We start from the raw sequence: 142,600 nt of genomic DNA on the forward strand, positions 1-142,600 counted from the left end.
ATGTGATCTTCGATAAGGCCTTTATTGCCCCAGCCTATTTTTTTCGTCTCAAGGGCACTGTAAGTGTGTATTAGCTCAACTTTTTATCTGCTCCCTGGCCTCTGATGTTCTTTAGGATTGTTGTTTTCTTCGGATGTGTGATGAGAACATCCGTTGAAACGCTTCAAATCCAGTGTTAATGTGGTTATAAAATCCTTTGTTATTTATAATGCATCTGTGTACATTCCGCTTTAATTTCGTAGGTTCGTGATTAAAGCAGTTAAACGCGTGGAAAGTATTTACAAGCTTGACTTCTTTAAAGATGGATAAATTCGCCGCTATTTTCTTCAACAGCTAGTAATACGTGGCTAATGCGCAAATACTCAGCATGGCCTACCCAGTGTTGGATTAAGACCCTGTTGGCCCTAAAGCAATACGTCAAGTTGACCAAGGCACCTTTCAGTTTATGCGTTCACATGGTTGTTTTTTTTTGAAATCCACTTTTTATGACCCATATACTCTCTAATGGCCCATACTAAAAACTTATATTATGGCGAAACATATATCAGGTGCGATTATAAATGTGTAAATATGCATAACCGAGTTAAAACAACGGACAGCAGTTGCCGAAAGGTCTTTGTACACTTCGGAGAAATATGAAAAGTTAACATTGACATTCTGAAGTGACAAGGGAACAAGAATTGCCCTTCAATGTTGAATGATCAATGTTTGCTTGGCAAACATAACGCAACGAATACGTCAACTTGTTTGCATTAAAAACAGCTCGCCTTAAAAAAAAAAAAAACTCGCCTTAAATGTACAAACTAAATGTCTAAGGTCATATCTGGCATGAAAATTGCTAACTGGCCGTTGCAACAACACAACTGTTACATTTTTATGTACCATGGTAACGGTAAGGACTCTCAATTTATAAAAAAAAAATCCACAACTAAGGATGCGCCTCTGGCTTTTGCATTCATTACAAACATCACCAAAAAGGTGATTAAGGCTTACCAGCTCAATACCACAAGCCATCTGTTGGATTAAATAACGGTTGTAAGCGACGAACCAATTCCCAAACGACTTGGGTTTTATTAGCCCGCTAATTATTGCGTACACAGTCCTCTGTACCGAGGCTAAGCCTTCGAGGGTTTGCTGATCTAAAAGTTGTTTCATTTTGGATAAAACGCGTTTTGGTTGAGCAGCGTAAGATTTTTTTTTATTTCGCTTCTATGTAATGCACTGATTATTGAATCCCAGAACCACGTGACTCGGTAAATAAAAGTTTGGAATCCACACATAAGTAAAACCGAAGAGTTTACTTCTACCCTATCCCATCATCTGACAGGACAGTAGTTCGTATCCTTTTTTCGTGTCGAAATCTCTTTAACATCAACAATTCGAATTGTCGCACCCCGTTTTAATAAAACGTATCGGAGTGTTGATGTAACCGAACCTTAATATAGAATAAGATCTCGTGTACCCCTCGTAACCACTTTATTAGACTCTCATGGGTAAATTGTAATTCCAAGTTCATTAATTATTCAGAATTATTCATCACAAAACATGTTTATTTGTTTGACAAAATAGTGCTCCCGCTTTATATGGAAGTAGAACTTTATCGTTAAGTAGAATGTTAGCGGTAGAACAACAGGAAAGTGCTCTCTATCAAAAACTTGTCGACGCTGTATGAAGTGTGGGTGCCGTAGCCGCTGTAGCTCCACCCAGCGAAGTCTCCGCAGTAGTTGGCGTTGGCATTATAGCCAGTTGAACCAAGACACATGTGTTCATTATGGGGATAGGCCTCGCTGAGTTTGATTCCAGGACACATGGCGTAAGCGCTATTTTCTCCGTTTAATCCGCGAAACTAAAAAAAACACATGTCAAAAATGGATATTTGTTAACACTTATATCACACCGTACTTGTATGTATCCTGGAGTGATGTGCGCCTGTACGCTCGGTCCGAAATGACTGATAACTTCTCCGCCATCACCTTCGTCGAAAACCACTGGAACAGCGGGTCCGTATCCAGAAGGCCACAAGTACTGACCGGATACTATAGGAAAGTAATGCTTGTACAAATTGTACAGGTTACCGCTAAATAAGTCAAGAAAGTCTGATATGGTTCTGTATCTGAGATAAGACGACTTCCTCCATTCTTTGTACGGCGTGTCGTTTGGCACCTAGTGAAAGACTTGATTTACTGAATAAACAGAGTAAAAATGTCAAAGCATTAGGTACGAATGTTATATACACGGTGCACAATGCGTCAACATGAAGTGCTTTTTCTGGACATGCATATGCTACGTATGCAGTTTTCAAGATTGTGTGCGAAGTATCAAGACTGTATTTTTGGTGCTCGAAAAAGGCAACTCTAGTTTTGACCACACCTGCCATATCATCAAATTTTTCGCGTTGATGTCGAAGTACCCTGGATTCTTAAAGTCTTCAGAGGTAGCGGACACCACGCTCCCGAACGTTTTGTGATTCATCCAATTCTCGGCCCTTGGCTGGAGAGAAGATGACCCTTGTTCACTTGACCATTTATCACCGGTGGTGCATCTTCCATTGGTCTGAGCATTGTTCTCATGAATAGAAGCAATCAGAGTCCAGCCCCCACCGTTGCTGAGCATGTCGCAGTAAGTTTGGTACTGGAAGCCTCCTGCATCCTCCAGCGTATAGATGCCACTAGAGGGTCGAGTGGATGACGTATCCAGTATGTCTTTGCATGAACTGTTCGTTCCTATGCACATATTTTAAACAGTAATTTGTTATAGTTGTGCCTCACTTGAGTAAAGAGTTAAGTTATATCACGTTTTTTTTGGAAAAAAACGTATGTGATAATCTTCTTAGACTGCTGCAATCATTTTTTATTAGCTGAAAATCTTTATCCATTTATGACTAAAAATTTGAATTCGTTAAACTCAATACCTGCTGATGCAGCAACGAAAAGCAAAACGATAAAACAAGCTTTCTTCATCGTTGTCGAAGTTTTTTTTGTCTTCACGGTGAACAATCAGCAGTAGAGTGTCGAGTAAAGCCGATACTGCCGTATATATGGGTGGAGAATCACGGGAAAGCACCTCTGAATTCCAAGTAATGGCATTTATTTCCTGGAACCAGAAATACATGCGTAAACACATATATTTTTATGTATAAAACAATCGACAATGCAAAAGTGACACATAATATTTAATCAGGTTGACATGGACACGAAAGGAGTCAGAATTTGTACGTGTGGACTATGTGTAAATATGCATAACCGAGTTAAAACAACGGACAGCAGTTGCCGAAAGGTCTTTGTACACTTCGGAGAAATATGAAAACACTTGAATAAAGTTAACATAGGCATTCAGAAGTGACAAGGGAACAAGAATTGCCCTTCAATGTTGAATGATCAATGTTTGCTTGGCAAACAAATCGCAACGAATACGTCAACTTGTTTGCATTAAAAACAGCCGCTTGTAAGTTTGCAAACAACATAGTTGTAATAAGGCCGACCTGACCCAGCAATAAGATGCATTTAGTTCGTTCTGACGGCGCCTGAATTTTTAAATGTTAAGGTTTTCGGCACTAAGCTTGTCTAATATAACTGTTGGGAAGATAGTATGTATCGGACCGAAACCTGCATAAAATCCAAGGTACAATGTGTTTAACACACGTTTAAATGTCCTTAAACTTCTTTTGGGTTGCCTCAACAGCATTGCTATGCATGTATCCAATTACTGTACTTGATAAGCAGGCTCCACGAAACCAATATGAGTCTGTGGGCCCATGAACTCCGTTTCTTTGGATTTTTACTGCGCAGACTTGATTCCTCTTATGTTAATGTGATCTTCGATAAGGCCTTTATTGCCCCGGCCTAATTTTTCCGTCTCAAGGGCACTGTAAGTGTGTATTAGCTAAACTTTTGATCTGCTCCCTGGCCTCTGATGTTCTTTAGGATTGTTGTTTTCTTCGGATGTGTGATGAGAACATCCGTTGAAACGCTTCGAATCCAGTGGTTATAAAATCCTTTATTATTTATATTGCCTCTGTGTACATTCCGCTTTAATTTCGTAGGTTCGTGATTAAAGCGGTTAAACGTGAGGAAAGTATTTACAAGCTTGACTTCTTTAAAGATGGATAAATTCGCCGCTATTTTCCTCAACAGCTAGTAATACGTGGCTAATGCACAAATACTCAGCATGGCCTACCCAGTGTTGGATTAAGGCCCTGTTGGCCCTAAAGCAATGCGTCAAGTTGACCCAAGCATCTTTCGGTTTATGCGTTCACATGGTTGTTTTTTTATTCAAATCCACCTTTTATGACCCATATACTCTCTAATGGCCCATACTAAAAACTTATATTATGGCGAAACATGTAGCCCAAGGTTCACTGGCATCACAGCCAAGGCACCTTATGTGAACCTTATGACGAAAACGGAAGCTGAGATCGTAGCTGATATAGCCCAATATAAAGGGCCTGATGCGCGCAGTGCGGCGACAGGTGTCATGCGAAAGCATGGTTAACACTTTAACATGTATCCCATACAGAAATTCGCAAAATAAACTGCGTCTGTCACGAAATTAATCGCACTTTTACTTTTAAAGACTCATACGGTAAAGCGTCTTTTCTCACAAGGTATTTTATTGACACTTTCTGGTCTACCATCTCCTCCAGAATACGTGTACTTGATTTGACAAATTTTATTCAAAAATGAAGCAGAAAAAGTGTTTTGTACAGAAACTTAACTCTATATTTAAACAATGAACTAGAACAATGCACAAACGCGCAGCAGAAAAGATTCGGAATCGGCCGATTCGGAATATTAAACAAACCGCCTAATATTTAATGACGTCATAAAATAGTGTTATGCTCTTTAAAATTACACGCACGTTTTGCGACATAATTGTATTCTGATGTCGTTTATCCGTGCGCAAATTTTTAAAAGGTATTTGTTGCGTGCAATTAAATTAGTGTGCGACCCAACCGAACGACATTGCGTACTTTCAAGCACCGTTTTTTTTTGTGAGTTAAACACATTGGATAGAGGATTCGCGTTGATTATTCGGATTCGAACCGGCACATTCCTATATCTGCCATACGACGTGTCAAAACATATTCGTAGTTGCCATACGACGTATCAAAGTACATTTGTAGTTTCCATGCGGCGTATCAAAACATATTCGTAGTTGCCATACGACGTATCAAAGTACATTTGTAGTTTCCATACGGCGTATCAAAACATATTCGTAGTTGCCATACGACGTATCAAAGTACATTTGTAGTTTCCATACGGCGTATCAAAACATATTCGTAGTTGCCATACGACGTATCAAAGTACATTTGTAGTTTCCATACGGCGTATCAAAACATATTCGTAGTTGCCATACGACGTATCAAAGTACATTTGTAGTTTCCATACGGCGTATCAAAACATATTCGTAGTTGCCATACGACGTATCAAAACATAAACAACATCTATGTACTAAACGACGAACTCATACAACAAGTTTTTCTGTGAAACGGCGATAGGAGTCGAGCTCGATAAGTTTGTATATTTCCCTTGAAGCATCCGCGAAAACGTCACCGTCAATATCTTTCATTTTCTCTGTGACACTGCGTTGCGTTGTGTACGTCAGGTTGACCTGAGCAAATGCAAAATAAACTCATAAGCCTGGGGTTGTGGACATATGCCTCCTATGAAAGGCCCAAGTTGTATTTAAGGGAGAGCCAAAGATTTGGAAGAGCATTCTGAAGACGGACAGCAAACCTAATTCTTAACTGTTAATCCACCTCACGCTATAAGTTGATGAAAGTTACCAGATGTTTGAAAACTTGTAATGTCGAATCATGATGGAACGCTTTAATCATTAAAAAAAGGCCACAAAAGGGTTTGCCCAGTGCCGGAATAACCATCAGGCAAACAAAGCATGTGCCTTAGGAGCCAGCCAAAAATCCAGGCCACCTAAATAACTTCATAACGTAGGCCTCATTCCAGCTCAGGGTATACCATGTCGAGAATTTGGGCATTAGCCACGCATTACTTACCGTTACTCACTACTGACCAAAACAAGCATTGCTTTTTCTACAATTCAAATATATATTTTTGCAAACGTGTTACTCAGGCGTGTATTTACACCCATGTTATAATGAGTACAAATTAAACTCAACCAATGTCGCTTTTTTCCCGCCGGGGAAACTTGGTCTTTTCAATCGACTCTGCAGCGCTCCTGGCGGTAAAATTATTTTTAATTTCCAGTCGCTAAGTTGGGTAATTTCTCCAATACCAGCCTGGCACTCAATGTTTTGTGCATTTTTTTTATTTACTTGCAAAGTTTGGTTTATCTTTAAAATATTTAATTAAAATATATCGATTGTTAAAACAATTTACCTGCTGAGGGGCGTTACACTTTATGTAGCGATCGTAAATCGATTTCGCTTTGTCGTCTCGTTCGGCGCCGGGATTCATTTTCCTGTATTCCTCCGCTGCAAGCCAGAAGTCGAGGTTTTCTTGGCTAAACTCATTCTCCAAAAACTCACGGAAACGTAGCAGTTGACCTGCAAAGTATATTCATATCAGACATGCTTGATAGGGGCGGTTTCAAATAACCAATTGAGGTTTCTACCGTCCCTTCATCTAATCCCAACTGGATCATTTATTGTGTTTTACTGTTCCGCATTTTATTTCTCGGATTATGATGTAAATAAACTGAATTGAATTGAATTGATATATACACGAAAAGACAACATCAGTTTCAGCAGCTTTTTCAGACAGATTGTTGCAGATTCTAATGATGCCTTTGGTCGTAATATATTTCGGAACAAAAAGTATAGCTTTAGTGGAATTGTGATACACGGATGAACATTATTCTTAGAATAAAAAGTTTTCTCAGAGTCAATAAACCACGTGTTTAAACGTTACGGCAAGTACGCCGGAATTTGGGAAAGTTTGGGCATATTTTTCCCTTTCCTAGAACTACTAAGTCCTAATGTTTTAATCCTAATTTTTTCTCTTACTACCTTTAAGCCAGGGGCAACGTTTGAAAACAAAAACAACACGGAATTTGAGACAGGTTCGGTATAATTTTAACCGTGAACAAACAAATTTTACCGAAAGGTAATAAATCTCTATGTTTCGATCCTACCGTTTTTTTATCTCATTAGCCATACCTTCAAGACAAAGGCACCTATGCTATACGTTTGAAAACACAACACGCATTACTCTACGTCACCAACTTGTTGTTTTCGTAATTACTTTGCGACAGGGTTATGTACTCACCGCTTTGTTTGAGCATTTCCCGCAATGTATTTTTTGCCCCAAGCCATTTGCTCTGCCTGCAAAGTAAATTAAATCATGTTTAATTAGGCACGTGCATGCATCAGTGAAGTAGTATCGAAGTTTTCCATTAAATTATCGGTATGTAGCCTCAAAAATCACACCGTTTTAAACAAACAGATTTCTGCAAGCTAAACAGTACACTTATTTGTTTAATTAGGACCTAAATTTATTTTTGGAAACACTGGATAAAGGTGTTGTACTTTTCTGAGAGTCTCCTGCTCAGTCGTTTTTCGCCGTTGTTCGTCTGATTCGCGCGACTTTTTGTTCTTTTCTGGCTTCCTTTCCTTTTTATAGACGACCGGAGGCCCCCGGTGCTATCCGATGATGACGTAGAATTCTGACGTCGAGGCATTTCTTACGTAGTGTATTTATTTGAATTTTATTACTTTATTACAAATAGCCGTTGGGGCGTAGTTGGTTCTGCACAAAAAAAGTTTTTAGTGTGGGGTTAGACGGCCCATGCGGTATAAAATCTGAAACAATTAATTTGTTCACCAAACAAATGTTGGTTTTGGGCTTGGTTCGATTAATTGAGCTCTAAGTAAGGTTGAAGTCTTCATATCCAATCTACCGCTAATTAAAACCCCTCATTGTTTATTCTTTCCTGCAACGACCAAACACGTCCATGCGGTACACTGTCGACTGTTCATGTCGCAGTTCCACATTCGCGACTTTTATTTATGCCCAAACTACTTGCCCAGCATCTGTTTCTATGCAACCCAGCCATTTGGTACCATCAGAATATGATACTTTGACATCTGCTGCTTTTGCTGCCAATAAATCACATTTTCGACATCCACTCCTCACCTGGGCTGGCACCGGCAATTATCAGCGTTTGTGACGTAAAAATCAATATGTGACGTATGAGGGTTAGTTCCGGGATTAAACGATTTATCGGCGCGTGATTTTCTATTTGGATGCGAAGGGATACCATCTTCCACTTTAGCTATTTAAACACCACAGCGTGGGTTGAGAAGTCCCACATTATTTATAAATAGTGAAGCGAACATGTTTGAAGCAACATTATCTGACAACAACACAAATATAACTTCCATCTGAAACCGAAAAGGGCATGCGCTCTCCATGTGAGAAACCCCATTCCGTGACGTCCCATGTCGCTATTAACGTATTTAGTGCATTTTTCTGTGTTTTTTTTTTGAATGACTGCAAAACAGTACTGGCGCATGCCTCAACACTTTACTTTAGTGCCGAAAAAACAAACATTTTTGCCGTTCGGGCCAAAGATTATGCGAAAAAAGTGAAATATTTTGCAAACTTTTCTGACGGGAAAAAAGTTCAAGTAATGATTTTTCCCTTCGGCTCAAAAATCTTATTTCATTTTCGAATTCAACGCAAACGCTTAAGTTTCTCTGTTCATTGACCTTAAGGTCTATGGCAGAGAACAAACTATTACACCGCATTCCATCCACGCCGTTCGCAACACTAACAAATTCCACGACATAACGCGTGGTGATTTGAGGCAAAGCTGTGGACACACTGCCCTGCGTACAAAGAAAATACCAAGTCTTCCATCAAAGAAACACAACCACTGCTTGATTACTTGACACGCACTTCCCTTTCAGAGGCACGCACACACATTTGGTGTCACAGTGGACGTATGTGTCACGCCCTCTGGAGAACGGTGTCAAAGAATATCATGAATCACAACTGCTTACATTGGTACAGCGTTGCGTCGTTAAAGGAAGTAGCTGGTGGCTAATGCTAAAGTACATCCGGTTAAAGTGGAGGTACCACAGTTTGGTTGTGGCTGTAAGACTACGAAAACGCCGTCTTAAAGTCCAAGTTGAAACATTTTTTCAAAAATAACTTCCGAGAACCCTAAAATGGTACTTTTTTAACATGTACCGTACATTTGTTGGTTAACTTGCGGCAAAAAAAACAGGATTTCTAAATCCGCTATTCGACTAGGACACCTTTGTAACAGTCCATCAAGTTGTCTGTCTCTGTTTTATCTGTTTCTATAGCGCCCAATTTTTACTAACTGTGGTATACAAGTATACATTATCACTACAATCGCCGAGCATATTATCGCAAACAAACAATGTTCTTTTGACCACATGCAAAGAAATCTAAACTAAACTTTGGTCAACAAAGCTTTCTTCTTCTCTATCTCTTTGCTGAACAAACAAGGCCTGTTTTTGCAGGACCTTTGCATGCAGGTTAAAACATAAAGACAACCGGTGGTTGCTTTGCATGCTGCACAACATAACCAGCGACAAGACGAGTCCATCTAAGATCAGCAAATCCATGTTTTGCATCTAATTAAGCACCTCTATCAACCACGCCTTGTGTCGTCCGTTGTCTTCTTATAAAATCGCACGTGCGCTTAGGCAGTCCGCTGTGCTAAATATATTTTAAGCACGCACAATGCCCCTGTTCGACTTAGAAAATTCCCCACTATGATGCAATAAAGCAACTAGAAAACGCGTCAAACAGCCCTTGTTCCTGTACCGCAGGCTTCCGGTATTGCCAGGGCCACGCGCAACCGTAGCGCTTTCGATTCAAGGCAACTGCCACGTCATCATGCCCTGACGCAACAGCCTGTGACGTATGTGGTCTGTTGATTGTTTTGTAATGAAGTGGTAATTATAATGGGTGAACTAATACCGCCATAGTTAGTAGGGTGAAAAGGTTGTGGAGACAGTTTCTCATTACGCGTAGGAATGGCAGTTAAAAAGTCTCGACCAAACATTGCGTACGATGATCTATTGTTGGAGGGGAAAGTGTAAAGTTACCCACATAACTTTATAGTCGCTGAGTAATCTTATCGGAAAGATTAGGATTTGTCACGAAAATTGTACTGTTGGAGTTTCCAACGAAAGCAAAAAATAAGCTGCTGTTCTCATGCAATCAATAAAATTTTCTAATTTGTGACACGAATAAACGAGAGCGTTAATCAAGATTTATAAATATAAGAAATTAAGGCAGTAACGCGGGGTATTGAGCTTCACAAAAAGAGGATTACTTTTCATTTTGTACAATATCTTTTTTACGGCAAGCGTTAGTGGGCGCTATAGCTTGAAAACTGGCTTGAGTCGAGTTTCTGCGCCCGGTTTGACAACTTGACCATAAGAAAACCATGTACTGAATAGCCTGAGTTCAAGTCCCGATGTCGCAAACGTATCAGGACCAATGTGCATAATGCTCTTGTAAAGCACAACAGCAAACAACACAACAGGAAACAGGATGGATATGAACGCCTCAAGGAGTTTTAATGATGCGAGATTCAAAGCTAAAAAAGTATCTTATTGTTTATTGCTGGCTGAATTATTTGTCAAATGAGCATACGAGCAAAATACCAGAGGCCAAAATGGTTAAAACAATATAGTTATGGTGTTCGCTAGTAAAACCAAGTTTAATCGTTAAACTCCCTGCACATCTGGTCCGAAAGTTCAAATGTGCGTCCGGCAAACAATTTTAGGCAATTAAGCTTTCGTTTATTGCTAAGCATTGGTAAAATCATCTTTGCACTAACGCGCTTGTGACTGGCTGATGGTCACGTGACAATGCCATCAACAGGAATGACTCATTCACTTGGTTTTCGGTCTGCTTGCTGGGAGTTGGAATAAGGGTATCCAACCAAGCAAAGGCAAAAGCAGTGGAGTTTTTTGTGTTTGCGTGTTTGCATTTTTTCGACGCCCCCGAAAGCGGTGACTGAACACCGTTTCTTGTATCAGTAATTCAAAAATTGCACCCTTTTATTGTACTTTCTGTGTTTTAGGCCTTGCACAAAATGCAGGCCAAGTGTGACAACAGGTCAAAGGCGCCAACGTCACTTTGCAATTGAATCAGTCGCCCCACTCTGCACATGTTACTCTCAAACTGACCAACATTTCAAAGGAACAGGGCACTATCTTTGCACCGAAATGTATGCAAGTTGTTCACGTGTAAACAAAGCATTTTTTCAAAGAGATGTCTTGTAACTCTGTTATCGGAGGCCACAGACGCGCAAAACGAGATGGATGAGATTCCGTTTAAATGTCATTTGTTGGTTCTTCGTCAGCTAATTCGCGGAAGGTCGATACGCAACTGGTGATTTCTCCTTCTTGTGGGCAAACAAGACACTTTATCGATCCAGATTTGACGTCGGGCCCGCTAAAATCAGGTTATTTGCACTGGAGAACAAAATGCTTGAAATGAAAACTTGAGCCGATTTTTTTGGCGATTGGTCGGTTTGAATTGGCACGTGACCTGGCCATGTACATAAACACTGTTGATTTTGAAACACGTGGAAGTGTTCTGCTCACACATTTTAAAGATGAAAAACTATTCTTGGACAAAAATGCTGCATATAATATTCACCATTTCAAACGGGTTTAGTTCTGTCTTTCAGCCCATCAGAAAGGGAAGTGTGCTACGTGCTGTAGGACACAATAACTGCAAAACGAACGCTCGTGACTAAAACCAATGATCTATATCCAGAAACCCGATATACCTACGTGCGTTAAACCACATTATTTGTCTTGATTGGCCTTTGCCTAACGATGGCAACCACTGTTTTCGAACAGTCAGAATGCTCGTGCACTCGTTTCCGCCTCGGCTAACGCTAAAATTAGGCGCGCTGACAAGCACGCAATCGGCAGCGATGTGAAAAACTAGGTGGATTCTTGGTACAAGTGCGTCAGTGGCCGTGAAGCATTCATAATGCCGTTTATTGTCAAATAGCGCGCTTTGACCGCAGATATGCAGACAGACCGGCCAACCACTGATGCGTAATTCGATAACACGAAGCGTTCAAGCTATTTTAAGGCGCTCTTGACATCGGCCCTGACACGGAATCGACTGATTTTCACCTTTATGGTATTTCGAACAAAGGAGGCGAGTTGCAACGACCTTTATGCACCGGAATGGCCCAGAATGGCTCTTGACACTAATGCAAAGTGACGCAAAATCACTTTGCTTTTCCAGGTGCAAATTCGCAAGGTCACTGACAGAATAAAATTACACACCAACGCACTTTCCAAAGTACATCTTAAATAACGTCAGAAACATTTCCTATCGGCTAATTGCTGTCGCGGGTTTTAGGACAGTGCCAAATCAGGGGCTACATTCTGTCCACTTTAGAGATCAAGTTTTTCATCTTATATACTGTGGAGTAACACTGTTTGGCTGACAGCAACATTTAGCAACAAGTAATGTGTAGAGTTTGTCAGTGTACTATGCATTGCTTTATTAAACTAATGCCAAATGCGTGGTAGTGGCTTCGGGAAGAGGAAACTTACTAGCATAAAAACACTCCTCGAATGTTGCAAATATTTTTTCACGACTTGACGATTTATCCATCCATTCGTATGAAAAAGTAGGATAGTTGCATTGTTATAGTTGCAGGACTCATGGTACAAAGCTGTATACCACTGCAAACAACAGAATGGATCGAGCAAATTGCTTAATTATTCCGAACCCGTTTTCTTCACAAATTCTTTGTTTTTTTTACGATTTAAACCGCACAGCTGCGACCCGGGCCCAAAATAGCCACAGCTCTCTTGGGGGATTGCCTTAATGAAATTACTATCGATTTGACAAAATCGACGAACCCACCTTCATTATAACTGAAATCGAAATATTAAGGAAATTAACACGTGAGCCGTTGTGGTTGACTGCGTAATTGTCGGCACCGTTGGCAACCTTTATGAAACGATTCGTACTTGTGTTTTTGTAATTCTAGTCTTTGTTTCATTTTTTTACTAAAGCTTTGAACGTGATTCCACAACAGTCCAGAATAGTAGCGAACAAACCTAAACCAGAGTTGAGATTTTTGTATCCGTAATGTTGAGATCGTGCGATGAATTCAGGGTTCGAGTCGTCTTTGTTTACTTCGTGCTAGATTTTGGTAAACGAAGCACTGGTAAAACACGATTATGCCAAATTAACGATTCAGCCTTAAGTCCGACTGGGTTGGGCCTCTTAATTTAGGAATCGCATCATCCAGTAACTTGAGGCGTTTAAAAGTAATACTCTAAATTAGTCAAGCAATACAGATTAGTTTTGTTCGAGAGTACTGGTCCTTTATGTAAATGATTCCTTGTGTTTAAGTATGTTGGAAACATGCGATTTTGAGGCATGCACACAGCAATAAAGACGATGTAATGTTATATCACGTGTATATTTTCATGGGTTCCCTTAAACCAATGAAACATTAGCGGCGTTGTATTGTATCTCTGTATTGTACAGGGGACTGTTTTCAATACTACGCATATTAGATCAGGTACGATCCAGTCGATATGTTCCAGTCCGAAGAATCGGGATTAAACACCGAAAGAAAGCGTTACCTCATCAACTTGAAACAAATATTTGCTATAAGGCAGGTGTACACGTTCATATAACGTTTCGGCGAAAAACTTACACCATTACTGTTTAATGTCCCTTAGAACGCGTTTGGAACTCGTATTCGAATGCATATTGCAGTGTTGGGAGCGATTCCAGGGACTACGCATGACTCATCGCAATTCGTAATCTTCCTTTCATCTTTTGGTTTAACTTATTTGGTTTCTTGAAAATCCAATTAATTGAAACACCCACTCGATACAAGTTGTGGTGAAAGCGCCAACGTGGACTTTGTATGTCAACAACTACTGGCACTTTCCTATCCGTTAGCCGCGCTTGGACGAAAACAACAGCAGGTGATTATCGCGAGAGATTTAATCACCACGTACGACCAAGTGCTGCACTCGGTATAACACACTTTGACCCTGGTATTTTGTTTGCATAACAGGCGTGTTTTCAAGTATACGTAAGACGGCTTCAGTATTGAAAGCAGAATCTACCAAACCGGGTGATGCAGTTTTACTTGCGCTTAATGCGGGAAGTGTTTGCTTGCCATGTAATACGAATTGAAAAAGCGATTAATAATTATGAAATCATATATTTCAAAGCTCAAGAAAATTGCCACTGATGGTAATTTACCGCTTAATATTCCTTGTTTATTTGTTTCATTAAAGTTTGGTCAGTGTCCAGTCTTAAATTGGCCACTGTAAGCAAGTAGTAAATACCCCAAACCCCTGAGTCCCACTAAGCTGTTGCCGCCTCATGCAGAATCAGCATCGATTCGGTGCCGTCGGGAACGATTTGGAACGAGCGGTCCTATACTATTTGATCCGACAGAACAAAACAGTGTAGTCAACCCATTTCGTTCGAACACATGATTTTTTGAGCATCATGTACTGACTCTGGTCGCCCGTTCACCGTTGAATTACTTATATATTGTACGAGCAGCGCAGACGAATTCCTGCACCTCTGAGCAGCACAGACGGATTCTGGTCTTTTGCGACAATTCAACTTTCACCATGTAGATGATTCTGAATATTCATTTAATAAATAGCAACCAAATAAAAAAGTGAAGAAAGAAGCAGAAACACCACCTGGAAAGTAGAACGCGAAAACTCGGCCAGCGAGAAACAAATAAATAAAACAATAGAAATCAATACGCAAACAGGAATGAAAAACGAGAGAAATAAAGAAAAAAAGGGGGCAGTAAATTAGATCTGGGAGGAAACCTTTCTCTTTCTTCTCTCGGTAATGTTCGGATGGAGAAAGGATTCGAATTTAGGACTTGGTTTTTTTTCCTGAATGCAAGTTGATTTTCGTCGATTCTTTGCAATCTCTTTCGTCATGGAGGAATCGAGTTTGTTTTCTTCGCTAGAATTCCACTCTTTGATGAGGAACCTTTGAAAGGAGTCTCTTTCCATCAGGATATACACGCGCGCCTGGGCAAGATCGAACGTGGAGCTGGTCGGTTGGATTAAATTCTCCTTTGTGTTTTTTCGGGTTTGGGCGTCGATATTGACCTGCACACAAAGAATGAATTGTTTTAGCAAATCGAAAATGGTTTTTTGACATATCGAAAAACTCTATGTTTTAAAACAGTTGCAACGCGCGATTGGCAACATTAAAAATGCCGATTGTTTCGTCAGATTTGTTGATTGTGAGGCGTTAACGCGTACAGCTGCACGTGTAGCAGTCCGAATTTCTCTACACCACTTTTGAGTATTCCAGTTTTCAAATACACATCATGCAATAATTGACACTAATTGATTTCAAGCGGACGCTAAATGCGATTAAAGGCGGAAATTCAATTCACGCCGAGAAAGCGACAGCCTTATGGGATTAAAGACTGGTCCCTTTGGAACGCTGCGAGTTAACGCCCGACAATCAACAATTATGACGAAACAATCAACCCTGTAGGGGAGAGGGCGGCGCCAAGTATTCGAGAAATGGGTCACAAAGATTATGAAGTCATAACCGCAATGCACGTTCGTTAATTGCGACGTCGTAAATGTGAGCGAACAATGGCCGCCATCACGTCTCCGATAATTGCGGTTTATTTTCCAGGAAACTCTGGGCCAACTGATTAGCAACAAAAACAGCGAAATGCAAGTGCACAACTTACACGAGAAATTAACTGTGAAGCCGTCGTTTAATTGTTTGCATAACGACGTTACATTAACACCGCAAACGACCAGTCAACAATTATTCACATTGTTCGGACGAACGTTTTATTTTCTGTTGTAATTCGCCATTCTCGTATAATTAATTGCCGAGTCATTAATATTAGCGACCCGATGTCAAGCAGATTAATGGCGAGACTAAAAATAGATTTTTATTGCCTTCTGTCATAAACAAGTACACAGAATTCAATTCTAACTACGCTTTTGTAATAATTTTTGTGAATCAACTCAAACTTTGAGTCAAGTAATACATGCTGGTTACATACTGCACGATTTTGTACGCTTGTATAACCAATACACAGTCAATACAATGGATGTAGGTTTTATGATATAAAATGTAATATAGTACAATACATACCTCACGGGAAGCGTTCACTTCGATGTAGGTTTGGTAGATTGCACTGGCCAGTTTGATTTGCTTGGCCGACCGCTGTTTTCTGTACGACTCGACTTCAATCCAGAAATCCAGATTCTCTTCACTGAATTCCTTTTGAAGGAAGGCGCGAAACGCAACTGCGCGTGCTGTTGAGAAAAATAAAAGGTTTAATTCAAATGGAAATGTTGAATAGCAAATATACACGGAAAGAAATTATTGCAGGTGAAATCCATAGCGAAAATTTTAAAGTTTCATTGCTTGTAGAAATTATATTGCTTATTGCAGAATCTGTATTTCATACAGAGCATTGGGTTTCGGTCTCTTTTAGCTGGTTTCATCAGTGCGACAAAAAAGCCTCAAAGGCTATCACATCTCCACGAATATCAGTTTTCCACGAACAAGCGAGCCAGTTTTACAAGCTCTGTGCTTATTGACACAGGACAGGCGCTAAATTATCCCTCTTTAAAATCGCCTTACGCCGGCACCAGAACAGGGAGTCTCAATTTAGCGAACGGGAAGAAGCTTGAAACCTCTTAAAAGAGCCGCCTGCCGCCGCTTAAAATAGACCCGGTTTTCGCAAATCAGGAAATCCGTGGTGATCACAAATGACGGTCTCTAATACGTCGACAAGACGATGTGGACAGGACGCATATGCCACACATCTGATGTTTGAATAGCGATAAACCGACCGGCTTACCGGGGACACAAGTGGTTTTGTGGTCGAATACGACCGGCTTTAGACAAATATTAGCGCACGTATACACAAATTTCAAAATCCAGATGCTTACATTTTTTTTTCAGAAAGTCACGTAGTGTCTTCGGTGACGTCATCTTACTGCTTTTGAGGCCGGGTAATCTGTGAAATAAACAATAAAATAAGTCTACAAATACCGGTTATTAGGTCTGTTGTTAAAGAAAATCGTACAAAGTTTCAGATATTACAATCATCTTTTAGCAATGAAAAATCGCTTTTGCAGCAAGGTTGCACTTTAATAATACAACTTTCGGCTTGATCAACAAAATTTCATAATGCCGAAACACTTACGAGTAGAAGTAATCACTTCGTCGCTTTTTGGTTGAATTCGCTGACGTGTTTAATCCAATATCGGAGTCCCGTCTTTGCTTTTTGCCGAAGAAGTCTGTGGAACTAATAGCAACAGGCATAATGTTGACAGCTAATACTGCGTAGCTTCAGCAAGACTGGCTTCCAATGGTATTGCCACAGAAATATATAAACAGCTTTTTTCTTATGTCACTACTTTCTCTACAAGCAGAAAACACACAGTTATTATGTGACACAACACGCATCCAGCAGCGCCTTACATGCGTTATACACAGACAGCACCCAGAGAGGCAGAATTTCCACCAATCTCCTGAGGTGAATGTCACGCCTCTCGTCTGCACTTAGCACAAAGCGGAGAGATGAGCTGGGCGACCCGCTATGTACAAGAGAACGCGCAGGGCAAAAAAAGGCCGTCTGTAACCACAGGAGCGAGAGAGGCAGTGCGTTTTACAAGGACCGAGACCTGTGGACTGTTGGGTTTTCGCTTTGTGTTGTTACAATTTGAGAAAGGGCACGCACTCTCCAACTCGGCGTGAATCATTATCTTCACAAAACAAGTCTATACAGTGTTTTTATAACGTGGTCACCGCAGCCTCATAGTTAGCTACCCTTAAGCATGTTGTTGGTATTTCAGTGGATTTGTTTTTTCGCCACAAGGGCTTAACGCTCGCAAGTAAAATGTTGTTTCGTCACGCTAGGGCGTTGACCCTTTCCGAGCGGTCGCAAAATATTTTGTCATTCGAAAACGGTCATAAACACGACTTCACCGAGTAGTAGTAAAGATAACATTAGTTGTGGCAATTTACTTGAAAAACTTGCCTCTAGTTTATTACAAGCCAACTTGAAAGTTCAAAACATCCGGGGGCGACCATTATTTTTATCCCAAAAAATACCCGGCGAAGAATTTCGTTGGTAATAAAAAAAAAGATTGTTTGTAGTTTGCAAAATACCCAACCAATAAAACGAACGTTTCCTAAGAAATCGTTGCCTTCGCTTTGCGCACGAAAATACCGGGAAAGTTTTGTGTAGTCATATCTGCCGTAACATGTGAATCAACGTTGAATAGGCCGTTACCGGAATTAGTCTAAAACCAATCGGACTCGAGTCATAAAATTGCTTGGCCACTAATTGAACACGAACAATGCGCCCTGATTCACCTTCAATTGGCGGAAAATATTTTGTCGTTACCTTAGTCACAAAGCCGGAGCCTTAACATTGGCGTTGCGTAACCAACCACGGGTCTCCTCTGCACTGACAGGTGACAAACATTTACACTTCAATTACCGATCTGAGCCTGAAACGAACATACGGACCGGCGCCTTATCAAAGCCCTCGCCTTCCATTTCTCATCAAGATCGGCAGTTTTAATGTCGCGATTCTCGTAAAATTTACGTAAAAATCTTATTCAACACTGTTTACTTGCGCGACAACAAACCGGGCACAGGAATTCTAACTGTATTATGACGTCAAAATCGCGATTTCCTCGATTCCCGAAATCTAATTCGCTGAATAAGCGCCACTTGAACGTTACACTTCAACGGGCCACCTTCCGACGTACCAAGAAAAATGCACCCCTTGGACACGCTCCGACGAGTCGGCCAGTGACGTCGGGAGTTACGTCACACACAGAGTGTTGCTTCTAATCTGGGTCGCGTCGATCGAAAGCGGAAAACGTCAGTAAACATCCTTGTCCGGCGGGCATTGTGCCCTGTTTGTTAAACCCTGACCTTCATCCGCACAAAGGCGGTATTAGCCAGGTGGGTTTTGATACATTTGTTTCAGTTTTGTTTGGTTCGTTTGCTTTAGGGATACACGCGCGGTACAAAGCACTCCAACAAGCAAACGATTGATTTTACTGAATTTTACACGGGATTTGGTTCGAGTATTTCAGTTCGTGTTTCGAAACCAGTATTTGGGATATTTTAGTTACCACAAAAGCTTAGATCAGTTGATTTTAAGTCGCTAAGCGTAAGTTTCCGAAGCCTACACCCTTTCTCCCACATAACTATAAAGTTTTCAAATATCCCGACACCGGGTTAGACAATTATTCGTAGATTTCCGGCGTTTTATGTCTCTATGTCTGCGTCATTCATGCCAACATTGTAAAGAGTATTTTGGTCGCAAACCCGCGCTGAGTAATTTTAAATTTTTCGCTTCCTCGTGTGTTCATCGATCCACAGACCAAGATACGCAAGCCGAAAATTTCCCGATAAAATGAATTTTCACCAACCTTGGGTCCTCATTCCGGTTCACGCGGTTCAGTGACGTATGGGTGGGGGTCTTGTTGTGGTCGGTTTCACGCCCGAACGCTTTGCCCATGATGTCATTCTTCCATGACGTCACCTTGCTAACGCGCTGGGTGGATTTTCGAGCAGGTGCAAAGAGACTGCGGCGAGTTTTGCCGATGTCTGCGTGTTGGTCGTAACTCTTGACGCTAATTTCAGAGAGTCTTCTTGGAGGTGGAGTTGGGCAATGGCTGAAGACGCTGGAGAAGCTCGCGTCGCTCGTGTCGAAGTCCTCCGGGAAGTCGGAGGACACGGAGATGTTCCCATCTTGCTCATGTCTCTCTTGGAGGCTGTCCAGGACGCATGAGGACTGAGTGCGCAGAATCTTAGGGCGGTTTAGCGAGAAAGAAAGAAAAGCCTGCATAATAAAAAAAAATTTAAGAATATTGACGCCATGATGGTGTTTTTTTAAAAATCTGTTTAAGCTCGCCAACACTTAAAATCTCTTGAAAACCACATTATTCCTAGACTTAATATACAAATGGATTTATGTTTTATTTAAACATGATGAAACTGATTACGGGCAAATTTTTAACTAAGAAACGTTAAAAATTGGTTTCCTTAGTTGTAAAACGAATTTTGCTAAATTGTTTGTGTATTTAAAATAACGTATTTGCCCTGGAAGTGACACAATTTAATTTTACGTTATTGAATTTGCTTCTTCTGGCCACGACTCGTAGACTGTTCGATACAAACGAAATATTTGACCTGATTGTAAATTCCTAAAAAATAACCGAAAATTATTTCTGTGCTTACTAGTTTGTCACCATCCCGTTTGGCCTGGCCGCATGTGGTCGACGACGTCACGTTTTGTGACGTGTACAGTGATTGGTGTTTTACGTGGAGTTGCTTCGTTGCGGATTTGCTCTGTAGAAAATCCAACGAAATTCTTCGCCTGCCTTTTGCGTTTCGGCTACTTGTCTTGTCTTGCATTCTGACGGTGTAACTTAGCTGCTGTGTCAGTTTTTAACAAAAGGAACTTTAAGCTTGGTGTCTGTGGCGAAAACGTTCAAATATGTTAAAATATACAAAAATGGAGAAACATAAATAGTGGCTGAAGTTCATTTTAGCTGGAAATTTTCTTCGAATTTTCGCAAACGTTATCAGCAAAATATTTTTGTCAGGGCTAAAAAAACGACTGATTAAAGCTCCGAAACTGGAACTTTTTTTACCGAAAACATAAAGACACAACAGCTCGTTATTACTTTTCTGTATCAGTAAACAAATGCAACTATGCATGAACTACAATAGGCAATACCACGTTTTATGTAATGTTCGACAAATTTGATGTTAACTTACAAAAATAACTTAAGATTATTAACATGTCTGACACGTCAAGGTTTTCATTGCCTTTAACACTACAATGCGTTGAATACCCAGTAGTTATGTTAGTCAAGACAATGGAGCTTCTGTTTTATACCAATCGCCAGGCATTTCTTTTTCTAAGCGATAACTTTATCGACTGTTATCGGTGACGATATCCCAAATCGAGGTCGTCAACATAAACACGATACGCGACGTCATTTGCCCGATAATGCCAGACAACGATATCTGCAATTTGATAATTAAACGTTTGCCCACTTTACCAATATTGCCAGCGACGAAACGTAAATAAAGAATCAGCATTTTAAATAGAAAAGCCAAAGCTAATATGCAAATCTGCATTTTTTTTTGCTTTGTCACTAATTGTCATTCAATAAAAATGAATTTAAAACAGCAAAGTAGAATTAAAAAAAAATGACAAAACAATATTTAAAACTTTTTAAGACTTTAAAGTTGCAAAATAGTTGTTGAATTAAATTAGTTTGAGATAAAATACAAAAACGCACATTATTCGTCCAACCCCGTCGACAATAAGTTTTGTGCGTTACCATGTTAGGAAACAAATCGGGTTTTTAAGACGAAGAAGAAATGAAACCGCTTAAAATATCGAACTTAAATAGGTAAAGCAATTTGGCCGTTTCAAGAAAGAAGCAATTAGCATTTATCGTTTATCGTTAAAGCATTCAAAATCGAAGAATTGTTGCCTCTTTGCAAAAACAGGTAATTCTGTTTAAATTAGCAAAGATCAGTAGTAACGAATTTGCAACGTAACGTAACATCATTAGGAATAAACAAAATATTTATATTTTTGTGGCGTAATTTCTGTATAATCAATCTGCACTTGGCTCGAAAGCAAATTAGAAACATGGAAGGGCGTAAAGATTCCACCACGAGTTAATTCCGATCACTGACGATTTTTAAAACGACCGCGTTATTCGACTGCAGGGGGTTCAACATGACACAAACTGCAGGCACTTGGAACATCCACAACAACCTGATGACACACATTGCCAAAAGCACTGACGTCACTTGGTGACGAAGTACACGCGGTTAGCGCGGATTCCAATATTACTAGATAAGTTACCACATACTAATCGCTTTACGCTGGAATTCGAGAGACCAACGGGTTTCGCGCAAGCCAAGGAGTTGAGGGCAAACACAGGACGATGTTTTCTTTAGCAAATAGGGCGCTGTTGACATTCTGCGCGATCGAGTGCAGACGGGTCGTCTCGAAGACTCGTCCAGCTGATACAACGTCGACTAACAGACTGGTTTCGATAGCATTGTTATCTCCAGGGGAGAGCGCACATGTTCTTATCACAGTTCGCGGACAAATAGGGTCGCAATCTACTGGCATATCTGAATGTGTTGGGACGAAAATAGCCATGTCAGAGTAAGTTTGTTATTTACCACGTACTTGTAGGCTGTTACGTCGAGGAAAAGGAATTGTACCAACGGTTCGAATGCGTTGCTGGTTGCCTTGTCATTCTTGATCCAATGACGTACCGTTTGTAAATAAACCGCACGAGAAAACAAAAGTAACCTATTGCAATGTGGGTATTATTAGGACAACTAAACTTGACAAACAAAATTTCCAGGTACAAAAAGTATGTTGTTTCTAAACACAATTTTCTTGATAGTGTTTTCAATGAACAACTGTGTTTGTTCGGTTTTAACTTAAAATTTGTTTATGTTACAGTAATCCAGGGATGAACAACATCTATGTTGACAATCCATCCTTGCATGTTAAAATGGACGTTCGGATACTTGCATGACCTTTTCATGGCACATTTCACCGATTTTAAATAAATTGTTGCTGTCGCTGCAAGGCATGTTTTATTGCCGAATACTGCTCTTCTGACCGATCTTGTGCAAACCCGGCTCGCGCTTCTAAATGGGCCCCACAATTTACCACCAAGAACAATAAAAAATGAAACCGAAAAGGTGTAATCGAATTGAGCCCTTTTAGGTAAAATACAGACTCCGATTTCTTTTTTTTAATCGTGCCCCACATATTCTGGGACCGGTCGTAGGTCTTAACCCGCTGGAGTCACTGGATAACAACATCGCATGAAGCGACTTTTGTAAAAACTTTCACATTCATTCATTCGTATATTTTTGTCATCACTGCATCCTTTTTACGCACAAACGCTCGTGCAAAACATTGAACAACATTATCTCACGATTTTCGAAATTATTCAATCCAACATCGCTTGGGGTTGCTTATTGGAAAATACCAATACACAAAAACACAATATTTTAGTATTTTCACCCATATATAAGTCTGTGTGGAAATCTGTACGACTGTCAACAGTCAGGTGTGAATACAGCAACCTCCTGTTATTTTTAGTTGTTTATTTGAATTGAATTACAAAACTAAATTATAATTTATATATAGCGTTAATTTTCGCATGGATTTCTGTGTTACATAGGCTTACACGAGGATAATCTTGAGCGTAAAATGTGTGTCCCGGTGTATAAGTACTTTTCGTGCTCATTGGCGCCACCAACGGCGACCTATATAACGGCGACCTATATGTATTCTTTCGGTAGAGGTCGCTGCACCAAGCTACATTGTCTGTTGGGTTGCAAACCGGGTTTGTTGTAATTGGCAGCATTGGTCAAACGGCCGACCCATTTACCAAGAGGAAAACCTGATCGGGATTCGTAGCCGGGATGTCCTGGGTTAACATCCCGGTGTTGTAAAAAAAAGCCTTCTTTGCCGTACGAGAGAGGGGTGCATCGATGCACCTGGGCCCAAACTAGTCTATGCAGGCAATGAATAGCATGAGAGGGCCCAAGAACATTGTTCTTTGCATTACAACTACATGATTTCTATCGTAAAGGCTTGGTTTCGCCTGTAATTTCAAGGTTCTCTTATTAGCCAAAATGTTTTTCTCAGTAACCCTGATTACAATAATTTTGCTAAAAACGTCATTTTTGGTCGTCTAGAATAGCAACTCTAGGTTCGTATTTTGTTAACCTCGTCACGGTAATTCCAGTAGTAGAATTCAACCGGTTAGCACCGGTTCTTTGAATTTAACGACCTACGCAAACCGGTTGTGAACAACCGTATATATAGGCCTAAATGTTTCACTTTGAGCATTGTATTTCCGCGGTTACTATGACATGCTGCTAATGAGAGAACTCGATGCTAACATATTTCAATCTCACCACTGTGTAATTCTAAGTGTATTTCCTTTCCTTCCACGGCAGCTCGCCAACAAACAGTTTATGTATTTATTTGACTATGATGTTACAGTGGGCTATGGTTCGCAACATTGGACATCACAACGAAATAATATTTAACATTCTTTCGGGTGGTGCCTAATAAATGTTTTGCATTCTACGCAAAACAAATTCTGCATTAGTGTAAAAGTCTTTATTTTTTGCGCAACCATTAAAAAAGATTTTGAATAAAAAAGCCAAAGCTAGGATGCTGTTAATCATATTCTAAGTAAGGCAGAAGGGAAACAGCAGCAACAACAAGGAGCAACAAGCCGGAGGCGTGTAGCGTGACAGCAGCGTCGATAGCACAGAGTGACGTCATCATTTGCAGAGAGTCGGGCTGCAATGCAGACCTCTAGATGTTGAAAAGGTATGACGGTTTAGAGCTGTACTGATGATGAACTAAGTATAGGTTCGAAACGTTTACTTAAAATGATTAACGGCATCTTAGCTTTGTTTTTTTTTATTCAAAGTTATTAACTCCACTTATTTTGCACCCATTAAAAAAGACTTGTCGTGCTAATGGGCACTTCTAACGGCAATTTGTATTTAGAATTATTCTCGCTAGAGGTCACTCCGATCGAACGTTACGTGAATTCCGAATCCCGATCAGGTTTTCTTCTTGGTACACGGATCGGGCGCTTGACCAAAGCTCCCAATCACGAAAAAAATTAGTTAAACCTTTTTCGTTGCTCTGTTAAACTTTTCTAACAAAATATAATCTATGGTTCACAACGTTCAGTATTCTATCTTTGGTTTGGTTATTCAATGTATTTTGCACCTAGGTTTACAACGTGCTCAAAAACACTGCGAGAAAACCACAATATTAAAGTTTTATTTTATTCTGTTTCACATGAAAGGTAACGATTTTAAGTTAGAGACAACCCAGAATCCTTATTGTAGTGGGAAACCTTCTGACTGGGATTACTAAAGTAAAACATAACACAGTATATACATTAATCAAGTAGGTGGAAAATTGCAAACAACCAACACATTGCATAAAATAAATAACAAAACAAACTTAAAAACAGGGTTTGATGCAGTTTTATTTTCAAATCTGCATTCGGTAACACTGATGTTATATTATGTAAATGTTAAGCAACCTAGTTAACTTGGTTATGTCTATATTCAGTCTAAAAAAGTTTTCCTGCAGTAGATTATGTTTATAAAAGTTGTTTTTCAGTGTATTTAACTATGTTTAGCAGTGATATTGTATGCAGTGGATTATGAGTTATTCTTGTAAAAAGTTTCATTTCATTTGGATCCAAATGAACAATTCAAACTTGTTAAAAGATTCATTTTCTTTAAAGCCAACAACACAGCTCCACTAATGACTAAACTTCCTCCCAGTATGTTAAGGACATGAGGTTGCTCTTTGAATATCAAGATTTGATAAATGTATGCAAGTACAATGTCTAACTGCCGAATGATTGAAACTGGACCAGCCTTTTCACTCTAAAACAATAACAAAACACCAGGTTAAGAAAGAATGATACAAATTCGACAAATTATATATATAAATTTGACTGAATTGTTTTATGCTCTGTTACTCCCTTACGAGTTTCCGAAATGCATTGTTTTATGCTTGTCGTAAAAACTTACATACTTAGTGCAAAAGTTGTCACCTGAAAAGCTTTAGTCAAACAAGTTTGCCCAAAAATTCCACATAGTCCAACAATCATTGCATAAGACCATGGTTTGAACTCTGCTGGGAAGTTAAAGCTCTTTGTGGCAAGCACAACAATGCAAGATACAACAATACCACTGAATGATGCATAGAAAATAGGAAGCGTATAATGAACTGTTGGTACTTTTCTAAGTGCTATAAATGCAAATGATGCACTTAATGAACCGATAAAGGCAGATACTGGTGCAAACACATGATTGGTTTCAGGTTTTTCAGTCACTGAAATACTGACAGATGTACTGTTTTCAATTTCCATTCTATTTAACAATGTCGTTGGACCAGTTGTAACATTTGTACTATTGACATAAACACTGCTGTGGTGAAACAAAAATGAAGGCTGAGAAACAAAGATTACTCCAATAATCGTCAAACACAAGGTGATAAACTCCAAACATCCAACCTTTTCACCCAAGAATAACCAAGCAAGCATTGAAACATATATTGGTGAGCTAAAAATGATAGCAGAGGCATCACCAATGGGCATGTTTTGAAATGCATAAAAATAGAACACTAAAGAACTACCACCCAAGGTCCCACGAACAACTAGAAAAAATCTTGTTTGGTTTGTGTGACCCCTCCAAATGTTGAGTCTGTAATAAACATTGCAAAAAGGGTTTTGTGTATGTCCAGCTTATTTTAACCAAACAAACAAATATTCTTTGCAATAGAACAATCTTAGAGGTTTAATGTGTTTTATACAAGGGCATTGAACTCTTAACCCTTTGGGTATCTTGTGCTATTTGATTCTTTTTTAATTGTGTTAAATATATTTCAAATATATATGATATTACTATAAAATAAACGACAGAATTATTTCTGATATTCATTGTTTGTTTATGTGGTGATTCATGCTACAAAATAGATGCATTGTTTCAGACAGAAAATACATATTTGGTCAAGTTGTGGCGTAAACAAAACTTCTAAACAGATGAAATACACTCACCTTTTTATGCAAATTACTGCAATGCAACACACTATTTGTATCAAAGAACGGACAGCAACCACAGCCATTGCGCTAATAGATCCATGTAGCAGTTTAACAAATACAGATCCAGTTGCAAAGAATAGACATGACAAGAAGGCAAATATATACCCCCTGTATCTTGTCCAAAAAGTTGATTTACTGTGTATCACTTCAACATCATTGTCTGATCCACCAGAAAGGTCACTATTGCTGTCATCTTTACCTCTTACGTACAGTTCAATGTCCTCGAATTCTTCTTTAGTTGATTGATCTTGAAGCAGTTTATATTTGACGTCTACCTTGTACGGCATTTTCTTCAAAAACAGACGGGGTATGAACCACACGTTACAAGTCAAGGTCAAGTTGTACAATAGCGTCAGCTAATGAACTTTCAATTAACATTAATTCATGACCAAGTACAATTAAAACTTTAGTCAAACAACAGACAAAAAACATTTCCAAGTCACATATTTAGGGAAACCACCTGTACAAAAACTGTTGACTTTTTCACGCTTGAGTGCGCTTGCTTTTATCTCTTTGTCTATCCATAAAATACTAAAACAGTAACTTTTATACACAAAAAATGAAAGTACTTGTTTTTATTCTACTGTTAGCATAAGATAGAATTAACATGTAAAACAAGATTTCAATTTATGAACATTATAACAAGACTTAACATGAAAAACGCTTAAATAACGTTTCCCATTCATAGCGTAGCAAATCTAGGGATCTTTTTCCATAAATGCGGGTTTAATTGTCATTGAGGTTACTTCTGTTTTCGTTAAATTTCTAAAAATATTTTTTTATAAATTTGTTGAACAAGTTACTACTGATGCTGCTGTAACATACGTCACAGAAGCCAGTACTTATATTGCGCAATGATTTGTGTGCAGCGTTGCACAAGCATTTGCAAACCCGTTACCAGATGCATTGGATATTTGGCAACTTCCGACGAATGTTCTCGAGTAAAGTGATTCATTTAAGATCCTGTTTACCATATAAAATATTCTCACATGCAGGATAAATTTTTACTCTTGTATTAAACTAACCATTTCAATGCGTCCCAGATTATACGCGAAGGACCGCCTTCCGTTAGTGTGCACCAAAACGTGTGAACCAATCACTCCCCAGCAAGCGAATCATCTATATCCGGTTCACATATATAACCACGATGTGTACTGTATTTTTATGTTGTATTATATTACTTCTAGTGGCTCGTGATATCACGTGACATTATTTGACCAATCAGCTCTCATAATGCAGAGCTTTAATAAGCCCAGTGTTTACTTGTAAATGCAGTTCCAGTCTAGTCTATTCTATTCGCTGGAATTCAATTGTAATTCTATTGGAAGTTGTAATGCACCGTTTTGATGAAGCTGGTAACAGTTTTGAATACACTAACTATTTGGGAAGATATCCAAATTCTGGTTTCTTTATCAAACGAGGCAGAAGCAGGTTTAACAATCGAAGAGGCTCAACTCGCGCTCAGGCCATCGAGACACTGTTAAATATCTCTGAGACCCTTAGATTTATTTACACTGCCATGTTTTATCGCCACAACACTGCTCTACTGGCAATAATTGTTAATATGACCTAAAGAAGGCTACTGCATGGTGACCGAAAAGAGGCGAACTTGGGAAACTTACGTAAACATGTTATCACATGGAAGATAAGTATACCAGCAATATTATAACATGTTAAAAGAGTTTAATTGATAAATATTCGCACCTGCAATGCATTGTTAATACTTTCCTTTGCTCGTTGTCAATGTAAGGTAATTTGGCTGAGTGGTTAAAGGCGCTATGAAACGTAAGTCATATGGTTAAGGGTTCGACTCCCGTTCGGTTGGTGTGATGTCAGGTACAACTCAAACGAATCTTCGTGCTAAAAGAGTTCGCATAATTCGGTTATGGTTTACAGGTAATTGCTTTTGGTAACAACCCACTCTTCACACGTTAAGAACTTGTGACGAAAGTACACCATCATGAAAATGCTATACGCGCTGAACAGCGTATTGATGCAAGTGTGACAACCAACGGCAAATTTGCCATGTATTATTTAAGAACTTGGTAATAACGGTTAGCTGGTCAGAGGGAATTTGGAAGCCAGATTCTTTGCTCATTTTGATCAAAAGCTTAAATTAACAGGCGGTGTCAACAGAGCAGATAGACCACTACCTTAAGAGGGCAAGTCGATGCGCGGTGAAGGCGTTTCGTTTCAAGAAGGGGAAACGGAACCAATAAATCCCGCAGAAAATCGGTGGCAGTAGCGGGGTCTACATGCTGACCCGGCTTGAATATCAAGTTGTCTTGTGCGAATGCCGCAACCCCGTGTTTGCTAACGGGGTTCGGCGGGAAATCGTAGTTCTCGGGTCGGCAGAAAATAAGCGGAGGACTGAAGTTAGAGCTGCCGTTGTGGTTGGGCTCCGGTGAGTCTTTGTACAAAGTTGCTGCAGTCGCTTCAAAAATAGGTGGCAGAGTCGATACTGCGTTACAGTGAAGAAGGATGGTGTTTGAACTCGCATCGAAATAAGGAGGGTCGCCTTCTATTTTATAATGGAAAGGTGGAAGTGTAGTAAAATTTTAAGCAAAACGTGGGCGGTAAACGTAGAGTCGATCTTGCACTACTATAAGAGAGTATGTGGTGGTGTTTATTTTGCCCAGCGAAATAATATTGATCCAAAGACCAACCTTCTGCTGCTGCAGTTGGCAGGTTTTAATGGTTTGATAAATAATGCGATGTGACCGGATTCTCGTTGCAAAATATGGTCAGTATTAGATACTGGGGCAGCCACTGGTTGGGAAGAGACAAGGTCGAACTGTACTTCCCAACAAATCATTGGACTTGATCGTCCGTGATTTTTAACAGGACAAGTTCGAATAGCGCGCGAGCACCGAATCGAGCATTTTCCATGATCGGTTGCCCACACACATTGGCTCGATCGTCGGGTTTCAGGTCGATTATTCGACTTTTGATCCGTCGTTCGATCCTTGAAATGGGCATCCGATCGATGAAATCAGCTCGATTTGGTGCTCGCGCGCCTTTTTTTCAAAAATTGGCAAAATTCGACCGACTCTGCGTTTCCAAAACGAGTAAATCGTAATTTTCCACCTATTCTGCGTTTACGTAAACTCAAAAATGAGCTTAAAATGGTCCAAAAAAAGGTTTTTGTCGACTCTGCGTTTACACAAACGGCTTTTCTAGAATTCCCAGAATTTTTTTTTTTAGCCACCCCAAAAAAAATTTTTAGGAAAAAAAACAACCCAAAATACCTCAGCAAGTGAGATATCCAGGGTTGCTTTCATGCTTTATTTGCATATGCTGTCGGCATTATCCCCAACTACGCTCTACCAGTCACGACCCAATTAACCTCGGCCTTCACACAATTTTATTTCATTCCCAGCTCACACCGCTTGGTAACGACCGACAGGTTTATAACATTCCTGTAACCTGCTTTAAAAACATTCCCAGCTCTTGTTCGATCAACAGACTTACGACACCACCATACAAAGAACGTATTCCGCACATCAGTTATCCCTGTCAAATCTGACACCTCTTTTGCTTCCATCACGCTTTCGCGTACTTCTCACAACTCAGTTCACTGTCAATCCATTCTTACCGCCCCTGCGGTGGTCGCACAAAACTCAGGACTTTCATACAGATTTTAAAGTCGCCTTTTCAACTACCTGTCAATCCGTTCTTACCGCACAATTCACGGTCGCACCATATTCCTGTCTCTTGCGCATAAAGTTTCAGCTTCGCCGAGCAAACTTGCCAAATGTCTGATAGCATCATCGCTCACAACCTTCGAGCAAGTGTCGCTTCTCATAGTAGGGCAAGAACGAGTCTGCGTTTACACATCAGAAAATGTTGAAAACTGCAACGCACATCCACCCGTAGTTAACATGTGCCACTATCGGATCGCTTGGTTTGCTTTGGCGGGTCCAAACGCAATGAATTCCCGCCAAATTACCACAGCTGAGTCAGGCTGTTCTGCTTCGCGCGATAGCTGCCTTCCACCAGTAAACAAGATCGACTCTACTCACACCGCATTGAAACTGTTTGTGTGGATAATTCTATTATGTGTAACAGTTGATTCCAACCTAACACGAGCTCAACTGGAATACCGGTTATTGTTTCCGTGTTGAAGGTTTGAGGTTATGGGTTCGAACCCACCGGTGTGATGGCGATGATGCAGTTAGGTAACAAGGAAGTTATGTTGTTCAAACCCAGTTGTTTCCTGATTGCGTAACTTTGTTGCTGATGTGAACCTTGTTATGCTTGGAACATTTGTGCACGGAATGTACATTCAGAAGAAAAGTAATACCTTAAAAAATGGCCTTTGTCGACGCAAACTTACTTGTAACTTAGCATTCATCAGCAAATTCACGCAGTATACCAGTTTATTTTTGTTATTTGATACGGATTTCCAATCGAATATAAAATTATCTGCACCCAAAGCGGACTTTTGAACAGGTTGACGTCTACAATTTTGTGTGGTGCGTGTCACTGTATTAACCTACGTACGCCCCCGACCAACCAACCACAACGAATTAAACCATAAACAGACTTCTCGTTTGTTGACAAGGAAGCATTCCTGGGTTTGTGTTGATGTTTGCCTGCATGTGTTGTTGTAAGTTTGGCCTTGTAAGTTAAAGACAAGGAGATGTAGTACGCGCAAAGGGACGACATGGGTTACTGGTTACTGGTTACTGGTTACTGGTTACTGGTTACTGGTTACTGGTTACTGGTTACTGGTTACTGGTTACTGGTTACTGGTTACTGGTTACTGGTTACTGGTTACTGGTTACTGGTTACTGGTTACTGGTTACTGGTTACTGGTTACTGGTTACTTAAATTTATGACTGTTATTTTACAGTATGCAGCAGCCTTGGGTCATCATAGAACTGATGTTGCTGTGATAAAATGCCTGGACTCAAATGCTGTTCAAACAAGGTAATAATGTCATACTGCATTATAGAGAATTTTTAGCACACAAAGTTTTGATGGGTTTTACATGAGCGTCTGATACTGTAAATAACTCTAATTGTCTCAGAGATATTTAACAGTGTCTCGATGGTGCTAGCGCGGGATGAGTCTCTTGGGTTCTAATAACTTTTATTCTACCTCGTCTTGCAAAGAAATCAGACCTTGAATAATTCTCTGGGTAATGATTGCATTGAAATCTGTTATATGCTTCATTAAAACGGTACATTACAAAGTCTGCAGTACGAACATTGATTCTCCCAGGTTTAAATAGAATTGCAGTTATAATGTCGGATAGTAGAATATTAGCACAAAAGTAGAAGAATGATAGATTAAATTTACAGGTACACACTGGGCTTTTCAAGCTCTCCCTACTGAGAGCTGATTGGTCAACAATGTGGGCGTGATATCGTGAACCGCTTAAAATAATATAATACAAGAACATAGGTACAGGATATTGTAAACTGGGGTATCGAGGTTATATGTAAACAGGATGTTGAATGAATCACTTTATTCGAGAACAATCGATGGGTTACATTGTGGGGTTTTGTTTACACTTGGGTCGGAAGTTGAGAAATATATCATAAAAATGGTTCCGGGCCTTGCAAATGCTTGTGCGATGCTGTACATGAAACATTACGCAATACTGGTGCTGGTTTCTTTGGGTATGTTACAACACACAAACTGTGTGGTTTTGTCACTGAGTGTGATAATTTATCGGTGTTGTCGTTAATTTGCATAGAAATTTTTTTTCCGCGAAGGTCGTTGCCGACAAATTAGTAATTACTATCTTGTAAACCTAATTATACTTTCAAAAAATCTTGTTCTATGTACTTGCCGGGTCAGAACTTACGCGAAGATCATCCTTTCGTTAAGTTTGTCATTGTTGGTGATAGTGGAGTTGGCAAAAGCGTAATGCTTCATCGAGCATGTGGAAACCCTTATAAGGAGAACCCAATCACCATTTTTGACGTCTACTCGCCCAGTAAATCGGTAGATGGAGTAAATGTCAGTGTGAGCCCTTGGGATACAAACGGCAGGGATGATTATGACAGGTAAAAACATCACGAATTTGTAATTTGTGTGAAAAAGGAGAGAACATAAAGTACATGCAAAACTTTGTGGTCTCTTTTAATTTAGCCAACAGGTAAGGCTAAAATTTCCACAGGGACATTTTTTATCACCTTTTTAATGTTAACTGTTTTCTGACTAGTGACACTGGTTCTTACTACGCCCATTGTAGCGTGGCGATGGTTGTAGAACTAAAAATTGGTAGGGCATTGGTTTTATGCTAAACATTGGGGTGTGAGTTTGACCCAAACGTTCTTTTTGAAATTATTTTCCACGTGTGGTTAACAACAATCTTTTCTTTGATACTGTTTTTATTTGCAAATAAACAGTTTGCTATGTGATTGATGAATAAAAAGCTGGATCAGTTTAAAAACCAAAGGCCCCTGGCAGGCTGTCGATCGCTCACCGTATCGATAAAGTTGTATATTAAACTTCTGTGGACTCTGTGGACTTTCGTAACTTTTTGCGTTAGGTACTTAACTTTTTTCCTTTTTGGCAGTTGGAGAAACTGATGATGCCTTTTAGGCGAAATATATTTTTCTCATTAAAAAAAAATGAGCTGTCCACAGATTGCTTTGTGAAGTTTAATATACAATTAAACAGTTTGCTGTTACAATACCTTTCTAGCTATCTAATATACATAATGCATATGCAAATTGTTTAAACAAAATCCTTACACAGACTGCGCCCACTCTCATACCCACAGGCTGATGTTTTTTCAATTTGCTTTGATGTTTCCAATCCACTTTCGTTTGAAAGAGTGAAAGAAAAATGGTTACCTGAGTTGCAGCACCATTGTCCGAACGTTCCCATTGTACTCGTCGGATGTAAGATCGATTTACGGAGCAACGAAGAAGTTATTTCTATGTTAAAGGAAAAGGGCCAAGATTTGATTACGTAAGTTGTGGAATGAATTAAATCTTTTACCCAACATGTACAATAGTATATGTTACAAATGATACGACGAAAATTCGAAGGCATAAATACCAACAATGGGGAATGATTAGGCAGGCCTTATACAAGATGGGAGTGCAGTCGGTGCGCCGCACCAGGGCCCATGCCAGTCTATGAGGCTAAGGAATAACAAAAGGGATCCACGAAGGACATTATTTAAAAACTAGCAGATATCCATCGAAATTGCTGGGTTTCATCTTTAATTTCATGGGATCTCACAAAAAAGGTTCTCCTATCGGCAAATATTTCTCTCGAGGGCCCTGTGATAAGGAGAAGTTTTATTAAAATACCATCCACATGTTTCCATCCCAAAACAACTAATACAATTATCTTTTCGAGGTTCTTAGGATAAACAAAAGTATGAGTGTTTTACTGTGCAATGTTTAATCCAGAAAAGCTCAAGGTCGTGCGATGGCAGAGAACATTCGAGCGGCCAAATACATGGAGTGTTCTGCACTAACAGGAGAGGGGACTGCTGAATTTATTGACGATTTGTGTCGGTTGGTGTTACAGCAGAGGGGAATTATTAACATTGTGAAAGCAGAAGAGAAAAAATGCACCCTGGTTTAAAATATTTTTTCATTAACAAATATATAATTTTCCTCTTTAATACAAGAGTCGTTTAACCGTTATACTCGGTAGATCATTCTGTTGACCTTGAAGTTTCACCAACAGAAAACGTGCCTCTGTGGTTTACATTTTTGTGTAGGAAGCAAATAAGGCTGTTTGATTCTTGTTGTCTTTAGTAATATTTGTGCACATAATTCGTAAATATATTTCTTGTTATTCACAAGCAAGCTTTCCTGTCCATGCAATTACATTTCATGAAAGCGCAGAGCAATGTTGATAACGGAAGCGATTTTTTTCCGTTAGGAGCGATTTTGAATATTTCTGCAAATGGCGATTTTCTACATGAAATGTATGTGTTATGGGCACTGCTGCTGTACGAGAGGGACCGGTCATCACTATGTATCCTAGGATTGCATGTCCCATATATTTTATGTCGGTTTAAGATCCATTTTAGACAACATGTCACAAACGACGTAACAGGCTGAATCAGATTTCACTGTGTGATGAAAAAATTATTTTGTTTGTATAGAACTGAAGATGCTTAATAAAAAACGAAACATGTTTTCTAAAACCAGAAGCGTTGACACAAAGTCTTTATAGTAACATTCAAAAAATTGAAATTGAAGGTTAACTTGTGTCACGCGAAAGAAGTGTTGCTGGTTAGATGGCTTTCATGAGGTAAAAACATTTTATTGCTGGAATTAAAGGAATATAAAGTGAACCTTGTTTCATAGTTTTATAGCAATATCGGTACTAAATTCTTTGTCCCCAAGCTAGATTTCAAATAACTTATTTATTTTGGGGTTCTGTTTATCTGGGCGTAACGATTTGCAAAAATCAAAATAAAAAAAACAACTTTACGGACGAAAAGTAACGATACTAAATAACAACGCATTTCTTCTTGCGCTTTTTTGTCATTGTCAGGTGTTGCAATGCCAATCGACCCAATTCTTGGAATACTTCGACTACACCTTCTCCTGTGAGTGCTGAGCACTCCATATATTTGACCGCTCCAATCTCATTTGCCATTGCATGACCTTGAACTTCCCTGAATAAAAAAAGGCAACTGGCAAACACATTTGGACTGATTTTGGGTCAATCTGTCATATTCCACTTTATATGCAATGATTATTAATTATAATCACGCAACAAATGAAATTGTTGAGGAATATCAACAGCATTATTTATTGGGTATAATAACGCCGCAATGTCGATATATGGTAACTGCATTGCCAGGTAAATGCCTTTGCAATCGTGGTGATTCAGCCTTGGTATACGAAAGAAATTATAATATTTAGCTGAAACGTTTCAGAGTTATTGAGTATTTATTTCAATTCAGAACTTACGTAATGAAATTGCGTCCCTTTTCCTTTAATTTGGAAATAACCTGCTCATTGCTCCTTAAATCGGACTTGCATCCGATGAGCAGAATGGGAACATCCGGACAGTGATGGTTTAACTCTGGTATCCAAGTTTCCTTTACGTTTTCAAACGAAGTTGGATAGGAAATGTCAAAGCAAAGAGGAAAGACGTCAGTGCCTGGATAAGCAAGGGGACGCAATCTGAGCAATATGGGAATGCAGGTTAGACTCGGAAATGTGTCAAATTGCAACAAAAAACCTATCAAAGGTTTGTGGCTTTTATTAAACCGAGAAAAAGTGTTTAAACGTAAAAATATTCACCAAAGGCAAATAAGAAATGCGGTCGAGTAAAAATGGCAAAATTACATTCACACGTTTTTTTGTAAAAACTACTACACTACACGATAACGTGATAAAAAGTGTTGTGTAACCTATGACCCTCGTAAATATATGTGTCACGTGGGTCACCCTATACCCTATGGATTGCTGAAAAAATGTGTTTCAAGTATACAGTTGCCATGCGTCACGATTTTCCATACATGATTTTAGTGTTGAAGTTTACATTAACAAGAAATCGGCGACATGTCAGTCTAATGTCAGTCAAGAAATGAGCTGCATTAGAAATGTAAACCCTATCTTATTGTAAAGCAAAAGAATTAACCTGTGAAAATCTTCTCCGCCTGCAATGTCGAAGGCGTACATTTCAGTTGCAACCCCGTCTACAGATTCCTTGACCGTAAATTGCTCGTGAACGGTTGGGATGTATTCCATTGGATATATACCACAATCTCTTCTTATTAGCAAGCAAGTCTTGCCTACTGCTCCATCGCCAACAATCACATACTTTCCGAGTGATCTTGGCGAATTCTGGAATGTTTTCATTTTTACAGAAGTTACTCAAGACAAAGCGGACGATCAAATGTGTTTATAACTGATTGAAAGTTGTTTATCAGCCTTGGTTTAATGTAGTAAACCAACAACCGTTAGTCCATACCTTTTGCTGTGATACAATGTCTCCGTCTAGCTCAGACATGCTAGGTCAGCAGTGATTAGCTGGACTAGCTACCTTTAAATGCCAATTTCTGACTGAGCAAAATAAGTGCCAAGTTACATGCACTCCTTACAGAAACTCATGGCAAAATCACGAACACCTTGCATTTCCTTCGAGCGCATTACAACCTGTTTTCAACAACGCATGAACAGACCGCCTGCGCAAAGGTAAACATTGCCTCAAGAACGATTACTCATGCGTAACCACTTGATAATTTTATTTGTGAAATGACGTCACCAGGTTTTGGTATGGTTGGACAATACTAAGTTTGGTCAAGTTATTAATAAAGGCTTTATAAAACTATTACTTCTTTTTAATGTTTGGACCCAAGAACGAACAGGAAAAAACCAAAATTGCCGATCCATCGGTATACTGGGCTACATCCTTCCCCGGCTATGTGACTTTATCGTCAAGGGAAAAAGAATTGGAGCCAAACGCCAAAGTGACGTTTAAAAAGCCCCGGACACTACGGAGCTGGCTTACTGCTTTCAGGTCTATTGCAACCTGTACCCACACAGGGCCAGGGTGTTCAAAACCATGCCGGAAATGTGGCCTATGTGGACATTTCAAAGGCTTTGACAGCATGGTCGACGAAGTAGACCAGGTTGAAACACCGTCTGGTACAATCAAACTTCACGACCAATTGGATTGTGCAAGCTATGGAATATATACGGCGATTTGTAGGGTTTGTCGTGAAAAATACGTGGGACAAACAAAGAATAAGTTCTCCACCAGGTGGAACAAGCATAGGCAGATGTGGAGAACATTCAACATCGATGAAGCGGGAGACAAAAGTGCGCTACTCCGCCATTTTCAGGCACATCACCCAGCAACGTTCTACAAAAGACCTGATTTGGCTACATGCTACTCTGTGGTGTTTCTGGAACAACCCCCTATGGAGCATTTGGACATTTGTGAAAACAAATGGCAAAAAATTTTAAACGCACGAATTAACATACAAAAAATGGTACTACCTGCGATCACGTGATACGCACAACGTTTTTTATCTACAGGCCGCATCTCTGTATTTCTATGAAAAAGACTTTCCCGGTTGGGAATTGCCCTTCTCGAACTCTGTCCTGCGTAACAGAGTAAAATTGTGTGTAACAATGCAATGGGTCATGCATGGGCGCCAGTGTTTTGGTTGAATGAGCGCAGATGAACAGGCTGTTGCCAGGGCGATTTTCAGCGCGTTTGGGGCAGTTTTACTTTGGTTTTCAGGGTTATTAGTCAGGCAGTAAATTGGTAGAGGGTGCTGTTGTACATGTAGCTGAAAAACTACCCAAATATTGAGGTTGATTTTGTGAAAAAATGAATCACAGAAAGTATGTTCAATTTGTGATTTTCTGTTAGTGCCGACCCTTGGCAAGGAATTGTGGCCAAATTTATAATGGAAATAACTACTTAAACTGCTCCCCCGGGGCATTTTGACCCTCTGTTGGCCATCATTTTGGCCAAAAAAGCAGAAAAAAGTGTAGGTTTGTTTTGTGAAAAAATGAATCACAGAAAGTTACCTCCATTTGCGATTAAGTGAAGCCACCAACCCTCCTCTACACAATTCATGAAGAATTAGATGTCTTGTAATTGTCTTGGGGCCCCACCGGGGCTGTTTGTACACCCCTAGGACTGACAATTTAGCAGTTAGCCTTTGCAAAACCCCCCAATGTGCTGTCTTTATGCAGCTGCAATCAATTTTTTTTCTGTTCAGCAATAGTAGTCCCCCTTCATGAGTCATCAGACCCGGCAATTGTTTTTGGCAAACAAGAGAAACTGTAACCAGGTGCACAATAACAAATGACTTCTAAAACTCAATTTTTAGGATTTAATTGTGAGATGCGGCCTACACACGCAACGCATGCTTGCGGCCGCGGTGCTACACCACGCAAGTAGGTCACCAGACATTGCACGTCAGAGTGACTTGCTCGGCCAGTTTTTAGCATTTGTTTTTCAGCTTTTTATTTTGTTTTCCGTTTCATTTTAGAACTGAAGATGCTTATTTAGCGAAACATGTATTCTTGAAAATAAATGCGTTGACATCAGGCTATTTGATATTGTAATTTTGCAAATTCTTTTTAATGTGCGATATTATTTTCGGAAAATTGTTTTCAATTTTTGTTTGTAAAGTAATATAAACATGTAATACCTTGCACTAATATGGAACAGCTTACGTGTTTAGTTTTTGTTAGTTAATAGCAGCAATGGTAACTTCTAATTCGGAGGAACAAAAACTATAACTGAAAAGGGAGCAGAAAACAACTAACTGTGAGGATTTTATTGTTCGCGGATTGTATTGTTTTATGGCAACCCAGTGGGATAAACATAGCCGTAACGTATTTCGGGAGCCAAATATTAAACAGTGTTTGGTTTGAATCTTGTGAAAAAGACTATACGTGCTTGATGGAAAGCTTGCCACAAAGTGAACATTTGTCCCATTTTCCACATCAATTACTCTTTTTTCGAGGGTATTTCGATGGAACATCGCCTTCCTGTTTACCCAATATGGTCACTTATCAATTTCAATGTGATGCAGATGCCATTTTTATTTGTTCGTGCTGCAAAAAATATTTCGGAGACAAGTTTATTTTCAAACTAAGCTTGGAATCCATTAAAAGGTTCAATTTCCGGATCCAATGTTGGTTGCGTTCCCTTTCACCATTTTATGAACGCCATCCGCTGAACGAAGGTTTGCTCCTAGAAAAAAAAAACTGTTAAACTGTTGTATTCAAAAGTGCTAGCAGTGGTCTTTAAACTTGTTGTCGGCCTTATTCAAGTCGAAAATTATTCATTGCCACCTGAACAAATAATAAGAAAAACTAGTTCTCGCCATTAACGAAAATCTAGTTCTTTAAACTACACAATATCTAAACGACAGAAAACTGCTTTTCTTAATCCAAACGACAATGTGTGAAACAAACATTCGGGAATTTGAAAAAAAAAATATCGTACTGTTGTGGTTGCTGTTGGGCTGCACCAAATCCAGCACTAGTTCCACTTCCGCCGAAAGAACCGAATCCTCCTTGTGACGCCGCTGATCCGAATCCTCCTTGTGACGCTGCTGATCCGAATCCAGCAGGTTGTGCAGTGCTACCGAATCCTCCGGAACCGGTTCCTGTGCTCCCGAATCCCCCGGAACCGCTTCCTGCGCTCCCGAATCCTCCAGATCCTGCTCCTGCGTTTCCGAATCCTCCAGATCCAGCACTTCCGAATCCTCCAGATCCTGCACTCCCAAACCCACTAGACATGGTTCCTGAACTTCCGAATCCTCCTGATTGAGATCCGAATCCAGTTGGACTCTGCTGCGCAAGTTGGCCGAATCCACCAGTGTTCTGGCTCGCCAAAGCACCGAATCCACTCGATTGAGTTTGGTTACCAAATCTAAACAATTCCAGCAGATAAATATGACAAACAATACAAACCTACAGCTGGAAGAGAAAGTTATTTTAATGAAACCAGGTACAAATAGGATATGCGAAAAGTAAGCAAGTACATGTAAAAAACTGTGGATTGTGCATCAAAAATAACTATGTCCTGGCAACACTATCCAAAAAAATAATAATAAACGAACCTTTAAAATATACCAAAACAAATCGATATTACACTAATCAAACTGAAGCAAACAACAAACGTTCAGGAAAGTCACTTTCAAGCACTTACGATCCGAATCCCGATCCGGTTGACATGGAACCGAACACGTGACCGGCTGACGTGGTGGCGGCTGCAAGGCCTGGGGGACTACTAAAAGCTGCAGCGGTTCCGAATCCGGTTGTTGGAGAACTGAATTGCGAAGTGGATCCAAATACAGGCTTCGCCCCGAACGCCGATGCACCAAAAGCGGGTGGCGAACCGAATCCACCTGGAGAATAAAGTGTTTGATTGAAGATATAACGTTAATATTCACCTTGGCTCGTAATTACACCTAACAATTATTCGATTCTAATGTCATAAAGATACGACGTCCACGCCCAGTGTTTAAATAGATTTGAATGAGAAGTAGAAGGCAAAAAAACTATAACATGATGAAATAAGGAAGCCAAAGCAAGGATATTGGATACATTATAAGCAGTCGTTTCAAACACAACTGTGCTCACCATCAGTAACAATGCAAAAAAGCTTTACTTTGGCTTTCTTGTTCAAAGTAGTCAGCTAAAGGTTCTTTGCACTTAAAGTATATTGGGATAAGAAAGACTAAATAACAAAGAAAAAAGAATTACACCATTATCAAAAAGCACTATAAATTGCACTTGGTAAAAACTGTATTATACACAACCGCACGTGATTGGTTGACCAACAACCAATCAGCGAGCTGTATGACCTGTTGCAGGTTTGCTGAAGGCGTTATATGTTTGTGGGGTGGATGAAGCGAACGCCGACTGCTCGGGTTTCGGTTGAGGAGATTGTCCAAACGCACTGGCGCCTGTTGTTCCGAATAATGACGAAGATTCTAGAATAACAAAGGGCGAACAATAAGCCTTGTAACAGAAAGGTTTAAGGCAACCACAGGGACGAGAGAAATATATATAAAAAACGCTGTTCTTGCCCAGTGGAGCATTAAAAATATATAAATATAAGTTATTTGGTATAAAAGCTCGTGTAGCCAATTTATTACCATCGGGCCTCGGGAAAGAACCAAGAAGATATAAAAAATCTAATTGCAAGAAATCAAACCATGCAAGAAGGTTTTGACGCACGTGTGTTTGTTGCGGAAGAAGATGGCTCAGACGCAAACGGGTTTGATGCCGGTTTGGTGGTCGTAACTGTTGACCCTAAACCACTCATGAATCCACCACCTGACCCGAAGCCAAAACCACTGCCGCCAGATGGCGCGCCTGAGGCCACAGACCCAAACGGGGGCGCGCCGCTAAAAATTCGAAAAAATTGTTTGTAATTTGAAATGTAGTATTTAAAGAATATGACAACAGCTGCTTGATGCAAGATATTATGAGAACTTTGCATCTGATAGTTCTGGTTGTTTGTCTAATTTCAATCAAAAAAATCAATAACAACTGTAGCTTATTTTAGCAAAAGCAAAGTCTATAAAAGTGAAATCAACCCTTACCCAAATCCAGACGAGGCCGTTGTATCTGTAAAATAAACTTCCACGGTTATGGTAATGTTTAAAACAAAAAGCAACAGTTTGCCTGTGGAAAATGTTTTACTCAAGTGAGCTAATGACAGTTGTGCGCAGTGTGTTGCGACCTATCAGGCTTCAGCATCAAAGTTACACTGTCTGTAGCTCACTGACCGTTATGGCTCACTTCCTTGAACATGTTTTATTCCATTATGATGCTTTATTCTTGACTGGAAATCATATAGCACCACATAAGCTCAGGGCGAAATATTTTAATATTCCATTGTTTGAAATAACTGCGGTAAACGCCAGAAAAGGCCATAGCGTAATTTTTCAAGTCACAAAATTCACTACCGCTTGGGAATACGAAATAGAGGTAAATTAAACCAAACCTACACGAAACGATACAGGTATGCCTATGCATATATGCACTAATACTTGTTAATTTGGTAATATAACGAGAATGTCTAACGTATAAACTTACTTGTTCCAAAAACACTTCCAGAAGAGCTCGTGGTCTGCGGGGTAGTTTGGCCGAGACTCGAGAAACCACCAAGATTCGGTTTTTGCCCAAATACCGGAGGTGAAACTTTAAAGATTGTTTAATAAATTACGACAGGCAGTCTCAATTCCCTTTTGTTGTGGGACCCAAACCACATGTTAAGCTGCTGTTGCTGCCAGGTGTATTGCATGTTAATTAATTACGGCGGTAACAAAGCGTACGTTTCGTTGTGATTGAAAAACAGATTATTATATTACTATACGTTAAAATTGTGCAATACAATGTAGACTGCATACGCAGAAGGCTGTAATAATTCAATCAAACACAAAGATCAGTTCGTAAGTATGGTTTTGGAGTTTGGTGTACACGTTACTGTAAACACATAAAATTACCTGCAGATGTCGCTGGTGAAGTGAATACACCACTCGACTTTTGAGTGATTCCAAATCCAAACCCCAATGAAACGGGGGTAGTGGATTTGGGAGCAAACGCCGCCCCAGGGGCTTCTTCCACAATTTCCCTCTGGCCTTCTACCCCTTGGGATGCAGTAGGGGGTTCGGCCTGACCTTGGGCCGACCCAGCTAGGGTGGCGACAGCAGTTGGGGGGTTTATGTCTTTCTGGGGTTCCACCTTCACTGGGGGTGTTTCTTGGGGTGTGGGGGTCGGTGCTTTCATGGGTGTTGTTACAGGGACGGGGGTGGGTGCCTTTTGAAGGGGAGGGGGTTCATTTTTCGGCCGAGCGGGGGGTTCTGTTTGGGGATCTGAAAGCTGGGGGCGTACGTTGCTGTGACCTGTGGTCGGGGTGATGTTTGGTGGGGCTTGTTGTACTTCTGGAAAATACAATTGTTTAGTTTTGTTGTTCTATTCTTGCTGCAGGGATTCGCAATTTTAAATAACTGTTCTGATGGCATATGGTTATAATTATTTTTATGACAGGCGACGTTTCGTCTACCATCCGTTGAGACTTCTTCAGACTAATCTCATATCCTTATGCCAGAAGTTCTCAAAAAGTTGAGTTTGTATTTTCAAGTGAAATTAATGAAATTGGTTTAACGCAAGAACTACAGCTTGTTGCAGACGCCGAAAAAAGCTCTTCCGGCAAAAGGAATTATGCCATAACGACCGAAACGCAACTCACAAATTCCAACTTTAAGTTAAAGCAGAATACGAAATCTTATTCGCTGCAACTACTGCTTTTACATAGCACGTATAGAGAGAATAAATTATCAGAGTTTTTTAATTGCAAATAACCTGGTTCCAAACTTTTAGCTGGGTCTTGTCGATCCTTGCTCTCATCCGGCTTCGAAGATGCGTTTTTGAGCAGATCAAACACTGCAGGTGACGAGGCGCTACCTTTGCTGTTTAGAGAAAACCCGCCGATGTTGATCTGCAAATTATGGAAATCAGTGCTTAGTAACAAGTTTGACGTCCGTGGCCTTACAAAGCATGCTTTCGCGACGGAATATAAGACGCACCAGCCGTGATTTCCTTGCCAAAATGCAATCAGTCATTATGTCCAGAATGGCTCGAATTTTTACTGACGTTATTTGAAATATTCAGGCCTTGGCCGACAAATTACACAAAAAATTCGAAATAGAGGAAACACTGACCTTTTCAGTAGGTTTGAAAATGTTGCTTGGTTGTGTTGATAGACCAGGTATGTTACCTCCTGTAACCAAATGTTTTGCTTAAAATCAAGTTGTGTACTTGCACGAAAACAATGTTATTACAAAGTATCTAAACTAATTAATCAGAATTGCTCTTCTGGCACTTAGTTTCTAAAGTGTTTATAGGGAACCAACGTTTCGTCTGCCATCCGGCGAGACTTCTTCAGGGTTATGTCAACAGTATGCCTGGCAACAAAAATAGCAGTATATCTAAACTAGAATCGTAAATATCAATAAAATGACTGGAATCCTTGTAGATCAGTTATACAGTAAGGTAATGGACGTTTTGACATACAACAACATATGTGTATTCCAAGGACTTACGCAACATTACCTGTGGTAGTTTGTGTGGTGGAGGAAGTGGGTTGGCCAAGCTTTGAGGATCCTGCAGTAGAAAAGGTTTTTTATGGCTCTTTATATGACACCGTTATCTATATGCACTGACACGTCATTGAATTCAACAAACTTGATGTTTTACCGGGAAGAGAAAGGTGAAAAGAAGAGGAACCAGCTGGGAAGTTGGGTAAACTGAAAGGTAATGACGATGTGTTGGTGAGGTTTCCGAATACGCTTGGTGCTGGTTTTGAAACTTCAGCTGAACAAGGAAAGATATTTGTTACATTATATGAAACCTTTGGATAAAACTGGAAAAGTTGACTGTTTTGAGTAGATGAAAGCTCAAAATATTTAACATCATTTACAGAAAGCAAGATAAATAAATAAAGTGAAAAATGTCTTTTTCAAAATCTCTAATTTTTTATGTTTGCAGGCTTGGCAGCCCAGGCATTGCAGCCTAGCTGGATCAGTTGGTAGAGCGTTGGGCCTGGTTAGCCCATGGTCGTGAGTTCAAACCTCACCGGGAGCTTGATTTTTCAAATCTTGCTCCGACTTGTCACGAAAATGTGGCTGATCCAGCTAGGCTGCAATGCCTGGGCTGCCAAGCCTGCAAACCTAATGATCACAATACGATAGCTGTGATCGCCAAGCAAGGACCTGCACAGTGGGGCGATCCTGCCAATAATGCCATCGCATTAAATATTACTGCGTTATTTTTTTATGAATTTAAATTTATTTTTTCAATTCACCAAATCTTGGCAAGTTTATCAGACAAATACCTGCACTAACTACTGGTTTATTAGGCATCAGCAGTGATGTTAATGCACTTCCTTGAGCAGTTTTCGCTGCTTCATTAGGGGTTGTTTGTTCAGCGGAAGGCACATTCTTCTGCGGCAACATGGACATGGCTTGTGGATGCTGCTGGTCGGTTTTCTGACGTTCTGCCACGACCGTATTCAAAACTCTTTGCATCTCTGTGGCTGCTCCAGGTGGAACATCCGGTCTAAGTTGCAAATAAGTTGTTGTGAAAGTTGTATAGGAGGATATAGGTTTCACAATCCACTTAAAATTAAAATAAAGATATTCAATAAAACAAGTAAACGGGCCACAACGAAAAAAAATTTACATACCTTGGTTTAAATGTTGAAGAAAATGGAACAATGTTAGGATTTGTTGGTTCCTTCAAGTCCTTTATGTTCACGACCTGTAAATATAACAATAACTGCTAATATTTATGGTAAAACCACAATAACACTGTCTGTATATATGACATGATTTGTGTTTGCATTGACAGATCAATCAAGTAGTTGTGTTGATTATGCCAACAAAATAAAACATACAATATTTTGACCATACAATTCTTATGGGCACTTGTTTGTCTCCAGAAAACTCGACTTTAATCTTTTTTCAGCTTTACATAAAAACTCCCGATACAGTTATCGAGGGCCAAGGTAGCTTGGTTCAAGCATAGACTCAGTATACTTTCTATTATACTTTTCATCAATGTAAAAAAAAATATCTTGGGGGTGGGTAAACCACTACAAAAAGATGAAAAAATTATTATATCTTATGTTGAAATTTACTTTGACATAATCATAATTTCAACTGACCATGACCTTTCTTTCAACTTAAGGCCAAACCTGTTCTAATTTATATAGAAAATTAAGAACATTAATCCTTGCAAAAAACAAGTTGCAGTAACATGTAAATTGTTACTCGCCATAATCCCACAAAGTGCATAATATTTAAAACTGCCCAAATTGTTTTAAATATAAGTTTCAGCAAAAGTAACCAACAACATGGAATCAAGTTGTACAGATAATAAAAAGAAGCAGAATATGTAGCTGGCATGGCTGGCAATAATGTTTTTCAATAATTTGAATGGATTTCAGTCCTTTGAATGGGCTTGGTTTATTATTTAAAGCAACACAAGCTATTGTGAAGTAAAGAAACCACAGCGGGTTTCAGTGAACTATTCAATTCAACAGAATCTAAACCTAATCCGAACAAAAAAATACAAAAATCGTAACAACTTTTGTATGGATAATTTTTTATTGATAACCTATATTTATTATGGTGCAAAAAGATTGGAGTTAATAACTTTGAATAAGATTGCCAAAACTAATATGCTAACTGTTATCATCAGTGCTATGAACTAAGTTGCTGGGATGATAATACAAATCAGTGTTTCCCAGCCTGAATTTTATCGCATAACACTTTAAAGTCTCGCACAGTTGCTGCAAACCTCCCAAACGTATCTATTGAACAAAATTATGACATAAATAAAGAATACAACCTTTAAACCTTGTTTCGGTCGCAATGTTAGAGGGCTTGACCCTATATGAGTGTATGATTTCTATATAATTGCAACTTTTTATGAATGTGTAAGATTTTCTGCAACAAACATTTTTGCCAAATGTTCTACCATCTGGATGCCTTTCGTGTACCACTAGTTGTTGGTTAAGCACCAGTTGGGACCCACCGATATTAATAATACAATAAAGTGTATAGATAATAACTGGGAAAATCAGTTTCAAAGTTATAAAAACAAAACCTGTGGTGGGTTGTTAAGATTTGAAGCTGCTTCTGTCTTTCCCTCAACGAAGCTGATGGGTTTCAAATGTGGGGTTTCATGTTTGGGGCCTCCATATGATATAGTGGATGAACCATGTGCTGATGTGCCTTGTTGTGCGGAATTTTCACCTGAGAGTAAAAATCACAAGTAAAGTTAATTATGATGCGATCACATATTTTTTCATTCATTTAGGTCTTTTTTTTTTGGTTGAAGTCCAGAAAAAAAAAGGCTTGTTAATAACAAATAATAATATAACAAGTTGTTATAACAAAATTTTTGTGATAAATTTTAAACCACACTTTGGATAAAAGCTTGAAGACTACTGCAAAGGTTTCAAACACTATTTTTTGTTGATCATCGGTGCTAAATATTAATTGATTGTACTGAGTGCCAGTGCCCATTTTAGACCTCAATTAGCTCAATAATTGTCTGATTATTATAAAACAAAAAATACCCGTTTATAACTAGTAAAAATCTTTGTAATAATTAATACACGTTAGGATACCTGGTTTAATTAAAGCTTTTGGTGGTTCATGCAATACTGGTTGAGGTACAGCTTGTCCGAAAGGCTTCATGTTCTGTTGTAAAATTGTGTTCATCTTTGCAAGTGGTTTGTGAACTCCTGGAAATTGGGGACCTTAACATAAACAGGCAAAGTGACTACAGAAAGTCAGCTTTTTAATTTGAAGAGTATTTTTTGTAGTATTATTAGCATATCCAAATGATGATTTGAAAGAATGTAGAAAAAGTGTTTCAAGTATAATTTCTATTTTCAAGCTTGGATAAGTTTTTGTAATACCTGATAATAACGCTGAACCTGGCTTAGGGGACAGTGTGTTTCGATTTGAATATAACAGAGCAGCATCTTTTTGTGAAGGCAAAAACTGATGTGTTTGAAATGCACCACGATCTAGAAACAAACAAAGAAACATTGTCAAGTCTGTGAATATTTAACATTCAGACAGGTACTTACTTTCTTTTGTTGATTCACTGCTTTCTGAACCAGTAATGGACCCTGAAAGTAAAAAAAAAACTTTAATTTTACTTTCTGTGCAATGGCATTCGTTGGTATATTAATGTAAACGCTTACCTTCGCTTGGCGTTGTTTCTTGGTAACCACCGCTCTCCTCTGTTGTGAACGAGGAAGATTGAGAATATTCTGACTTCTGACTCACACTTTCTGTTGTCGTTTTGTCGCCACGCCGGGTGATTGGAGGCATCAAGATACTCGATCTTGGACCTAACAAATAAATAGTTAAACATTCACACATTTTTAATAAATAGTAAATAAAATATTCACAAATAAATAGCACCGAACCCTAAAAACTAACATTACTCGCTGTAATATTAAAATCAATGTGTGATTTAATACTTGTGTTGAAGTGTATTGGTTTGAACTTATGACCGTGGGCTTACCAGGCCCAAACCTCTACTGACTGGCCTACTAGTGCCCAACTGTTTACAGGGTATACTGTGGTCAAGAAACCGGTGTGCAAAACTGCCAATCATGTGATTTCATGAAACATTGCTACATATATTAAACTGTTTAAGGATCTTTCTCTGTGTATGATAGTCAGGTAGAATGACATCGCAGCAAAGTAGAAGCCAATTTTCCTAATATTGAGGTACGTTCTCACTTTCACTTATTAACTTGGCTCTGATCCAACTTTGCTGTGATGCCATTGTACCTAATGATTAAAACTAAAAGTGTTTGCAATTGCTAAAACTATGTGCATTTTTTTTTCTCTTTTAAGTTAAAAATGGGCCTTCCTTTATCGTCATATAACACCAGAATTAATTTGAACTTCGTTAGTAAGTTATGTACCAGATGTCGCTCGGACTGGAGTGGTTTTACGATTTCCGAGCATCTGAGAAAGTTGGCTCGTCTTCAATGGTGATATTTTGGTGAGTGGACTTTCCTTGCGTTCTGCTTGAGTTTGTGGCTTTGGTGTCTGCTGGTGAATGAGAACATCCGCAAGGGTGGATAGGTCAGCACTGAAACCAAGGCAAAAACAGCCATATTTCATATGTGGAATTATTAAATATTTATTGTGCAGAAGAAATAGATATTAAACTATGTTGCATGATATCTCACAATAAATTTCACAAAAAATTTGGTGTGTTTTACAATGTGTCATAATATGAACACAGAGAAAGCAAATTCCACATGAATGCAAGTTTGTTCATAAGGTTTAAATTATTCCAACCTTTCGGGAGCTGTAAATGATTCTTGGAGTTTGCTCTGTTTGTAAAAACTGGCAGTGGTAGATTGCATTGCACTGTTACGAAGAAGTTTCAATCTGCAGCAAAGAAAAATTGAACAAATCAAAATGATAAACAACATAGTTTGGCCATTTTCTGTGATGTCAACAACTTTTGTAATCTGTCGGTTCCAAACAAATTTTCTAGAAATATCACTTTATTGGGCATAAGTAATAGTTGCCATGTTTTAATGATCTGATACAAGTCATCACATGTAAAGTGTTGCTTTACAATAATTACAAAAATTGCTAACAAACATTAGAAACCTCACTCCATGAACAAAAATTTATGTCAAAAGATAAAATATTCAAATAAAAACAAATTTGCACAACATACAAAAAATGAATGTGAGGAAGAAATTATTTTGTCCAACGTTAAAATATTTTTATCTATCATTCATCATGCTGTTAACCTGTCTATTTGTTGGCTCAATTCCATGACAACTCTTTCTTTTTTGTGTAGGATTTGCATTTGGTTCTGGACAACTCTAGTGATCATATCTGTTTCCTCCAGCTAAGCACAAAATTGCAAAATTAAGCTTTTACCCAAAATTGCTTTGTATGAAAAACCCCACAATACAAGAAAAACAAATTATGAAGCAGTTGCAAAATACCCATGCCATAAATGAATTGAACAGCTTTTCAAAAGCCAAAATAAGCAACACTACACAAATATAATTTTAGAAATCGCGGCAATGCTTGTTGCCCAACCTTCTTATTGCAGCCAGTCGCTTAACACATTCAGAAGTAAAAACAATGGAGCCAATAATATTTTAAGTAGGCTGCAGACAGACACCAAGCTGCACTGATAGAGGTCCAGTCTACAGCCCACTTTGATATTCTGTAGTATTTAAATTTTTAATTCCCTATAGGTCGAATTTCCATGGGTGGCAACCTATATTTTTGTAAATAGTTAAATATAGTCCCATTCCATCAAACTTAAAAATCAGTGTGATGGTTTAGTCTGTAATTTTCCTTTTCTACATGACAAGTTTAGTGCCTAGCTTGCGGAAATTGACAATTTAAAGAAAAACACTCTAGTGCTGCAACAGTTGCACGACAATAGTGCAGCTATTATAACATTCTCAGGAGGTGTAAAAGCTTTTGGTTATAAAATAAATTCACATCATATTGGTGATGTGTTTACCTGCATTCTCCTTTTTGACTTTCGGAGGCTTGATGACTTTTGGTTCTGCTGAAATTTGTGCCACTGGTCGTCCAAAGCAGCATTGGTTTGCTTGATTGCCTCCCTGACGTACTGGAAAGATGCCTGAATTTCCTTCAAACAAAAAATTGTTATCAACTAATGACCATGTTAAGCTGCTAACAAATAAAAAATTTTTGCACATGTAAAGTGTGAATGTATTTTTATTATATGTTTACATGATTAAGTGACACAAATATTTCAATTTAAAAATTTTCATTTTAAAAAATGTTAGAACACATCATACCCACACATTGTATGCAAACGATATTTTACATTTTCATGCGAATTAGTTTGGTTCAAGGCCATAAATTTTATGAAGATACTTTTACCTTCATTTTTCGTTGATCGTCAAGGTCAAGAGGTCGAGAATAAAGTGCATTCCTGTATGCTGGATTTTCCATTCTTTCTTTTCTCATTTCAAGATTCTTAAGTGCTGAATACATCTCAAGGAAATGTGTTCGGCCTGTTTGAATTTCCTCATGTTGATCAGAAGTCGTTTTCTTGATATCGTCTCGGAACTTAGACATATCTTCAACACACTGCAAACAGGTTTTAATATTCTTTGAACATTTGCCAACACCTATTCAGGAAAGGTTTGCTTTTAACCCTAACTGAACACAATTATGTTGGAAACACACTAGCTTCTGATTAATATTGTCCAGCAAACTCTAGATTCACTGGCATTGCAGCCAAGCTGGATCAGCCGTTATTTTTCTAATAAGTCACGACATGAACCTTAGGTTAATTAGGCCAACTGTTTTACCAACTTATTGTTAGCGTTTTGCATACCCTTTTAATAGCAGACTTATTGATCTCTTCATCTAGTGATGCAACATTTCGATCAATAGAAGACGATTCCTGCAGAAAATTTGTCAACTCCTGATCAAAATCCATTATTTCGCTGCGAAGGCTGTCGGCCAATACGTCAGCTTCCACCGACTGAAGAGAGTTAACTCGTTCTGTCCAAATTAAAAGGACAAATATATGAATCCATGAAGAAAACAAGTTTCAAAAGACCAAGAAAATGTAAAATGTGATACAGGCAAAGATTTTTAGCTCTGTCATTCCTTTTTGACCTTACTAAACCACAATGTTTAACTTAAAGACTATTCAAATGTAAGCAACATCAGTGTTTACCTCTTGTTTTTCCGATAACTTGCTTGCGTTTGAGTTTTTCTGCACTGCCAGGCGTTACCTCATTTAATGACTGCAGTGAAGACACTAAAACATAAAAAGAGTCACATTGAATAATTTTTCTCAGGACAAAAACATAAGTAATATAACACAGATACACAATACATCAAAAACAAAAACCAAAGTTAATCATTGTTCTTTTGCTCATTTCTGTGAACACAAAAGATGAAATTCGATGCCAAACAAATCCAACCCCATTGTTATCAGTGAAATGTTTATCATGTATTTCCATAATTTTTTTACAAAGGAACCTGTCAGTAGCAGCACCGTCAAAACAGAGTTTAAAAACATTTCAATGCTTTTCAGTTTACTGACAAATAACTGTTAAAAAGGATATTAAATAACCTCTGTTAATTGGAGCTTGTGGTTGAACTTCATGAGGTGGTTGTGACATTGGTTGGGGAACTTTAAATGGAGAATTGGTCCCAATAGTAGGAGGAGTTTGAGACTTTGTGGCTTCAACTCTCAAGACAGATGAACTAAATTGTAGAATGGTACATTAACAGATGAAACTTTCCTGTTAGCTTTTTGGTCGACATAAACTTGGCAACATATCTTTTCTACAACTTAAGTACAAAATCCCAAGTCGTTTTGCAACGTTGTTATATATATTTCACCTGCTTGTTGCCATTATTGGTATCACTTCTTCAAAAACCGTGTTTATTTTATACTAAAGTTGATGACACACTAACTTAAATTGCTTTGTCATGATTATTTTTAACAATACAGATATCAGATATCATGTTTCTTTGCGGAAAAAAGCAACTACGTGAAAAAACCATATACAAGGAAATGAAATGGCATGGGCACCGATAAAACTATAAAGGTTATCGAGATACATCAAAGCAGATCATTGCAGGGTTATATCGGAATGTTGTTAATTGAAAATTTTCATCTTCTTTTAATTCGCAACGTTTTTTTAACACAACCTATTGCTAAATGTTAACCAAAAACTATCTACTTACTTTGTCTTGCTGAGTTGTGGGGCTGTTACCAGTTGTGGAGGTTGTTGCATGCCACTGGTCACATCATGGTCTGGTGTGCTTGGCACAGGTGATTCTGGTAATCTCTGTGTAGGTAAATTGTAAAATCACTACCTTTTTGTAACTTCTGTAGTGTGCACACACAACAACTCCGTGTTATTCTCAATTTCCTGTCTAGTTGGCAGAACAAAAGCAACTTCACATGCTACAGACAATGCCTACGAGCACGCAAACAGCCACACAACACACATTACGACAAATGACTTGAGAATTTTGCAAAAAGCATCAATTTTAGTGTCACTTATATTTCCTAGAGAATGTAAACTGAAAGAATTCTTTAAAAAAGTATTAATAAAACAACGATAGTTGATCATAATAAGTAATTATTTCCCAAATCTTTGATTTTGATCATGCATTTGTAAATACCAACAAATAATGCCAGTTAAACACTTTCAACTTACCATAAAACCAGGATTGTTTTTGAGCATGGTGAAAGTGTTGGTCAGAGATTTTGCGACAGGCGACACTCCCCTGGCAGCCTTTTCATCTGGTAATGGTTTCTGGGGTTGCTGAAACCCTTGCACAGGGGTCAATGACAACTGTGGATAGTTTAATCGAATTGGTTTCAATATTTAAAAAAAATATAAATTTATTGAGAACCACTGCGGTTCTGCAGGGAACACATAAAATTGTAACAACTTTACACCTGCACAAAAAAAATGGTTTCTTTTTAAGTTAGGTACATGCTAACTGAGTATAAATTTAACTATTTGTTAATATACCTATTTAAGTGCTAGGCTAGCATCATACATACAAGTTTCATGCCATTTTGTTGGTCATTGACTGGATTTTTAAAGAAATGTTAGAAAAATGGCAACATTGTTTGGGGGAAAATGCAAAATTTTTTTAAAAAAAAGAAGCAGCAATGTGATTAGGTAAGAATGAGATCCTTTGGATTGCTGCAAAATTCACAAAAACTCTCTGTGAAAATTAATTGGTGGAACAAAATAATAAATATCCCTTGCACATATTTTCACCTGAGAAGTGTTGTTCTCTTGTGAAACACCAAGGTTAAGTTTTGGTGTACTGGTTTTCATCAGGATCGACGGCTTGCTGACTAGCTTCTGCTTGCCACTAGGTGTCATCAGCGGTTTTGCAGATGCAGCGTCCAAACTTCCAGACTGTAAAGAATGAATCCACATTTCATGCTTTACATTAACACTCGGTTTTATTAAAAATTGTTATGTAGATTTCAAATCACAAAAATTTTGTGCAATCAAGTGACCCATAATGATTAGGAGTTGCCAGTCATTGCACATTGACACCGACATATTGGATCCCATCAGTGATATGGTGGCAAACATTGTCTTGCTTTTTGTCAGGCTAGCTAAGTGACAAGGCCATACTCAGTCACCAGCTGCACTGATGAGGTTGGTAAGTTTGAACAGTCTGCAGCTTACCGATGGGTTTGCTTGTATGATTCACTACAATTTTAAGAAACTTTTCTTGTTAAAACAAAGATCAAGTACAAACGGATACGACAAGGACACAGTACCTACTTTTTTTTTTTTTTCTGTAAATGTTATTTTAAAAGTAAAATTCCAACAAAATTCACTTGAAACATTAAGAGTGCCCATTACTTACATTGCTTGGGACAGCGGATCGTTCACCTTCCGCTAAAAGCTGTTTAGCTTCCACTATCAAGTTTGGGTATTCCTCTACAGATTGCAAATTAATCATGTGGAAAAGGCATAGGTGGCCTTCGTTTGATAACATCGCATACACTGGCATCGGACCACTCTCTCTGGTGTCATCTGGAAACATATTGATGTGTTAAACTGTTATTATTGATACCAATGCAGACATTTTGCATGCTATCGCATGACAAGGCAGGATCACCACACCACACAGCACAGGCCCTTGTACACTTGGTGAACACTCGATCATAAGGTTCACTGGCTTTTTGCTTTTGTCTGATTTCGGTGGTGAAGATTCCGTCCATGTAAAGGCTACCAGTCAAGTTGTGCGATTGCGCACAAGTGTACCTTGACTACAATATACGCAAAACCATTGAGCTCCTGTGGTTCAGTCGGTAGGGCATTGGGCCTGATTAACTCAGGGTCATGAGTTCAAATCTCACCGGGAGCTTGGTTTTTCAGATCTCGCTCAGACTAGTCAGGAGAAGTGGCTGCAATGCCAGTGAACCTTAAGAGTGTATAAACCTAAGGACAATCTTGGAGGATTGTAATTATTTTAAAATGACAAACTTTGACTGGGATTTTGAAAGATATTTTTAAAGCTGTACATGATTTTTCTTAAAACATTTTACTAACCAACTATTATTCTCTTTTTTGCTGTGTAGATGACAGCGCTTCCTAGTGGCAGGAGTTCTGTATCTTCCTGCATCGGAAGTTGAGCTCGACATGAATCATCGAGGTTCCAAATTTCCCAGATGTTCTTAAAGAAGATGTGTGCATGTATTTATTTTATTGAGTATTTTTTAAACAACTTTTGAAATAAATCCTTAAGCTGTTTGTTTCACAAGGTTTTCAATTGATGAAATATATTTCTTCTATGCTTGTCGGCATCATTATCACTTTTTCAATTAGAACAGTATTATTTGGACAACCAGTATTATTTGGACAACAGTTAGCATGTGTGACGTCGGTCAGGTCAGCTCCTTATAATGATGGAGCTACACCAATCACGTCAGTCAAACTGATGATGACGTAAGTTTTTGTCGAAACGTCTTATTTTAACATGACAGTGTTAATAACAATATGGGCCAGTCTCTTTATACTCAGAATTATCATGTTTTTGTGTTTCAATTATTCTGTTTCTTCTGGCATTATACTTTTACAATTGAAATACAATATGTGTGGCAGCAACAGCAACACAAATGTGATTGCAAGTCACACAAAGTTGACAATAGGAGCAGAATACAACATATATATAATCCATAATAATGTAACCGGGTACCTTGCCACCGAAGGTTTCTTGTTTAGCTTTTTTTGAAACAGATTAGCTAAAAATATGCAGAATTATATTAACGAAGAAATAATTTACCTCTTTACTTTTGCCGAGCACAGCAGTTTCAGAAGCTTTCGAAGAAGCAAGTACAAACATGTTCCATTTATCAACGTATGAAGTTTGAAAGTGAGAAGCTTGTGGATTTGCAGAACCTTCGGGAAGAAAATGTTTCAAGCTTGTCAGTGAAAATTTCACACTGATCATTATGTTGGTTCGAACACATTGTGGAAAAATAAAGTAATTTAGCTCGCCGACAAAACCATACAATATTCTTTAAAAAATTAACATATTAAAATGTGACAATGAAAAGTACATTCGAAATAAAATAATAAGGATTGGAAGCTTCATCAATAATTTCACTTAACACAATTAGTTGGATGATACCAAAGAGTAAAGCCTAAAATTTGTTGGTTTGGTTGCTGTCACAAACTACATCGCAACTCCTTTTGTTTCAAAATTTAACTGAAAATTTTTTTTTTTTTTTTTGCAAAAACTAAATAATTAAGTTCAAGTAGTTGTTGTGTATATTGTGATTACAAGGGTTACCATAGCAAGGGTCATCAAAGCTTATCCATTTCACAGTTTTGTCTTGTTCCTTTGCAGAAGGAAGATTGGCAAGGAACAAATTTGGCTGCTCGTTACGCTCCTCGTTTCCTGTATCTTCGGTCACGGCAACATACGCCACCATAACTTGAAGAGTTGAAACCCAGAGAACATCACAGACTCTCATCTGGGCCCCCACATTCTCACAAACGGGAACAGTTCGGCGAATCTCCATTGCCTGTGGTATTATACATACATGACCATTAGGTTTGCAGACTGGGCAGTCCAGGCATTGCAGCCTAGCTGGATCAGCCACTTTTTCCGGATAAGTTGGAGCAAGATTTGAAAAATCAAGCTTCCGGTGAGGTTTTGAACTTACAACCCTGGGCTAACCAGGCCCAATGCTCTATCAATTGAGCTACAGGAGCTCAGTGGTTTCACGGGGTATATTGTGGACAATGCATGAAATATTACTGCATATACAGACATGTTTGGGTTTTTAAAATGCAGACTTTGTTTGGTGTTTTTTATTTACCGGAGTGTATTGCTGTATGGAACCATCTCTTCTTCCAACCATCATCTGCTTTCCTCTTGGACTCCAACAAACTAACAACAGTTTGTGTTCGTAACATCATGTTAACGACAAACGAGGAACTTAATCTTTATTTTGCAACAATGATTTTTACAAAAGTTTTTTGTGTAAACAAAACATCCCAAACAGTTTATCGTTTAACGATCATTTACATCATATATATTACCGAATTGTTCAAGGCTGATATGTTGATTCTACAGTAAATTTCAAATGAGCTTTACAAAAATAAAACCAAGCACAGAGCATTTAGTTAAGATTGTTAATTTGAAAAAGCTTCTTGATGGTAACATGTTACAGCAATACCTGCACAAGCTCCAAATTCTGTTGACTTCTTGGCAATTTCCTGCACATTATCTTTCACTGATAAAATTTGAAAGGTTCCATCTGACACACATCTGCAGATATAAACACATTTTTGGTTTGGTACTTACCACTTTTTACAACAGAAACCTATAACACAAATACTAAATACATGTAGGGTAGAATTACAATAGGAAACCTGCATTCTAAAAACTACATAATGTTTTATACATTGCCAGATATTGTGCGTTTTCCTGTGAAGGATTCCAGTGCATGTCAACCACATGTTGTGCAGATTTGCTGACCAAGTGAACGGCAAATGGAGTTTTGGTTGATTTTGTCTGAAATAAATGCAGTATTTCTGTATTTTCTATTGTCAAGCTCTGTTTACTGGTCTACAAAAGGTACAATAAGTTACATTTGAATTTTGCTTTGATAATTTTTGTGACTGACATAGACTTGGTATGTAACAGAATAAGTGATACTGTTAATGCATAAGTCGGTAAAAATCACCATTAAACCCATAACCTTATAAGATAAACTACCTAGGATACAAAAGCTATGGAAACAAACATGTTATGTTTACTACATACTTTAGAAAACTAAATTACAAATTTAAATTTTTTGGATAGTTACCAATTACAATTTTAATGTAATTTAGTTAAATTTAAACCGACCCATAATCTAGCTTACCTTATTTACAAAGTTTCTAGTGTCAAAGAAAAGCACTTGTAAGCCTTTGTCGCTGTTGCTGCAGACAGCAAGAGTCAAATTGTCAGAACTTACAGCAACCCAGTGTGGGGCAGATCTAAGCGGAACACTTGCTACAGATTCTGGGCAAGTCTTCTCCTTGCCATTATCCAGCAGTTGTTCACATAGGAAAACCTGATATATATATGACAAACTTAAATTGCATGCATATATATTTTTTGGGGACTTACAACATCGCAGATTGAAATTTTTTTTTATTTGTGCTGAGGATGTTTTTCGGTGTTTGTTAAATGCATGGACAATTGCAACGTTTTTCGTATGTTGATGCATATTAAAAATTTTTTTATGGGGCAGAATATTATAAAATTTTCGCAAAAGTGCACGACAATTTTTCATATTAGGCAAAAGTATATAAATTTCAGAGCAACACGATTTAAATGCAAATATTACTAGTTACTGATCATATGATAAGAAAAATATTTATTCTAAAATGTGAAGAACATACTAATTCAAAAACATTAGCTATTGTTTTGTTTTCACTCAAGCATCAAACAAAATAAGGTTTCGAAACTGCAATAATTTGCCATACAAGCACTTGAACATTTTACCATTCAATTGGAAAACATCACTTAAATAAGTTCTGTTTAAAATTACGAATTCTTTTGTACCTTAACCCCATCAAGACATCCAACAAATGCAAGTCCATATATATTTGCAACAGCCAGCAAACTATGTCGAACTTTCTCCGTCCACTTTCCTTCTCCATTCTCAATATGGATATTTCCAAACTCCCGGAATCCAAATTCGGTCGGCTGAATGAAACAATTATTTTTGGTAAGAAGAACTTTTAAAGTTTAAATATCCTATGTTTATGCTGAATTAAAAAATCAGTTCAATGGTTTGGCAGATCGTTTAAAGGTCACCCCCATTACATGTAGAATTCGTCGCCAAATATTGAAACCCACCTACATTCGGCCAAATCCTAATATTTGTTTTCCGTTGGGCAAATCCCTGATGGTTGTTTGTTGCCAAGACTTAATCTGAACTAACTACTGTAACGCCGCATTTACAACTGTAACAAAACGATTAAGTGATGCATATTCAGACTGAATAAATAATATTTTCTTACCAACTTTTCACATTCTGGAGGATAATCTTCAGTCATCTTCTCGCTGCAACTTCGGATTGGAAGTGACGCGCGCGGAAAGAAAATTTATTCATCCAAGTTTATTTCGAGGTAAAAGAGCAACTAAAACAATGTTTTACCTAAAATTCAACTTCATTAATTTAACTCAAAAAATATAAAACCTGGTAAGCTTTTTAACTTTTAGCTACAAATAATATTTGTACAAGCTAAACCTCGTTTTCATATTTATAATTATTTTTCTACATCTTGATGGCAAGTATAATGTCGTTTAATTTGTGTTGTACCTAATTAAAATTTTTGAGAAACATTTTGATAATGATGACTTGCGTAAATGGGGATTTCCCAGATGTTAATTGTTCTAAGTCCTTGAATCATAAATATCCGAATCACCAAAATCAAAGTAATTTTTGTATCTTGCTCCGACTTTAAGATAAGTGGTGTAGAGAATACGACTTGTCATAATCGAAATTAATTAAATATTTTGCTTGAATTCAGTTTTTCGAAATCGCTTTTAGTTCTTCGCTTCACTGCAACACCCAGTTTCTGATGCCTTCGTCAGTAATTGCGCTTTTGTTACATCTTTCAACGTGAGCTATATTTTCGTTTCCTTTGTCTTGTGGTCGCAGCAATTATCTCCCTGCTTCTGTAATTGTAATTCTTTAGACAAATAAATAGATCAGACTTATTAGGCCTACACTTGGACCCCGCCTCGTCTCGAAACAGATCAGACCCCCTGCAGACTTAAAAGGTCAGAGCAAAATGTCTGAAACTTGTCTTAGTATTGCGTCCCCTATGTAGCTTATTTAATCCACCATGATCTGGTATTACTGATTAGCATTAGGTAGGTGTGAAACCTCTATTTGAGCATAATTTAACAAAACCACTTGCGCATATTTTGAAAACCTCGATCAGAGCCCCTCAGTAAATTCAGTTGTTTTAAAAGTGAGATATTGCAACTTATTACTGTTACAGCATTTAATTAAAACATTTGATTCTTGTGGTGCCGCAGATACTTTAGATTAGAAGACAAAAGAACAATTTTTTTAGGACCCAGTAATTTGAAACCACACATGGAAATCAGAAGACATGCATGTGTGCGGGTGCCTCCCCCAATTTGGGCTACGTCATAATCAGTCATGCGTTCTGTTTGTTTTGTGTGTTTCCAGAAATCTTGTGCTGTTTTAATGACTTTTCGAGTACTTAGCTTGGCGTTTCATAAAAGTTTGTTCATGTTTCAAATCATTTTCAACTACATTGCAGACTATCGCTTTTGGAATGAAATTAGTTGCGCTGAATGCAAGCGTACGCTTGGGAAGAAGTCTATATGACTCTGTTCGTCCAGTTGTTTTTGCACACGCGCACACCCCTAAGCACAGGGTCATAACAACAACATTCCGTGGTGCGAGTAAGTATTGGTCAAATTTTAAAGACAATGAGGCTTACGACATATGGAGTGACCGAAAAGATGGCCCTATTCTTTTGCCGCAAGGTATAAATACATGGTTTATCAACATTGCAATGTATTATTGTATTTGTAAAGTAATAGGCATGTAAGGTATAAACACAGCATTTATCAACAGTAATTTTCAATTTCTTTTGATGAAGCAGTGTGATTAAATTTGACATGAATATATACTCAAACTCCTGATTTTAACAATTGTGGCCAAAAATTTAACAGAAACATTAACATCCGTAAACGTTGATGGGCATAAAATCCACACCATCAACGTTTGCCGAATAAAATCCTCTGGGAACCTCAGCCTCTGAAAATCCAAACAAAAGCTTGTTGCAGATTACTAAGTGCTTCACTTTGTATTTTCCCACTGTATATATGCTAGAAGTTGAACCCTTTCTTTTGTGGTCAGGCAATCAATGTGATTTCTTTATTATTGGCGGCGGGATAATGGGCCAGGCATTGGCATACAGTCTATGGAAAAAAATTGAACGGGTCTCGGCTCTTAAAGCTAAAAAGGAGTATTCAAAAACAGTTATTTGTGAAATGGATCCAACCGTACGTATAGTGTTATTTTTCGACAGAAAAAAAATCAACGACTTGTTATTTGTGCCAACAGGGATATTGGTTGTTCAAATAGTCCCTTCTGGCTAAAAACAACATTTATACTTCAACATTTTGGTATTTAAATAGCCTTAATTGGGATTCATATGAGACTTATCTCATTTATCAGACAAATTTAATTTCGTGAAGTAACTCTTTCTGTCCATTTTATAGTTCTTTGTAGTTATTATTTTATGTGTTATTTTCGTAGATGTCAACGTCTGCTACAGCACTTTCAGCTGGAGGAATTCGTGCCCAGTTCTCCCACCCATCTAATATTGCGCTGTCGAGGATGACAGCTCAATTTTTAAACACGCTTGATTTGGTAAAGTACTCTTTGTCACCAATTTTTGCTTTTGTCAGTTGGTGTTATGATATTTTGATTTTCTGAAAATAAACTCCAATTTTGTCTAAAAGGTTAATTTTGTTATCAAAGAAAAAGAAATACCAAACCTTATTAGAAAACCTTTATGTAACAGACAAACTTTTTTTGCAGCACTTGAGTACAGTTGACAACCCAACCCCAGACGTGCAGTTTCAGAGACAAGGGTACTTGATGTTAGCAACACCAGAAGGAGCACAACAGCTAATGAAAAATTATCAAGTTCAAATGTATTTTATAACAGCATTTTAATATCATTTATAAGTGAAAAGAGAATATTACAGATAAAACTTTTGCATTTTATTTGTCAAAATGGTTTGATAATTAGGATTTTTTTTTGTAAAAACTTACCTTATAGCATGTAACATAATGTATCTTATAAAACTCAAACATTTACACTGTTGTAAAATTCTTTTTCTTCGCGCAAAAAGTCACTGTGCTCATGAACAATAAACATGAAACAGAAAATGACATATACAGGCACCGATATAACCATAAAAAAAAAACTAAACATCAAATTAAAAATCCTAAATTGTAAATAATCTGTCTTTTGCAGGCATAAAGATAACCAGCCATTTTACCATCCCCAAACTTTCAATTGTAAAAGCTATTTTACTTATTTTAATCAGAATTGTTCTTCTGGCACTCAAGTTTCTGAAGTGTTTATTTAAAACCGACGTTTCGTCTACCAAGTGCCAGTGGAACAATTCTGATTAATTAGTATGTCTGGCAGCAAAAAATAGCAGTACATTTACTTATTTTGTTGTAGAGATGCGGGAGCAAAGATCATGTTAATGACCCAAGACCAACTGAAGGAAATGTTCCCATGGTTAAACGTTGAAGGAATAGAAATGGCAACGTATGGACTTGAAGATGAAGGATGGTTTGATCCATGCCTGTTACATCAACATTTTAAGGTTTGAAATTATAAATCCTGACTCAGGGGATTACTAGACAGAATTGCATATTTTCTGTTCAGTATAAGCAGTGGTTTTGTGTGCTGTTGTAGAAATGTTGCCAATTGTTTGTATAAAGTCAACCTATATTTTTAAAGCTTATTGAAATTTGTTTGGGTCTATGTGTAAGATTTGGCAAATTTGATTGATTATTTTAAATTAGCATATTCAGTGTGGAAATTTTCCTCCTGACAAACAAATCACATAAAAATTTGCCAAAAACATGATTTATTGCTTAACAATTGCCTGTTAAAAGTTGCACATTGTAGCAAATTATGAAATTAAATAGGTGGTGCAATTTGACCGAACATAGAACAAAAATCTATCACTGACCATTGTTCATTTTTGTATTACTGCGTTTTATGCTGTTATATTTATAGTTTCCTTAATTTTCAAAACAAAATAACAACACAAAATCATACATCGCAGAAGTAATGCCATGCTATCGCATAACAAGGCAAGATCGCCCCACTGAGAAGCCTGTGAACAAAATCATGTAGTTGATGCTTGTTTGCGAAACTAACCTAGTGGCATGTACAGCCATTACACATCAATGTAAAATGCTAAAAAGTTGTTGTTAAAAGCAAAACGAATGTGGTTTCACTACAGAATAAAAACCAAACCCTTGGAGTCCAGAATCTTAAAGCTGAGGTGGTTGGCTTTAAAAAACAGATTTTTGACAAGGATCACCCAGAGAAGCGTCTCACAGTTTTTTCAAGTGATGGTAGTGTGCTTCACCCTGATGACAAGCCTATAGGAGTCTATGTAAGAAATTAACTGCCTGTGTACTTTTTACAATGCTTTGAATAATACGTAAGTCTCAAAAAAGTTTGCAACAAAAATAAATATTGGAAAATTATTGTTTTGTATCACTGATCATTTTATTTAATTAATATCAATCATAAAAACACTATAGTTTGATCATTTTGTAGCTGAAAATCAGAAATGCACTATCATAGTTTTAACAAACAAAAACTTTTTAAAAAAACTTTAAAAATTACCAGAAACAAAACAAATGTAATATAAATCAATAAAACTTCATTATTTTTTACTGTAGGTCAAACATCCAGAACATGACAAGCCAGTGTTTATTAAATCATCACAAATCATTAATTGCGCCGGTCCTCAATCCGGAAAGGTGGCAGAGCTTTGTGGGATCGGGTTGGATGATCCTAAAGCCCATCCACTTTTGAAGCACAAGGTGGTTAGCTTGCTGTTGCATATCAATTTTTTAGGATTTCCTTTTCAGATTTGCTGAAAACATTTGCCCAATATTTAACTTAAACAGCAAGCTGTGAATGCCAAACAAAAATTTGTTGCTAAATGTTTAAGTATTTCTGCATAAATATTTAACAATAATATTAGCAGAAAAAAAAACATAGAAGAGATGAAAGTATTCTACACTTAATCCTAAGTTTATCAATTAATTTTGTGTTTTACGCATCTGCCGTTCCCAAGGTTAATTACCCAAGGGCAGAAACAAGCAAAAAATAAAATATGGAAGTTTTTATTTTTGAATTTGAGATTTGACTATTTTTCAGCTACCAGTGGAGCGCCGAAAACGATATGTTTATGTTGTCCACTGTCCCGATGGCCCCATGTTTGACTGTCCTTTCCTTATCGATCCTACAGGGGTTTACATTCGTCGCGAGGGATTAGGAGGAAAATACATATGTGGGGCTTCCCCAACCTGCGAGGTTAGTGTGTATTTCTTGTCGTGTTTCCTAGGTCGTTTTGTTGCTAATTTATTCCCACTAGGTGGAAAGCGCCAGGTCATAATATTGATACCCTGATTTTAAGTTGTTTAAAAACAAATTAATAAGTAGCAGACAAAAGATTTCTGTTGGTTGAGCTTCCAAACTGTTTTGCTTCCTTTAAATTTGCTGCCAAAAGTCCTGCATTTTGTTCTGAAATTATTGTGTAATGGGTAAAGAAAAAAGGGTGAATATTTAATTATAGGTAAAGAAAAAAGGGTTAGTTATACACATGTAACTGTGGCCAAATCATGTTTAGGCGGATGAGCCCGACACCTCAGATCTTGAAGTCGATTACAAATTTTTCGATGAATATATTTGGCCCAAACTTGCACACAGAATACCAGCATTTGAAAACCTTAAGGTCAGTTGGAGTGTCATATTTTTGTGGTGTATGTAGTCGGTTTTCACTGGTTGGTGCCCTAAAAAAATTTGGTGTGCTCCCATTTTCTGTAATGTTCGTTTCCATGCTGCCCTCCCCCCCAAAAAAAAAGAAAAAAAAACACAAAAATGCATCATTTTTTATTTTCAGTTGACGTCAGCATGGGCTGGGTATTATGATTTTAACACATTTGATGAAAACGGAATCATCGGACAACACAACCTTTACCCTAACTTGTGGTTCCTTACAGGATTCAGGTAAGGTTTCAGAAAATATCTGTGTTGTTGTTTGCACTTAACTGATCATCTTATATGTTAAAACAATTGGAGGTGCTTTCTTCATCTTATAAAGAAATTTGTGAGGTTTTGTTATGTGCAGGTTGACCGTTTGTAGATGAAACATTATTTTATTATTGTACATTACATACGCTAAAAAAATTAAGCAAGCCTCAATTACAGTTCCTGCACTGTCAGTTCAGTCTAATAGGGATTGTTTTTATTTAGAAATGAGAAAAAAATGTGTATTTTGCTTCTATGAGTAAATTGATTGTGATTTATTTTTCACAACATTTCTAATACTTTCACAAACATGATTTCGAAAGTTAATTCTGTAAATATCATTTCAGTGGTCATGGGATTCAGCAAGCATATGGAGCATCAGACATGCTCGCTGAAATGATCATAAACAACAACCCACAACCAGAAGTTGCGCCGATGAGCTTCTCACGAATATTGAATAATCAACCAATGTTGGAAATCAATTGCATATAAAAATTTTAATTATGTTTGTAAAGAATGTGGTATTGATATGGTGGGGGGTATAATTTGGAAAGCTGATTTCTGGTGATTATTAAAAATTTACTTAATTTCCATTTCCAACTGTAATTGTCACTGTTGTGACCTTTTGCGTGTAATATTTTTAAATTTTTTTAGTTTTCCACACATTTTACATTATCTCTACACAAACAGTGATGCCTTAATTAAAATCTAACACAAGCTAACCTTTTACAAGCATACTAAAAAATCGTACCAAAGCTAATTCGATGCGTACTAAAACATTTTGTTGTGTTTTTAGTTCGTGCATTGGTGATCACACTGTTTGTTTTAATTTGTGCTTCACTTCAAATGCACGCACCAATAAACAATAACTATGCAACAATTTGGTTTATCAGTAAGGTCGACTACTTAGAATTGCCAACAGGCAACTGACTGCAGCATAATGTTTGAAGACTTACATGTTTAACTGGGGGGTAATGTACTTAATGAGCAAAATGTTTAACACTTAAAAAAAGTGGTGATTTTAAAATTCCTGTTGAGAAGTAACCTGGGCAACATTAGAAATAAACATCTTTACATTTTCAAAATAAATGTATTATTCCGGTAAAACATATGTTTTTGGATAGATGTTAAGTAAACCACGACAAAACACATATGCAGCAGCTGTAAAGAAAAATAGAGCAACCCGCAGTTGTATGGCAGCAAAAAATCGATGATTTGCAAGGTGAATTAATGATCGTTTTTTTATTGCACAAATTATTTAGTGGCTTGTTGTGGCGGTTGAAACAATCCACCCCCACTTTGTTTGGCTGCAGCTCTTGACGGCGCAAATCCAAGTAGTTTCTGAATATTCTAAAAACAAGAATATGTGCGATGTTGAATGTTTTCAAGGCGTCACAAGGAATGGTTTTTGTTAAAAATGTAAGATAAGGGTATGTTGTTTATATGCTATGTTTGCTCACTTCAGTCCTAGAAAATTTACAATTGAAATAGATTTCTTTAGCATGAACGCAAAATTAAGAAAAACAGTTTTTAATAGATGAAAAACAGCCTCTACGTTTAGGCCAAGTACCAAGAAAATATTCTGTTCTTTTTTACTACAGCAAAGCACATGAATATTGTGCTACGAGTAGCAATTTTTTTGCAAATGTCACTCACTTACCTGTCTAATAGACATTGTGCTTAGGATATACAAAAATATGAAAGAGCAATCAGTAAAATCAGTGCCCAGCAAACCCCGATGAGAAATGCCTTGAAGTAGGCTAATAGGAACAAAAGGTAACTTTGCCACAACTTTACCCTCGAACCTGAAAAACAAATAATTTGTATAAAATACAGTCACATGTCTACAATCTTTCTGTTGAAACAGCAAAGCACAAGAAACATGTTTACAAAAAGTTTTTCCTATTACATTTTAACACAAAAGGTTTATTTTAACATGCTTGATATACAATGAGTATTTGGGGCATGCTTCCTCTTTTTGTATAAACCCATTGGTGAAATACTGTGCATGTTAACACTCTTTTTATGTGCAATTAGGATTTTGATTGCATTTGGCTGCAAAACTATATTTCAGTTAAAGTTTGCAAAACAAGACACTTACACTGAACTCAAGGTCCCAAGAAGAGCAGTAAAACAAAATCCTATTGCCATCATGGACTTCATCCTAACAGCATTTAAATTTTGACTATTACTCTTTAACTTCTCCTCTTCGATATTCAGGCGACGCTTGACATTTTTGTTGGCCGAGGCATCCCCAATGGCCTCTTTACGCTTCTCCACTGAAATTTCGTAAAACAAAGATTTATATTTGTTTGGTTCCCAATGGTTCGACGTTGACCGAAAGGTACCACAAAGTGGAAATTAGTGTGCCCGCTAGTGTAAAAGCTAGCGCAGTGCCACAGTCAACAGCTGCGCTGATGAAACCTTACAGGTCGAAACAGTGTGTGTACACACCCTGTCTGCATCTCTCAATGAATTTTATTGCTTTTTTGCACATATATATATGAATTGGGTTTAACCCGAGCTGGTAGCATCCTTGGATACCAAGCACAATTCAATTATGTTTCTATCAATAATGCACAAGCACAACTATTTATCTTATGGTCATTTGAAGTTATTTTTTTCACAGGATAAATTCTTTGAGAGCTAGATTTTGACATTTGTCAAAGTTTAAACGTTCTGACAAACTTACATTTTTTGCTTTGCTTATCAACTTCTTGCTTCAGCTTCTGAAACTTTTCTGTTCTGTACACCATCAGATAAGTCAAACCTAATAAAAATGTCATTTTAAACCATGACAAGTAAATACCACAAACCACCAATAACTTTGTCAACATAAAAAAAACTATTTACATTGGTATTGAGCAACTTCTTACCTTCTGCCAAGAGTGCAGTTACTACAGATATAAAAACTATCAATAAACTGTCACCCAACATTGTTGATAACGTTGTGAGTCCTAATCTAAACAACTGCAGATATAAAATTGAATTCTAACGGTCACTCAAATATTAAATGGAAATTACGCCAAAAGTAACTCTCATTTTACAACAAAGAAAAATTGTACGATAGAAGTTTTCTACGTGACAACCGAACACCACTTAGCCAGTGTGCAGAGTATGGCAGCTCAAGATTTTCTTCAACTTTTTTTGTTTGCACGCCAAATTTTATTCGGCATGATAATGACTGAACATAAAACAACAAACAGAAAGCACCAAAGACGTTTTATCGTTTCTGTTGCACGCAGGTTTAGCGGTCGTGCACATAAAATGATTTAGTCTTATGCGCCCAAGATCTTGTCGGGAACTGCCATATTCTGCAGACTGGCCACTCAGAACATATCAATTGAATGGCCAAGAACAGGCAAAAGCATAACTTTTAGTCAGATCCCACACACATTTACCAAATTAGCCATTGAGAAAAAATGTCACAAGAGGCAATCTATGCCATCTTAAAAATAAAAAAATTTTACAGTTGTATGCTAACTACTAGTGATATGTTTTAGAAATTACTGTGGAAGAAATATTGTTTGCGCAAAACATGTAATAATGGAAGCACAGTTTAATCCAAGTCTTCTACAGTCATCGATGAACTGGGAGCAGGCTGAGAATCACCAGTTGTATCCTCATTTTTCTCGTCAAATAAACTTTGCATCAAACTCTCCAAAAGTCCCACTTTACCTCCCTTCTTTACTTTGACCCCAAAATAGTTCTGTCCAATTTTTTCTAAATACTCAATATATAACAGATCTCTCTGTAGCACCACTTGGTATTTATCACAGAGAATCTCAAAGACAACAATTTTTCCACTCTTAACTGCCATAAGGAGAAAAAACACAAAATTAATCAGTGGATATTGGAAAGGTGGCCCAGTCAACTCATGGGGGTGGTGGTTGACATAAGTTCGAAAACAGTCCTGGGCAACTTGCTCAGATTTTACACACAAAAGCTGCAGTATTGCTTGAGCGATGAAAAGGTCTGCTTCCCCAGGAAGACCGTGTTCATAGGAAAATTCTTGCAACATTGTGCCAAACTTTTTTCCGTCATCGGCATACAGGAAATGCTGCCTTGCTTCATCATACATCTTTCTTTCCCAATAGTTTATGGCAAAAATAAGGCGCACCTGCCTGTTCCCAGTCTTTGGCGAGTTGTTGCAAGCTGCAGACCAGACAACAACTCGTGACGTAAACACCTCCAGTTCACTTAACGAACTAGGCATACGTTCTTGTATCTTACGTATCGTATCAAGGTCTGATTCCGCAATTTCTGTGACATGTTTCTCTAATGATTCAATGTATAGAAGACTTAAATGTGCAGCGCTCCCTGGCTGATTTTTTTCAAAAAGATAAAGTGCGCCACTGCTAACAAGTTCTCTTGCCTGCTCAAAACATTTCTTTGAGTTGTAGCGGTAGTATAGGGTAGTGTACAGTTGGTGAGTTTCGTAGAAATTTCCACTTGCTTTACTGCTTTTAAGCTTTTCTTCGATTCTTTTCACGCCGCTCATCTTTCTTCCAGTAAAGAACTATGCTGATACGTTAGCAAACACAAATCATCGGTTTGACATTGCAAGTGTATAAGGTTAACGAGATACTATGTCAAATATCGGGTAACAACTCCGTGTATTCGGAGTAAACAACCAAAAGGGAACTGAAACAAACAAACTTTCCCGAATCTTCGTTGGACAAGCAACGGTCTAAAGAAGACGTTGGTGATTCCACGGTTGAAAGATTTTCTCCATTTCACATGACCAATGGCAAGTAATAAGGATTCGCTTAAAAAAGCAAAACTTGAAAGATTTATTACTCTCAAATTATTAATATATATAAGCCCTATAATGTAGCTGTTTAGCAATTCTGACGACTGCACAAAATCAAGATAAACTAGTATAATATTCGCTCATGCGAGATAGGGGTTACTTGAGCGCCATTGACTCACAAACATTTTGCTTTTGGGACACGCTTATGCATAGAGATCATACCAGAATCCTCTGAAAACGTTCGTAGTTGTAAACTGCAAAGACTCAACAGAATTGTGACATTTGTGTGCATGGATTGTAACACATTTTTATTAGTCCTTGTTCGCTTGTTATTTATGAACTGAAAAATTGAGAGATCCTCCCATACGACCAGAGCGCGGGTTGATTTTCACATTTGCATTTACATTTTTGCCCACATCGACCGTCAAACCTTGTTAACTCTGGTTAGTAAAACGGATTGCTCGTTTAACTAATTGGGATTGTTAGAACACAAGTCTCATGTCGAACCTATTTGTGTTGGTATGCTCGACCTTGGCGGATTGTTTAGTTACTTACAAGTTATGATAATCGCGTTCACCATAATTTTTTCGTTGTGATGATATTAGCGCTATAGTGACCTCACATGGTTGCGATTTTGTCCCTTATGCGGCTCGTAAACACAAGTAATTTATTGTCATTATTATTTATGTGGACGTTTTAAATAACACCCCACAAATAAAATGTAGAAACGTCTCATAGAAACACAAGGATATAAAAATGGTGACGTAATTGATTTCACAAAATAAAAAAGACATTACATGAAGCACAGAAAATGCGTGATACGCGCAACTTGACCGTGTATGGTATATGGCTAAAGAGAGTATATGGACATGTAGCACTGCATAGAAAAGAAGAAACCGTGGAAAACGAAATGCTGACGTTGTCTCGTATATTTCTCAGTGGATTGTTCCCTGGTGCGATGTACTTTGGTCGCCTAAACCGTTTCTTCACTTCTGCATGTTTATATTAGAGACAGACTTCACGTGTAACACTTACGGGATTCTCCACCAAAAAAATCTTTGTGTAAGTCGGCAACGATCTTAGTCTGGTGCAAATGGTCACCGTCGCTGAGTTTCTTGCATAAGTGACAGTGGGCGCTGACTTGGTAAGCTAAATATTGTTCTGGCATCTTGTCCCTTTCGTCCTTGGGCTCCCTCAGTTTTAACAATGGAAAGAAATTCGGGCCTTTCCACCAACTACAGTAAAACAAAAAAGTGTGTTTTGTCTTTAAAATAATGTAAGGTTAAAATTGAAAGAATGAACAAATATAGCCTATAATGGACATTGTCAATAAATTCAGTAGTTCTAATATCCTCTAACTAGTTTTTTATATGATCTTATATGGCAACAATTATAGTCAAATCAAAATGTTTGTAAACTTGACGTGGTAAATAAGCCAAATAACGATCACCTTTAAAGTAAAGCCTTACAGGTTGGCAAAAACAAGTCTTTCCTGCCCACAATAACAATGAAACCGAAGCAAGCCGCTATAGGGTCACAAACTCTTGCACTCTTAATGGCAATCATTACCTAAAATATTGCTTGTATTTCGTATCGTCGTTTTCAACTTCTCTTAAATAAGCGGCCAAGAGTTTCGCGTCGTAATTGAAGTCCTCAGCATGTATGAAGGAATTCGGCGGGGCCAAACGTTCCATATTGGCTTTGGTGGGCCCCCAGACCACTGGAACACAACCGGCGTATAGCGAATTGGTCCAAAACTTCTCTGTGACGTAATCATTGCAGCCGAGGGTGTTTTCGAAAGCGAAATGAAATCTGGAAGAGGTATTGCAATTAAATTTTAGTATATATGAGAGGAGGTTCCCAGCATCTCGTCCTTAACTTCTATTATTTATCATATACCAAATGTCTGCAGCTAACATAATTCTTATTACTGGTTCCATATTAATCTGAATATGAATGCCAAATGCTTCTCATTGAGCAGAGGTTTCGAAGCTACTTCGGTAACTGCTGGTTCCATATTGCTTACTTATATTGTCTGAGGTGGTTGTGAAAAACCGAGTTGGTTCCAACTAGAGGTCTGTGGTTACAAGCCCCGAACTGGTCCACGTTGTAGTGACGTTCAATCTCTTTCACGAACGTCATCCTCAGTTTCGCCCCTTTCGTAAATTCACAGTCTGTGATGACCGCCACCGCCGACTTCGTTTTCACCTTAAAAAGCATTCCTTCTAAGCAGTTGTGCCTTACAAAAGTTCCAATTACACATTCTATTCGCAAAGTTTGGAATTACCAGATAAGAGTTATTGGCGCAGACAAAAAAAAAACGTTTGCTCGGAGTCTTTTTGGAATTTATCCAGCAACAAAGTTCTTAGAACCGGTTCCTAAATGCGGAACTCAGGATAGTGAAAACTGATTAAAAACACCACTGCTTAGATGTGATTCTACACAAGTGATCCCCGGCTATCCAGGATGTTTTGAAAAAACCCTAGTTCTTTAAACTGATATCAAAACAAAAAGTTATTCATTGTAAACACTGAACAGTTTGAGTGTCGCGCTATGTCCAATTCCGAAGTAAAGGTAGGCTACAACAGAAAAGCTGAATGGGCCAATTACCTTCATAAGTTTGTCAAAAGCCTCATCGAATTCCTCTTGACTAAAACCGGGTACTGGTGTTTTTATTGTAGCTTCGTCGCCTCTGATGCAAAAGAAAGAATTGTCAATACACGCAAAACTCTTCTTACTGTTCACATTTAATTATCTTAAATGTTTTTCTGTGACTACTTTCCATAGGGGTGAGAATAGATAGTTGTGACAATTTGTGAATTACTTTGACAGAAAACTGCCAAATTGCTTTAGAAATGGATAGCGTAACTGGAAAAAACTATACGTTTCCAAAAAAAAACAAGTTGACCCATGCCTCCAAAAATGCCCCCCAAAAATGCACAAACAACTTCTGCCTGTGTCCTCAATAAAGTTCAACAAACACGAAATGGAAGCCAACCTTCCAACACGATGGAGAAGCCAATCCCGGGCGGTATGTGGCATCAGTGTCGCCAGGACGTCTGAGTGCGGCTTGTAGTGCATTGTCCAGTTGAAGTAATTGTTGTATTCTTTGATAGATTTTCTGTAAAAATTTCGGACCGTCCAAGGGCTCTCCTCACACCACCAAGTGTACACTTTTCTTTCTCTGCAATAAGACGAAAAACAACATGCTGACAGAAATTACTGCTCGAAAAAACGTTCAAATTAACAATTATGTGGTTGACTTTCATTTTTATGTGGTTGACTTTTCAACATTGACTTTCATTCTTGGTGCGTCGTGTGAATCAATGGTTCTCAACCTCTTTGCACTTGCGATCCGGTGAAGTTGCCCAATAACTTTTAAGGCAGATAACTTGGTCAAATTTTAGCCAAAAATTAACATATCAATAGAAAGTAAAAATTTAATAATGCAAAAACTCTTCACTTTGCAAAAGAAAAAATAAATATAATGAAAAGATTTATTTATTGAGTAATGGTTAAAAAGGGAACGCGTGTCGGAGGTTGAGAAACACTGGTGTAAATTGCTGTAAATTCGCCATATTTTGCATGCTTTAACCAAAAACTCCCATAATCCAACAACCCGAGCTAAAACACTTGGCCAGCAAAATAAATATCGGCTCTCAACGCAGGACAAATTGAATTATTATGGACGAGCTCCAGCCTTACTTGAGCATAATCACAACGTTTTTCACACTGGTGTTTGGGAACAAGGACTGTCCGCTTATTAGCAGCATTTTCTGAACCTTTTTCACTAAATTCATATTCCGCAGAACGTTTCATTTTGTTTCGTAATTCTTTTTTAGATATCAAAAATGACAGTAGCGCGTAATAAAGCTAAGCGGTCTCTGTATACAGATGAAATACAGTCAAGTGAAAACAAACTTGCCCCCAGAACAACAACATACCTAGAATGTGTCCTCGGATTTGGAAGAACGTTCAACGCCAAACCTTTCATAAAGAACACAACAGCGTCGCTTTGTGTGTACAAGCTTCGATTTTTGGTGACTATGCATCCGCCTCCACATGTGGCTGTCTCAGGTATCGTCCAATCTATGGGAGTAGCGGGTGGTATCCACAGTAGGATGATCGGCTTTCGTTTGACAGCTGATAAAAGTGAAAAATTGAGATTTTCGCTACCGACTGCAGTCGAGACATGCTGCTACATACAGTGCTGAAAACATGCAAGGCCACATATATTCCGTGGTATTAGTGTATTTTTTGGTTCAGTCTTTTGGTTAGCTGTGTTGGGCCAATTGGAAACGTAAATGAAGGAAGAAATTGCTGTACTCGTATGACAGCAGAAGGAGATGCAGTTTGTCAAGTCAGTAGAGTTAAGTCATACTTATTAGTACGGTTATGATGACGATATTCTAAATAAGTGTGAAACATACGTTTTATCCACCCTACAAACATTTATGATATACGTTTACCACGTAATTTTTTTTTGCAACTATTTTAATGAACCATATATTGTCTGTAATATTTAGACAAAACAACATGTGCTACAAAAAATAATAGTGGAGAAGACTACATATAAAAAGGCAGACATGCAGATGTTTAATGAACATGCACAAGTATACGCTTGTCAGCAATATTACTAATAACGTATGCATGTTTATGTGTTTTGCCGTGCGTCATTCATGGTGATCACAAAGCGTCCCAAGCATGGACAACCTTTGACGTTTTTCGCCTTGTTTCTTTGCAAGATTTTTGCAACGAACGAACGTGATTCGTTGCCCACATTTTTCTCTCGAGATTGTGCTTTAGTTTGTAAAAAATTCCAGTTGCTTTTCTGTGTGGTGGGAATTGGCTGGACGACGGTTACCTCTTCGTCTATAGTGAATGAAAATAACGTATCTACACAAAATAACGTATCTACGCATAATCTAGCAATCGTGTCGACAAAAATGACATCATCTTTGTATTTGAACATATGATATCCAAGCAACCCTCGACCAGCATTTGTGGTTAAAATTTCTGTTTCAATGATTTGCTGCCATGGAAAGTGTCAGTCACCATATTCGGCACCATAACGTTGTTAGTATACAGGACAGTATACAGTTAAAAAAATGCTACACAGAAAAAGTATCACACGTCTGCACCACCCTTTAATTTATCGACTAAGAATGAAATTTGTTGACTCTAATAAACCACCCATAGCTTGGCAATGACAACTGTGTGTCCGTAGCTTTGGTTGGTTTTGAATGTATGATATTTTGATGGTTGCGTTCCAAAACTGGGCCATGAGTTTGAAATGTGCCATAACGAAACAGAAAATTAAAATGTTGGAGTGTTGCCTATTACGAAATGAATTTTAGGCTCCTGGATGCAGGCCCAGTACGATCTGTTGGCAGCGCATAATTGTCCAAGAGACCCTCATTTCAATTGTATGCTATGTCTGTGGCAAAATATATTTCCATTTTATGTTAGAACTGTGTTTATTCGTTTAGTGCCGCGCTTATACAACTAAGTGCGATTGAAATTGAATACTCCTTTGGCATAAAACGTTTCATCAAACCTGATGAAATCTGGCGCTATGACAGACGAAACGTCGAAAGAATACAGTACGTTAATTTTATGCCAAAGCATCAATCTATTTTAAATTGTAATATGCTTGGCAGCAATAACAGTACAACTAAGTACAATCGACAACCGAATACGTCTTGTCCTAAAAAAAGAATTGTAGAGAGTTTTGTCAGTTCTTCTTTTTTCTCAACTCCTTCATTTTGTGCTTCCCATAAGTTCCAACGCTCAACTGTACGTGTTTTACGCATGGGCAGTCACTGGATATACTAGACGTCAACCCCATCGACAAAGCGATTTGGGTTTGTGAATCTGGGATTGGTCGAAACCTATACGACCTATGTAGGGCATTAGATTTCGACTATTCGATTGTATCGTAACAGAAATTTCCTTTTCTATAACTATAGCTTTCATAACATACACCCACCATCTTATACTTCCCAAACTAAACAAAACATATGACACAATAAAATATAAGACTTACTGGAAGGCAGCACTTCGTTTAAAGGAGCCGTGTTCCTGTCTTGTACGCTTCCATTAGAGTAAAGAATGAACAAGTAAGTGATGCCGAAGGTAACTAACGACAAAACTACTATCCTGTATCTACGTTCCTTCATAGCAACGTCTGCACAATCAGATACAAAAAACGGTGGGTTCGATTCGTCTGAATAGCAATAGGCTGTGCAAAGCGAACCTTTCATTGGAATTCATTCGACTCAAGTAAACCTCGGTTTAACGACTGTCTGATCAGGTTACAAAAGCGGTTCAACTTACAAACGCTTTTTCGAACCCACCTTGTGGCACAGTTGTGAATAAACTAACTTGGTTTAGGGCCGCAGACGCAAACCATTTCGTCAGACGAAAAAAAAGAACAGAAAAGCTTTTCTCTATAATACCTCTTGTTTTCGCATGGATGCGGTTCTACGATTTCACAAAAAAATCACGTTACTTTGGATACGAAAGCCAAAGCTGATATGCTGATAACCATTCTTAAGCAGAAGTTTCGAACACGACTGTGCTCATCATCAGTGCTATGAACGAGCTACTAACTCACATTGCATTCATGTATATATTGACGGGCATCAATGGAATGGAAATATGTGCATGATGCTGGCATAATCACGTTCTTCTAAAGCAACACGTTGTTTTGAAATGTCCACATTATGGCCAGGCTCCTCACCATACCGCGCGTTCTGAAACCAAGCAATCAACCGAATCGTCTTGTGCAAAAAAGGCCACGCACTTTGTCTGGCCAGCAACAACACTGATGCAAAAAGGTGCGTTTTGCTTATGACTGGCACGGATTTACTTAACCAATGGCGTAGCTAGGCCAAAGGCGTCCCGCCGTTAAGCGCGCCAAATCATTCTGCTTCGTAAAGCAATGTTTTGAACCAAAAACTTTAACTCTCTTCGAACCCATCTAAGATTTGACTCCCACCAAACATTTTGGCCTGGCTACGTCACTGCACTCGACCACTTCAGCGTTTGCTGTCACAAGAAAGTAAAAATAAGTTTCAGTTTTTCTTGGCACTCAGATGCACTCAAAACAACAAAAAAGCTTGTCTGACTTACTCAGAAAACCGAATTAAAACTGAAAATAGATTTTGATCACCAGGTATCATGATGAATAGTAATACGGCATCTTTCATTGCCAAAAGTGAAGGTCAAGGTTACTCTGCTTTTTGAAACCGGCACTTCGGCACCCTAAAACACCTTACCGAATATTCTACCGAGCAAGATGTGTTTGTACGTTCAAACGATCTACCCATGCGAAACTGCCATTCTTTTCCTGACAACCGACAGACAGTTTTTCACAGTCCAGTGGTTACAGGTTTTACCAAGCTTCCTGCATTGTATTCGCAAACTTATATGCACTGCCGACTTTATTTGTGTTTATATTGTAACACAACATAATTGAAGAACCTCGAAAAAGCAACATAACTTATCGTAACGATGCTTAACAAAATCCATTAATGCTGCAGCCAGCGGAAGTCTAACATACGGGTGTCGTTTACCCACAATCCAAATCAATACAAATGAAATACTATAAATAATTCATCATTCCCCGGAAGTTGTGTAACAACCGTCACACGTCACTGTTGTGAGTCACCAATGTGTCACACTGTCCCATAGGAATACCTTGGCTTGTGTTCAACCATAGGTCGTTGGCCACGGCACACAGAAATCATTGCAAGCATTTTGACAACAAGCTATGCATGGACTTTATACGTTTCAACAACCGCTAAAACATCCTCTCGGAGGGTGGACTTATTACGCCGGTATTGGAACCGCTTTTCGTTCCACGTGATCGCGCCAGGCACTAAGTTCGATGACGTCATATGGCGCACGGGAGGAAACGACGTTGCGTCAGGAAATTGGAAACGTCAACCATTTCTCATGGGGGGCGCAAGCTATAATATCTGAAAAATCCGCATGTTACTGTTACGTCACAAAAAGTATTGCGTCATAAAAACACTTTTTTTGATGACTCATATGTGTCGTCACCAACCGTTTATTCGTGGCGCAACTTTCAGTTAAAATAAGCAAGCTATAATTTATACGTATTATGTTTTTATCGTGTTGCAGTGTTTAGTTAGCTAGCTGTAACCGCCACAGGACCGTTACCAAAGGGAGGCGTTAAAGAAATAAAGCCGCTCTAGGGCAATGTTTCCCAACCGGTGGTACGCGACGGCATTCCAGGTGGTACGCGAGCTCGTTCATAAAGTGATCTCAATATGTTTGTTACTTCAACCCCTAGGTTACTTTATAACACTCAACTTGGTGGTACGCGTCGAAATTGTTTTACCTCTGTGTGGTACGCAACCACAAAAAGGTTGGGAATCACTGCTCTAGGGGGTAGAACGCTGCATTCAGAATCATACACTGTGTTTTTTCTCCAAATGAGAAATATATGCAAACCTGCCAAAGGGAATAGTGTTGTCACATTGGAAAAATCATCTTACTTGTCCAAAATGCAACACACCCTATAGTAAACCAGCAAATTCAGAAGCTGTAAGGTCCATGACATCATTTTTACCTGGCCAAATTCCAAACTTTTCTTCGGAGCCTCAAACGCAGCAACTCGCTGGACGACGAAACTCCCAGGAAGATGTTTCCAACCTCATGTCGAACCCCAATCTATACGACCTCCCGAAAGTACACAAAGTGCCCCTTTGACCGTTACTTTCTTCCATTGGGTCCTTTAACCACCAATGCGCAAAGTGGTTGTCAGACAACTTGTCGTTCACTCGAGACCATCGAACTGTCATCAATGACACATTTCGTTTCTTTCTCAAATAAAGAAACAAACCTTAGGGAATCAGACAATGGCAACTTTTGATGTAACCAGTCTGTATTCATCAACATCCCGGTAACTTTCACGATTCAACTAATCCTGGACAAAGTTTTCTCTGCTGTCGTAACTGACTTTCAAGGTCTCAATAAGGATCAATTAAAGAAACTTTTGTCATGGTGAGTCTGCCACACAACCTTCCGGTTCAACGACAAGTTGTACAGGCAAGTCGATGTTGTTGGAATGGGCTCACCGATATCGCCTCTAACGGCTGACGTCTTTATGAACTACCTATAGTTGACACAGCCTTGGCCCGTACCAAATCACACCTCAAGCCCGACGTCCTCTCAGGTATGTTGACGATCTGTTTTTATCATTTTGCGATGAGCCCACATTTTAACTCTTTTTAAATCAATATAATCACACAGGAATTAAGTTTACCCAAACGATAAAATGTAACTACTCTATTTCATTTCTAGATGTACGCATTTGCAAGAAGGGGAGCTTTTTCGAAACAACAACCTTAGAAAAAACAACACACACCCGGCCTCTATTTAAATTAGAGACGATTCCCCCATCTCAACTACAAGTGCAACATTGTCGATGCCTTAGTACACCGTGCATATAACATATGTAACTCATTTAAACTCGTGCACGAGGAATTTCAGGCAATAAAGACTACCCTGCGACGCAATGCCTACCCGATGGCTTTTATCGTTGCGTTTTGACATTCCTGCAAACGCGTCACACTCAATCCCAGGTTAAAGAGACGACAAAGCAACCCCAGCAACACCTGCTTATGCGTCTTCCTTATCTCGACCTTGCTTCAAAACAGTTATAAATGGAAATTCGCGGTGGTGTCGCCCACACGGCAAAACACGCCTACGCCTTGCTTCCTCTGAAGGACCGGGAACCAACGCTGGAACGATCTAACGTTGTATACCGTATCACGTGTTCCTGTGGTTAAACATATATTGGCCAGTCAAGACGAAACCTTGCCACGAGACTCAAGGAGCACAAGACGAGCCCTTCTTCGGGTGTTTGTCAACATCTTGTGGTTAATCCAACGCACAAGGTCGACTTTAAAAATCCAACAATCCTTGGACAGATTGAAGGAAAACGGCGCCTCTCTTTTTTGAAAACAATTTACATCTAAACATTTCAGCCCCTGTTAAATGCAGATACATCCTCTGTGCCATTACGACTTTTTTTGTCATAAAAACCTCCCTTGGTCGCCGTGTATTTTATAATATATTTTTTTTTATCGTGCGCAGTGCATTTAATTTGTTTTTTACCCTTTGTTTTTATCACGACAATTTCATTGACTATTTTGTTTGTATTGAATATTAACAAAACCGTCAGTTATGTTCCTAAGTCTTCTACTTAAATAAAATTAAACTTTGGAATGAAGATTCGGTTTTTGTGCAAATCGTATACGTTGAGAGGCCACAGACAGGGTATACACACTGTTTCGACCTGGGGTGGTCTCAGCAGCTGTTGACTGTGGCACTGCACTAGCTTTTACACTAACAGGCACACAGATTACTACTTTGTGGTACGTGTACATAGTTGTTGCAGCATTGTTTTTTGGCGGGCTGGCATCGCTTGCTGCAACACGCGGTTACAAATTCAATGATAACCAGCTGTTGGGGAAGCTGCTGAGTTTGCGCGCAGACAACAATGGAAACTTCCTGTTTTGAAAGTAAAAAAAAACATTTACCACCAAACGGACACGTCAGGTATTTAGTTTTGGTGTTAGTGATTCAATCAGACAGTCGCACCGACCAATTGCAAGAAAATATTTTCAAAAAATTACCTTGTGTTCGTAATTTTGCATAGGAAAAAGTTGTTTGTGTCTCATTTGCGTTGCAACTTGCAGAAAAATCAGAGTTGTTTTTTAAGAATGTGGACACATGTTGTTTTGATTTTTTTCTGCCTCTGTCATGTTACATATTCTCAATATGATCCCACTTTCTCGGGGTTTCCAGCCAGTTATCAACAGAATGGGAATCATGCTGAGCCAGAAACAGTAAGAAGTTCTTTAAACAAAGAAGTTCTTTAAACAAAGATTTAAAATCTGACATTAAACATTTAAATATTGGGATCTGACCAAAACGACAGATGCAAGCCTAGCGACCACTGTAACTTTCGTAATCACACAAAAAGGCTGTAGCTTTTTATTACAGGATCAGCCTTGCTATTTATCAGGAATATATATTTCGCCCAGTGGGCATCTTCAGTTCCTTACAGTAAACACAATAAAACGATTTTTAAAAAAACGTCTGAAAAACAACAACAGTAGAGAATAACCCATTCTTTTTTGGAAGGAACTGCTCATGGGGCGAAATATATATTCCTGATAAAGCCAAGATTTAAAACCCTTTTTTACGGTTATTGTTGTGTTTGTAAGTCGCATGCACTATGTATTATTCTCTATGACATCGTCCAAAACCACTCCATCCGTCAATCAAATTGCTTCTTAATTGTAATCGATGCAGAGGTTATTGTGATTCGGATGTTCAAGTGATAGATTGAGTATTCCATCATATTAAAACCGTTTAGTTCGGTTCGTCAAATGCATTCGACCGTTGGTTTCCACACAGCTGACTTAGTTTCGGCTTGTAATTTCGTGATAATGACTAAATCTAAGCTGGGCATTTGCTTTACTGTAAAAAACGTTCTTTTTGTGACAGCATTCCGAGGAAAACCCATCGGGACGTGACGTTGCAACAACAGATGACGTCATCGCCCCAGCATAGTATACAGCATTTTTCCCGAGAAAGTAAAATCTTTCGCGACGAACGTCAATAAAAATTAAAAGAAAAAATGTTCCCAACAAATTTGCAAGGAGGATTGTAATGGGAATAAAAATGCTTGTGTAGAATCTTTAGGACCAGGCACATAAAAGATATTTGAAAAACCAAAGCACAAATCGAGCAGACGTCACGGATACGAAAGAGTTCTGAAATTCATTCATTTTCTCTTATTATTAAAGGAGCAAAAGTGCTGTTGGTTCTCTAGTCAATTATTGTTGCCAAGTGAAGTCCGTATTTCTTGTAATATCCTAGCGTTTTTATGTAGATTGGGATATGGTGTGATTTAAAAACACTTTCGCAACAAAACAAAGCCTTATATTCAAATAGTGAACAACTGGAAGATGACTTTCCCGGTTTATCATATTTCGTTTTCGATAATCACTAATCTCCTATATAAAAAATTGACCCGCGCCAAGAGAAATTGCCGAGCTTATATTACACATATATAACTACAGCCTCGCATGGCTGACAAACTTATGAACTAGACTTTGTTGTAGTTTTAACACTTTAATGCCAGGTATTAACACATTGAGTTAAACAAGATCCAAATACGCATTAATGCAAAACGTGAAAACGAGTTTTTGTGCAAGAGATATTTTCCCCTGAATACGTTGCAGGTTTTGGTAACGAATGCACAAATGACGCCAGGCAATTGAAAGCATATTAGCAAAAAAATCAACGTTTTTATTAATGTTCGGTTTAAAGGAATAGAGCCAGGTGATAAAAATGATTCAATGTTGTATAGATTCTGTGAATCACGGCTGTTTGTATAACTTCAAGTTCCTAGTGAAGCAAAAATTTACATGTTATTTTAGAACTTTTTGTTAAATGTCTGCATGTGAAAAATCAGTTTTCACGCTTACTAAGCCTATAATAAACAGAAATGTTAAAAGTAATCCAGGTGAAATGCTACGCTAACCTTTATAGTCAGTTTACTTACAGCCGCTAACGTACAAAGCATGACTTTACCTGCGATTCACAGCTTCGGCCAAGCGCCCCAATAGCCCTACAAGTATTATGACAACCTGAGTTGCCAACAATAACCTGGTTTCCAAAACCGATGCGGCAAAAGACCACATAACACCCGGGATATCCCGGCCACGAATCCCGAACAGGTTTTTCTTGGTATCTGGGTTGAGCGCTTGACCAATATTTTAATTGTACCTGCTTCGGTGCTTTTTATGCCAAAATGTTTTAATCTTATTTTGAAGCTTGACAAAACTGCATATTGTAAACCCACCTCACCAGTAACATTCCTTGAAGTCTATTATAGTGCAAGAAAAATCATTTAATCTTGACTGAATCAGTTACTTATCAGTAATTATCCACAATATAACACTAATAGAACAAAAAAAAACAATACTAAAGTACTGCGGTTGACCTCTAACGGCTTTTGTCTTCTGAAACCATCACACGGGCATCAACCTTCGTTAATCTATCCACTATTAGAATCCCAAACAGGGTACGGGTTCCGAAACTCATCAATTTTGAACTGTTACTAAATGAGCAAAAAGTGTCACTGGTTACTTCAGTTGATTAGTCGATAGGTTTGGACATTAGCAATGAAACTCGATAATGTTATAAAATTTTGGTGTTTTTAAGTGGGTTGGTGGGGATATGGTGATTACAAGCCATAAGTTAAAAATACTTTCGCAAGAAAACAAAGCTTTTTTATGGTACCTGGGATGAGCACTTGACTGATATAGTCGACTGTATCTGCTTCGGTAGTACTCACAATTTTTATGACCACACCGGGGTTTGAACCCAGAACAACCTGGGCACAAATCCATATCAGGTTTTCTTCTTGGTACACGGGTCGGGCGCTTGACCAATGCTGCCAATAACCCGCCCGACAGGCGGAACTCACAATAAATGGGAAAACAACTTTTACAACTATCTAGCCCCCATCTAACGTAAAAAAGGACTTTCTAAAACCATTACACGGAGATCAATTTTCGTTTATCTAACCTCTACTAGAATCACCTTCTGGGCCCTTCCTTACATTATTTCACAGCAAACCAGAGAGTGAACGCGAATATTTTGCTACTTTCTATCGCGATTTAAAGGACAGTTTTAGCTTTTTATTAGGGGTGTTAAGTGATCTGATTAGTTAGTGGTGGTGCCGAAAGGTTTGATTGTGTAACGTCGAAAAAAAACACATGTTTGTGTGTTGCGACCTATATGAAAAATGTTAGCCTAAATCTGGGTCTTAACAATATTATATATGATCGATCAGAAATCCTATTTGATCAACGCATTTAACATATAAGATCGCACGTGAGTTCTAATTGCTGTGTTTCCTAACCTGACTTTGAATGGAAACCCGATGCAAACACGACACAAATATTTATTTTATCACGATCAATTTTGGATACACTATTAACACACGCAATGATACCAACGCGAAACTAAGTGAATTTGAAGACACCCAATCGCTTACTGTGCTGCGCCGACATATTTTTGGACATATTTTGAAAACACTATACACTGCGTTTATCGCTGGTGACGTAACCATATGGTTATAATCAAGATCCGGATGGACCGGGTATTTCGGAACTGTCAACATTTCTTTCGGATATTAGTGGTTGTTCTTCACTTGCTTCACCTTCTACAGGGATAACAACATGTTTCTTCTCTTGAAATTTTTGGGATCCGGACAGGTTGAGAAACTCGACAGTAGAAGTCGAACGTTCCATTTCACCTTCTCCCACTTCCGTATGGTCAACATCAGATGTATATCCTCCACCGCTTGAGGACTGGCCTCCTTGCCCAATGGTAGCCCCACCGCTTGAGGACTGGCCTCCTTGTCCAATAGCAGCCCCACCGCTTGAGGACTGGCCTCCTTGCCCAATAGCAGCCCCACCGCTTGAGGACTGGCCTCCTTGCCCAATAGCAGCCCCACCGCTTGAGGACTGGCCTCCTTGCCCAATAGCAGCCCCGCCGCTTGAGGACTGGCCTCCTTGCCCAATAGCAGCCCCACCGCTTGAGGACTGGCCTCCTTGTCCAATAGCAGCCCCACCGCTTGAGGACTGGCTTCCTTGCCCAATAGCAGCCCCACCGCTTGAGGACTGGCCTCCTTGCCCAATAGCAGCCCCACCGCTTGAGGACTGGCCTCCTTGTCCAATAGCAGCCCCATCGCTTGAGGACTGGCCTCCTTGTCCAATAGTAGCCCCACCGCTTGAAGACTGGCCTCTGTTTCTTAACTGTTTCCCCAACGTTTCTAGTTCAGAAAGGAATTTTGCAATCTTTTCATCCTTGTTGGTCTTGACAAAACTATTGTTAAAAAATTCAGTCAAATCTTCATTTGTAATATCTAAGAAAAAATGGAAAAAACCAACATCACCCAATATTGCAGCCTTGGGCATATTATCTTTTAACTTAGTTTTCATATTTTGTTTTTGTTCTTCAACACCCTTCCGCAGTTTTGTAAAGGTTTTCACGCCCTTGCTTTTTCCACTCTGTTCGCAAAGAAACAAAAATAAGTCCAAGCTACAAGTTATGAAGCAAAAGGTGCAAAGGCTAATAATGTTCAGATGTAGGATAAAAGACAACAACACGACCTGTACGATAGTTATGACATACAGTGTGTTGAATGAGTTGTCGACACACTTGTAGGATCCATCGCACACAAATTCTGTACTTGGGTATTGCAATACAATTGAGTATATTATAACTGCAATCGTTGCAAAGATAAAACTTCCTATGTTTCTCCAAAAGTAAACTGTTTTAAAGGAGTTGAGACAAGCTGTTTTCTTGAGGTTCGAGGGAAAGCTCGAAGTTTGGACTACTCTGGCGTAATTTTCCAGCAATTTGGCTGACTGTTACTATCTGACGCAATGCAAGAAGTTGCCTGTACGCATCAACCATTCGCACATGGTCTACAAAGTCCGTTACCACTCTTTCCCCCACGTCGTTTGGTTTATCACTAAGATTCACAAGCTGCAATTCCGCTATTTTGTTTCTTAAAGATTCAAGACGTTCTATAATATTAAGTTTATCAATATTATTTGAAAAGAATTCAAAATCTGGCAGACTTCCACCCCAAAATCCAAAAAATGATTTTCCAAGTTTTGATAAATCTACTTTCCTTAATTTTTCAATAGTTTGGATTTCATGACACCGCCAGTAAGCATGATCAGCGCGTACGGTGGCATGGTGCAAGTTCTCTAAAGTCAGTAGTTCCTCACTGTTTTTTTGCAACTTTATCAGAAAAATCGCAGCAACTTGGATTTCTTTAAGGATGCGAAACTTAATTGGGAGGCAATCTTTCTGCGTCAGTTTTCGGATGTTTTCAATTTGATATAATGCTAAAAGTTGTATCAAACTGCCAGCTAACTCAACACATGGTTTGGCTTCGAAACTGCTGTGCAGCGCTGTTTTTGGTGGTAATCTTAATGTCTCAATGGCAGGATGCTTGTGTTGAGCACAAGTCACGTTTATTACACTCTGCAAAGAAAAGGACTTGTTTTGCTCTGAAACGGCTAGTAATTCCAAATTTTCTGTGGAAGGTTGTTTGAGGATATCTTCTTTTGTTCGGTTTCTTGGGGGATCTAATATCGTTTTAAATTCAAAATCATAAAAATTCAAGACATAATGGCTCACAACGTCATTTAGCAGTTGTGTTTGAAACTCTGGTGTCGAAGGAATGCCAGTGTTTTTCCATTTACCAAACTCTCTTGCAAAGCGTCTACATCTTTGTTTTTCCTGCGCAGTTAAGTCTGATACGTCGGATGGGTCAGGGGATGTAACTAGAGTTATAAACTCATCAACAGACTTCTCGAAATTTGAAACAAGTTCAAACAGCTTATGAAACTGGGCAATCTCATTTCTTACAGTGGAAATATGTTCCCATAGGTTCATTGCCATGTACAAGCAAATGGAGGACAGCACAAAGATCCACCAGAAGTTCGACTGAATGAAATTTGCCTCTGCTTTGCATTGTTCATTTACAAACAACATTTTGGGGTTTGTGAATGATTCAACATTGCTTCCATTGGCAAGTAAACAGTGCGATAGGGTAACATCACTTTCTTTACAAGGAAAACAATGCAATGAGTTGCTATCAGTTTTGTACAGCAAAAATATATTGGAAGCGACTATTGCCAACATTAAGTGCTTACGCATGGTTTCCCACCATGGCGTCAAGCCATAAGTTGGCAACAAGTTGCCTGTAAGGTAAATATCACTCATTGACATAACGAGTAAAATTTGCCGTTCCTCAAATAGTTTAATGCAGATAAACAAGCATCACAAAATTACTTTGCCATCTAAATCTAATAATCTTTTTTTTCAAATTTGTCTAATTCAGCATCAATGCTTCTGCAAATCAAACAAATGGTTTAGTGTTTGTTTCGTCCAATAGATTTTTATACACATCACAGATAAACCAACATACACAACAATCTTGATTACATAATGTAAAGACGACAAACCTAAAATCACGTCATTCAGAAACGTCCAATCGTATGCAAGTTTTTCTTTGTGTACTTTTTCTTTGGCTCAACTGTTTTGAAACTCATATAAAAAAAACGCGTTGTGCATATATCCCCCTTTTCAGTCCGTTTCATTTTGTCATTAACACAAATTTGTGTGTACCTGTATTTACAATTTAGTAATAAAGTGTGGGCATTGTTACTTGCGTTATTGTGGCCTGCAAACCTTGACAAACCAATTACCTAACCCCGGTAACAATCCTCACCAGAAACCATTGCAAAATAAAAACGGGTGAGAACAAATTACTACTACTAACTCATGCTGCTATTTGAATCGGCCAACGAGGCTAACACTCTTGCTGATACAGCACTTCGCGCTTCACTGGCATTCAAAGAACTTCTACCAATCAAGTCGACGCAATATTAAAATGTCACACATTTTTTGCTTTTTGTTGCAAAACTCCTTGACAATCAAGTAAAGCACGCCTGCTTAATTTTGCTACAAAAGATAATATTAATAAGGATATGGCATCCGCAGTTTATAGAGACGTATTGTGCCGTTGGACGTAATGAGTGAATTTCTGAACCCCGTTGCGTTCTTCTAATATTGTTTACGGGCAAACCTGCTCCATCGCAAGCAATTTGTAAAGTATTTATAGACGTATTGCAAACTTTAACGCTTTAATTGGTGTGCAGGGGTTACCCATGCATTAAGTACGATTTATGAGCGCCGTCTCCACCGATGGGTATTTTTGCTTTGTATCACATTGGTCGTTGTGACGTTTTTACGCTTAAATAATTAATTACTCTGTCATAATGTGCTGATATCATATAAACATCAAATTGTGTTGGCAAAGTGGTATTATACCATTCCTCTTTATTTTTATTACGGCTAATTGTGTAAGGAGTAAATCACTCGACCAGCTGTTTGGTTTTCGAACCAAATGTGTAGTATTTTTAGCTTGTTTCTGGTAGCGTGATCAAATGCCTAATACTTTACTTTTTCTGGTATCAGGCAACAGTGAACCTTCGACGAGATTTACAAAATGCTGACCAAGATCACAACACTTTTCTTTACTACATACGATAGTTGCTGTATATGAGTTTCCCTGCCCTTTTATTGCACCGTAATGGGGATTCTGGAATGCCAAAGTATATTTGCTGTTTGACACTTTGGCAATACATATCGCATGTCCACTAACAGCACATTATAAACCGCAAGAAGAACTTGTCCTCTTTGGATATTTTTAAGTACTTTATCCATGCCTACCTCTGCAGACATTACTGCTAATGTACATTTAATGCTTCAGGTGTGTTGTTATAATGATAGGCCACTACTGCTTCATAGAAAAAGCTTAGCAAAGCGACAGACAAAAAGGAATTGACAAAGCCACCGGATCGAGCATGTAAATAGCATTTGGCAACACCGAACTGCGTTAACCTAGCATTACCACAGACGTCGCTAGTGACGTAACAGTATGGTTATTTTGCTCACATTTATGATAATAATTGTCTAGTTCTTGCATTTCTCCCCCGCCAATTCGTTAGCCGAACACAAAACCGGCTTTTAACGGGACAAAGCCGAACACAATATACTTGTTCGGCGAAGAATAGATGAACAAAACACAATTAACCACACGAAAACATATACATACATACGTTTGTGAAAAGAACAACACACAATAATGCAAACAGGAAAATACAAGCATGCAAATTTACTAGAATCACCTTCTGGGCCCTTCCTTACATTATTTCACAGCAAACCAGAGAGTGAACGCGAATATTTTGCTACTTTCTATCGCGATTTGAAGGACAGTTTTAGCTTTTTATTAGGGGTGTTAAGTGATCTGATTAGTTAGTGGTGGTGTCGAAGGGTTTGATTGATGTCACGGCGAAAAATATGTAACCAAAACACATGTTTTGGATTTATTTTGTTGTGAATCACTTGCCTGTGTGTTCTATATGCCAAATATTAGCCTAAATCTGGGTCTTAACAATATTATATATGATCGATCAGAAATCCTAGTTGATTAACGCATTTAACATATAAGATCGCACGTGAGTTCTAATTGTTGTGTTTCCTAACCTGACTTTGAATGGAAACGTGGTGCGAACACTACAAAAAATATTTATTTTATCACGATCAATTTTGGATACACTTTTAACACACGCAATGATACCAACGCGAAACTAAGTGAATTTGAAGACACCCAATCGCTTACTGAGCTGCGCCGACATATTTTTGGACATATTTTGAAAACACTATACACTGCGTTTATCGCTGGTGACGTAACCATATGGTTATATTCAAGATCCGGATGGACCGGGTAATTCGGAACTGTCAACAATTATTTCGGATGATAGTGGCTGTTTCTTCACAGATACATATTTCTTCTTTTGAAATTTTTGGGATCCGGACTGGCTGAGTAACCAAGTATCAGCTCCACCTCCAGAAGACTGGTCTTCTTGCCCAGTATCAGCTCCACCTCCAGACAACTGTTCTCCTTGCCCAGTACCAGCCCCACCGCTTGAGGTCTGGCCTCTGTTTCTTAACTGTTTTCTCAACGTTTCTAGTTCAGGAAGGAATTTTGCAATCATTTTATCCTTGTTGGTCTTGACAAAACTATTGTTAAAAAATTCAGTCAAATCTTCATCTGTAATATCTAAGAAAAAATGGAAAAAACCAACATCACCCAATATTGCAGCCTTGGGCATATTATCTTTTAACTTAGTTTTCATATTTTGTTTTTGTTCTTCAACACCCTTCCGCAGTTTTGTAAACGTTTCCACACCCTTGACTTTTCCACTTCGTTTGCAAAGCAACAAAAATAAGTCCAAGCTACAAGTTATTGCACTTGAACAAAAAATTGTGCAAAGGATAAAAATGTTCAGACATAGGATACAAGACAACAACACGACCTGTACGATAGTTATGACAATTAGTGTGTTGAATGAGTTGTTGACACACTTGTAGGCTCCATCGCACACAAATTCTGCACTTGGGTTTAACAATACGTATATTAAGTATATTATAACTGCAATCGTTGCAACGATAAAACTTGCTATGTTTCTCCCAAAGTAAGCTGTTTTAAATGACTGGAGTTGGGACACGCTGTTTTCTTGAGGTTCGGGGACAAGCTCGAAGTTTTGACTACTCTGGCGTAATTTTCCAGCAATTTGGCTGACTGTTACTATCTGACGCAATGCAAGAAGTTGCCTGTACGCATCAACCATTCGCACATGGTCTACAAAGTCCGTTACCACTCTTTCCCCCACGTCGTTAGGTTTATCACTAAGATTCACTAGCTGCAATTCCGCTATTTTGTTTCTTAAAGATTCAAGACGTTCTATAATATTAAGTTTATCAATATTATTTGAAAAGAATTCAAAATCTGGCAGACTTCCACCCCAAAATCCAAAAAATGATTTTCCAAGTTTTGATAAATCTACTTTCGTTAATTTTTCCATAGTTTGGTTTACATGACACATCCTGTAAGCATGATCGGTGTCATAGAGCAATTTCTCTAGTTCCTTACTGTTTTTCAGCAACTTTATCAGAAAAATCGCAGCAACTTGGATATCTTTAAGGATGCTAAACTTTAACTTAATTGGGAGGCAATCTTTCTGCGTCAGTTTGCGGATGTTTTCAATTTGATATAATGCTAAAAGTTGTTTCAAACTGCCAGCTAACTTATCACATGTTTTGGCTTCGAAACTGCTGTGCAGCGCTGTTTTTGGTGGTAATCTTAATGTCTCAATGGCAGGATGCTTGTGTTCATCACAAGTCACGTTTATTACACTCTGCAAAGAAAAGGACTTGTTTTGCTATGAAACGGCTAGTAATTCCAAATCTTCTGTGGAAGGTTGTTTGAGGATATCTTCTTTTGTTCGGTTTGTTGGGGGTTGTAATATCGTTTTAAAATCAAAATCATAAAAATTTAAGGCATAATGGCTCACAACGTCATTCAGCAGTTGTTTTTGAAGCGCTGGTGTCGAAGGAATGCCAGTGTTTTTCCATTTACCAAACTCTCTTGCAAAGCGTCTACATCTTTGTTTTTCCTGCGTAGTTAAGTCTGATACGTCGGATGAGTCAGGAGATGTAACTATAGTGATAAACTCATCAACAGACTTCCCGAAATTTGAAACAAGTTCAAACAGCTTTTGTAACTGGGCAATCTCATTTCTTACAGTGGAAATATGTTCCCATAGGTTCATTGCTATGTACAAGCACGTGGTGAGCAGCACAGAGATCCACCAGGAGTTCGACTGAAAGAAATTTGCCTGTGCTTTGCATTGTTCATTTACAAACAACATTTTGGGGTTTGTGAATGATTCAACATTGCTTCCATTGGCAAGTAAACAGTGCGATAGGGTAACACCACTTTCTTTACAAGGAAAACAATGCAATGAGTTGCTATCAGTTTTGTACAGCAAAAATATATTGGAAGCGACTATTGCAAACATAAAGTACTTACGCATGGTTTCCCACCATGGCGTCAAGCCACAAGTTGGCAACAAGTTGCTTGTAAGGTAAATATCACTCATTGACATAACGAGTAAAACTTGTGGTTGCTCAAATAGTTTAAAACAGATAAACAACTGTGTCACAAAATTACTTTGTTATCTAAATATAATGATCTTTTCTTTCAAATTTCTCTAATTCAGCATCAATGCTGCAAATCAAACAAATGGTTTAGTGTTTGTTTCGTCCAATAGATTTTTATACACATCACAGATAAACCAACATACATAACAATCTTGATTACATATTGTAAAGACAACAAACCTAAAATCACGTCATTCAGAAACGTCCAATCGTATGCAAGTTTTTCTTTGTGTACTTTTTCTTTGGCTCAACTATTTTGAAACTCATATAAAAAAACGCGTTGTGCATATATCCCCCTTTTCAGTCCGTTTCATTTTGTCATTAACACAAATTTGTGTGTACCTGTATTTACAATTCAGTAATAAAGTGTAGGCATTGTTACTTGCGTTATTGTGGCCTGCAAACCTTGACAAACCAATTACCTAACCCCGGTAACAATCCTCACCAGAAACCCTTGCCAAATACAAACGGGTGAGAACAAACTTCTACTACTAACTCATGCTGCTATTTGAATCGGCCACGAAGCTAACACTCTTGCTGATACAGCACTTCGCGCTTCACTAGCATTCAAAGAACTTCTTCCTGTCAAGTCGACAAGTCTCGTTGAGCTTGAGGAATTTAACTCGCTGTGTCTGAAACGTTATTGAAGAATTTGATTTCCCAGCCCAGTGGTCCAGCGGGTGAAAAGTTGTATGCTCAGCAACCTAAAGGCATATGGCATTGAATGTACTTCGTACACACATGTTTTTGACAAATCGCTATTAGGCTTGAGTGTCGCTGTGAATTAAAATGAGATGCATATCTTTTAAGTATCAATTGAACAAAAGAATAAATTCGCCTCACCCTGCGTTTGTTGACAAATTTATGGTCGACATTGATACAAGAGTAGAAGATCCAAATATAAAATTATGTATACGCTTGCGTGATTATTTTTCTGCAAACCCATCCAAACCTGAGCTGAATTTCCAAACACCCTTCAGCACCAATAGGGACAAAACAAAATTGCTTCCAAAATTCCTCAAAAAGCATCAGCAACTGCCGACGCTTTTGTGTGCATTTATCCGTTATAAAAGCGTGATACCTGCACGTCAGGCTGCTTAAGATTGTTTGGTAGAAGATCGCATATCAGAATTTCTATTTAAGTTTCCAACGGGAAATGCCTTTCTTTGGTCCTGTTTCATTGCTGGTTACAGAGCAACCGGTAATGCACAAGTGTCATTACGGTGGAATCAGTGTTACTAGTGCCAATTTAGGCATTCTTTAGTGTGATTTTGGGTAAAGCTATTTGAAAGTTTTAACTTTACGAAAGTTGAACAAGCCGGCATCTCGTCTACACATTTAAGTCCAAATATAACTTCGGGGCAATAACAAAATACCAACCATGCGCCTTGATAAATTGTAACTCGTGTTATTCTGCGAAAGAGTAGGTTTAGAGGGAGTTTTAAATTTTCCATTCTGTTGGAAGATGGAAATAGGAACGCTTGTTCAATGAAAATGGTCAACAGCATTGCTAAAGTGAAGTCATTTTTCCGGCATGAAACAATACACAAGCTGTAAGTTTCCGACACATACTGAAACTAATACAATGTAGTTAGCTTGGTAAAACCTGTAAGTGTCGGTTTCAAAAAGCAGTCATTTTTGGTGATGAAAGATGCTGTATTAGTATTAATCATTTTTTCAGTTTTTGGTTTTCTGAGTAAGTCAGATAAACTTTTCGGTTTTCTAAGTACATCTGCGTGCCGAGAAAAACTGTTATTTCTTTCTAATGACAGCAATAGCTGAAGTGGTCGAGTGCAGTGACGTAGCCAGGCCGAAAAGTTTGGTGGGAGTCCAATCTTAGATGGGTTTAAAGAGAGTTAAAGTTTTTGGTTCAAAACATTGCTTTACGAAGCAGAATGATTTGGCGCGCTTAGCGGCGGGGTCTGTGGCCCCTGTGGCCCCTTTGGCCCCTTTGGCCCCTTTGGCCCCTTTGGCCCCTTTGGCCCCTTTGGCCCCTTTGGCCCCTTTGGCCCCTTTGGCCCCTTTGGCCCAGCTACGCCATTGGTTAAGTAGATCCTTGGCAGTTAAACGCACCTTTTTGCATGTTGCTGCCAGCCAGACAAAGTGCGCTGCCTTTTTTGCACAAGACGATTCGGTTGATTGCTTGGTTTCAGAACGCGCGGTAGCTTTGTGATGGAAAATACTCTACCCGACTTTCGTGTGGTGCCTGACCATCATTTTTCCATTTCATTGCTGCGAAAAGGTAAAACAAACATGACAAATTACGTTGGATTTTTCCACAAGCGAACGGCTTGGTGGAGGGATTTCATCGCCATTTAAAGAGCGCGTTGATGGCGCGTCTAACTGACTCCAATTGGTTGGACGAGTTACCGTGGGTGTTACTTGGTGTTCGTACCGCACCCAAAGATGACCTGCAGGCCTATTCCGCGGAGCTTGTTTACGGTACTACTTTGACCGTTCCTGGTGATTTTATTGCCCCTGCAGGCGACTCCACCGTCAAGTTTTTGCCGTCATTGCGGGACACATTGCAACGAATTTTGCCGCAGCCGATGTCACGTCACGCCAACCTTCGGCCGTCCGTCCCTTCCTCGTTGAGAACCAGCCCATATGTGTTCGTTCGTTGCGACGTTCATAGACCTCCGCTGACCAGACCATACGATGGCCCGTACAAGGTGTTGCTAGCGTCGGACAAAACTTTCACTTTGGACATTAGAGGTCGTTCACAAACGATTTCGATCGACCATCTTAAGCCGGCTCACGTCGACATTACGGTACCAGTTCCAGTTGCCGTACCCCCAGCGAGAGGCAGACCACGGCGCAATGTACGACCACCGCAACGCTATTCAGCGTGACACTTGCCCGCTTCTGGAGGGGGGTCCTGTGGCGACCGAACTGTAGTGTTCGCCTGTGCATTGAAGCGTGCTATTGCCTTTTTCCCGTGTCGCGATTGCCGCCTTATATACTCGTGTTTATTGTGTTGCTCGCCCCTTTCTAACTCTCGCAATAAAGCATCAACCGCTTTCATACAGTATTTCTTTTTGTTGCGATAAGTAAAATTCACATTTACGAACATTGATAAAAAAATCACAAATTTCGTTAAGGTCGAGTTCGTTTCCGCATACTTGCTCATGCAAATAACATATCTTGCACATAACATCGCACAATTTAAGAAAAGGTTACTTGGTATATCAAAATGAATTGCAAATAATTTTTCTGAATCTGTTAAATTTAGATTTTGTCGAATTCTAGCGCTTAAAAATGAAATAACATCTTCCCAGTAAACAATGACAATGGGGCACAAACAAAAAAGATGACACACAGTTAACGCAACTTATTTTCTTAAATTATCAGAAACTTTCAACTATCTAACCCCCTCTAACGGAAATTTTATTTTCTGAAGCCATCACACGGACATCAATCTTCGTTAAACTATCCACTACTACAATCCCAAGCAGGGTACCACCTTCCTGAAGCTAAGTCCTTCGTTACACAATTTCACAGAACATCATAAAGTAAGTTTGCTGCTCTTTATTGCGATTCTGAGGACAACAATTCGAGAAGGCCCTGAATCCTTTGATTGTGTAATGACATAAAATATATGACTAAAACACATATTTGGGAATGTGAATCACCAGCCTGTAGTAAACCTTTTGGCCTACTTTGTATGGTATGCCACGATTATAATGTTGAATTTTACATAAAGTTACTCCTTTCATTACTTCTCTATCATTTTAACCTCTAAACAGATCTGAAGAGAAACAAAGCAGATTTTCAAGGATACAATCGTTATATACAAATATTGTGCAAAACTACATCCACATATATACATGTAATTAAATGATAGACACGCAAACTAGTCCAAACATACAACACAATTAATAATTTCCGCACATGATAGCAAAAATACTTTATGTTTTCCTGACCGATGGATCTCGTTGAGGCTCTTCTATTTCCATAGCAACAGGTTCGAATCCTTTCACGTTTTTTGATCTAGTTTTCTTTTCGTGCTTGTGCTTTGTATCCTTTAACTGGCCGCTCGCTTGGGGTGTTGTTTTATTTCCTAACCTTTCCAGTGCTGGTAGGAACTTTGCAATCTTTTCATCCTTGTTATTCTTGACAAATTTACTGTTCAAAAATTCGCTGATATCTTCATTGGTGATATCAAGGTAAAAATGGAAAAAACCCAAATCTTTCATTGATGCAGCAGAAATCATACCTTTTTTTAATTTTATGATTATCTCTTGTGCTCTTTCTTCAATACTTTTACGAAGCGTTCTAAAAATTTCTGCTTCCTTAGTCTTTCCGCTTTGTTCGCAAAGCAACAAAAACAATTCCAAGCTACAAGTTATTGTGCTCAAACAAGGACCGAATTTTGCAGAAAGGACACCGCAAATCAGACATATCACAAGTGACAAACAAACCTGGACAACAGCAATAACATACATTATGTTAAAAGAGCTGTATATGCACGTGTATGTCTTGTTGCAAGTAAGTGCCTCACTTGTGCTTTGGTATGTTAATAATGAGATGTATACACCAGCTATTATGAGTGCATTTGCAAGACTGATCGCGTTTCTAATAAAGTAAGCATTTAGAAGGACATGTTGGAGCTGTCTTTTGCTCTGGTCAACGACTACATTACTCTCAGGTTCTTGAAAAGTATGAACTAATTTTCTAACTGTTACAATCTGTTGCAGTGCAAGAAGTTGTTTATATGCTTCAACCATTCGGACACGATCCACTAAATCCTGATCTGTGTTTGTAAAATCTTCAGTGTCTGTAAAATCTTCAGTGTCATAAATTTTACTTAGCTTTTCTAGTTGGTCTTCTGGGATAAGATCTCTTATTGTTTCAAGATAAGTAAGGTGTTTATCCAATTTTTGCATGATATCAACGAAATTTACTGTTTGGTCTTTATTTGTACCAAGCCAACCAAATCCATTTCTTTTCTGACTAATTTGTTCCAGTTTCTTCTTGGTTTCATTTTTTCGTTGTTCGAAGTAGTTGTGCAACTGTTCTCCCGTTACTTCATATATCTCATCAATATTTGGTGAGAAAGTTTTAGGAAAACCACGCAATGATTCTAAACTTTGAAGTTCTTCACTGTTTTTACATAACTTTATTAAGCAAATTGCATCAGCTTGTATCATTTCAAGAATGTGAAGCTTTTTTTCTACTGATTCAACCATTCCGTCATTTAGCTTGCGAATATTCTCAATCTGGCGCAAAGCCAGAAGCTGCCTCAAGACTGAACATGATTCACGACTACGAGGGATTCTGTGTAGTTTATTGAGATTGCGCAATGCTCTATGAGGTGGTAATGTTAATGTCTTAGTATCAACAGGTGGTTCGTTTTCGCCATTAAATTGTGTTGTACTCTTTCTTGGCGGTGATGTTGATGTCTCAACTTCAGCAGGTGGCTCGTTTTGGTGATTGCAAACTTTTTGTTATCAACGTGTCCAACTCAAATGACATATCTCCTTCCAACACATCCAGCAATTTCAGATTTTCTTCATGAGGTTCTCCAACTAAATTATTCACTGAGGTAAATTCGTTCCCGTTATATCCATTTGATATAAGTAACAATAATGGATAATTAATAGTGATGCACCGAAACAGCTATTTTTATATTCGGCCGAAACCGAATATTCGGCAAAAGTTGCCGAATTAATTCGGCCGAATAAACCGAAACTAATTTTGGTATATCATCTCTTTCAACGCAATAAATTTAAACAAAACATGTGCTGGATTGGATCTAATCTTATCGTACAGCCTTTTTTGGCTCATAAAGAATAACCGCGTATTGTTCTAACTGCTATAACTTGATTTTTATCCTTTTACCCAACACATTCGTACAGTTTAAACAAGGATTCTAACCTTTTCTAAACTTAGCGTATCAGCGTTACATGCAGTAAAAAAGTTTCGGTTTCGGCCGAATTTTGCAGAAATATTCGGCCGAAACCGAATAATTGCGAAAACCTTAGTTTCGGCCGAATAAATTCGGCAAACCGAACTTTCGGTGCATCCCTAATAATTAAAGTCGAATTCAGGAAACGCATCATAATGGCGCACTTATTTAGAAAACCGAATTAAAACTGAAAATAGATTTTGATCACCAGGTATCATGATGAATAGTAATATGGCATCTTTTATTGCCAAAAGTGAAGGTCAAGGTCACTTTGCGTTTTGAAACCGGCACTTCGGCCCCCTAAAACACCTTACCGAACATATCCTAACCGAGCAAGATGTATTTGTACATCCAAACGATCTACCCATGCGAAACTGCCATTCTTTTCCTGACAACCGGCAGACAGTTTTTCACAGTCCAGTGGTTACAGGTTTTACCAAGCTTCCTGCATTGTATTCGCAAACTTATATGCACTGCCGACTTTCTTTGTGTATATATTGTTACACAACATAATTGAAGATCCTCGAAAAAGCAACATAACTTATCGTAACGATGCTTAACAAAATCCACTAATGCTGCAGCCAGCGGAAGTCTAACATACGTGTGTCGTTTACCCACAATCCAAATCAATACAAATAAAATACTTTAAATAATTCATCATTCCCCGGAAGTTGTGTAACAACCGTCACACGTCACTGTTGTGAGTCACCAATGTGTCACACTGTCCCACAGGAATACCTTGGCTTGTGTTCAACCATAGGTCGTTGGCCACGGCACACAGAAATCATTGCAAGTATTTTGACAACAAGCTATGCATGGACTTTATACGTTTCAACAACTACCGCTAAAACATCCTCTCGGAGGGTGGACTTACGCCAGTATTGGAACCGCTTTTCGTTCCACGTGATCGCGCCAGGCACTAAGCTCGATGACGTCATATGGCGCACGACAGGGAACGACGTTGCGTCAGGAAATTGGAAACGTCAACCATTTCTCATGGGGGGCGCAAGCTATATTACTGAAAAACCCGCATGTTACTGTTACGCCACAAAAAGCATTGCGTCATAAAAACACTTTTTTGATGACTCATATGTGTCGTCACCAACCGTTTATTCGTGACGTCACTTTCAGTTAAAATAAGCAAGCTAAAATTTATCCATATTATGTTTTTATCATGTTGCAGTGTTTAGTTAGCCAGCTATAACCGACACAGGGCCGTTACTAAAGGGAGGCGTTATAGAAAAAAGACTGCTCTAAGGCAGTGTTTCCCAACCGGTGGTACGCGACGGCATTCCAGGTGGTACGCGAGCTAAGCGTTTTTTTTTTTGTTTTTCGGCCCCCTCTTTCCCAGAGAATCAGCCAAGCTCACTATAAAACAGCTGGAAAAACACACACAAACTATACGTAAATTTTAATGCTCAAATTTATTATCTGTGCTACATGCTAAGCTAGGCTGAAACAATGAAACTCCATAAAACCATCCCACAACCCCTTCTTTAGGTACGCGAACACTAAAAGTAAAAACTTTGATTCTACTACAGTATCTGTGTATAAAGCAACATATGCACAAATATTGTAGTCGAATACTCCCCCTTTACACTTGTCGCAACTTCACCGTACCATTTTGCAGGTTCGCCTCCAATTTACACTGAAAACTTTTGTAGTACAACAATCGAAACGTTTGTAGCATGAAATTCTCGACAATTGCATTGGCTAGTTTGTTTGTATTAAAGATATATAAAACCGTCTGTTATGTCCCTAAGTTTATTGAAAGCCACTACGGTTCAGCTATTCAGAAGGTGTTGAGGAATATTGAGCGCCTTCACAGAAAGGCAGAGAGACAAAAATGCATCGGACTATTTACAGACTTGCATTTTGTATAAACTTCGACCAAAATTTTTATATTTTCAGCTCTACCAAACTGAAATTCAGCACTTGAGGAAAACATTTACTTTTAAAATGTTTTTGTTGGTTGGTGAGTTGCACTTTAAAAGTCGGCTTTTGTTACAGTTAAAACAAATCGATATTGGCATCAGCCTCGCGTTCCTCGCTGTGCAAAGATTTCTTATCTATGACAGAAAACAAGAATGCGATAAAGTGTTGCGTCTACATCAGCACAAAGTAAGATCTCTAGACTACAACCCACCTTCCTGCCTGTCTCAGGTGGTTTTCAATCTTTTCAACCGCAAATTATCAGCGCCGTAAAGAAATGCACTGAGTAATGGATAGGAATTTTCGTTTTTTTCTCTGACGACTCAACATTTCCAAAATTCAAGTTGAATTTGAATTTCTTTATAACGAGCTTAGGTGCCGTCTAGTCAGGGAGGTTTGTTTGGCCCTCAAACAAAAGTTGATAAGTTTTTACTCGCGTTACATCTCAACCTATTTCTTTGAGCGCCGTAGAAATATTCATTGCATGCCGACAGCGGAACGAGATGCAGTTGACTCCCTTAGACGTGACAGATCTATTGTAATATGCAAACCTGACAAAGGGAATAGTGTTGTCATATTGGAAAAATCATTTTACTTGTCCAAAATGTAACACATCCTATGGTAAACCAGTAAATTCAGAAGCTGTAAGGTCGATGACAACATTTCTAATCGGGCCAAATTCCAAACTTTTCTTCGGAGCCTCAAACGCAGCAACTCGCTGGACGACGAAACTCCCAGGAAGATGTTTCCAACCTGAAGTCGAACCCCAATTCTATACGACCTCCCGAAAGTACACAAAGTGCCCCTTGAACCGTTACTTTCTTCCATTGGGTCCTTTAACCACCATTGCGCAAAGTGGTTGTCAGACAACTTGTCGTTCACTCGAGACCATCGAACTGTCATCAATGACACATTTCGTTTCTTTCTCAAATAAAGAAACAAACCTTAGGGAATCAGACAATGGCAACTTTTGATGTAACCAGTCTATATTCATCAACATCCCGGTAACTTTCACGATTCAACTAATCCTGGACAAAGTTTCTGCTGTCGTAACTGACTTTCAAGGTCTCAATAAGGATCAATTAAAGAAACGTTTGTCATGGTGAGTCTGCCACACAACCTTCCGGTTCAACGACAAAATGTATAGGCAAGTCGATGGCGTTGGAATGGGCTCACCGATAGCGCCTCTAACGGCTGACGTCTTTATGAACTACCTATAGTTGACACAGCCTTGGCCCGTACCAAATCACACCTTAAGCCCGACGTCATTCTCAGGTATGTTGACGATCTGTTTTTATCATTTTGCGTTAAGCCCACATTTTAACTCTTTTTAATCACTATAATCACACAGGAATTAAGTTTACCCAAACGATGGAAAGTAATTACTCTATTTCATTTCTTGATGTACGCATTTGCAAGAAGGGGAGCTTTTTCGAAACAACAACCTTCAAAGAAACAACACACACCCGGCCTCTACCTAAATTGGAGAAGCTTCACCCATCTCAACTACAAGTGCAACATTGTCGATGCCTTAGTACACCGTGCATATGACATATGCAACTCATTTAAACTCGTGCACGAGAAATTTCGGGCAATAAAGACTACCCTGTGACGTAATGGCTACCCGATGGCTTTTATCGTTGCGTTTTCGCATTCCTGCAAACGCGTCACACTCAATCCAGGGTTAAAGAGACTTTTTTGTCATAAAAACCTCCCTTGGTCGCCGTGTATTTTTTATATTTTTAATTCTTTTTATCGTGCGCAGTGCAGTTGATTTGTTTTTTTACCCTTTGTTTTTATCACGACAATTTCATTGATTATTTTGTTTGTATTGAATATTAACAAAACCGTTGGTTATGTTCCTAAGTCTTCTACTTAAATAAATTTAAACTTTGGAATGAAGATTCGGTTTTTGTGCAAATCGTCTACGTTGAGAGGCCGCAGACAGGATGTACACAGTGTTTCTACCTGGAGGGTCTTATCAGTGCAGCTGTTGACTGTGGCACTGCACTAGCTTTTACACTAACATGCACACAGATTACTACTTTGTGGTACGTGTACATAGTTGTTGCAGCATTGTTTTTTGGCGGGCTGGCATCGCTTGCTGCAACACGCGGTTACAAATTCAATGATAACCAGCTGTTGAGGAAGCTGCTGAGTTTGCGCGCAAAAACAATGGAAATTTCCTGTTTTGAAAGTAAAAAAAAAAACATTTACCACCAAACGGACACGTCAGGTATTTAGTTGGTGTTAGTGATTCAATCAGACAGTCGCACCGACCAATTGCAAGAAAATATTTTCAAAAAATTACCTAGTGTTCGTAATTTTGCATTGGAAAAAGTTGTTTGAGTCTCATTTGCGTTGCAACTTGCAGAAAAATCAGAGTTGTTTTTTAAGAATGTGGACACATGTTGTTTTGATTTTTTTCTGCCTCTGCCATGTTACATATTCTCAATATGATCCCACTTTCTCGGGGTTTCCAGCCAGTTATCAACAGAATGGGAATCATGCTGAGCCAGAAACAGTAAGAAGTTCTTTAAACAAACCAAGATTTAAAATCTGACATTATAAACATTTAAATATTGGGATCTGACCAAAACGACAGATGCAAGCCTAGCGACAACTGTAACTTTCGTAATCACACAAAAAGGCTGTAGCTTTTTATCACAGGATCAGCCTTGCTTTTTATCAGGAATATATATTTCGCCCAGTGGGCATCTTCAGTTCCTTACAGTAAACACAATAAAACGATTTTTAAAAAAACGTCTGAAAAACAACAACAGTAGAGAATAACCCATTCTTTTTTGGAAGGAACTGAAGATGCTCATGGGGCGAAATATATATTCCTGATAAAGTCAAGATTTAAAACCCTTTTTTACGGTCATTGTTGTGTTTGTAAGTCGCATGCACTATGTATTATTCTCTATGACATCGTCCAAAACCAGTCCTTTCATCAATCAAATTGCTTCTCAATTGTAAACAATGCAAAGGTTATTGTGATTCGGATGTTCAATTGATAGATTGAGTATTCCATCATATTAAAATCGTTTAGTTCGGTTCGTCGAATGCATTCGACCGTTGGTTTCCACACAGCTGACTTAGTTTCGGCTTGTAATTTCGTGATAATGACTAAATCTAAGCTGGGCACTTGCTTTACTGTAAAAAACCTTCTTTTTGTGACAGCATTCCGAGGAAAACCCATCGGGACGTGACGTTGCAACAACAGATGACGTCATCGCCCCAGCATAAAATACAGCACTTATTCCCGAGAAAGTGAAGTCTTTCGCGACGAATGTCAATAAAAATTGAAAGAAAAAATGTTCCCAACAAATTTGCAGGGAGGATATTGTTATGGGAATAGAATGCTTGTGTAGAATCTTTATGACCAGGCACATATAAGATATTGGAAAAACCAAAGCACAAATCGAGTAGACGTCACCGATACGAAAGAGTTTTGAAACTCATTCATTTTCTCTTATTATTAAAGGGGCAAAAGTGCTGTTGATTAAGTCATTTATAGTTACCAAGTGAAGCCCGTATTTCTTGTAATATCCAGCCGTTTTTATGTAGGTCGGGATATGGTGTGATTTCAAAACACTTTCGCAACAAAACAAAGCCTTACATTCAAATAGTGAACAACTGAAAGATGACTTTCCCGGTTTATCATATTTTGTTTTCGATAATCACTAATCTCCTATATAAAAAATTGACCCGCGCCAAGCGAAATTGCCGAGCTTATATTACACATATATAACTACAGCCTCGCATGGCTGACAAACTTATGAACTAGACTTTGTTGTAGTTTTAACACTTTAATGCCAGGTATTAACACATTGAGTTAAACAAGATCCAAATAAGCATTAATGCAAAACGTGAAAACGAGTTTTTGTGCAAGAGATATTTTCCCCTGAATACGTTGCAGGTTTTGGTAACGAATGCACAAATGACGCCAGGCAATTGTAAGCATATTAGCAAAAAAATCAACGTTTTTATTAATGTTCGGTTTAAAGGAATAGAGCCAGGTGATAAAAATGATTCAATGTTGTATAGATTCTGTGAATCACGGCTGTTTGTATAACTTCAAGTTCCTAGTGAAGCAAAAATTTACATGTTATTTTAGAACTTTTTGTTAAATGTCTGCATGTGAAAAATCAGTTTTCACGCTTACTAAGCCTATAATAAACAGAAATGTTAAAAGTAATCCAGGTGAAATGCTACGCTAACCTTTATAGTCAGTTTACTTACAGCCGCTAACGTACAAAGCATGACTTTACCTGCGATTCACAGCTTCGGCCAAGCGCCCCAATAGCCCTACAAGTATTATGACAACCTGAGTTGCCCACAATAACCTGGTTTCCAAAACCGATGCGGCAAAAGACCACATAACACCCGGGATATCCCGGCCACGAATCCCGAACAGGTTTTTCTTGGTATCTGGGTTGAGCGCTTGACCAATGTTGTAAATTGTACCTGCTTCGGTGCTTTTTATGCCAAAATGTTTTAATCTTATTTTGAAGCTTGACAAAACTGCATATTGTAAACCCACCTCACCAGTAACATTCCTTGAAGTCTATTATAGTGCAGAAAAAATCATTTAATCTTGACTGAATCAGTTACTTATCAGTAATTATCCACAATACAACACTAATAGAACAAAAAAAAAACAATACTAAAGTACTGCGGTTGACCTCTAACGGCTTTTGTCTTCTGAAACCATCACACGGGCATCGACCTTCGTTAATCTATCCACTATTAGAATCCCAAACAGGGTACGGGTTCCGAAACTCATCAATTTTGAACTGTTACTAAATGAGCAAAAAGTGTCACTGGTTACTTCAGTTGATTAGTCGATAGGTTTGAACATTAGCAATGAAACTCGATAATGTTATAAAATTTTGGTGTTTTTAAGTGGGTTGGTGGGGATATGGTGATTACAAGCCATTTAAGTTAAAAATACTTTCGCAACAAAACAAAGCTTTTTCATGGTACCTGGGATGAGCACTTGACTGATATTGTCGACTGTATCTGCTTCGGTAGTACTCTCAATTTTTATGACCACACCGGGGTTTGAACCCAGAACAACCTGGGCACAAATCCATATCAGGTTTTCTTCCTGATATACGGGTCGGGCGCTTGACCAATGCTGCCAATAACCCGTCCGACAGGCGGAACTCACAATAAATGGGAAAACAACTTTTACAACTATCTAGCCCCCATCTAACGTAAAAAGGACTTTCTAAAACCATTACACGGAGATCAATCTTCGTTTATCCAACCTCTACTAGAATCACCTTCTGGGTCCTTTGTTACATTATTTCACAGCAAACCATAGAGTGAACGCGAATATTTTGCTACTTTCTATCGCGATTTAAAGGACAGTTTTAGCTTTTTATTAGGGGTGTTAAGTGATCTGATCAGTTATTGGTGGTGTCGAAGGGTTTGATTGAGTGTCACGGCGAAAAATATGTAACCAAAACACATGTTTTGGATTTATTTTGTTGTGAATCACTTGCCTGTGTGATCTATATGCCAAATATTAGCCCTAAATCTGGGTCTTAACAATATTATATATGATCGATCAGAAATCCTATTTGATTAACGCATTTAACATATAAGATCGCATGTGAGTTCTAATTGTTGTGTTTCCTAACCTGACTTTGAATGGAAACCCGATGCAAACACGACACAAATATTTATTTTATCACGATCAATTTTGGATACACTATTAACACACGCAATGATACCAACGCGAAACTATGTGAATTTGAAGACACCCAATCGCTTACTGAGCTGCGCTGCGCCGACATATTTTTGGACATATTTTGAAAACACTATACACTGCGTTTATCGCTGGTGACGTAACCATATGGTTATAATCAAGATCCGGATGGACCGGGTATTTCGGAACTGTCAACATTTCTTTCGGATATTAGTGGTTGTTCTTCACTTGCTTCACCTTCTACAGGGATAACAACATATTTCTTCTCTTGAAATTTTTGGGATCCGGACAGGTTGAGAAACTCGACAGTAGAAGTCGAACGTTCCATTTCACCTTCTCCCACTTCCGTATGGTCAACATCCGATGTATATCCTCCACCGCTTGAGGACTGGCCTCCTTGCCCAATGGTAGCCCCACCGCTTGAGGACTGGCTTCCTTGTCCAATAGCAGCCCCACCGCTTGAGGACTGGCCTCCTTGCCCAATAGCAGCCCCACCGCTTGAGGACTGGCCTCCTTGCCCAATAGCAGCCCCACCGCTTGAGGACTGGCCTCCTTGCCCAATAGCAGCCCCACCGCTTGAGGACTGGCCTCCTTGTCCAATAGCAGCCCCACCGCTTGAGGACTGGCCTCCTTGTCCAATAGCAGCCCCACCGCTTGAGGACTGGCCTCCTTGCCCAATAGCAGCCCCACCGCTTGAGGACTGGCCTCCTTGTCCAATAGCAGCCCCACCGCTTGAGGACTGGCCTCCTTGCCCAATAGCAGCCCCACCGCTTGAGGACTGGCCTCCTTGCCCAATAGCAGCCCCACCGCTTGAGGACTGGCCTCCTTGTCCAATAGCAGCCCCACCGCTTGAGGACTGGCCTCCTTGTCCAATAGTAGCCCCACCGCTTGAAGACTGGCCTCTGTTTCTTAACTGTTTTCTCAACGTTTCTATTTCAGAAAGGAATTTTGCAATCTTTTCATCCTTGTTGGTCTTGACAAAACTATTGTTAAAAAATTCAGTCAAATCTTCATTTGTAATATCTAAGAAAAAATGGAAAAAACCAACATCACCCAATATTGCAGCCTTGGGCATATTATCTGTCAACTTAGTTTTCATATTTTGTTTTTGTTCTTCAACACCCTTCCGCAGTTTTGTAAACGTTTTCACGCCCTTGCTTTTTCCACTCTGTTCGCAAAGCAACAAAAATAAGTCCAAGCTACAAGTTATTGCACTTGAACAAAAAATTGGGCAAAGGAGAATAATGTTCAGACATAGGATACAAGACAACAACACGACCTGTACGATAGTTATGACAATTAGTGTGTTGAATGAGTTGTCGACACACTTGTAGGATCCATCGCACACAAATTCTGTACTTGGGTTTAACAATACGTATATTAAGTATATTATAACTTCAATCGTTGCAACGATAAAACTTGCTGTGTTTCTCCAAACGTAAACTGTTTTAAATGACTGGAGTTGGGACAAGCTGTTTTCTTGAGGTTCGAGGGAAAGCTCGAAGTTTGGACTACTCTGGCGTAATTTTCCAGCAATTTGGCTGACTGTTACTATCTGACGCAATGCAAGAAGTTGCCTGTACGCATCAACCATTCGCACATGGTCTACAAAGTCCGTTACCACTCTTTCCCCCACGTCGTTTGGTTTATCACTAAGATTCACAAGCTGCAATTCCGCTATTTTGTTTCTTAAAGATTCAAGACGTTCAATAATATTAAGTTTATCAATATTATTTGAAAAGAATTCAAAATCGGGCAGACTTCCACCCCAAAATCCAAAAAATGATTTTCCAAGTTTTGATAAATCTACTTTCGTTAATTTTTCAATAGTTTGGATTTCATGACACCGCCAGTAAGCATGATCAGCGCGTACGGTGGCATGGTGCAAGTTCTCTAAAGTCAGTAGTTCCTCACTGTTTTTTAGCAACTTTATCAGAAAAATCGCAGCAACTTGGATTTCTTTAAGGATGCGAAACTTTAACTTAATTGAGAGGCAATCTTTCTGCGTCAGTTTTCGGATGTTTTCAATTTGATATAATGCTAAAAGTTGTTTCAAACTGCCAGCTAACTCAACACATGGTTTGGCTTCGAAACTGCTGTGCAGCGCTGTTTTTGGTGGTAATCTTAATGTCTCAATGGCAGGATGCTTGTGTTGAGCACAAGTCACGTTTATTACACTCTGCAAAGTAAAGGACTTGTTTTGCTCTGAAACGGCTAGTAATTCCAAATTTTCTGTGGAAGGTTGTTTGAGGATATCTTCTTTTGTTCGGTTTCTTGGGGGTTCTAATATCGTTTTAAATTCAAAATCATAAAAATTTAAGGCATAATGGCTCACAACGTCATTTAGCAGTTGTGTTTGAAACGCTGGTGTCGAAGGAATGCCAGTGTTTTTCCATTTACCAAACTCTCTGGCAAAGCGTCTACATCTTTGTTTTTCCTGCGCAGTTAAGTCTGATACGTCGGATGAGTCAGGAGATGTAACTATAGTGATAAACTCATCAACAGACTTCTCGAAATTTGAAACAAGTTCAAACAGCTTATGAAACTGGGCAATCTCATTTCTTGCAGTGGAAATATGTTCCCATAGGTTCATTGGTATGTACAAGAAAATGGAGGACAGCACAAAGATCCACCAGAAGTTCGACTGAATGAAATTTGCCTCTGCTTTACATTGTTCATTTACAATTAACATTTTGGGGTTTGTGAATGATTCAACATTGCTTCCATTGGCAAGTAAACAGTGCGATAGGGTAACATCACTTTCTTTACAAGGAAAACAATGCAATGAGTTGCTATCAGTTTTGTACAGCAAAAATATATTGGAAGCGACTATTGCCAACATAAAGTACTTACGCATGGTTTCCCACCATGGTGTCAAGCCATAAGTTGGCAACAAGTTGCTTGTAAGGTAAATATCACTCATTGACATAACGAGTAAAACTTGCCGTTCCTCAAATAGTTTAATGCAGATAAACAAGCATCACAAAATTACTTTGCCATCTAAATCTAATAATCTTTTCTTTCAAATTTCTCTAATTCAGCATCAATGCTTCTGCAAATCAAACAAATGGTTTAGTGTTTGTTTCGTCCAATAGATTTTTATACACATCACAGATAAACCAACATACACAACAATCTTGATTACATAATGTAAAGACGACAAACCTAAAATCACGTCATTCAGAAACGTCCAATCGTATGCAAGTTTTTCTTTGTGTACTTTTTCTTTGGCTCAGCTGTTTTGAAACTCATATAAAAAAACGCGTTGTGCATATATCCCCCTTTTCAGTCCGTTTCATTTTGTCATTAACACAAATTTGTGTGTACCTGTATTTACAATTTAGTAATAAGGTGTAGGCATTGTTACTTGCGTTATTGTGGCCTGCAAACCTTGACAAACCAATTACCAAACACCGGTAACAATCCTCACCAGAAACCCTTGCAAAATACAAACGGGTGAGAACAAACTACTACTACTAACTCATGCTGCTATTTGAATCGCCCACGAAGCTAACACTGTTGCTGATACAGCACTTCGCGCTTCACTGGCATTCAAAGAACTTCTACCAATCAAGTCGACGCAATATTAAAATGTCACACATTTTTTGCTTTTTGTTGCAAAACTCCTTGACAATCAAGTAAAGCACGCCTGCTTAATTTGCTACAAAAGATAATATTAATAAGGATATGGCCTCCGCAGTTTATACAGACGAATTGTGTCGTTGGACGTAATGAGTGAATTTCTGAACCCCGTTGCGTTCTTCTAATATTGTTTACGGGCAAACCTGCTCCATCGCAAGCCATTTGTAAAGTATTTATAGACGTATTGCAAACTTTAACGCTTTAATTGGTGTGCTGGGGTTACCCATGCATTAAGTACGATTTATGAGCGCCGTCTCCACCGATGGGTATTTTTGCTTTGTATCACATTGGTCATTGTGACGTTTTTACGTTTAAATAATTATTTACTCTGTCATAATGTGCTGATATCATATAAACATCAAATGGTTTTGGCAAAGTGGTATTATACCATTCGTCTTTATTTGTACTACGACGAATTGTGTAAGGAGTAAATCACTCGACCAGCTTTTTGGTTTTCGAACCAAAAGTGTAGTATTTTTAGCTTGTTTCTGGTAGCGTGATTAAATGCCTAATACTTTACTTTTTCTGGTATCAGGCAACAGTGAACCTTCGACGAGATTTACAAAATGCTGACCAAGATCACAACACTTTTCTTTACTGCATACGATAGTTGCTGTATATGAGTTTCCCTGCCCTTTTATTGCACCGTAATGGGGATTCTGGAATGCCAAAGTATATTTGCTGTTTGACACTTTGGCAATACATATCGCATGCCCACTAACAGCACATTATAAACTGCAAGATGAACTTGTCCTCTTTGGATATTTTTAAGTACTTTATCCATGCCTACCTCTGCAGACATTACTGCCAATGTACATTTAATGCTTCAGGTGTGTTGTTATAATGATAGGCCACTACTGCTTCATAGAAAAAGCTTAGCAAAGCGACAGACAAAAAGGAAATGACAAAGCCACCGGATCGAGCATGTGAATAGCATTTGGCAACACCGAACTGCGTTAACCTAGCCTTACCACCGACGTCGCTAGTGACGTAACAGTATGGTTATTTTGCTCACATTTATGATATATTATTATCTAGAATTGCTCTTCTGGCACTTAGTTTCTAACGTGTTTATTGGAAACCAACGTTTCGTCTGCCATCCGGCGAGACTTCTTCAGGGTTATGTCAACAGTAAAGCATCACGCACATAAAACACTAAAAACGTAGGAAAAACGCAGGAAAAACACAAGGAAAAAGGAATAGATAACACTGGCACCGCTTGCATCGTCACGTGAACCAGGTGTGTAGCGGGGCGTAACATTTACAACAAGTTGTTGTATACAGCAGGAAAATATACGCATTGCTCCTTATCGTTTATGCAATTGTCGTTTTTATGGATGTGGAGCGTCTCCAGGAACAGACGTTTTGTATGATCGTCCTCCATCTCTAGGATTTGCACGTCATCAAAGTTAACTCGGTGGCCGAGTGTGGCAGCGTGTTTTGCCAGTCGTTACTGGAAGCGATATGTCGACGACACCTTCGCCATCGTTGACGAAGCACAGCTCCAGTTGTTCCTTACCCACATTAACCATGTGGAAGATTCAATCAAATTCACTTTAGAAAAGGAAAGTGGTGGTAAATTACCGTTTTTAGATACAGAGGTTATCCGTGATGAGAAAGGTTTGATCAGCACTCGTGTGTTTCGAAAGCCGACGCACACCAATCGGTACTTGTCGTTTAAGTCGGCACATCCGATACAACACAAGACAGCGGTAGTGCGGTCGCTGATGGATAGAGCCGAGGCTCTGGTTTCCCGAGAAGAAGACCGTGATAAAGAGGTGAAGTTCATAAAGAAGGTACTGCGGAAACATCTGTATCCGTCATGGATGTTTAGAAGAAAGCCTGCGGTCAAGCCACAAGAAACAGCGCCAACTACCGGTACGATCGTTTTGCCATATGTTCCGGTTCTAACAGACACGCTAAGGCGTATGATGTTGGACTATGGTATTGCGGTCTACACTAAGCCACACAGAACACTGGGCAGGATGTTGTCTCATCCTATCGAGAAGGGCACGGTCCAACCAAAAGGCGTTGTCTATTACATTCCGTGCAAGGACTGCGGTGGAGCGTACATCGGCGAGACAGGGAGAAGGTTACAGACTCGGTTAAAAGAGCATCGCCGCGACGTTGCAGCGAAGAACAGCCAGAGGACAGCACTGGCAAAACACGCTGCCACACTCGGCCACCGAGTTAACTTTGATGACGTGCAAATCCTAGAGATGGAGGACGATCATACAAAACGTCTGTTCCTGGAGACGCTCCACATCCATAAAAACGACAATTGCATAAACGATAAGGAGCAATGCGTATATTTTCCTGCTGTATACAACAACTTGTTGTAAATGTTACGCCCCGCTACACACCTGGTTCACGTGACGATGCAAGCGGTGCCAGTGTTATCTATTCCTTTTTCCTTGTGTTTTTCCTGCGTTTTTCCTACGTTTTTAGTGTTTTATGTGCGTGATGCTTTACTGTTGACATAACCCTGAAGAAGTCTCGCCGGATGGCAGACGAAACGTTGGTTTCCAATAAACACGTTAGAAACTAAGTGCCAGAAGAGCAATTCTGATTAATTAGTATGCCTGGCAACAAAAATAGCAGTATATTATTATCTAGTTCTTGCATTTCTCCCCCGCCAATTCGTTAGCCGAACACAAAACAGGCTTTTAACGGGACAAAGCCGAACACAATATACTTGTTCGGCGAAGAATAGATGAACAAAACACAATTAACCACACGAAAACATATACATACATACGTTTGTGAAAAGAACAACACACAATAATGCAAACAGGAAAATACAAGCATGCAAATTTACTAGAATAACCTTCTGGGTCCTTCCTTACATTATTTCACAGCAAACCAGAGGGGGGAACGTGAATATTTTGCTACTTTCTATCGCGATTTAAAGGACAGTTTTAGCTTTTTATTAGGGGTGTTAAGTGATCTGATCAGTTATTGGTGGTGTCGAAGGGTTTGATTGAGTGTCACGGCGAAAAATATGTAACCAAAACACATGTTTTGGATTTATTTTGTTGTGAATCACTTGCCTGTGTGTTCTATATGCCAAATATTAGCCCTAAATCTGGGTCTTAACAATATTATATATGATCGATCAGAAATCCTATTTGATTAACGCATTTAACATATAAGATCGCATGTGAGTTCTAATTGTTGTGTTTCCTAACCTGACTTTGAATGGAAACCCGATGCATACACTACACAAATATTTATTTTATCACGATCAATTTTGGATACACTTTTAACACACGCAATGATACCAACGCGAAACTAAGTGAATTTGAAGACACCCAATCGCTTACTGAGCTGCGCCGACATATTTTTGGACATATTTTGAAAACACTATACACTGCGTTTATCGCTGGTGACGTAACCATTTGGTTATATTCAAGATCCAGATGGACCGGGTAATTCGGAACTGTCAACAATTCTTACGGATATTAGTGGTTGTTTCTTCACAGATACATATTTCTTCTTTTGAAATTTTTGGGATCCGGACTGGCTGAGTAACCCAGTATCAGCTCCACCTCCAGAAGACTGGTCTTCTTGCCCAGTATCAGCTCCACCTCCAGACAACTGTTCTCCTTGCCCAGTACCAGCCCCACCGCTTGAGGTCTGGCCTCTGTTTCTTAACTGTTTTCTCAACGTTTCTAGTTCAGGAAGGAATTTTGCAATCTTTTTATCCTTGTTGGTCTTGACAAAACTATTGTTAAAAAATTCAGTCAAATCTTCATCTGTAATATCTAAGAAAAAATGGAAAAAACCAACATCACCCAATACTGCAGCCTTGGGCATATTATCTTTTAACTTAGTTTTCATATTTTGTTTTTGTTTTTCAACACCCTTCCGCAGTTTTGTAAACGTTTCCACACCCCTGACTTTTCCACTTCGTTTGCAAAGCAACAAAAATAAGTCCAAGCTACAAGTTATTGCACTTGAACAAGGACAAAAAATTGTGCGAAGGATAAAAATGTTCAGACATAGGATACAAGACAACAACACGACCTGTACGCAAGTTATGACAATTAGTGTGTTCCCAAAGTAAGCTGTTTAAATGACTGGAGTTGGGACACGCTGTTTTCTTGAGGTTCGGGGACAAGCTCGAAGTTTGGAATACTCTGGCGTAATTTTCCAGCAATTTGGCTGACTGTTACTATCTGACGCAATGCAAGAAGTTGCCTGTACGCATCAACCATTCGCACATGGTCTACAAAGTCCGTTACCACTCTTTCCCCCATGTCGTTAGGTTTATCACTAAGATTCACTAGCTGCAATTCCGCTATTTTGTTTCTTAAAGATTCAAGACGTTCTATAATATTAAGTTTATCAATATTATTTGAAAAGAATTCAAAATCTGGCAGACTTCCACCCCAAAATCCAAAAAATGATTTTCCAAGTTTTGATAAATCTACTTTCTTTAATTTTTCAAAAGTTTGGAAAGCATGACACTGCCAGTAAGCATGATCAGAGCCACAGTTGTCAGGGTGCAAGTTGTTTAATTTCAGTAGTTCCTTACTGTTTTTCAGCAACTTTATCAGAAAAATCGCAGCAACTTGGATTTCTTTAAGGATGCGAAACTTTAACTCAATTGGGAGGCAATCTTTCTGCGTCAGTTTGCGGATGTTTTCAATTTGATATAATGCTAAAAGTTGTTTCAAACTGCCAGCTAACTTATCACATGTTTTGGCTTCGAAACTGCTGTGCAGCGCTGTTTTTGGTGGTAATCTTAATGTCTCAATGGCAGGATGCTTGTGTTCATCACAAGTCACGTTTATTACACTCTGCAAAGAAAAGGACTTGTTTTACTCTGAAACGGCTAGTAATTCCAAATTTTCTGTGGAAGGTTGTTTGAGGATATCTTCTTTTGTTCGGTTTCTTGGGGGATCTAATATCGTTTTAAATTCAAAATCATAAAAATTTAAGGCATAATGGCTCACAACGTCATTTAGCAGTTGTTTTTGAAGCGCTGGTGTCGAAGGAATGCCAGTGTTTTTCCATTTACCAAACTCTCTTGCAAAGCGTCTACATCTTTGTTTTTCCTGCGCAGTTAAGTCTGATACGTCGGATGAGTCAGGAGATGTTACTATAGTGATAAACTCATCAACAGACTTCTCGAAATTTGAAACAAGTTCAAACAGCTTATGAAACTGGGCAATCTCATTTCTTACAGTGGAAATATGTTCCCATAGGTTCATTGCTATATACAAGCAAGTGGTGAGCAGCACAGAGATCCACCAGGAGTTCGACTGAAAGAAATTTGCCTGTGCTTTGCATTGTTCATTTACAAACAACATTTTGGGGTTTGTGAATGATTCAACATTGCTTCCATTGGCAAGAAAACAGTGCGATAGGGTAACATCACTTTCTTTACAAGGAAAACAATGCAATGAGTTGCTATCAGTTTTGTACAGCAAAAATATATTGGAAGCGACTATTGCCAACATAAAGTACTTACGCATGGTTTCCCACCATGGTGTCAAGCCATAAGTTGACAACAAGTTGCTTGTAAGGTAAATATCACTCAGTGACATAACGAGTAAAACTTGCCGTTCCTCAAATAGTTTAATGCAGATAAACAAGCATCACAAAATTACTTTGCCATCTAAATCTAATAATCTTTTCTTTCAAATTTCTCTAATTCAGCATTAATGCTTCTGCAAATGAAGTAAAATGGTATAGTGTTTGTTTCGTCCAATAGATTTTTATACACATCACAGATAAACCAACATACACAACAATCTTGATTACATAATGTGAAGACGACAAACCTAAAATCACGTCATTCGGAAACGTCCAATCGTATGCAAGTTTTTCTTTGTGTATTTTTTCTTTGGCTCAACTGTTTTGTAACTCATTTAAAAAAACGCGTTGTGCATATATCCCCCTTTTCAGTCCGTTTCATTTTGTCATTAACACAAATTTGTGTGTACCTGTATTTACAATTTAGTAATAAAGTGTAGGCATTGTTACTTGCGTTATTGTGGCCTGCAAACCTTGACAAACCAATTACCTAACCCCGGTAACAATCCTCACCAGAAACCCTTGCAAAATACAAACGGGTGAGAACAAATTACTACTACTAACTCATGCTGCCTTTGAATCGGCCACGAGGCTAACACTGTTGCTGGTACAGCACTTCGCGCTTTACTAGCATTCAAAGAACTTCTTCCCATCAAGTCGCCAAGTCTCGTTGAGCTTGAAGAATTTAACTCGCTGTGTCTGAAACGTTATTGAAGAATTTGGTTTCCCAGCCCAGTGGTCCAGCGGGTGAAAAGTTGTATGTTCAGCAGCCCAAAGCCTATGGTATTGAATGTACTTCGTAGACACATGTTTTTGACAAATCGCTATTCGGCTTGAGTGTCGCTGTGAATTAAAATGAGATGCATATCTTTTAAGTATCTATTGAACAAAAGAATAAATTCGCCTTACCCTGCGTTTGTTGACAAATTTATGGTCGACATTGATACAAGAGTAGAAGATCCAAATATAAATTAAGTATGCGCTTGCGTGATTTTTTTTCTGCAAACCCATCCAAACCTGAGCTGAATTTCCAAACACCGTTCAGCACCAATAGTGACAAAACAAAATTGCTTCCAAAATTCACTAAAAAGCATTAGCAACTGCCGACGCTTTTGTGTGCATTCATCCGTTATAAAAGCGTGATACCAACCATGCGCCTTGATAAATTGCAACTCGTGTAACTCTGCGAAAGAATGGGTTTAGAGGGAGTTATAAACCCATTCTATTGGGAGATGGAAATAGGAACGCTTGTTTAATAAAAATGGTTAACAGCATTAGTAAAGTGAGGTCATTTTTCCGACATGAAACAATAGACAAGCTGTAAGTTTCCGACACATACTGAAACTAATACAATCTATGTATAAGCTGCAGACAGATGGCCACTGTTTCGACCTAAAAGGTCTCATCAGTGCAGCTGGTGTGACTATCAGACGACTTTGCTGACCAAACGGCCAAGCAAAGACTTCCACTTTGTGGTGACTATACAGTCACCGTCATCCGTTGGGCACCAAACTAGGTGCAACCTTACGGAGCAAACAAGGTGGAAACACTACGGCCAAGCAAGCTCAACCAATAGTTATTGGCTTTATTATTGGCTCCACATTGCTAATACAATCTAGTTAGCTTGTTAAAACCTATGACAACTGTATCGTGAAAAACTGTCTGTCGATTGTCAGGGCAAGGATTGCATTTTAACCAGTGTTCCGCATTGGTAGATCGTTTGAAGGTACAAACACGTCTTGCTCGGTTAGGATTTGTTCGGTTAGGTATTTTAGGGGGCGAAATATTGCTGTAAGTGTCGGTTTCAAAAAGCAGTCATTTTTGGTGATGAAAGATGCTGTATTAGTATTAATCATTTTTTCAGGTTTTGGTTTTCTGAGTAAGTCAGATAAACTTTTCGGTTTTCTAAGTACATCTGCGTGCCGAGAAAAACTGTTATTTCTCTCTTATGACAGCAATAGCTGAAGTGGTCGAGTGCAGTGACGTAGCCAGGCTGAAAAGTTTGGTGGGAGTCCAATCTTAGATGGGTTTAAAGAGAGTTGAAGTTTTTGGTTCAAAACATTGCTTTACGAAGCAGAATGATTTGGCGCGCTTAGCGGCGGGGTCTGTGGCCCCTGTGGCCCCTTTGGCCCCTTTGGCCCCTTTGGCCCCTTTGGCCCCTTTGGCCCCTTTGGCCCCTTTGGCCCCTTTGGCCCCTTTGGCCCCTTTGGCCCCTTTGGCCCAAACCTAGCTACGCCATTGGTTAAGTAGATCCGTGGCAGTTAAACGCACCTTTTTGCATGTTGCTGCCAGCCAGACAAAGTGCGCTGCCTTTTTTGCACAAGACGATTCGGTTGATTGCTTGGTTTCAGAACGCGCGGTAGCTTAGTGATGGAAAATACTCTACCCGACTTTCGTGTGGTGCCTGGCCATCATTTTTCCATTTCATTGCTGCAAAAAGGTAAAACAAACATGACAAATTACGTTGGATTTTTCCACAAGCGAACGGCTTGGTGGAGGGATTTCATCGCCATTTAAAGAGCGTGTTGATGGCGCGTCTAACTGACTCCAATTGGTTGGACGAGTTACCGTGGGTGTTACTTGGTGTTCGTACCGCACCCAAAGATGACCTGCAGGCCTTTTCCGCGGAGCTTGTTTACGGTACTACTTTGACCGTTCCTGGTGATTTTATTGCCCCTGCAGGCGACTCCACCGTCAAGTTTTTGCCGTCATTGCGGGACACATTGCAACGAATTTTGCCGCAGCCGATGTCACGTCACGCCAACCTTCGGCCGTCCGTCCCTTCCTAGTTGAGGACCAGCCCATATGTGTTCGTTCGTCGCGACGTTCATAGACCTCCGCTGACCAGACCATACGATGGCCCGTACAAGGTGTTGCTAGCGTCGGACAAAACTTTCACTTTGGACATTGGAGGTCGCTCACAAACGATTTCGATCGACCGCCTTAAGCCGGCTCACGTCGACATTACGGTACCAGTTCCAGTACCCCTAGCGAGAGGCAGACCGCGGCGCAATGTACGACCACCGCAACGCTATTCAGCGTGACACTTGCCCGCTTCTGGAGGGGGGTCCTGTGGCGACCGAACTGTAGTGTACGCCTGTGCATTGAAGCGTGCTATTGCCTTTTTCCCGTGTCGCGATGGCCGCCTTATATACTCATGTTTATTGTGTTGCTCGCCCCTTTCTAACTTTCGCAATAAAGCATCAACCGCTTTCATACAGTATTTCTTTTTGTTGCGATAAGTAAAATTCACATTTACGAACATTGTTAAAAAAATCACAAATTTCGTTAAGGTCGAGTTCGTTTCCGCATACTTGCTCATGCAAATAACATATCTTGCACATAACATCGCACAATTTAAGAAAAGGTTACTTGGTATATCAAAATGAATTGCAAATAATTTTTCTGAATCTGTTAAATTTAGATTTTGTCGAATTCTAGCGCTTAAAAATGAAATAACATCTTCCCAGTACACAATGACAATGGGGCACAAACAAAAAAGATGACACACAGTTAACGCAACTTATTTTCTTAAATTATCAGAAATTGTCAACTATCTAACCCCCTCTAACGGAAATTTTATTTTCTGACGCCATCACACGGACATCAATCTTCGTTAAACTATCCACTACCAGAATCCCAAGCAGGGTACCACCTTCCTGGAGCTAAGTCCTTCGTTACACAATTTCACAGAACATCATAAAGTAATTTTGCTGCTTTTTATTGCGATTCTGAGGACAACAATTCGAGAAGGCCCTGAATCCTTTGATTGTGTAATGACATAAAATATATGACTAAAACACATATTTGGGAATGTGAATCACCAGCCTGCAGTAAACCTTTTGGCCTACTTTGTATACTATGCCACGATTATAATGTTGAATTTTACATAAAGTTACTCCTTTCATTACTTTTCTATCACTTTAACCTCTAAACAGATCTGAAGAGAAACAAAGCAGATTTTCAAGGATACAATCGTTATATACAAATATTGTGCAAAACTACATCCACATATATACATGTAATTAAATGACAGACACGCAAACTAGTCCAAACATACAACACAATCCATAATTGCCGCACATGATAGCAAAAAATACTTTATGTTTTCCTGACCAATGGATCTCGTTCAGGCTCTTCTATTTCCATAGCAACAGGTTCGAATCCTTTTTTGATTTTTTTGGTCTATTTTTCTTTTTGTGCTTGTGAGTTGTATCCTTTAACTGGCCGCTCGCTTGAGGTGTTTTTTTATTTCCTAACCTTTCCAGTGCTGGTAGGAACTTTGCAATCTTTTCATCCTTGTGGTTCTTGACAAATTTACTGTTCAAAAATTCGCTGATATCTTCATTGGTGATATCAAGGTAAAAATGGAAAAAATCCAAATCATTCATTGATGCAGCAGAAATCATACCTTTTTTTAATTTTATGATTATCTCCAGTGCTCTTTCTTCAATATTTTTACCAAGCGTTCTAAAAATTTCTTCTTCCTTAGTCTTTCCGCTTTGTTCGCAAAGCAACAAAATCAATTCCAAGCTACAAGTTATTGTGCTCGAACAAGGACCGAATTTTGCAGAAAGTACACCGCAAATCAGACATATCACAAGTGACAAACAAACCTGGACAACAGCAATAATATACATTATGTTAAAAGAGCTGTATATTCACGTGTATGTCATGTTGCAAGTAAATGCCTCACTTGTGCTTTGGTATGTTAATAATGAGATGTATACAACAGCTAGTATGAGTAAAATTGCAAGACTGGCCGCGTTTCTAAAAAAATAAGCATTTTGAAAGTCATGTTGGAGCTGTCTTCTGTTCTGGTCAAAAGTATGAGCTAATTTTCTAACTGTTACAATCTGTTGCAGTGCAAGAAGTTGTTTATATGCTTCAACCATTCGGACACGATCTACTAAATTCTGATCTGTGTTAGTAAAATCTTCAGTGTCATAAATTTTACTTAGCTTTTTGAGTTGGTCTTCTGGGATAAGATCTCTTATTGTTTCAAGATAAGTAAGGTGTTTATCCAAGTTTTGCATTATATCAACGAAATTTACTGTTTGGTCTTTCTTTCTACCAAGCCAACCAAATCCATTTCTTTTCTGACTAATTTGTTCCAGTTTCTTCTTGGTTTCATTTTTTCGTTGTTCTCGGTAGTTGTGCAACTGTTCTCCTGCTACCTTATATTCCTCAAAATTTGGTGAAAAAGTTTTAGGACAACCACGCAATGTTTCTAAACTTTGAAGTTCTGTTTTTACATAACTTTCTTAAGCAAATTGCATCAGCTTGTATGATTTCAAGAATGTGAAGCTTTTTTTCTACTGATTCAACCATTCCCTCATGTAGCTTGCGAATATTCTCTATCTGGCGCAAAGCCAGAAGCTGCCTCAAGACTGAACATGACTCACGACTACGAGAGATTCTGTGTAGTTTATTAGGATTGCGCAGTGCTCTATGAGGTGGTAATGTTAATGTCTTAGTATCAAGAGGTGGTTCGCTTTCGTCATTAAATTGTGTTGTACTCTTTCTTGGCGGTGATGATGATGTCTTAATTTTAGCAGGTGGCTCGTTTTGGTGATTGCAAACTTTTGTGATCAATGTGTCCAACTCAAATGACATATCTCCTTCCAACACATCCAGCAATTCCAGATTTTCTTCAAGAGGTTCTCCAACTAAATTATTCACTGAGGTAAATTCGTTCCCGTTATGTCCGTTTGATATAAGTAATGGATAATTAAAGTCGAATTCAGGAAACGCATCATAATGGCGCACAACATCCTTGAGCAACTTCTGAAGGTCTTTCTGCCAAACAAGATCAGTTTTCTGCGGTTCGAAAAATGCCTTTAAAAAACTTCCACACCTTTTTTTCTCTTGGAAAGCTAATTCTGGTATGTCGGACGAGTGAGGAGATGTAACGACAGTGATAAATTCATTTACCGAACCGTCGAAACTAGAAACAAGTTGTAACAGTTTATGCAGCTTGGCAATCTCATTTCTTACACTAGGAATGTGTTCCCAAAAGTTCATTACTATATACAAGCAAGTGGTGGACAGTACACAAATCCACCAAAAATTCAGCAGCAGAAAATTTGCCTCGTTTTTGCATTGTACGTTTACAAATAACATTTTGGAATTTGTAAATGATTCACCGTCACTTTCGTTGAGGGGAAAACAATGCATAACTCTGTTGTCCGTTTTGTACAGCAAAAATATGTTTGAAGTGACTGTTGCTATCATATTATATGAGCGTACGGTTTCCCACCATGGTGTCAAGTTATAGGATGACAGCAAGCTGTTTTTTGTATAAATATCAATCAACGACATATCCACAGAATAGAACAAACGGACACTGATAACTTGCCAGGCTGGTTGAGTGTCTGAGTGTCTAAATCTGTTTCACAAACTTTTCCTTTTTTATTTCTGATTTAGCACCACTGCTTCTGCAAATACAAAGCGCAAAATGACAAAATTCTGCTCTAAAACAAATCTTTGATGTACCTAGTTATGCAACAAACTGGCTAGAATCATGTAGATACGTCCAAGTTTCCCCATCGCACTATACGCATAACAATACGTGTGACAGTTGGTGTGTACCTGTATTTACAATTTAGTAATAAAGTGTAGGCATTGTTACTTGCGTTATTGTGGCCTGCAAACCTTGACAAACCAATTACCTAACCCCGGTAACAATCCTCACCAGAAACCCTTGCCAAATACAAACGGGTGAGAACAAACTACTACTAACTCATGCTGCCTTTGAATCGGCCACCAAGCTAACACTCTTGCTGATACAGCACTTCGCGCTTCACTGGCATTCAAAGAACTTCTACCAATCAAGTCGACAAGTCTCGTTGAGCTTGAAGAATTTAACTCGCTGTGACTGAAACGTTATTGAAGAAATTTATTTCCCAGCCCAGTGGTCCAGCGGGTGAAAAGTTGTATGCTCAGCAACCTAAAGGCTATGGCATTGAATGTACTTCGTACACACATGTTTTTGACAAATCGCTATTCGGCTTGAGTGTCGCTGTGAATTAAAATGAGATGCATATATTTTAAGTATCAATTGAACAAAAGAATAAATTCGCCTTACCCTGCGTTTGTTGACAAATTTATGGTCGACATTGATACAAGAGTAGAAGATCCAAATATAAAATTATGTATACGCTTGCGTGATTATTTTTCTGCAAACCCATCCAAACCTGAGCTGAATTTCCAAACACCGTTCAGCACCAATAGTGACAAAACAAAATTGCTTCCAAAATTCCCCAAAAGGCATTAGCAACTGCCGACGCTTTTGTGTGCATTCATCCGTTATAAAAGCGTGACACCTGCACGTCAGACTGCTTTAGATTGTTTGGTAGAAGATCGCATATCAGAATGTCTATTTAGGTTTCCAACGGGAAATGCCTTTCTTGGTCCTGTTTCATTGCTGGTTACAGAGCAACCGGTAATGCACAAGTATCATTACGGTGGAATCAGTGTTACTAGTGCCAATTTAGGCATTCTTTAGTGTGATTTTGGGTAAAGCTATTTGAAAGTTTTAACTTTACGAAAGTTGAACAAGCCGGCATCTCATCTACATATTTAAGTCCAAATATAACTTCGGGGCAATAACAAAATACCAACCATGCGCAAAATACCAACCATTGTAACTGGTGTTATTCTGCGAAAGAGTAGGTTAGAGGGAGTTTTAAATTTTCCATTCTGTTGGAAGATGGAAATAGGAACGCTTGTTCAATGAAAATGGTCAACAGCATTGCTAAAGTGAAGTCATTTTTCCGGCATGAAACAATACACAAGCTGTAAATTTCCGACACATACTGAAACTAATACAATGTAGTTAGCTTGGTAAAACCTATACCAATTATATCGTGAAAAACTGTCTGTCGATTGTCAGGGCAAGGATTGCACTCCAACCAGTGTTCCGCATTGGTAGATCGTTTGAAGGTACAAACACGTCTTGCTCGGTTAGGATTTGTTCGGTTAGGTATTTTAGGGGGCGAATTATTGCTGTAAGTGTCGGTTTCAAAAAGCAGTCATTTTTGGTGATGAAAGATGCTGTATTATTTTTTTATCATTTTTTCAGTTTTTGGTTTTCTGAGTAAGTCAGATAAACTTTTCGGTTTTTTAAGTGCATCTGCGTGCCGAGAAAAACTGTTATTTCTCTTTTATGACAGCAATAGCTGAAGTGGTCGAGTGCAGTGACATAGCCAGGCCGAAAAGTTTGGTGGGAGGCAAATCTTAGATGGGTTTAAAGAGAGTTGAAGTTTTTGGTTCAAAACATTGCTTTACGAAGCAGAATGATTTAACGCGCTTAACGGCGGGGTCTGTGGCCCCTTTGGCCCCTTTGGCCCTTGGTTTCGGAACGCGCGGTAGCTTAGCGATGGAAAATACTCTACCCGACTTTCGTGTGGTGCCTGGCCATCATTTTTCCATTTCATTGCTGCGAAAAGGTAAAACAAACATGACAAATTACGTTGGATTTTTCCATTTAGTTTTATGCAAGATACTGTGGCGACCGAACTGTAGTGTTCGCCTGTGCATTAAAGCGTGCTATTTTTTTCCCCGTGTCGCGATTGCCGCCTTATTGCCGCGACAGCTTTTCACCCACAAGCGAACGGCTTGGTGGAGGGATTTCATCGCCATTTAAAGAGCGCGTTGATGGCGCGTCTAACTGACTCCAATTGGTTGGACGAGTTACCGTGGGTGTTACTTGGTGTTCGTACCGCACCCAAAGATGACCTGCAGGCCTCTTCCGCGGAGCTTGATTACGGTACTACTTTGACCGTTCCTGGTGATTTTATTGCCCCTGCAGGCGACTCCACCGTCAAGTTTTTGCCGTCATTGCGGGACACATTGCAACGAATTTTGCGGCAGCCTATGTCACGTCACGCCAACCTTCGGCCGTCCGTCCCTTCCTCGTTGAGAACCAGCCCATATGTGTTCGTTCGTCGCGACGTTCATACACCTCCGCTGACCAGACCATACGATGGCCCGTACAAGGTGTTGCTAGCGTCGGACAAAACTTTCACTTTGGACATTGGAGGTCGTTCACAAACGATTTCGATCGACCGCCTTAAGCCGGCTCACGTCGACATTACGGTACCAGTTCCAGTTGCCGTACCCCCAGCGAGAGGCAGACCGCGGCGCAATGTACGACCACCGCAACGCTATTCAGCGTGACAATTGCCCGCTTCTGGAGGGGGGTCCTGTGGCGACCGAACTGTAGTGTACGCCTGTGCATTGAAGCGTGCTATTGCCCTTTTCCCGTGTCGCGATTGCCGCCTTATATACTCGTGTTTATTGTGTTGCTCGCCCCTTTCTGACTCTCGCAATAAAGCATCAACCGCTTTCATACAGTATTTCTTTTTGTTGCGATAAGTAAAATTCACATTTACGAACATTGTTAAAAAAATCACAAATTTCGTTAAGGTCGAGTTCGTTTCCGCATACTTGCTCATGCAAATAACATATCTTGCACATAACATCGCACAATTTAAGAAAAGGTTACTTGGTATATCAAAATGAATTGCAAATAATTTTTCTGAATCTGTTAAATTTAGATTTTGTCGAATTCTAGCGCTTAAAAATGAAATAACATCTTCCCAGTACACAATGACAATGGGGCACAAACAAAAAAGATGACACACAGTTAACGCAACTTATTTTCTTAAATTATCAGAAATTTTCAACTATCTAGCCCCCTCTAACGGAAATTTTATTTTCTGAAGCCATCACACGGACATCAATCTTCGTTAAACTATCCACTACCAGAATCCCAAGCAGGGTACCACCTTCCTCAAGCTAAGTCCTTCGTTACACAATTTCACAGGACATCATAAAGTAGTTTTGCTGCTTTTTATTGCGATTCTGAGGACAACAATTCGAGAAGGCCCTGAATCCTTTGATTGTGTAATGACCTAAAATATATGACTAAAACACATATTTGGGAATGTGAATCACCAGCCTGTAGTAAACCTTTTGGCCTACTTTGTATGCTATGCCACGATTATAATGTTGAATTTTACATAAAGTTACTACTTTCATTACTTTTCTATCATTTTGACCTCTAAACAGATCTGGAGAGAAACAAAGCAGATTTTCAAGGATACAATCGTTATATACAAATATTGTGCAAAACTACATCCACATATATACATGTAATTAAATGACAGACACGCAAACTAGGCTAAACATACAACACAATCCATAATTGCCGCACATAATAGCAAAAAATAATTTATGTATTCTAGACCAATGGATTTCGTTCAGGCTCTTGTTCGCACCATTTCAAGTTTTTTGATCTAGTTTTCTTTTCGTGCTTGTGCGTTGTATCCTTTAACTGGCCGCTCGCTTGAGGTGTTTTTTTATTTCCTAACCTTTCCAGTGCTGGTAGGAACTTTGCAATCTTTTCATCCTTGTTGTTCTTGACAAATTTACTGTTCAAAAATTCGCTGATATCTTCATTGGTGATATCAAGGTAAAAATGGAAAAAACCCAAATCATTCATTGATGCAGCAGAAATCATACCTTTTTTTAATTGTATGTTTATCTCTAGTGCTCTTTCTTCAATACTTTTACGAAGTGTTCTAAAAATTTCTGCTTCCTTAGTCTTTCCGCTTTGTTCGCAAAGCAACAAAAACAAATCCAAGCTACAAGTTATTGTGCTCAAACAAGGACCGAATTTTGCAGAAAGGACACCGCAAATCAGACATATCACAAGTGACAAACAAACCTGGACAACAGCAATAACATACATTATGTTAAAAGAGCTGTATATGCACGTGTATGTCTTGTTGCAAGTAAGTGCCTCACTTGTGCTTTGGTATGTTAATAATGAGATGTATACACCAGCTATTATGAGTGCATTTGCAAGACTGATCGCGTTTCTAATAAAGTAAGCATTTAGAAAGACATGTTGGAGCTGTCTTTTGCTCTGGTCAACGACTACATTACTCTCAGGTTCTTGAAAAGTATGAACTAATTTTCTAACTGTTACAATCTGTTGCAGTGCAAGAAGTTGTTTATATGCTTCAACCATTCGGACACGATCTACTAAATCCTGATCTGTGTTTGTAAAATCTTCAGTGTCTGTAAAATCTTCAGTGTCATAAATTTTACTTAGCTTTTCTAGTTGGTCTTCTGGGATAAGATCTCTTATTGTTTCAAGATAAGTAAGGTGTTTATCCAATTTTTGCATGGTATCAACGAAATTTACTGTTTGGTCTTTATTTGTACCAAGCCAACCAAATCCATTTCTTTTCTGACTAATTTGTTCCAGTTTCTTCTTGGTTTCATTTTTTCGTTGTTCGAAGTAGTTGTGCAACTGTTCTCCCGTTACTTCATATATCTCATCAATATTTGGTGAGAAAGTTTTAGGAAAACCACGCAATGATTCTAAACTTTGAAGTTCTTCACTGTTTTTACATAACTTTATTAAGCAAATTGCATCAGCTTGTATCATTTCAAGAATGTGAAGCTTTTTTTCTACTGATTCAACCATTCCGTCATTTAGCTTGCGAATATTCTCAATCTGGCGCAAAGCCAGAAGCTGCCTCAAGACTGAACATGATTCACGACTACGAGGGATTCTGTGTAGTTTATTGAGATTGCGCAATGCTCTATGAGGTGGTAATGTTAATGTCTTAGTATCAACAGGTGGTTCGTTTTCGCCATTAAATTGTGTTGTACTCTTTCTTGGCGGTGATGTTGATGTCTCAACTTCAGCAGGTGGCTCGTTTTGGTGATTGCAAACTTTTTGTTATCAACGTGTCCAACTCAAATGACATATCTCCTTCCAACACATCCAGCAATTTCAGATTTTCTTCATGAGGTTCTCCAACTAAATTATTCACTGAGGTAAATTCGTTCCCGTTATATCCATTTGATATAAGTAACAATAATGGATAATTAAAGTCGAATTCAGGAAACGCATCATAATGGCGCACTTATTTAGAAAACCGAATTAAAACTGAAAATAGATTTTGATCACCAGGTATCATGATGAATAGTAATATGGCATCTTTTATTGCCAAAAGTGAAGGTCAAGGTCACTTTGCCTTTTGAAACCGGCACTTCGGCCCCCTAAAACACCTTACCGAACATATCCTAACCGAGCAAGATGTATTTGTACATCCAAACGATCTACCCATGCGAAACTGCCATTCTTTTCCTGACAACCGGCAGACAGTTTTTCACAGTCCAGTGGTTACAGGTTTTACCAAGCTTCCTGCATTGTATTCGCAAACTTATATGCACTGCCGACTTTCTTTGTGTATATATTGTTACACAACATAATTGAAGATCCTCGAAAAAGCAACATAACTTATCGTAACGATGCTTAACAAAATCCACTAATGCTGCAGCCAGCGGAAGTCTAACATACGTGTGTCGTTTACCCACAATCCAAATCAATACAAATAAAATACTTTAAATAATTCATCATTCCCCGGAAGTTGTGTAACAACCGTCACACGTCACTGTTGTTAGTCACCAATGTGTCACACTGTCCCACAGGAATACCTTGGCTTGTGTTCAACCATAGGTCGTTGGCCACGGCACACAGAAATCATTGCAAGTATTTTGACAACAAGCTATGCATGGACTTTATACGTTTCAACAACTACCGCTAAAACATCCTCTCGGAGGGTGGACTTACGCCAGTATTGGAACCGCTTTTCGTTCCACGTGATCGCGCCAGGCACTAAGCTCGATGACGTCATATGGCGCACGACAGGGAACGACGTTGCGTCAGGAAATTGGAAACGTCAACCATTTCTCATGGGGGGCGCAAGCTATATTACTGAAAAACCCGCATGTTACTGTTACGCCACAAAAAGCATTGCGTCATAAAAACACTTTTTTGATGACTCATATGTGTCGTCACCAACCGTTTATTCGTGACGTCACTTTCAGTTAAAATAAGCAAGCTAAAATTTATCCATATTATGTTTTTATCATGTTGCAGTGTTTAGTTAGCCAGCTATAACCGACACAGGGCCGTTACTAAAGGGAGGCGTTATAGAAAAAAGACTGCTCTAAGGCAGTGTTTCCCAACCGGTGGTACGCGACGGCATTCCAGGTGGTACGCGAGCTAAGCGTTTTTTTTTTGTTTTTCGGCCCCCTCTTTCCCAGAGAATCAGCCAAGCTCACTATAAAACAGCTGGAAAAACACACACAAACTATACGTAAATTTTAATGCTCAAATTTATTATCTGTGCTACATGCTAAGCTAGGCTGAAACAATGAAACTCCATAAAACCATCCCACAACCCCTTCTTTAGGTACGCGAACACTAAAAGTAAAAACTTTGATTCTACTACAGTATCTGTGTATAAAGCAACATATGCAGAAATATTGTAGTCGAATACTCCCCCTTTACACTTGTCGCAACTTCACCGTACCATTTTGCAGGTTCGCCTCCAATTTACACTGAAAACTTTTGTAGTACAACAATCGAAACGTTTGTAGCATGAAATTCTCGACAATTGCATTGGCTAGTTTGTTTGTATTAAAGATATATAAAACCGTCTGTTATGTCCCTAAGTTTATTGAAAGCCACTACGGTTCAGCTATTCAGAAGGTGTTGAGGAATATTGAGCGCCTTCACAGAAAGGCAGAGAGACAAAAATGCATCGGACTATTTACAGACTTGCATTTTGTATAAACTTCGACCAAAATTTTTATATTTTCAGCTCTACCAAACTGAAATTCAGCACTTGAGGAAAACATTTACTTTTAAAATGTTTTTGTTGGTTGGTGAGTTGCACTTTAAAAGTCGGCTTTTGTTACAGTTAAAACAAATCGATATTGGCATCAGCCTCGCGTTCCTCGCTGTGCAAAGATTTCTTATCTATGACAGAAAACAAGAATGCGATAAAGTGTTGCGTCTACATCAGCACAAAGTAAGATCTCTAGACTACAACCCACCTTCCTGCCTGTCTCAGGTGGTTTTCAATCTTTTCAACCGCAAATTATCAGCGCCGTAAAGAAATGCACTGAGTAATGGATAGGAATTTTCGTTTTTTTCTCTGACGACTCAACATTTCCAAAATTCAAGTTGAATTTGAATTTCTTTATAACGAGCTTAGGTGCCGTCTAGTCAGGGAGGTTTGTTTGGCCCTCAAACAAAAGTTGATAAGTTTTTACTCGCGTTACATCTCAACCTATTTCTTTGAGCGCCGTAGAAATATTCATTGCATGCCGACAGCGGAACGAGATGCAGTTGACTCCCTTAGACGTGACAGATCTATTGTAATATGCAAACCTGACAAAGGGAATAGTGTTGTCATATTGGAAAAATCATTTTACTTGTCCAAAATGTAACACATCCTATGGTAAACCAGTAAATTCAGAAGCTGTAAGGTCGATGACAACATTTCTAATCGGGCCAAATTCCAAACTTTTCTTCGGAGCCTCAAACGCAGCAACTCGCTGGACGACGAAACTCCCAGGAAGATGTTTCCAACCTGAAGTCGAACCCCAATTCTATACGACCTCCCGAAAGTACACAAAGTGCCCCTTGAACCGTTACTTTCTTCCATTGGGTCCTTTAACCACCATTGCGCAAAGTGGTTGTCAGACAACTTGTCGTTCACTCGAGACCATCGAACTGTCATCAATGACACATTTCGTTTCTTTCTCAAATAAAGAAACAAACCTTAGGGAATCAGACAATGGCAACTTTTGATGTAACCAGTCTATATTCATCAACATCCCGGTAACTTTCACGATTCAACTAATCCTGGACAAAGTTTCTGCTGTCGTAACTGACTTTCAAGGTCTCAATAAGGATCAATTAAAGAAACGTTTGTCATGGTGAGTCTGCCACACAACCTTCCTGTTCAACGACAAAATGTATAGGCAAGTCGATGGCGTTGGAATGGGCTCACCGATAGCGCCTCTAACGGCTTATGTCTTTATGAACTACCTATAGTTGACACAGCCTTGGCCCGTACCAAATCACACCTTAAGCCCGACGTCATTCTCAGGTATGTTGACGATCTGTTTTTATCATTTTGCGTTAAGCCCACATTTTAACTCTTTTTAATCACTATAATCACACAGGAATTAAGTTTACCCAAACGATGGAAAGTAATTACTCTATTTCATTTCTTGATGTACGCATTTGCAAGAAGGGGAGCTTTTTCGAAACAACAACCTTCAAAGAAACAACACACACCCGGCCTCTACCTAAATTGGAGAAGCTTCACCCATCTCAACTACAAGTGCAACATTGTCGATGCCTTAGTACACCGTGCATATGACATATGCAACTCATTTAAACTCGTGCACGAGAAATTTCGGGCAATAAAGACTACCCTGTGACGTAATGGCTACCCGATGGCTTTTATCGTTGCGTTTTCGCATTCCTGCAAACGCGTCACACTCAATCCAGGGTTAAAGAGACTTTTTTGTCATAAAAACCTCCCTTGGTCGCCGTGTATTTTTTATATTTTTAATTCTTTTTATCGTGCGCAGTGCAGTTGATTTGTTTTTTTACCCTTTGTTTTTATCACGACAATTTCATTGATTATTTCGTTTGTATTGAATATTAACAAAACCGTTGGTTATGTTCCTAAGTCTTCTACTTAAATAAATTTAAACTTTGGAATGAAGATTCGGTTTTTGTGCAAATCGTCTACGTTGAGAGGCCGCAGACAGGATGTACACAGTGTTTCTACCTGGAGGGTCTTATCAGTGCAGCTGTTGACTGTGGCACTGCACTAGCTTTTACACTAACATGCACACAGATTACTACTTTGTGGTACGTGTACATAGTTGTTGCAGCATTGTTTTTTGGCGGGCTGGCATCGCTTGCTGCAACACGCGGTTACAAATTCAATGATAACCAGCTGTTGAGGAAGCTGCTGAGTTTGCGCGCAGACAACAATGGAAATTTCCTGTTTTGAAAGTAAAAAAAAAAACATTTACCACCAAACGGACACGTCAGGTATTTAGTTTGGGTGTAAGCGATTCAATCAGACAGTCGCACCGACCAATTGCAAGAAAATATTTTCAAAAAATTACCTAGTGTTCGTAATTTTGCATAGGAAAAAGTTGTTTGAGTCTCATTTGCGTTGCAACTTGCAGAAAAATCAGAGTTGTTTTTTAAGAATGTGGACACATGTTGTTTTGATTTTTTTCTGCCTCTGCCATGTTACATATTCTCAATATGATCCCACTTTCTCGGGGTTTCCAGCCAGTTATCAACAGAATGGGAATCATGCTGAGCCAGAAACAGTAAGAAGTTCTTTAAACAAACCAAGATTTAAAATCTGACATTATAAACATTTAAATATTGGGATCTGACCAAAACGACAGATGCAAGCCTAGCGACAACTGTAACTTTCGTAATCACACAGAAAGGTTGTAGCTTTTTATCACAGGATCAGCCTTGCTTTTTATCAGGAATATATATTTCGCCCAGTGGGCATCTTCAGTTCCTTACAGTAAACACAATAAAACGATTTTTAAAAAAACGTCTGAAAAACAACAACAGTAGAGAATAACCCATTCTTTTTTGGAAGGAACTGAAGATGCTCATGGGGCGAAATATATATTCCTGATAAAGCCAAGATTTAAAACCCTTTTTTACGGTCATTGTTGTGTTTGTAAGTCGCATGCACTATGTATTATTCTCTATGACATCGTCCAAAACCAGTCCTTTCATCAATCAAATTGCTTCTCAATTGTAAACAATGCAAAGGTTATTGTGATTCGGATGTTCAATTGATAGATTGAGTATTCCATCATATTAAAATCGTTTAGTTCGGTTCGTCGAATGCATTCGACCGTTGGTTTCCACACAGCTGACTTAGTTTCGGCTTGTAATTTCGTGATAATGACTAAATCTAAGCTGGGCACTTGCTTTACTGTAAAAAACGTTCTTTTTGTGACAGCATTCCGAGGAAAACCCATCGGGACGTGACGTTGCAACAACAGATGACGTCATCGCCCCAGCATAAAATACAGCACTTATTCCCGAGAAAGTGAAGTCTTTCGCGACGAATGTCAATAAAAATTGAAAGAAAAAATGTTCCCAACAAATTTGCAGGGAGGATATTGTTATGGGAATAGAATGCTTGTGTAGAATCTTTATGACCAGGCACATATAAGATATTGGAAAAACCAAAGCACAAATCGAGTAGACGTCACCGATACGAAAGAGTTTTGAAACTCATTCATTTTCTCTTATTATTAAAGGGGCAAAAGTGCTGTTGATTAAGTCATTTATAGTTACCAAGTGAAGCCCGTATTTCTTGTAATATCCAGCCGTTTTTATGTAGGTCGGGATATGGTGTGATTTCAAAACACTTTCGCAACAAAACAAAGCCTTACATTCAAATAGTGAACAACTGAAAGATGACTTTCCCGGTTTATCATATTTTGTTTTCGATAATCACTAATCTCCTATATAAAAAATTGACCCGCGCCAAGCGAAATTGCCGAGCTTATATTACACATATATAACTACAGCCTCGCATGGCTGACAAACTTATGAACTAGACTTTGTTGTAGTTTTAACACTTTAATGCCAGGTATTAACACATTGAGTTAAACAAGATCCAAATAAGCATTAATGCAAAACGTGAAAACGAGTTTTTGTGCAAGAGATATTTTCCCCTGAATACGTTGCAGGTTTTGGTAACGAATGCACAAATGACGCCAGGCAATTGTAAGCATATTAGCAAAAAAATCAACGTTTTTATTAATGTTCGGTTTAAAGGAATAGAGCCAGGTGATAAAAATGATTCAATGTTGTATAGATTCTGTGAATCACGGCTGTTTGTATAACTTCAAGTTCCTAGTGAAGCAAAAATTTACATGTTATTTTAAAACTTTTTGTTAAATGTCTGCATGTGAAAAATCAGTTTTCACGCTTACTAAGCCTATAATAAACAGAAATGTTAAAAGTAATCCAGGTGAAATGCTACGCTAACCTTTATAGTCAGTTTACTTACAGCCGCTAACGTACAAAGCATGACTTTACCTGCGATTCACAGCTTCGGCCAAGCGCCCCAATAGCCCTACAAGTATTATGACAACCTGAGTTGCCAACAATAACCTGGTTTCCAAAACCGATGCGGCAAAAGACCACATAACACCCGGGATATCCCGGCCACGTATCCCGAACAGGTTTTTCTTGGTTCTGGGTTGAGCGCTTGACCAATGTTATAAATTGTACCTGCTTCGGTGCTTTTTATGCCAAAATGTTTTAATCTTATTTTGAAGCTTGACAAAACTGCATATTGTAAACCCACCTCACCAGTAACATTCCTTGAAGTCTATTACAGTGCAGGAAAAATCATTTAATCTTGACTGAATCAGTTACTTATCAGTAATTATCCACAATATAACACTAATAGAACAAAAAAAAACAATACTAAAGTACTGCGGTTGACCTCTAACGGCTTTTGTCTTCTGAAACCATCACACGGGCATCCACATTCGTTAATCTATCCACCATTAGAATCCCAAACAGGGTACGGGTTCCGAAACTCATCAATTTTGAACTGTTACTAAATGAGCAAAAAGTGTCACTGGTTACTTCAGTTGATTAGTCGATAGGTTTGGACATTAGCAATGAAACTCGATAATGTTATAAAATTTTGGTGTTTTTAAGTGGGTTGGTGGGGATATGGTGATTACAAGCCATAAGTTAAAAATACTTTCGCAAGAAAACAAAGCTTTTTTATGGTACCTGGGATGAGCACTTGACTGATATAGTCGACTGTATCTGCTTCGGTAGTACTCTAAATTTTTATGACCACACCGGGGTTTGAACCCAGAACAACCTGGGCACAAATCCATATCAGGTTTTCTACTTGGTATACGGGTCGAGCGCTTGACCAATGCTGCCAATAACCCGCCCGACAGGTGGAACTCACAATAAATGGGAAAACAACTTTTACAACTATCTAGCCCCCATCTAACGTAAAAAAGGACTTTCTAAAACCATTACACGGAGATCAATCTTCGTTTATCCAACCTCTACTAGAATCAACTTCTGGGTCCTTCCTTACATTATTTCACAGCAAACCAGAGAGTGAACACGAATATTTTGCTACTTTCTATCGCGATTTAAAGGACAGTTTTAGCTTTTTATTAGGGGTGTTAAGTGATCTGATCAGTTAGTGGTGGTGCCGAAAGGTTTGATTGTGTAACGTCGAAAAAAAACACATGTTTTGGATTTTTTGTTGTGAATCACTTGCCTGTGTGTTGCGACCTATATGAAAAATGTTAGCCTAAATCTGGGTCTTAACAATATTATATATGATCGATCAGAAATCCTATTTGATCAACGCATTTAATATATAAGATCGCACGTGAGTTCTAATTGCTGTGTTTCCTAACCTGACTTTGAATGGAAACCCGATGCAAACACGACACAAATATTTATTTTATCACGATCAATTTTGGATACACTATTAACACACGCAATGATACCAACGCGAAACTAAGTGAATTTGAAGACACCCAATCGCTTACTGTGCTGCGCCGACATATTTTTGGACATTTTTTGAAAACACTATACACTGCGTTTATCGCTGGTGACGTAACCATATGGTTATAATCAAGATCCGGATGGACCGGGTATTTCGGAACTGTCAACATTTCTTTCGGATATTAGTGGTTGTTCTTCACTTGCTTCACCTTCTACAGGGATAACAACATGTTTCTTCTCTTGAAATTTTTGGGATCCGGACAGGTTGAGAAACTCGACAGTAGAAGTCGAACGTTCCATTTCACTTTCTCCCACAACATCAGATGTATATCCTCCACCGCTTGAGGACTGGCCTCCTTGCCCAATGGTAGCCCCACCGCTTGAGGACTGGCCTCCTTGTCCAATAGCAGCCCCACCGCTTGAGGACTGGCCTCCTTGCCCAATAGCAGCCCCACCGCTTGAGGACTGGCCTCCTTGCCCAATAGCAGCCCCACCGCTTGAGGACTGGCCTCCTTGCCCAATAGCAGCCCCACCGCTTGAGGACTGGCCTCCTTGTCCAATAGCAGCCCCACCGCTTGAGGACTGGCCTCCTTGCCCAATAGCAGCCCCACCGCTTGAGGACTGGCCTCCTTGCCCAATAGCAGCCCCACCGCTTGAGGACTGGCCTCCTTGCCCAATAGCAGCCCCACCGCTTGAGGACTGGCCTCCTTGCCCAATAGCAGCCCCACCGCTTGAGGGCTGGCCTCCTTGCCCAATAGCAGCCCCACCGCTTGAGGACTGGCCTCCTTGTCCAATAGCAGCCCCACCGCTTGAGGACTGGCTTCCTTGCCCAATAGCAGCCCCACCGCTTGAGGACTGGCCTCCTTGCCCAATAGCAGCCCCACCGCTTGAGGACTGGCCTCCTTGTCCAATAGCAGCCCCATCGCTTGAGGACTGGCCTCCTTGTCCAATAGTAGCCCCACCGCTTGAAGACTGGCCTCTGTTTCTTAACTGTTTTCCCAACGTTTCTAGTTCAGAAAGGAATTCTGCAATCTTTTCATCCTTGTTGGTCTTGACAAAACTATTGTTAAAAAATTCAGTCAAATCTTCATTTGTAATATCTAAGAAAAAATGGAAAAAACCAACATCACCCAATATTGCAGCCTTGGGCATATTATCTTTTAACTTAGTTTTCATATTTTGTTTTTGTTCTTCAACACCCTTCCGTAGTTTTGTAAACGTTTTCACGCCCTTGCTTTTTCCACTCTGTTCGCAAAGAAACAAAAATAAGTCCAAGCTACAAGTTATGAAACAAAAAATTGTGCAAAGGCCAATAATGTTCAGATATAGGATAAAAGACAACAACGCGACCTGTACGCAAGTTATGACAAACAGTGTGTTGTATGAGTTGTCGACACACTTGTAGGATCCATCGCACACAAATTCTGCACTTGGGTTTAGCAATACAATTGAGTATGTTACAACTGCAATCGTTGCAACGATAAAACTTGCTATGTTTCTCCAAAAGTAAGCTGTTTTAAATGACTGGAATTGGGACAAGCTGTTTTCTTGAGGTTCGAGGGAAAGCTCGAAGTTTGGACTACTCTGGCGTAATTTTCCAGCAATTTGGCTGACTGTTACTATCTGACGCAATGCAAGAAGTTGCCTGTACGCATCAACCATTCGCACATGGTCTACAAAGTCCGTTACCACTCTTTCCCCCACGTCGTTTGGTTTATCACTAAGATTCACAAGCTGCAATTCCGCTATTTTGTTTCTTAAAGATTCAAGACGTTCTATAATATAAAGTTTATCAATATTATTTGAAAAGAATTCAAAATCTGGCAGACTTCCACCCCAAAATCCAAAAAATGATTTTCCAAGTTTTGATAAATCTACTTTCCTTAATTTTTCAATAGTTTGGATTTCATGACACCGCCAGTAAGCATGATCAGCGCGTACGGTGGCATGGTGCAAGTTCTCTAAAGTCAGTAGTTCCTCACTGTTTTTTTGCAACTTTATCAGAAAAATCGCAGCAACTTGGATTTCTTTAAGGATGCGAAACTTTAACTTAATTGAGAGGCCATATTTCTGCGTCAGTTTGCGGATGTTTTCAATTTGATATAATGCTAAAAGTTGTTTCAAACTGCCAGCTAACTTATCACATGTTTTGGCTTCGAAACTGCTGTGCAGCGCTGTTTTTGGTGGTAATCTTAATGTCGCAATGGCAGGATGCTTGTGTTGAGCACAAGTCACGTTTATTACACTCTGCAAAGAAAAGGACTTGTTTTGCTCTGAAACGGCTAGTAATTCCAAATTTTCTGTGGAAGGTTGTTTGAGGATATCTTCTTTTCTTCGCTTTCTTGGGGGATCTAATATCGTTTTAAAATCAAAATCATAAAAATTTAAGACATAATGGCTCACAACGTCATTTAGCAGTTGTGTTGGAAACTCTGGTGTCGAAGGAATGCCAGTGTTTTTCCATTTACCAAACTCTCTTGCAAAGCGTCTACATCTTTGTTTTTCCTGCGCAGTTAAGTCTGATACGTCGGATGAGTCAGGAGATGTAACTATAGTGATAAACTCATCAACAGACTTCTCGAAATTTGAAACAAGTTCAAACAGCTTATGAAACTGGGCAATCTCATTTCTTACAGTGGAAACATGTTCCCATAGGTTCATTGGTATGTACAAGCAAATGGTGAGCAGCACAAAGATCCACCAGAAGTTCGACTGAAATACATTTGCCTCTGCTTTACATTGTTCATTTACAATTAACATTTTGGGGTTTGTGAATGATTCAACATTGCTTCCATTGGCAAGTAAACAGTGCGATAGGGTAACATCACTTTCTTTACAAGGAAAACAATGCAATGAGTTGCTATCAGTTTTGTACAGCAAAAATATATTGGAAGCGACTATTGCCAACATTAAGTGCTTACGCATGGTTTCCCACCATGGTGTCAAGCCATAAGTTGGCAACAAGTTGCTTGTAAGGTAAATATCACTCATTGACATAACGAGTAAAATTTGCCGTTCCTCAAATAGTTTAATGCAGATAAACAAGCATCACAAAATTACTTTGCCATCTAAATCTAATAATCTTTTTTTTCAAATTTCTCTAATTCAGCATCAATGCTTCTGCAAATCAAACAAATGGTTTAGTGTTTGTTTCGTCCAATAGATTTTTATACACATCACAGATAAACCAACATACACAACAATCTTGATTACATAATGTAAAGACGACAAACCTAAAATCATGTCATTCAGAAACGTCCAATCGTATGCAAGTTTTTCTTTGTGTACTTTTTCTTTGGCTCAACTGTTTTGAAACTCATATAAAAAAACGCGTTGTGCATATATCCCCCTTTTCAGTCCGTTTCATTTTGTCATTAACACAAATTTGTGTGTACCTGTATTTACAATTTAGTAATGAAGTGTGGGCATTGTTACTTGCGTTATTGTGGCCTGCAAACCTTGACAAACCAATTACCTAACCCCGGCAACAATCCTCACCAGAAACCATTGCAAAATAAAAACGGGTGAGAACAAATTACTACTACTAACTCATGCTGCTATTTGAATCGGCCAACGAGGCTAACACTCTTGCTGATACAGCACTTCGCGCTTCACTGGCATTCAAAGAACTTCTACCAATCAAGTCGACGCAATATTAAAATGTCACACAGTTTTTGCTTTTTGTTGCAAACTCCTTAACAATCAAATAAAGCACGCCTGCTTAATTTTGCTACAAAAGATAATATTAATAAGGATATGGCCTCCGCAGTTTATACAGACGAATTGTGTCGTTGGACGTAATGAGTGAATTTTTGAACCCCGTTGCGTTCTTCTCATATTATTTACGGGCAAACCTGCTCCATTGCAAGCAATTTGTAAAGTATTTATAGACGTATTGCAAACTTTAACGCTTTAATTGGTGTGCAGGGGTTACCCATGCATTAAGTACGATTTATGAGCGCCGTCTCCACCGATGGGTATTTTTGCTTTGCATCGCGTTGGTCGTTGTGACGTTTTTACGCTTAAATAATTAATTAATCTGTCATAAGGGCTGAAATATCAAATAGTGTTGGCAAAGTGGTATTATACCATTCGTCTTTATTTTTACTACGACGAATTGTGTAATGAGTAAATCACTCGACCAGCTTTATGGTTTTCGAACCAAAAGTGTAGTATTTTTAGCTTGTTTCTGGTAGCGTGATTAAATGCCTAATACTTTACTTTTTCTGGTATCAGGCAACAGTGAACCTTCGACGAGATTTACAAAATGCTGACCAAGATCACAACACTTTTCTTTACTACATACGGTAGTTGCTGTATATGAGTTTCCCTAGCCTTTTATTGCACCGTAATGGGGATTCTGGAATGCCAAAGTATATTTTCTGTTTGACACTTTGGCAATACATATCGCATGCCCACTAACAGCACATTATAAACTGCAAGAGGAACTTGTCCTCTTTGGATATTTTTAAGTACTTTATCCATGCCTACCTCTGCAGACATTACTGCCAATGTACATTTAATGCTTCAGGTGTGTTGTTATAATGATAGGCCACTACTGCTTCATAGAAAAAGCTTAGCAAAGCGACAGACAAAAAGGAAATGACAAAGCCACCGGATCGAGCATGTGAACAGCATTTGGCAACACCGAACTGCGTTAACCTAGCATTACCACAGACGTCGCTAGTGACGTAACAGTATGGTTATTTTGCACACATTTATGATAATAATTATCTAGTTCTTGCATTTCTCCCCCGCCAATTCGTTAGCCGAACACAAAACAGGCTTTTAACGGGACAAAGCCGAACACAATATACTTGTTCGGCGAAGAATAGATGAACAAAACACAATTAACCACACGAAAACATATACATACATACGTTTGTGAAAAGAACAACACACAATAATGCAAACAGGAAAATACAAACATGCAAATTTACTAGAATAACCTTCTGGGTCCTTCCTTACATTATTTCACAGCAAACCAGAGGGGGGAACGTGAATATTTTGCTACTTTCTATCGCAATTTAAAGGACAGTTTTAGCTTTTTATTAGGGGTGTTAAGTGATCTGATCAGTTATTGGTTGTGTCGAAGGGTTTGATTGAGTGTCACGGCGAAAAATATGTAACCAAAACACATGTTTTGGATTTATTTTGTTGTGAATCACTTGCCTGTGTGTTCTATATGCCAAATATTAGCCTAAATCTGGGTCTTAACAATATTATATATGATCGATCAGAAATCCTATTTGATTAACGCGTTTAACATATAAGATCGCATGTGAGTTCTAATTGTTGTGTTTCCTAACCTGACTTTGAATGGAAACCCGATGCATACACTACACAAATATTTATTTTATCACGATCAATTTTGGATACACTTTTAACACACGCAATGATACCAACGCGAAACTAAGTGAATTTGAAGACACCCAATCGCTTACTGAGCTGCGCCGACATATTTTTGGACATATTTTGAAAACACTATACACTGCGTTTATCGCTGGTGACGTAACCATTTGGTTATATTCAAGATCCAGATGGACCGGGTAATTCGGAACTGTCAACAATTCTTACGGATATTAGTGGTTGTTTCTTCACAGATACATATTTCTTCTTTTGAAATTTTTGGGATCCGGACTGGCTGAGTAACCCAGTATCAGCTCCACCTCCAGAAGACTGGTCTTCTTGCCCAGTATCAGCTCCACCTCCAGACAACTGTTCTCCTTGCCCAGTACCAGCCCCACCGCTTGAGGTCTGGCCTCTGTTTCTTAACTGTTTTCTCAACGTTTCTAGTTCAGGAAGGAATTTTGCAATCTTTTTATCCTTGTTGGTCTTGACAAAACTATTGTTAAAAAATTCAGTCAAATCTTCATCTGTAATATCTAAGAAAAAATGGAAAAAACCAACATCACCCAATATTGCAGCCTTGAGCATATTATCTTTTAACTTAGTTTTCATATTTTGTTTTTGTTCTTTAACACCCTTCCGCAGTTTTGTAAACGTTTCCACACCCCTGACTTTTCCACTTCGTTTGCAAAGCAACAAAAATAAGTCCAAGCTACAAGTTATTGCACTTGAACAAGGACAAAAAATTGTGCGAAGGATAAAAATGTTCAGATATAGGATACAAGACAACAACACGACCTGTACGCAAGTTATGACAATTAGTGTGTTGAATGAGTTGTTGACACACTTGTAAGATCCATCGCACACAAATTCTGCACTTGGGTTTAACAATACGTATATTAAGTATATTATAACTGCAATCGCTGCAACGATAAAACTTGCTATGTTCCTCCCAAAGTAAGCTGTTTAAATGAATGGAGTTGGGACACGCTGTTTTCTTGAGGTTCGGGGACAAGCTCGAAGTTTGGAATACTCTGGCGTAATTTTCCAGCAATTTGGCTGACTGTTACTATCTGACGCAATGCAAGAAGTTGCCTGTACGCATCAACCATTCGCACATGGTCTACAAAGTCCGTTACCACTCTTTCCCCCATGTCGTTAGGTTTATCACTAAGATTCACAAGCTGCAATTCCGCTATTTTGTTTCTTAAAGATTCAAGACGTTCTATAATATTAAGTTTATCAATATTATTTGAAAAGAATTCAAAATCTGGCAGACTTCCACCCCAAAATCCAAAAAATGATTTTCCAAGTTTTGATAAATCTACTTTCTTTAATTTATCAAAAGTTTGGAAAGCATGACACTGCCAGTAAGCATGATCAGAGCCACAGTTGTCAGGGTGCAAGTTGTTTAATTTCAGTAGTTCCTTACTGTTTTTCAGCAACTTTATCAGAAAAATCGCAGCAACTTGGATTTCTTTAAGGATGCGAAACTTTAACTCAATTGGGAATCTTTCTGCGTCAGTTTGCGGATGTTTTCAATTTGATATAATGCTAAAAGTTGTTTCAAACTGCCAGCTAACTTATCACATGTTTTGGCTTCGAAACTGCTGTGCAGCGCTGTTTTGGGTGGTAATCTTAATGTCTCAATGGCAGGATGCTTGTGTTCATCACAAGTCACGTTTATTACACTCTGCAAAGAAAAGGACTTGTTTTACTCTGAAACGGCTAGTAATTCCAAATTTTCTGTGGAAGGTTGTTTGAGGATATCTTCTTTTGTTCGGTTTCTTGGGGGATCTAATATCGTTTTAAATTCAAAATCATAAAAATTTAAGGCATAATGGCTCACAACGTCATTTAGCAGTTGTTTTTGAAGCGCTGGTGTCGAAGGAATGCCAGTGTTTTTCCATTTACCAAACTCTCTTGCAAAGCGTCTACATCTTTGTTTTTCCTGCGCAGTTAAGTCTGATACGTCGGATGAGTCAGGAGATGTTACTATAGTGATAAACTCATCAACAGACTTCTCGAAATTTGAAACAAGTTCAAACAGATTATGAAACTGGACAATCTCATTTCTTACAGTGGAAATATGTTCCCATAGGTTCATTGGTATGTACAAGCAAATGGTGAGCAGCACAAAGATCCACCAGGAGTTCGACTGAAATACATTTGCCTCTGCTTTACATTGTTCATTTACAAACAACATTTTGGGGTTTGTGAATGATTCAACATTGCTTCCATTGGCAAGAAAACAGTGCGATAGGGTAACATCACTTTCTTTACAAGGAAAACAATGCAATGAGTTGCTATCAGTTTTGTACAGCAAAAATATATTGGAAGCGACTATTGCCAACATAAAGTACTTACGCATGGTTTCCCACCATGGTGTCAAGCCATAAGTTGGCAACAAGTTGCTTGTAAGGTAAATATCACTCAGTGACATAACGAGTAAAACTTGCCGTTCCTCAAATAGTTTAATGCAGATAAACAAGCATCACAAAATTACTTTGCCATCTAAATCTAATAATCTTTTCTTTCAAATTTCTCTAATTCAGCATCAATGCTTCTGCAAATCAAACAAATGGTTTAGTGTTTGTTTCGTCCAATAGATTTTTATACACATCACAGATAAACCAACATACACAACTTGATTACACAATGTAAAGACGACAAACCTAAAATCACGTCATTCAGAAACGTCCAATCGTATGCAAGTTTTTCTTTGTGTACTTTTTCTTTGGCTCAACTGTTTTGAAACTCATATAAAAAAACGCGTTGTGCATATATCCCCCTTTTCAGTCCGTTTCATTTTGTCATTAACACAAATTTGTGTGTACCTGTATTTACAATTTAGTAATAAGGTGTAGGCATTGTTACTTGCGTTATTGTGGCCTGCAAACCTTGACAAACCAATTACCAAACCTCGGTAACAATCCTCACCAGAAACCCTTGCAAAATACAAACGGGTGAGAACAAATTACTACTACTAACTCATGCTGCCTTTGAATCGGCCACGAAGCTAACACTCTTGCCGATACAGCACTTCGCGCTTCACTAGCATTCAAAGAACTTCTACCAATCAAGTCGACGCAATATTAAAATGTCACACATTTTTTGCTTTTTGTTGCAAAACTCCTTGACAATCAAGTAAAGCACGCCTGCTTAATTTTGCTACAAAAGATAATATTAATAAGGATATGGCCTCCGCAGTTTATACAGACGAATTGTGTCGTTGGACGTAATGAGTGAATTTCTGAACCCCGTTGCGTTCTTCTCATATTATTTACGGGCAAACCTGCTCCATTGCAAGCAATTTGTGAAGTATTTATAGACGTATTGCAAACTTTTAATTGGTGTGCAGGGGTTACCCATCCATTAAGTACGATTTATGAGCGCCGTCTCCACCGATGGGTATTTTTGCTTTGTATCACATTGGTCGTTGTGACGTTTTTACGCTTAAATAATTAATTACTCTGTCATAATGGCTGAAATATCAAATAGTGTTGGCAAAGTGGTATTATACCACTCCTCTTTAATTTTACTACGGCTAATTGTGTAATGAGTAAATCACTCGACCAGCTTTTTGGTTTTCGAAACAAAAGTGTAGTATTTTTAGCTTGTTTCTGGTAGCGTGATTAAATGCCTAATACTTTACTTTTTCTGGTATCAGGCAACAGTGAACCTTCGACGAGATTTGCAAAATGCTGACCAAGATCACAACACTTTTCTTTACTACATACGATAGTTGCTGTATCTGAGTTTCCCTGCCCTTTTATTGCACCGTAATGGGGATTCTGGAATGCCAAAGTATATTTGCTGTTTGACACTTTGGCAATACATATCGCATGCCCACTAACAGCACATTATAAACTGCAAGAGGAACTTGTCCTCTTTGGATATTTTTAAGTACTTTATCCATGCCTACCTCTGCAGACATTACTGCCAATGTACATTTAATGCTTCAGGTGTGTTGTTATAATGATAGGCCACTA

The 142,600-nt window shown here is 38.8% G+C and overlaps 13 protein-coding genes across 14 annotated transcripts; 4 read left to right on the top strand and 9 right to left on the bottom strand.

Moving 5' to 3' along the window:
- Positions 1–1,615: 1,615 nt before the first annotated feature.
- LOC145914224 (intelectin-1a-like) lies at positions 1,616–2,628 on the bottom strand. Its single transcript, XM_083002016.1, has 3 exons — positions 2,371–2,628; positions 1,903–2,163; positions 1,616–1,846 (listed from the first exon to the last, which is right to left on the bottom strand). The coding sequence occupies exons 1-3, from the start codon at positions 2,611–2,613 to the stop codon at positions 1,616–1,618; spliced, it is 735 nt and encodes a 244-aa protein (XP_082858142.1). The 5' UTR covers positions 2,614–2,628.
- Positions 2,629–4,659: 2,031 nt separating this feature from the next.
- LOC145914175 (regulator of G-protein signaling 1-like) lies at positions 4,660–7,715 on the bottom strand. The gene is made up of 4 exons (XM_083001962.1): positions 7,505–7,715; positions 7,245–7,300; positions 6,357–6,523; positions 4,660–5,610 (listed from the first exon to the last, which is right to left on the bottom strand). Exons 1-4 carry the CDS (start codon positions 7,654–7,656, stop codon positions 5,464–5,466), a joined length of 522 nt encoding a protein of 173 aa, XP_082858088.1. The 5' UTR covers positions 7,657–7,715; the 3' UTR covers positions 4,660–5,463.
- Positions 7,716–14,617: 6,902 nt separating this feature from the next.
- Positions 14,618–20,426, bottom strand: LOC145913799 (uncharacterized). The gene is made up of 6 exons (XM_083001558.1): positions 20,250–20,426; positions 19,439–19,851; positions 17,191–17,292; positions 16,934–17,001; positions 16,128–16,291; positions 14,618–15,109 (listed from the first exon to the last, which is right to left on the bottom strand). Exons 1-6 carry the CDS (start codon positions 20,424–20,426, stop codon positions 14,801–14,803), a joined length of 1,233 nt encoding a protein of 410 aa, XP_082857684.1. The 3' UTR covers positions 14,618–14,800.
- A 4,526-nt stretch (positions 20,427–24,952) lies between these two features.
- LOC145914051 (solute carrier family 35 member G1-like) lies at positions 24,953–27,142 on the bottom strand. The gene is made up of 3 exons (XM_083001829.1): positions 26,675–27,142; positions 25,670–26,321; positions 24,953–25,499 (listed from the first exon to the last, which is right to left on the bottom strand). The coding sequence occupies exons 1-3, from the start codon at positions 27,004–27,006 to the stop codon at positions 25,299–25,301; spliced, it is 1,185 nt and encodes a 394-aa protein (XP_082857955.1). The 5' UTR covers positions 27,007–27,142; the 3' UTR covers positions 24,953–25,298.
- A 4,430-nt stretch (positions 27,143–31,572) lies between these two features.
- On the top strand, positions 31,573–34,734 carry LOC145913591 (ras-related protein ced-10-like). Its single transcript, XM_083001310.1, has 4 exons — positions 31,573–31,651; positions 32,528–32,736; positions 33,434–33,649; positions 34,099–34,734. The coding sequence occupies exons 1-4, from the start codon at positions 31,622–31,624 to the stop codon at positions 34,274–34,276; spliced, it is 633 nt and encodes a 210-aa protein (XP_082857436.1). The 5' UTR covers positions 31,573–31,621; the 3' UTR covers positions 34,277–34,734.
- A 421-nt stretch (positions 34,735–35,155) lies between these two features.
- LOC145913663 (ras-related C3 botulinum toxin substrate 1-like) lies at positions 35,156–36,737 on the bottom strand. Its single transcript, XM_083001399.1, has 4 exons — positions 36,632–36,737; positions 36,299–36,504; positions 35,623–35,838; positions 35,156–35,324 (listed from the first exon to the last, which is right to left on the bottom strand). Exons 1-4 carry the CDS (start codon positions 36,668–36,670, stop codon positions 35,156–35,158), a joined length of 630 nt encoding a protein of 209 aa, XP_082857525.1. The 5' UTR covers positions 36,671–36,737.
- A 2,221-nt stretch (positions 36,738–38,958) lies between these two features.
- Positions 38,959–58,921, bottom strand: LOC145913106 (nuclear pore complex protein Nup214-like). Its single transcript, XM_083000642.1, has 40 exons — positions 58,787–58,921; positions 58,326–58,469; positions 57,640–57,831; positions 57,178–57,287; positions 56,950–57,041; positions 56,590–56,660; positions 56,058–56,292; positions 55,548–55,663; positions 54,815–54,938; positions 54,126–54,295; positions 53,519–53,662; positions 52,943–53,080; positions 52,464–52,567; positions 51,844–51,977; positions 51,442–51,525; positions 51,094–51,263; positions 50,634–50,843; positions 50,245–50,376; positions 49,511–49,611; positions 49,044–49,136; positions 48,662–48,831; positions 47,927–48,076; positions 47,810–47,851; positions 47,636–47,746; positions 47,342–47,473; positions 46,816–46,964; positions 45,392–45,465; positions 45,041–45,264; positions 44,404–44,520; positions 44,260–44,310; positions 43,869–43,927; positions 43,510–43,645; positions 42,651–43,088; positions 42,241–42,345; positions 41,745–41,769; positions 41,377–41,546; positions 41,001–41,129; positions 40,343–40,541; positions 39,635–40,063; positions 38,959–39,379 (listed from the first exon to the last, which is right to left on the bottom strand). The coding sequence occupies exons 1-40, from the start codon at positions 58,820–58,822 to the stop codon at positions 39,346–39,348; spliced, it is 5,544 nt and encodes a 1,847-aa protein (XP_082856768.1). The 5' UTR covers positions 58,823–58,921; the 3' UTR covers positions 38,959–39,345.
- A 1,147-nt stretch (positions 58,922–60,068) lies between these two features.
- On the top strand, positions 60,069–65,492 carry LOC145914356 (FAD-dependent oxidoreductase domain-containing protein 1-like). Its single transcript, XM_083002178.1, has 11 exons — positions 60,069–60,293; positions 60,670–60,815; positions 61,072–61,185; positions 61,357–61,472; positions 62,012–62,159; positions 62,808–62,963; positions 63,256–63,399; positions 63,740–63,895; positions 64,212–64,316; positions 64,485–64,591; positions 64,960–65,492. Exons 1-11 carry the CDS (start codon positions 60,080–60,082, stop codon positions 65,102–65,104), a joined length of 1,551 nt encoding a protein of 516 aa, XP_082858304.1. The 5' UTR covers positions 60,069–60,079; the 3' UTR covers positions 65,105–65,492.
- Positions 65,493–65,682: 190 nt separating this feature from the next.
- LOC145914359 (calcium load-activated calcium channel-like) lies at positions 65,683–67,614 on the bottom strand. The gene is made up of 5 exons (XM_083002180.1): positions 67,489–67,614; positions 67,305–67,382; positions 66,714–66,891; positions 66,273–66,417; positions 65,683–65,962 (listed from the first exon to the last, which is right to left on the bottom strand). The coding sequence occupies exons 1-5, from the start codon at positions 67,547–67,549 to the stop codon at positions 65,867–65,869; spliced, it is 558 nt and encodes a 185-aa protein (XP_082858306.1). The 5' UTR covers positions 67,550–67,614; the 3' UTR covers positions 65,683–65,866.
- A 556-nt stretch (positions 67,615–68,170) lies between these two features.
- On the bottom strand, positions 68,171–69,286 carry LOC145914357 (Golgi to ER traffic protein 4 homolog A-like). Its single transcript, XM_083002179.1, has one exon. The coding sequence runs from the start codon at positions 69,111–69,113 to the stop codon at positions 68,172–68,174; it is 942 nt and encodes a 313-aa protein (XP_082858305.1). The 5' UTR covers positions 69,114–69,286; the 3' UTR covers position 68,171.
- A 732-nt stretch (positions 69,287–70,018) lies between these two features.
- LOC145913312 (4-galactosyl-N-acetylglucosaminide 3-alpha-L-fucosyltransferase FUT6-like) lies at positions 70,019–76,696 on the bottom strand. Of its 2 annotated transcripts, XM_083000925.1 has the most exons (8): positions 75,412–76,693; positions 74,079–74,237; positions 73,310–73,508; positions 72,364–72,549; positions 71,976–72,057; positions 71,392–71,573; positions 70,935–71,177; positions 70,019–70,600 (listed from the first exon to the last, which is right to left on the bottom strand). In XM_083000925.1, the coding sequence occupies exons 1-8, from the start codon at positions 75,626–75,628 to the stop codon at positions 70,384–70,386; spliced, it is 1,485 nt and encodes a 494-aa protein (XP_082857051.1). In that variant the 5' UTR covers positions 75,629–76,693; the 3' UTR covers positions 70,019–70,383. The 2 variants fall into 2 exon arrangements, with proteins under 2 accessions (XP_082857051.1, XP_082857052.1); XM_083000926.1 differs by lacking the exon at positions 74,079–74,237 and having other exon boundaries at positions 75,412–76,696.
- A 16,707-nt stretch (positions 76,697–93,403) lies between these two features.
- LOC145913800 (uncharacterized) lies at positions 93,404–93,925 on the top strand. The gene has a single exon (XM_083001559.1). It carries the CDS (start codon positions 93,404–93,406, stop codon positions 93,923–93,925), a length of 522 nt encoding a protein of 173 aa, XP_082857685.1.
- A 28,548-nt stretch (positions 93,926–122,473) lies between these two features.
- LOC145913803 (uncharacterized) lies at positions 122,474–122,995 on the top strand. Its single transcript, XM_083001563.1, has one exon. The coding sequence runs from the start codon at positions 122,474–122,476 to the stop codon at positions 122,993–122,995; it is 522 nt and encodes a 173-aa protein (XP_082857689.1).
- The last annotated feature ends 19,605 nt before the right edge of the window (positions 122,996–142,600 follow it).

This window comes from Ascidia mentula, chromosome 9 (assembly GCF_947561715.1).
Source record: "Ascidia mentula chromosome 9, kaAscMent1.1, whole genome shotgun sequence".
In the NCBI taxonomy this organism is placed as follows: domain Eukaryota; kingdom Metazoa; phylum Chordata; class Ascidiacea; order Phlebobranchia; family Ascidiidae; genus Ascidia; species Ascidia mentula.

Excerpts from the sequence above, each read along its gene's own strand:
- LOC145914356 (XM_083002178.1), top strand. The coding sequence starts at position 60,080 with ATGAAATTAGTTGCGCTGAATGCAAGCGTACGCTTGGGAAGAAGTCTA. Across the intron at positions 63,400-63,739 it reads ATCCACTTTTGAAGCACAAG|CTACCAGTGGAGCGCCGAAA; the intron begins GTGGTTAGCTTG and ends ACTATTTTTCAG. Across the intron at positions 64,317-64,484 it reads CAGCATTTGAAAACCTTAAG|TTGACGTCAGCATGGGCTGG; the intron begins GTCAGTTGGAGT and ends TTTTATTTTCAG.
- LOC145913799 (XM_083001558.1), bottom strand. The coding sequence starts at position 20,426 with ATGCAAGACAAGACAAGTAGCCGAAACGCAAAAGGCAGGCGAAGAATT. Across the intron at positions 17,002-17,190 it reads CGAAGTGATTACTTCTACTC|ATTACCCGGCCTCAAAAGCA; the intron begins GTAAGTGTTTCG and ends TTTATTTCACAG. Across the intron at positions 16,292-16,933 it reads TGACTTTCTGAAAAAAAAAT|CACGCGCAGTTGCGTTTCGC; the intron begins GTAAGCATCTGG and ends TTTTCTCAACAG.
- LOC145914224 (XM_083002016.1), bottom strand. The coding sequence starts at position 2,613 with ATGCTCAGCAACGGTGGGGGCTGGACTCTGATTGCTTCTATTCATGAG. Across the intron at positions 2,164-2,370 it reads AAAATTTGATGATATGGCAG|GTGCCAAACGACACGCCGTA; the intron begins GTGTGGTCAAAA and ends GTCTTTCACTAG. Across the intron at positions 1,847-1,902 it reads TCACTCCAGGATACATACAA|TTTCGCGGATTAAACGGAGA; the intron begins GTACGGTGTGAT and ends TGTTTTTTTTAG.
- LOC145914051 (XM_083001829.1), bottom strand. The coding sequence starts at position 27,006 with ATGCCGTACAAGGTAGACGTCAAATATAAACTGCTTCAAGATCAATCA. Across the intron at positions 26,322-26,674 it reads GCAGTAATTTGCATAAAAAG|ACTCAACATTTGGAGGGGTC; the intron begins GTGAGTGTATTT and ends TGTTTATTACAG. Across the intron at positions 25,500-25,669 it reads GTTTGACTAAAGCTTTTCAG|AGTGAAAAGGCTGGTCCAGT; the intron begins GTGACAACTTTT and ends TTATTGTTTTAG.
- LOC145914175 (XM_083001962.1), bottom strand. The coding sequence starts at position 7,656 with ATGCCTCGACGTCAGAATTCTACGTCATCATCGGATAGCACCGGGGGC. Across the intron at positions 6,524-7,244 it reads GGAAATGCTCAAACAAAGCG|GTCAACTGCTACGTTTCCGT; the intron begins GTGAGTACATAA and ends TATACTTTGCAG. Across the intron at positions 5,611-6,356 it reads AGTGTAACGCCCCTCAGCAG|GTCAACCTGACGTACACAAC; the intron begins GTAAATTGTTTT and ends GCATTTGCTCAG.
- LOC145913800 (XM_083001559.1), top strand. The coding sequence starts at position 93,404 with ATGGCGCGTCTAACTGACTCCAATTGGTTGGACGAGTTACCGTGGGTG.
- LOC145913803 (XM_083001563.1), top strand. The coding sequence starts at position 122,474 with ATGGCGCGTCTAACTGACTCCAATTGGTTGGACGAGTTACCGTGGGTG.
- LOC145913591 (XM_083001310.1), top strand. The coding sequence starts at position 31,622 with ATGCCTGGACTCAAATGCTGTTCAAACAAG. Across the intron at positions 32,737-33,433 it reads GGCAGGGATGATTATGACAG|ACTGCGCCCACTCTCATACC; the intron begins GTAAAAACATCA and ends ATCCTTACACAG. Across the intron at positions 33,650-34,098 it reads AAGGGCCAAGATTTGATTAC|AAAAGCTCAAGGTCGTGCGA; the intron begins GTAAGTTGTGGA and ends TGTTTAATCCAG.
- LOC145913663 (XM_083001399.1), bottom strand. The coding sequence starts at position 36,670 with ATGTCTGAGCTAGACGGAGACATTGTATCACAGCAAAAG. Across the intron at positions 35,839-36,298 it reads GGCGGAGAAGATTTTCACAG|ATTGCGTCCCCTTGCTTATC; the intron begins GTTAATTCTTTT and ends CATATTGCTCAG. Across the intron at positions 35,325-35,622 it reads AAGGGACGCAATTTCATTAC|GGAAGTTCAAGGTCATGCAA; the intron begins GTAAGTTCTGAA and ends TTTTTTATTCAG.
- LOC145914359 (XM_083002180.1), bottom strand. The coding sequence starts at position 67,549 with ATGTTGGGTGACAGTTTATTGATAGTTTTTATATCTGTAGTAACTGCA. Across the intron at positions 66,418-66,713 it reads CTTGGGACCTTGAGTTCAGT|GTTCGAGGGTAAAGTTGTGG; the intron begins GTAAGTGTCTTG and ends TTTGTTTTTCAG. Across the intron at positions 65,963-66,272 it reads GCACAATGTCTATTAGACAG|AATATTCAGAAACTACTTGG; the intron begins GTAAGTGAGTGA and ends TCTTGTTTTTAG.
- LOC145913106 (XM_083000642.1), bottom strand. The coding sequence starts at position 58,822 with ATGACTGAAGATTATCCTCCAGAATGTGAAAAGTTG. Across the intron at positions 51,526-51,843 it reads ACAAGCTCCAATTAACAGAG|TGTCTTCACTGCAGTCATTA; the intron begins GTTATTTAATAT and ends TTTATGTTTTAG. Across the intron at positions 50,377-50,633 it reads ACGATCAACGAAAAATGAAG|GAAATTCAGGCATCTTTCCA; the intron begins GTAAAAGTATCT and ends TTTTGTTTGAAG.
- LOC145914357 (XM_083002179.1), bottom strand. The coding sequence starts at position 69,113 with ATGAGCGGCGTGAAAAGAATCGAAGAAAAGCTTAAAAGCAGTAAAGCA.
- LOC145913312 (XM_083000925.1), bottom strand. The coding sequence starts at position 75,628 with ATGAAAGGTTCGCTTTGCACAGCCTATTGCTATTCAGACGAATCGAAC. Across the intron at positions 72,058-72,363 it reads CTTCTCCATCGTGTTGGAAG|AGGCGACGAAGCTACAATAA; the intron begins GTTGGCTTCCAT and ends CTTTTGCATCAG. Across the intron at positions 71,178-71,391 it reads AACCACCTCAGACAATATAA|ATTTCATTTCGCTTTCGAAA; the intron begins GTAAGCAATATG and ends TACCTCTTCCAG.